We start from the raw sequence: 133,922 nt of genomic DNA on the forward strand, positions 1-133,922 counted from the left end.
GCTGATTCCTTGATCAAATCTTACTATTGCTAGTAGAACGTACAATAAAACAGAACCAAATAAAGTTGCAGGATGTATCATCCAAGATTATGGCCAGCATACTAAAAAGCAGAGACATCACCTAGCCAACAAAAGTGTGCATAGTCAATGCTATGGTTTTTACAATTACAATGTATGACTGTGAAAGACCATAAGAAAGGCTGAGCGCCAAAGAATTGAGGCCTTTGAATTATGCTGGAGAAGACTCCTGCGAGTCCCTTGGACTGCAAGATGATCAAACTGACTGATCAACCCTGACTGATCTTTAGAAGGCCAAATCCTGAAGATGAAACTCAAATACTTTGGCCATCAGATGAGAAGAAAGGACTCACTGGAGAAGAGCCTAATGCTGGGAAAGATTGAGGGCAAAAGAAGAAGGGCATGACAGAGAATTGGGTGGTTTAAATGGACTCCAGAGGATGGTAGAGGACAAGAAGGCCTGGAGGAACATTGTCCATGGGTTGCAATGGGTTGGACGCGACTTTGCAACTAACAACAACAACAAATGGTTGGACTATACTTAAGGTACTTTGTCTCCTGTCAGAATATTAGCACCTCAGAATATATTAGATTATGCAAGCATTGAAACTGATTTTAAAAAAAATATTTTAGACTTTGCCCAAGTGTGGACATTGCACCTTTCCTACTACAGTAGCCTGTCATTTTCAGGCTTTTGTGTAAAGCAGAAAAAAATGTTTGCTTTAATGAAACAAATAATTAAAACAGTGCTTCTTCAATGCAACCCTTACAGGGGTAGAAGAGGCTCTCTAGGACACGCCTATGCGACCAAACACCCTCCTGGATGATCGCACAGCCGCCTTCTACCGATTCGCCCGTCAACTGCTTTGGCATCCCTGATTGGATCCAGGGAGTTCTAAATCAACACGTTGGACAGCTCCCTCCACGGTCGAACGCCCTTATGGAATCCAGGCGCGATCCTCTCGTAATCTCCTCCGGATCTTAGCGGCGTTTCCCATCCCCGTCCCTTGGCCAGCCTTAGCGAGACGATCGCGACCCTCTCCCTCCCAGCCTCTACCCCCTCCCCCGCCAGACCCAACCTGCCCACAGTGAAGATGGCGGAGGGCTTTGCTTCACCGTCTACGCTATACGGGTGGGCGCTACCACGGCAGGGCGACATTAGGGGGGGTAGCAGGGAGGGCGGAACGGACCATCGGGGCAGCCGGGAGCCATGTTGAGGCTGCGGGAGGAGGCGATGCCGTTGCCTCCACCGTCGCCACGGAGCGGTGAGAGCCACGGGAAAAGCAGCGCCGCCGCTTCCAGATAGATGGTGGCGGCGGCGGCCGAAGCTGGCAAGGCGGCAGAGCCCGAGGCGAGGCGGGGCCGGGGGAGCAGCGCCAGGCCAGGGCAGCCGGGCAGGGGGGCGGGGAAAGGGCCGAGGGACCATGGCTGAACCGCCGCCTCCACCTACGGGACCAAACCAGCGCCGTCCTCGCCAGGATCGCCGCCTGGAGCTGCTGCTGCTGCTGCTGCTCCTCCCTTTGTTTCGCTTCAGCTTGGGGAAGCCAGCGGGCAGAGGGGGCTTGGGCTGCATCCACCGGGCGAAGCCGGAGAAGCCGAGCGGTGGTTGGCCGGGCTGCGCTCTCTTCGGGGAACTAAAGGAAACCTCGCCGTCCTCCAGGCTCCGGGAAGACGGTCGGCGCTGCGCGGGCTCCCTCTCGCAACCCCTGGCGGGGCAAGGGAAGGAGAACAGCAGCTTTTCTCGTGGAGGATCCCTGACCCCATCTTGGGAAAAGAGGACCATCCGCTGCCCGGTGGGCGCCCTGGGAGAGCCGGGCAGCGCTCCCTCTTGCTTGTGGATTATAAATGCTTCCGCGCTTCTTCCGGATCCCCCGAGTCCGGCGAAGGTCGGAGAAAGCCGTGCGCGGACTACCTGGGGATGCCTCGCGAGGCTCGCCGTGCTTGGGGTGGATTCCGCGCAGATGGGCGTCTACTCCAGCCCTTCCAATCAACGCCCTAGGAGGGACTCGAGCCAGCCGGACAATGGCGCGTCCAATGGGATGAAGGCTCCCTCCCAAAATCGCCGGGATCCGACCCGCTTCAACAGGACTCCTCCAGTCTGCATCCGGCGGGTCCACCTGTGTACAAAGCCATCTCGCCGCCTTCAGAACTGCACCGACCGCTCCTCACTGAGGCGCTCCGAGCGCTCGGCCGCCCGAGCTAGGCGCAACGGCGGCCGTCCCCCCATGCCTTCGCGGTTCCCGATTATGCGACTGGCTTCCTTTTCCCGCCCGGGAGCCCGTTCGCCTTTCTGCAGGTGGTTCACCCTGTTGACCTGCCTTCAGCTCTGCCTGGGGCAACCGGTGCCGCGTGGAATCTCCCGCAGCTGCTGCGCCGGCGAGTGTTGTGGGAGCAGCCCGGAGCGATGCTGCCTTTGTACCTGGACCAGAAAAGGCTGGCCGAGAGCCCTTTCGGCGGTTTCAGCAGCTCGGACAGCTCCCTGGGCTTTTCCGGGAGCCAATCCGAGCGTCAGCTGGAGAAGGCGCGATCTCCTCTTTTCTTTCCGTCCCTTGGACTCGACCAAAGGCTGTTTACAAACTCTTTGTTTTGAGGTGAATTTTAGAAGTCCATCCATCCCAGGATTCTTTCCCTCCCTGCCGTTAAAAGCCCCTCATCCAGCTCTGCAGAGTGAAATAAACTATTCCACGTGGGGCAAGAAAAGGAGGGGAAGAGAAGGGGCGCCTCTGCCCTTGCTGAGGGTCCGGAGGGCAGCGAATCGTCACCCCCTCTTCCCTCAGTATAATTACCAAGTCCAGGTGGCTGAAAACCAGCCGTCAGGCACCCCAGTGATAACAGTGGCAGCCCAAGACTCTGATTCCGGGGATGCTGGGCGGCTAGTCTATTCCATGGATGCTCTGATGAACAGCAGATCTCTGGAACTGTTCAGCATTGATTCCCAAAATGGCCTCATCAGTACCACTGAAGTTTTGGATAGGGAAAACATGGACCTGCATTACTTCCGAGTGACTGCTATAGATCATGGGGTTCCCCGTCTCTCTGCCACCACCATGGTTGCTGTTACAGTTGCAGATAGAAATGACCACAATCCAGTATTTGAGCAGAGTGAGTACAGAGAGACCATCCGGGAAAACGTAGAAGAAGGCTATCCCATTTTGCAGCTGAGGGCCACCGATGTGGACTCTCCACCCAATGCCCATATCCGATATCGATTTGTCAACGAACAAGCCGCTCATTCGGTCTTTGAGATAGATTCACGGTCAGGGCTGATCACTACAAGTGGGCAAGTAGATAGGGAGAAAATGGAAAAGTATTCTTTGGTGGTGGAATCAAACGATCAAGGTAAGGAGCCTGGCCCTCTATCCTCCACAGTTAGAGTGTACATAACAGTTCTTGATGAAAATGACAATGTCCCACAATTTAGTGAAAAGCGGTATATAGTCCAGGTAAGAGAAGATATAAGGCCCCATTCAGAAATTTTAAGAGTCACAGCCACTGATTTAGACAAAGACAACAATGCTTTAGTCCATTATAACATCATCAGTGGTAATAGCAGGGGGCAGTTTTCAATTGACAGTGTGACTGGGGAAATGCAGGTGGTAGCTCCTTTGGATTTTGAAGTTGAGCGAGAATACGCCTTGAGGATCCGTGCCCAGGATGCAGGGCGTCCTCCTTTGTCCAATAACACCGGTATGGTTAGCATCCAAGTAGTGGACATTAATGATCATGCTCCTATCTTTGTCAGCACCCCTTTTCAAATATCTGTCTTGGAAAATGCCCCTTTGGGCCATTCAGTAATCCACATCCAGGCCGTGGATGCAGATTATGGAGAGAACTCACGCATTGAGTACAAGCTCACTGGCATTGCTTCTGATACCCCCTTTGTCGTGAACAGTGCCACCGGCTGGATTTCTGTGAGTGGCCCTTTGGATCGAGAGACTGTTCAGCACTACTTTTTTGGGGTAGAAGCCCGGGACCACGGCTCTCCCTCTTTATCTGCTTCTGCTAGTGTCACCATTACTGTCATGGATGTAAATGATAACCGGCCCGAATTTACCCAGAAAGAATATCTCATTCGCCTCAATGAAGATGCTACGGTGGGGACTAGTGTTCTTAGCGTAACAGCAATTGACCGGGATGTGAATAGTGTCATCAGCTATCAGATAACAGGTGGGAACACACGGAACCGTTTTGCTATCAGTACTCAAGGGGGAGTGGGATTAATCACTCTCTCTTTGCCCCTGGATTACAAACAAGAGAGGCGGTTTGTGCTAACAGTGACAGCCTCTGACCGGACCTTGCACGACAACTGCCACGTTCACATCAACATTACGGACGCCAACACTCACAGGCCGGTGTTCCAGAGTGCCCATTATTCGGTAAATGTTAATGAGGACCGTCCAATTGGTAGCACGGTGGTAGTGATCAGTGCCACGGATGATGATGTTGGAGAAAACGCCAGGATTACCTACTACTTGGAAGACAATATCCCCCAGTTTCGGATTGATGCAAACACGGGGGCCATCACCCTGCAGGCAGAGCTGGATTATGAGGACCAAGTGACCTACACCCTGGCCATTACAGCAAAAGACAATGGGATCCCCCAGAAAGCAGACACCACCTACGTGGAAATCATGGTGAACGATGTCAATGATAATGCCCCTCAGTTTGTGAGTGCTCACTACCAAGGTGTCATCTCCGAGGACAGCCCTCCCTTCACAAGTGTGCTCCAGATCTCTGCCACTGACAGGGATGCCCACGCCAATGGACGGGTACAGTACACCTTCCAGAATGGAGAAGACGGGGATGGGGATTTCATTATCGAGCCCACCTCTGGGATTATTCGGACCATCCGCAGGCTGGACCGAGAAAGCATTCCTGTTTACGAACTTACTGCCTATGCCGTGGACAGGGGAATGCCTCCCCAAAGAACCCCTGTCCATATTCAAGTGTCGGTGCAAGACATTAATGACAATGCTCCAGTCTTCCCAGCTGAGGAGTTTGAAATCTTTGTAAAGGAAAATAGCATTGTGGGTTCTGTCGTGGCCCAGATCACAGCCCTGGATCCAGACGAAGGACCCAATGCCCAGATTATGTACCAGATTGTGGAAGGCAATATCCCTGAAATCTTCCAGATGGACATATTTTCGGGTGAGCTCACTGCCCTCATTGATTTGGATTATGAGACCAAGCCTGAGTATGTCATTGTGGTTCAGGCTACCTCTGCTCCCCTTGTCAGCAGAGCGACAGTCCACATCAAACTCATTGACCAGAATGACAACAGTCCCGTTCTGAAAAATTTCCAGATCCTCTTTAATAACTACATCTCCAACAAATCCAACACTTTTCCTTCCGGTGTGATAGGGAAGATCCCTGCCTATGACCCAGATGTGTCTGATAGACTGTTTTACACCTTTGAACGTGGGAATGAACTGCACTTGTTAATTGTCAACCAGACTAGCGGGGAATTTAGGCTCAGCCGTAAACTGGACAACAATCGTCCCTTAATGGCCTCCATGTTGGTGACTGTCACAGGTAAAGATGATTTTCATTTTTTCAATATATTACATCAAAGTTGGATTTACTTGAATTCTAAAAAAAAATTAAACAGCTTGTTTGCTTTTGCTAAATCTATGGAAGCCAGAGACAGGAGAAAGCAATCGAGTAGAGAGACTTCGGTAGTTAATTATATTAGCAGATCTTTTATTTATTTTTCCTAGTTTCCTTTAGGGTGTAATAGCTCAGTGGACACCAAAAAAGAGGGGGAGATTTGATTACTTCCTGTTATCTCATGGCAGTCTCATTTCATAATATATTAGACGGAGCCAAGTTCCTGCCCTGAAGAGTTTACAGTCTAAATTAGATTAAAGTGCACACAAAGGAAGGGAGAAAGAATGTAAATTGATAAGTTAAACCTGCCTGCTGCACAGAGAATGGAGATGCTGCCTGCTTTGTTTCTCTGTTTCTTTTCATGCTATAGCAGGGATAGTCTAGCCAAATATGGACCCTTGGAAAGTTATAATGATCCTCTGTGGCGTTTGAGTTAGAGGAAGCATAAGTTAGCAACAAGTGATAGAACTGGGAGTTTTGGGACTGCCACTTTCTCTGCCTACCAGATAATTGGAACTCGGGAAAAGGCAAAAATTATTATTCTGAAGGGGGGGGGGAGTATTAACATACAGTGTTCTTGAGCTAAAATTGCCATTTTGGATTATGTTTCCCTGTTTTGCCACGGGACTAGCCAATAACATGAGGATGATCAGAGTTTTCACATGGATAGCAGGCAGATTGATGTAATTTGCCTGGTACTTAAATATTCTTTGTCTGGATGGGAAGAAGCCTTGATAGATTTGAAAACTTGTTCTTAGATGTTATATTCTCCCTCCCTCCCTCCCTCCCTCCCTCCCTCTCTCTCTCTCTCTCTCACACACACACATATGCACAAACAGAGGCTTGAAGTATGTGGGCAGAATGAAAAGATGTATCAATTTAAAACCATTTACAACTTGCTTTTTCTCTTCAAGGAAATTGATGCAATGTATTCCCAAATTCATATTCTGCACATTTATTGCCACTTATTCAATGTGTTTGGGGGGTTTGCCTGAACAGTTCTGAGGTTCTTAGGTTCAGGTGAACCCCTAAACACATTGCTTAAGTGACAATAAACATGCAGGATATGATTTGGAGAATGCATTGCATTGAATTCAGGGTTTCAAAATTTTTAGAGCCTCTTCTATAGGTGTGGCCTGCTTTGTGGGAGTGGCTTGCTGGCCATGTGACCGGGTGGGAGTAGCTTGCCGGCCATGTGACTGGGTGGGAGTGGCTTTCCAGCCATGTGACTGAGTGGGAGTGGCTTGGCAGTCATGTGACTGGGTGGGCATGGCCAACTTGTAAAATGTGGTGAAACTCACTTAACAACGCTCTTGCTTAGCAACTAAAATGTTGGCTCAGAAACTCTGGCATTTGAAGCACGCAAGTCTTAAAGCTGTCAAGTTGCAAGACCCTTGCACCCCTAACCCTTTAAAAAAAAGACCCCCAGGGGTGTTCAAACTTGACAGCTTTAAGACTTGTGGACTTCAACTCCCAGAATTCCTCCTCTCGCTCTTCATCTTGATGATGTGCAGATGGGCGGGGGAAGGGAGCTGGAACCGGTTCTAAACGGCACTGTAGATTTGTGGAACCTCTTCTATAGAAGAGGTTAGAACTGGCAGGAACCCACCCCTGATTGAATTCCTTAAAGAGAAAGGCTCAGTCCCAAAACATAAATTAATAATGGAGATAATGTCTCAGCTTGGACAGTTTCTTTCTCCTAATAAACAGTAGGAGTCACAGATCTGACTTAAGGAGCAAAGATTCTTGGGGTATACAACATAACTTCCAGGCACATTTATAGCTCCAGTGCATTTCCTTTTAAGAATGAAATGCTGGATATATCTGCTAAATGCATCTAAAGCTTCTGTATCGGATGCATTTTTCAAAAGCCATTGCCTTTCATTTTATTTATCTTATCTTCCAAAAAAGCAAGATAATATGAGCCGCCCCCTCCCCCAATGACTGATTGGATATTGCTTTGGCTATCTCGTGGATTCAGCCAGTGAGCCAAATGCTTGAATTATCACTCTTCTATACTGCAAGAAGAAAACAGTTTCCACCATTAGGTTTCTCAGCAGATTTAGCCTAGGCCTCAACTATCCCATAAGCAAGGTTTGGCTTCTTGCTTAGATTTAATTAAAGTAGCCCTTGTTCATTAAATAATGTGATGGATCTGATTACCATGTCATGTCAATATTTATGTCTTGGCCATAATCATTTCTTTGTTCTCTCTGCCAGGTTGCGGCCGGTTTTACTACTAGTTCGCAACCCGTGCGCATCAGGCGCGCATGTGCACTGTTCAATGCAAATTGTTCTGCGTGCATGCGCAGAACAATTTACAGTGAACAGCGCAAGCGCAGTCACTGAAATCCAAAATGGCAGCAGCCCAGGGGCAGCGAGGGAACCAGTTTGGGGGCGTGGCAGGCCTGGGTTGCTGCTGGTTCTGCGACCCAGGCCTGAGTTCCACTACTGGTTCAGCCAAACCGGTCCAAACCGGACGCAACCCACCTCTGCTCTCTGCTCAGTCTCACTATTCATCTGTTTCTATTTCACATTACATGCAAAATAATCATTTGTTGGTTGCTCATTTGCCTTGTCCGCTTTTTTCTAAAATCTATTTAGAAAATAGCTTTACATGCCACTTCTTCTAAATATCAACAAATTATCGGGGTTTGGTTGGGGGAGGGAATGCTGATAGAAACTCATATTATCTTTACAATATAGGAACTCTGCATTTATGCAAATACATATATCTCTATAACATTCCCCTATATTGGCTATTACAATCATTTCTTACATTAAGTCAGAAAGGTTTACACCAGTAGCCAAATACAGTCAAGCAAAATGTATAAAAGGCCAAGAATGGGAATCTAAATTGCCTGAAGTCTTCCAGTTCTAAGCTCTTCCTATAAGGCCATATCTCCATTAATGTCACAAGATGTAGAGAACTCCTGTCCTCCTTCTTCTGGAAGGCTATAAGACCCAGCCTTTTCTTTAAGCATTGGGCTAGGATGGAGGATGAGTCCAGCATTTGCGTCCTTCGGGTAGAGTTGTGGGTACCTCGTGGTGTGTAAACATTTAAGTGTTGTTGCATTTTAAATTTGCACGGTTGGTTGTTAGCCACGTTGAGATGTTTTATAGAATGCGGGAGGAAATGTCACTTTAACAATAACTAAGTGGCATGTTTTACAACTGATCCCTAATGATGTAAAAAAAAAGATCCTTGGGTAGAAAGCATGCACAGGAAGGTCCTCTAGAAGGAGAAAGAGGAGAGAAGGTTGCATCTGTATCTCACAGCCTTCGTTACTCAGCTGTGTCTAGGGAGACTTGCATTATTCATGGCCGGCTCCGCATCCTAGTTAACTGCCTCCTTTTTCTGCCTGCCATGAGATTAATAGAGGGAGATGGTTGGGGAAAGGCAACCCCTGTTTCCTTCCGAAGATAGGGAGAGGCCAGGCAGACATGTTCAGGGCAGTCAACTCAGGCTCAACGCTCGATTAGGGTTCCTCAGGGGTTAATTGTAACTTCAGGGTAGTGCAATATTATATTCATGCCCCCAGAGGGAGGAGGGAGGAGGGAGGAGGGAGAGGCATGCAGGTCGGTGATTGGAGAGCCACGTTGACCTTTCCAGGAGCCTGCCAGGGTGCATTCAAGTAAACTCAACCTCCGAATGCACTTAAGCCTTGCACAAAGGCGGGAAGAAATCACATTTTCAGGCTTTTTTTCATTAAATTCACTCAGAACAACACAGCTCTTGGAATGAGGATGTCATCATTTTTCCCAGTGTGAAAATGAGGAAAGAAAAGGTTACGCTCAGGACAGCAAAAAGCATGGAAAGAGAATTAGGCAAAGAAACCACCCCTCCGGCTATGAATAGGGGAGGGGCAGGGAAGGGAGAGGCAGCCCTGTGCCTCTGGTTGGATTTGGTAGTTATTCGGCCCTTCCGTTGGAGAACAACTGATCGCTTGCAGTTTTTATATCTTATTATTGCTATGTTTTCCATCCAGTTGTCTACGGAACAGTTTCTGTTCCAATTTGGTACAGTGGAACCAAGGATCAACGTGATGGTTGAAATCAATGAACAATTAGTCAGGTCTTAGAAAGAGAGGAAAGGGATAGTTTGTGAAATGGATCTTAATGGATAAAAATCCTAGCTTTGCTGTATTACTCCATTCTGCATGATAGCCTTAGACTGTAACAGAAATACATTCCTTTGCTTGCAAAACAGGATACAGTCAAATTTTTGTTTTAAAAGGCAATATTGATATTAGAATGTAGGTTGGTTTAATTCCAGTGAAGGGATATTTTTTTAATCCCTTCATTAGTTCTAGCCTCCGGACATGCTTTGGACATGTGGCATCAATTTCACTCTGGTGCCAGATAGAATTACCGTGGTTAGCAGCTAATATGGATATTGATCTATTTCACAAGAGTGGTATCAATTAAGCTCCATTCTGCTTCTGATGGAATCTATCTAGCTGGATCAAGTAAGGCTGGAAGGCTGGTTCCGATTCTTGGGCCAAATCCAGTTCCTGTTTAACTAATACAGCTACTATGTAAGATGTGAAGAAATTCTGTTTCTTTTGCATTGGCTTTGCAATGGCTTTGGCAGATATCTCTAGTGATTAAGAAAATTGCTTGAGGAGCCTATGGCCTAAGGCTCAAACTTGTAGTCTTGAATCTTTCCAGTAGAGATTTTTGGTGTCTTAAAAACTATTGAATATTCTGCAATGCAAAATGTATACTTGCATATACATACAAACAAACTTCTATGTAAAGGGAAGATTCGTGTAAGTGTTAAAAGTGAGGAGAAATAACTATAATGGAGAAAACAGAAACAGGAACAATTAAAATAAAAGTAAACATATGTTTTAAATTAAAGCGATCGTTCAACATTAATAAATTTCTAAGCACTGATAGTTAATGTATGTGATGGAATTAAAAATAATTTTTATTCCATTCAAATGATGGAATGGAACATTTTAATAAGTATAAATTTGGCAGGTTTTTGCTAGATTCACCTTCAAAATTCCTTTGAAAGGGGTAGCCACTTTAAGTTCATTGATCGAATGCCCTGAATGTTGCCATTTTTGTTGTCATACCTATGTACAATTATTGTTTTACATTTAGAATGCTGTTCTTCCTATGTAGAATGATGAAGGGCACAAATAGCAATTCTGTAGTATAGTAGTTGAACTGGTACTACAGAGAGCCAGGTTCAAATTTACTCTCAGCCAAGGAAACCCATCAGGTGACTTTGGGGCAATTTCTCAGCCCAACCTACTCCCAGGGGAGAAAATGAAAGAGGCAATAGCAATAGCACTTAGACTTATATAACCACTTCACAATGCTTTGCAGCCTTCTGTAAGCAGTTTACAAGTCAGCATATTGCCCCCGACAATCTGGGTCCTCATTTCACCCACCACGGAAGGATGGAAGGCTGAGTCAACTTTGAGCCTGGTGAGATTCGATCTGCCAAACTGCTGGCAGCCGGTGATCAGCAGAAGTACCCTGAAATACTGCACTCTAACCACTGCACCACCGCGGCTGTTGTGTGTACTACCTTGAGCTCCTGAGTGAAAGGCAGGATGTATGTTTAAGAAATAAATAAATTGATGATATATAACATTGAAAGATGAATGCTTGATACTGTAGCTGACTTTATTCAATCCTTTAATGGTTTAGGGTGAGTAGATGTTGGGATAGAGTTGATTTCTAGTTCTGTTACAAAGCCCATGTCCTCTGTTGATACTTCAGTGCCATCCCTTGTCAATTCTGAGCAGCATCTTCAGATTGGGGAGCTGCCTGAAAAATAGAGCAGGCAGCCCAATCGAGGCTTGTGACAGGAAAGCAAATCTTACTAAGATCATGGATGACATGCAGGGATGTATTATTTCTCCTGGGGATTTTAGATGACAAGAAGTGATGCTTTGTCCCTTTATCCCCTAACCGTTCTATAAAAGATTACCCATAGGTACATGATATATCTTGTTGATTCATCCCTGGACATTGTAGGCCTTGGATGTGAAATCCTTCATTTTTAGGTCTCTGATGAGTCAGAAGAGATGCAATTGTATCACATGCTCTGACTAAGCAGATGGTGATATATTATGGTATATATTCTGAATAGAAACCAGAAGCAAATAGTTGTAGGCTCCTGGTTACAAGTGGTACTTATACTGGTTCCTCATTGCACAAGTTACAATACATACCAGTGAGATAATTGGTCTAAAGTTGATAGAAATATGTATGCCTCAACAATACCTATATTCTTTTTTGGGGGGAAGTTAATATATGTTAATGTGAATAAATATTTTCCTTGTTCAGATGTTGCATCCAGCTGGCAGATCGTTCATAGAGTCCTTTCTGCAAAGGCTAGAAACTTGATGATCAACTCTAAGTGGTTGTGAGCACTGAACAAATCTGGTGGATCCCTTGAATTATTGCCAGCAATTCCAGCATGCCATCAACATTCCTTTGCAGCTAGAATTCTCCATTACAGTAGGAAAATATCTCAGAGAGGGGCAATAATTTGCCATTTGAATTTCCATTTATTACAAAACAGCTGACATTCTCTAAACATCATTAGGTATTTAGATGCACCAGCGTGTGTTTGCTGTCATGCCATCAAAAAAGCCATATGCATTATTCCACTGAAATCAATCAAAATATTTTAAGCCTGAATTCACCTTCTGCCTGGTATTTTTATAAAGAGGTCCCATCTTTCAGATTTGCTCCTTGTAGGATGATCATAGCTCCAGGATGGTTATTTTTAGGGACAGCTAAAATTTACATTTATTTAGGCTGTTTATTTTTCTTTATTTATTTGTCTCCCACCTTCAATATTTTTACAAATAAGATAGTAAACACATCCACATACCTTCCTCCGCCTATGTTCCCCACAACAACAACTCCTGTGAGTCAAGTTGGTGTTTGGTAGTGTTTCCAGATTGAATGTTTTGATCTCTGCATTTAAGGCAGGGGTGTCCAAACTTGGGAACTTTAAGACTTGTGGACTTCAACTCCCAGAATTCCCCAGTCAGCATGGCTGGCCCCAGTCAGCATGGCTGGCTGGGGAATTCTGGGAGTTGAAGTCCACAAGTCTTAAAGTTCCCAAGTTTGGACACCCCTGATTTAAGGTTTCAAGGGAGGAAGCACTTCAATTAATTAAATTAATATAACACATTGTGAACTTATCTATCCTCTAGAGTGCTTCCCTTCTAGAAGGTCCATATTAGGAGTCAATTAGGTGTTTATACTTGCTAAAAAATTCATGGTAATAGCACTCCTTTATCAAGAATCAAATCTTCTTTGGGGTGAATGAAGTCCAGTGGTCCTGGGTGAACTATAATTTACCAGATTCAATATATGGAAATTTTGGTGGCCCAAAACCAGAATCTCCCCAAATGATTTTTGCAAGAGCCATTGGTGGCGCAGTCGTTAATGCAGCATTGCCAGCAGTTCCAGTCTCACCGGCTCAAGGTTGACTCAGCCTTCCATCCTTCCCAAGCGGGTAAAATGAGCACCCAGATTGTTGGGGCCAATATGTGTGGACTCTGTAAACCTGTTAGAGAGTGCTGTAAAGCACCATGAAGCGGTATATAAGTCTAAGCGCTATTGCTATTGCATGTGAACTGCAGAGACAAGAATGCTTTAGTACAAATATTTGTACAGGATTAAACTCAGTCAACTTTTCTCTGCGATTATTTCTGAATCGGCTAGGAAGGTTTGGCCCGTGACTGAACTTGTGCTTCATACCTACAATGCAGATATAAATGTAACCAGGGCTCATCAGTAGTTGAGGACATATTAGTGGAGAGAGAAATGAAGGGAAAACATCAGCCTCCTTCTACGTAAGCCAGGTGCCAGTTGACTCAGGTCTGGCTAAGCTTAAAGGCCAATTTACCTAAAAGGCAGGTGCGGGGATTGGAAAAGAAGGTGGGAAAAGATGGCAGATACCAGAGCACAATGACAAAGACAAATCTGCAGAGGAAACATTGGAAATTCCCTTATCAGGCCCTGTATAAACATATTCCCCACTTGTCAGACCCAGCTCATTTGTCATGCACTAACTACTGTACAATATTGTAAAATAGAGCTGGTTCCTGTACTGGGATTCATTATGTGAAGAAAGGCATGGGCTAGAATAGGGGTGTCAAACTTGCATCATCACCACGTCATCACGTGACATATCAGGATTTCCCCCCTCCCTTCACTAAAATGGGCAGGGGCGGGGCTAGCACATGACACATCTGGCTTTTGGGCCGCAAATTCACCTTGGCTAGAGTTTCAACAAGAAGGCATGCACTGTTTTGCTGAGGCTGGGGTGACTATTCAACCTAGAATTATAGGGCTGGAAGAAACCTCAGAGGTCTTCTAGTACAGCCCTGTGCTCAAGACAGGAGACCTTACCATCCTGATCAAATCCCAGTCTATTTTTGAAAACCTCCAGTGATGGAGGACTCATAATTCCAGGAGGCAAGCTATTCCATTGATAAATTGTTCTGCCATAATTGAATTGAGTCTACTGGTATGAAGTAGGACATGAAGCCTCAAATAATGCTGCCTGTTCTATTTTAGATTTTAAACTTTTTTTTTCTTATGTATGCATGGCTTCGATTACTGGCACTCCTAAGTGACTGTTTTGTTTTTAACCCCTGACTCTGAATCTTAAGGCTATGGGGAGAATACATTTCAGCTGGTTTTGTACATCTTTAGTGTCAGATGTGTTACTCATGAGTTAGGCCATCCCCTCTCTGACTACAAGGGATTGTGCCACAGAGGGGCAAGAAAATCACTGTACAATACTAACATTACCCAAAGCCCATTATATGAGGCCTTGCTCCCGTCCTGATAGGAAACTACCTTTCTTACTTTTTAATGTGCATATATTTTGAGACATTTGATGAGCCTGGATGTGCCTTCCAGGCCAATCAATAGATATGCATATCCCAAGTGCCTCTTCCCAAACACTGTTGGTCAGGATGCTGAACAGCAATCTATTTCCAACTTGAGTATCATTCTTTGCTAAAGCAAAATGAAAAAATAATGCACCCAAACAACCTCTATGCTATTCCCTGGATTTGCATTAAAGAAGTATGGGCCAGGTGGGCCCACTCTAATCAGGGACCAGAGGTTCATCTTGATGATTGGATTTTAGTAAAATGTTTTTTAAAATTTTCAAGGGGTTCCAGGGAGGGGGGGAGGGTTACTCAACCTGGGGGTATGGATATAGCCAGGTCAACAGGTGGGATCAGGATGGAGGGGAGCGGAGTGGGGGAGGTGAAAGGTTACAGCATTCCTATGGGGGGAATCCGATAACGACGGTCGTAAGGAGGGGCGGGCGCGAGGACACCAGAAGAACACATAGTCGGTTGGGAGACCGGGGCTGTTGGACACGCCCGGTCGCCTGTACCAACCCCCGCAGTCTAGGTGGACAGGATCGGCAGAGCCTGGGCCTTAGGCTGATGTTATGTAATGCGAGGTCCATGGTTAATAAGGCCCCCCTCATCAGGGACTTGATCTCAGAGGGGGAGCCGGACCTCGCAGGAATAACGGAAACCTGGTTGGGCCCGGAGGGGGGGTTGCCCCTCGGTGAAATGTGCCCTCCAGGTTACCGGGTGTTCCATCAGCCACGGGCCCAGGGTAGGGGCGGTGGGGTAGCGATAATCATCCGGGAAGATTTGACTCCGAGAGAATTCACTGTGTCGCAGACATCCGGTTGTGAGTCTCTGGGCGTGAAATGGGGCCCAGGGAGACAGTTGGGTCTGTTGATAGTATACCTGGCTCCCCGCCATACATCAACGGCCCTGCCCGGACTCCTCGAGCTGATCGCGGAGATGGCGGTTGAGACCCCCAAGCTACTAGTGATGGGGGACTTCAACCTGCCGTCGACGGGAGAGGCATCCGAGGTAGCCCGGGAATTCATGGCTTCCATGACAGCCATGGATCTGACTCAAGTAGTTCGGGACCCCACACACGAAAGAGGCCACATACTGGATCTTGTGTTTGTCTCCGACCAGTGGACGAGTGATCTGGGTATAGGGAATTTAGTCATCACGCCCCTGTCATGGTCAGATCACTCACTTCTCCAACTGGACTTCCCTGGCGCTACTCCCCACCGCGGGGAGGCGGAACCAGATTGTCCCAGATGGTTCCGCCCCAGGCGTCTGATGGAACCAGATAGGTTCCAGGCGGAGCTTGGGCCACCTCCTGCAGACCTGTCCCGCTCCCGGGCAGAGGACCTGGTGGCCGCGTGGAATAGTGCGGCCGCCGGAGCCTTGGACCGGGTTGCGCCTTTGCGGCCTCTCCGATGGCAACGATCGACCCGGGCCCCCTGGTTTAATGGGGAGCTAAGGGCGATGATACCCAGCTGTACATTTCCACCCCAAACCACCCCAACGAGGCCGTCGAAGGGATGTCCCGTTGTCTGGAAGCCGTGCGGGTCTGGATGGGTGACAACAGGCTCAGGCTCAACCCCTCCAAGACAGAGTGGCTGTGGCTCCCGGCTCCCCGATACAACCAGCACATTCCATCGCTGGCCATCGGGGATGAACAATTAGCCCCGGTGGAACGGGCACGCAATTTGGGTGTCCTCCTTGATGCCCGGCTGACTATAGAAGATCATGTGGCAGCCGTGGCGAGGGGGACGTTCCACCAGGTTCGCCTGGTGCGCCAATTGCATCCCCTTTTGGACCGGGGGGCCCTGCGCACAGTCACTCACGCGCTGGTGACGTCTCGTCTGGACTACTGTAATGCTGTCTACATGGGGCTCCCCTTGAGATGCACCCGGAGACTGCAGTTGGTCCAGAATGCAGCCGCGCGGGTAATCATGGGGAGATCGAGGTTCTCCCATATAACACCTCTCCTGTGCGAGCTGCACTGGCTTCCTGTGGCCTACCGGGTGCGCTTCAAGGTGTTAGTCACCACCTTTAAAGCGCTCCATGGCATAGGGCCTAGTTATCTGCGGGATCGTGTCCTGCCCCATACATCCCTGCGGCCCATTCGCTCACACAGAGAGGGCCTTCTCCGGGTGCCGTCCTCTAGAGACTGTCAGAGGGCGGTGCCCAGGAGTAGGTCCTTCTCTGTGGCGGGTCCCACCCTTTGGAACGACCTCCCCCCAGACATCAGGACAACAACCGATCTCCGCTCCTTCCGCAGTAAACTGAAGACCCACCTGTTTCGGCTAGCCGGCCTGGCATAATCTCGACAACTGTTCCACCCCTTGGTTAATTTTAATTGTCAATGTTAGCTTTTAAACTTTTATTCTTATTGGGGTTTTAACTTCTCTGATTATTGTATTTATTTATTTTTACCTCCTCCTTTGTAGTCCGTAGACCGTTGCTTGTGTACGTCGCCCCGAGTCCCTGTGGGGAGAGGGGGCGACTAATAAGTCTGATAAAATAAATAAATAAATAAATTTGTTTTTTTAAAAAAAACAGCTGCTGCAGAGACATTATGAAAATAACTAAAACGTTAGTTGGTTAGTTAGTTAGATATCAGTGGAGAATAAGCTGGTTATGTGCGCCAAATGGAACTATGTGATAAAATATTAGTTCTCCAAGAAGAGATTCCTTCCTGGGAGAAACACCATCAAAGAGCCACAAAATAGACTTCCCCCCAGCTCTCTTAACCAGATAGCCCACAAGCTTCAGAATATTTGTCTCTCTAATACTCACAGTGGAAGAGGGATAAGCTAGTTGCAAACTGACTATTGTGTGCCAAACCAACTGCTGCTATCACCTGAAAGCTACACATGAGCAAATCTCCAGGCTACCAGAAAGTGTAAATATTCACCAGCTCGACCTCTTCATCAATTGCCGGGCACCATACTTATTCACAGTAGCTGATTAAAATTACTCCTGGGGAGCGGGGACATGTTTGATGCTTCCAGACAAGGTTGGGCCTTTTGTATATAGGTTGAAAAGTGGGGAGGGAGGAAGGGTCATTCTCTTAACCATCTGCTGCCCTTTAACAGAACAGATTGAGCATTACTTGAAAGGCTTGAGATATTGCTAGGATTGCATTGCAAGTATTTAGAAGATATCATAGAAATTAAAAAACATCATCAAGGAAAGGGTCTTTCCCCCTCTCTCCCTTCCTCCCCCATCTCTTATAGGTCTGTTATACAAACCAATTATCCAGATAGGGAAGTGTAGTTCTCATGTCACATTCGTTTTCAGACTTAAGGAGGATGTTCCAGTCCCCAAATTCCAAAGAAATGTGTTCTGGTATAAAAACTAGGACAAATTTATCCCCATTTTGTAAGAGTATTTTACAGCCAAGGTGAAACAGGTTATTTCATATTAGCCCTTTTTTCCTTATTGAATGTCATTTGTTCACTTCATGAATTTATTGTCTGATTAGGGAAGTAACGGTAAGGAAATAAGGGATGGGGGAAGCAGTACTCTAGGTGGAGAAAAGGTAACTCTGAATATAATGGCCAATACTAAATGAAAGAGAGATTTTGTTGACAAAACACTTCTAGGTAAAGATTAGCTTTTTTTTGTTATGATATCTTCTTTTAAGGATATAATTTCTTAAAATAAAAATATATTAAGGATGTCATTGTCAAAGTCCGACTGATGAACCCAACCAAACTAAGTGTGGCCGAGGTGATCCAATCTCTTAATGCAAAACTTTATTGAATATATCATTTTGGCTCTGATGAGAGCAAAGCCAGATCTGACCATTTCCCGCGCAAACCCACATAGTCAAAGTTCAGATTCTCTCTCCTTCCAATTTCGTCACATGGTCCAATTAAGCCTCCTGATATTGTTGTGAGAGAGTCTTTTGGCTCTGATAACCACCTGCCAAAATGTCCTTGGCTCTCTTACCTGGCATCTTGATGTCTAGGACCTAAGTTCTACCTTCCCCTTCACTCCCCTATAGATTGTTGGCAAGCTGAGAAGTGATAATAGTGCAACAGCAAAAAGCGGCTTTTGAAGCTTGACAGTCATGCTAATTCAACATAAAAATGTGACTTCACTAGGCTTCTTTCAACAATGAATGCCAGTTTTCCCTGTTGATGGGCACTTATCACAGGAAGGAATAATCCATTGGTGGGGCAGTCTGAGGCTTCACTTGCTCTAACTTATCCTTCCCTTTACCATTTTAATTCTTCATTCAGTTGATGCAGAAGAATGATATCTCAGACATTTTAACAGGCTCTAATATAGAAAGAACTATAGCCTTGCAAGTCTACTACATAATGACTCTTGAACACAACTAATGTATTTCAGTGGGAGATCTTTCTGGTGGATTGTGTCCCATGAACCAAATCTTTTTCTCATTTTAGTAACCCTAGTTGCAGCCAAATGTCACTGTTAGTCATTTGATATTTTTAATAGGATAGTTTATGTGGCATGATTGTTATTACAAATCTCTAAGGAGAAAATGCATTTTGAATTGCAATCAGCTTAAGAAATCATAGCTGTGGCAGCATTCTTTCCAGTGTTCTTCAGTCAACAATAACTTCAAGGTCCATAAACCTGTTGCTTTAAAAAAATACTATATGTAGGTCTCAGCAAGGTCTTTTATGCCAATTAGGAGACTTCTTGGAACCCCAAAAATATTCAGAACTGCACACCGCATTGTAATATTACCTCCAAATATCTCATCTGGTTTAGATTAAGTTCTTCTATCTGAACTGTCAATTCATTAATACAAGAAAGAAGAATAGTGATTACAATGCCTTGGATGGCTTTGAGTGCGCAATTAGCCCTAAACAGGACTAGAAATGTATGGGATCTTTTTAACCTCCACCTTCAGTCAATCTGTCCTATGTTCCACCAACTTAAAGGCCAACTTTCAGAGGCAAGAACAGCATTTCTCCTTAAGACTGTGATCTCCCATTTGATATGCTCCCTTGAACCTGTACAATATTGTGGGTTCCTTCAACCCCATGGAAGGTGATCACGAGAGTTTCAGCTTTGGTTTAGGATTCATGTTTCTAAGCATTCCAGGAAAGGAAGCCAATTAAATAGCTCCTTGATCTTCAGGCGCTAAATAAAAAAAGAGTGATTATGATGCTTCTGGGTACAACAATTTCAAATGAACTCAATGCCTAATTTTTCATAGGCATATTTATACCAGCTTCTTGATAACAATACTAAAGAGGTTTGCAGTTGCTGTCTCTTATGGTGCTTGTTTTTTTAATTGACCTACAGCTCTGGTATTTCCTGTTTGGAACTCCAACTAAGACCAGACTCTGCCTAGATTCACAGTCTGTGGCCAGTCAGATGCTACCATTAGCTGAAAATGGTTAATGACTATTTTGCAGTGCTTCGTATAGGTTACTTTAAGCAAAGAGTTCCCAAGTGTGCTATTTCATCTCCTCTGTTTAAGCTTAACAACAGCTTATGTCTGTCAACCTGCTACCCAGTTAAGAATTTTGTTTAATAGCCACACTCTGGTGACATGGCAGAGAAAATGGCAAATGGTTTATTGTGCATTTACACAGTTCACTTAATGAAGGACTGGACAATCGGTATCTTTGATAACTGTGTTCTTAACCATTTCTTTGAGTAAAGTTATAAAACGACAAAGCCAGGTTTAGAATTCAGACTGTCCAAATAATCATATAGCACAAAAAAGGAGGATTGACAGGAAACTAAACCAAACTCTAAGCACATTTTATTTTCCTATCCAAAGAAAAAAAGTAATAATGCAGGAATAAATAATCTAGCTAGCATAAGCAATGAAAATAGATGAAACAACCAGAAATCAGTGTGAGAAGAGCTAGGACTGTAACAGTAAAAGCTATAGACTGCCTCCTTAGAGGGAAGAGAGCTAATGATCACATCAGCTTTTAATTCTCTCCTTGTTGCCACCATATCCATCCATCTCTCTCTCTCTCTCTCTCTCTCTCTCTCTCACACACACACACACACTCACACACACACACACACACACGCACACACTTGCCCCAGTCTCTTCAACACATAAATGCTGCTAGAATACCATGACTTTCAGCAATCTCTGCACTGAATATGAAATACAACATTTAGGACTTATTGTTTCTTCTCTACCTTTTCTGTTTCATACAACATTCAGGCTGGCCTATACAATAATAAAAATGCAAATCACAATGTAATGTAATGCAGATTAAATGTAATGCGGATTAAAATAATCAAAGTCCATTGTTAAAATAATAAAAATAAATTTTAAAATTGGATGAAAGATATGTATTTTTACCATATTGGGAGAGGAGTCAACGTATTTCTTAGGGAGTGCATTTTAAAGCCTGGGAGCTACACAAGAGAAAAACCATGTTTTGTATAAAAAAGATCTTAGCTTCTGGCAATAGAAGATTTGCTTCCACTGACAGGTAGGTAACTAACAAGTTTATAGCAAGAAACATGATCCTAGAGATAATCAAGACAAAGATCAACAATACCTTAAACTGAGGCCAGAAGGCAACGGGTAAGTCAATATTCACCATCTGTGATACCATAATTTCCACAGTCAGCATATATTTGGCCACCATATTTAGCGACTGCTACTATTTCCAGACATATTTCAAACCCCATATAATGCATGTTATGGTAATCTGGATGTGTTGTAACCAGCACATGGATAACCATTGCTAAGTCTAACAGGAAAGCTCACAGTTCTTACAATAGCTATAAATAAAATGCTTGCCATATCAGCCGCATGCCGTGTGGCTAGCTCAGGACCAAGAAACACTCCGTTCTGTCTGAGGAAGCTCAGCCGACACTGTAAGCTTTAACCACACTTCCAAAATCCAGCTTTTCCTTTACCTCCATCATGCCTGAATTAAATTTCATCTTGCTCTTTCTCACCTCGCACATTATTAAGTGAGGCAATTTTCCAGAGTACTGATTGCTTCCTTGGAGTTAGAAGGTAGGGAGTAATAGAAACAACTGTCATCAGCATACTGATAGCGCACCATTCAGAAACTCCAAGTAACTAAACCCAGCAGTTTCATTTAGATGTGAAGCAGCAAAGAGGATGACAAGACAGAGCCCTGAGAGATACCATAGGTAGGTCAACAACCTAAATATAAAACAATAGATGCAGGAGTGGGTTGCTGCTGGCATTACTGCCAGTTTGGCGCGCAAACTTTTTTTTGCTCCACGCCCGTGCACATTTGCACCTAAAAAGGTCTGTGCATGCGCACAATGTTAGAAAAGGGGGAAAAATTACATTTTTGCAATGAAAATTGTTCTGTGCACGTGCAGAACCAAAAATCACTAATAGAACCGGTTTGGGGGCGTGTCAGGCCAAGTTACTACCTACTTGGCTGAACTGTGCCGAACCGGTAGGAACCCACCTCTGAGTAGATGCCTTGCACACCTTTTGAGCATGCCCCAACATGAAGTAGCAAATGTATTTATTAATTTACTTACATGGCCACCCATCTCAATTTATTTTGGTTCAGGAGAAGGCTCTTTCAGTAGATATCTTTTAAGCTGCTAACTTTAGGTATGCAGGGACACATCCTGCATTGAAGAAGGTATCAATCACCTTCCTGAATGTAGCAGAAATTAGCTTGGGTGGGTAAAGCCTGAGCAAGCGAGTGATGGCCCCTCATTCTCTCCCTGTACCCCGTCTCCATCTGTAAGATCTACAAGCTGAAAAGAATTAAGATGAACCTGACAAGCAGCTGCCAAGGTTATTTTCCTGTGACCTGACCCAACGCTGGAGTCTAGATTAAACTGAATCTGATTGATTGATATAAATTGTTCGCAGTGAGCTTCCAACTGTTCTGGTTCCCTCCTTCAGCATCTTGATGGAAGAGATACTGCACACTATAGAAAAGTATTAGCAGCCTATTCTGTGCTGACACAGTGAAGGCAGAGAAGTATCCCTTTTCTCTACACCCACCATGGCAGTGTAGGACGCCAAGAGGGCCCCATTCCACACTCAACCTATTGGAAGAAATGTCCATCTGGGTTCAGTTCCAAGTGGGGAAAAAGACACTGGATTCATGGAAGTTGCTTGGAAAGAAGGTTTATTGATGAACAGGATCACATGCCTTGAAGATCTTGGGCGAAGAAAAAAGGGAAGAGATGCCGAGAGTGCCTGGGTTTTATGTCCTCTCTGGGCTTTTGAATTTGAGCTCGTATTCTGATTGGTTGTCAGACACCCATGGGGCCATACAGGGGTAACTTTGGTTGAGGCTTGCTGGGTGATGTAATCTTCCCAGGTGCCATGTGGTTAGGGGTCCGGATTCTTTTACTGCCAGTTTGCTCAGGGACGCACTTCGGGCGTGCACGCATGTACAGTAGTGAAAAAATTGCTTTTGCACATACGTAGAAGCAAAAACCAAGATGGCGCTGCTGTAGGTGCCGCCGCTAGTACCGGTTTGGGTGTGTGGGCATCCGAGTTACTACCTACTCGGCTGAACCGGTTGGAACCAGTAGGAACCCCCCCCCCCTTGCATGTGGTGAGTTCTGTTGCTAGGTGGGTAGAGGGCTAATCCTACCTTTGTTGGATATTGGCTGAGGGCATTTGCCTATGAAAAGACCTAGCTATCTCTTAAGTGATCTGCTGGGGGCTATTAAGAGTGAGTCTGCTTCCTGCCTAAAAAAACATGTTTCTCCATTTCTCATCTAGGGAAATATAATATTCTGCCTTTTTAATATTTCCTAGAATATTTCATTCTTCTAGGAGAGGGGTGAGTGTTAGCTTCCTACAAACCCATCACAAGAGCCTCCTCCCTTTCTATGCTTGCGCTTTGCTTCATTTCTCTTGTAGCTCCTTGATAAACTAATGTGCAATTGAGCTCTTTAATAGAGGAAAGGAGGCACTGAGGACCAATAATGTCAACTGCCCAGGCCTTCTCCACAGATCAGCCAAAGCTTTAACAATATTGTTAGATGATAAGATAGAAGATTCCCCAAGTGCATATAGGAAACTGGATTCATTAGACATCATTGGATCATTGGGACGGATCATTTTAACTATTCCTTTACCCCTACAGGGGTTTATAGCATCTGTCAGTCTACAACAGACTAGGAATAACAGAGTTACAGAATTCCTCCATTTTCAGCTCACGGCTAGCAGGTGAACAGGAAATTGTAATTCTATACTGCTAACAATGATCTACCAGATTTTTAAATATAATAGATCTAATATCAATTGAAACAACTCTCACCTTTTCAGTTCATTTTCTCATAGTGGGTTATTTCTGTATCAGTTCCCAAGGTTCCTAGGGACATAGTGGCTCAGTGGCTAAGACACTGAGCTTGTTGGTCAGAAAGGTCGACAGTTTGGTGGTTCAAATCCCTAGCACCGCATAATGGAGTGAGCTCCTGTTACTTGTCCCAGCTTCTGCCAACCTAGCAGTTCAAAACCAGGTAAAAATGCAAATAGAAAAATAAGAACCATCTTTGGTGGGAAGATAACAGCGTTCTGTGTGCCTTTAGCATTTAGTCATGCCGGCCACATGATTATGGAGACGTCTTCAGACAGCACTGGCTCTTCAGCTTTGAAATGAAGATGAGCACTATTCTTTCTTCCTTTCCCTAAAGGGAAAATATATAGAATATTAACTGAATTAGAAGAATTTGGGAATCAGATTTGGGAGAAATAAGTGATAATTATTGGAAAAATATTTGGAATAGAAGAGTATACAAGAATATATCAGTTAGAGTTAGGGAAAATGGATATAAATTGATATGGAGGTGGTACCTAACACCACATGAATTAAATCAAATAGATGGTAAATATACGAGTACTTTTTGGAGGTGAAAAAAAGAGGTTGGAACATATAAACATGTGGTGGGATTGTGATAATGCACAAAAAATATGAGACATGTTTAGAGAAATTAGAGCACTGTTGAATGTAAAACTAGAGATGTCACAGAGGATTGCATTATTGTTGCTGGTGGAAAAATGGGGTATAAATGAAACAAAAAAGGAATTGATTGTAAATTTGATAATGGCAGCTAGATTAGTGGTGGCTAAATATTGGGGATAAAATTGGGATATTCAAAGAAATGAGTAGTATAATGAAATTTGGAGTCTGACAACAAATGATAACAACAAAAATTAAACTTAAAAAGGGATGATTAAAGTAAATAATTATAATGAAATATGGGGAGATTTTATAAAAATCAGTATTGGTGGAAGGCAAAGGGAATAAACCTATTCAAGAATATATGTTGTTTCAGGGGGTATAAGGGCATAATTGGAACATACGTTATATCTAAGAAATATAAGGGGGGAGTCTCCAGGGGATGGGGGTGCACTGTAATATGTGTTTTTTTCTTTTTCTTTTTTCTTTCTTTTTTTTTGTATTATTTGTGTTTAAAAAAAATTTTTTTTTTTAAAGAAACAGAGATGAGCACTGCCCCGTAGAGTCAGGAATGACTAGCACATATGTGCAAGGGGAATCTTTACCTTTACCCAAGATTCAAATTTGGATGGATCAAATTTTCTTCTGAATCTTGAGCTGCTCTTTTTCTTAATTTTCTTAAATATTTCCACTTATTCACAGCATGTCTACCAAATTGTCCTATCTTTTAGCCAATTATATGTATAAAATTTAAGTTACATTTTAATACCTTAAATGCCAGGATCTCATAGCTTCTTTTCTCTAAAATTTTAGAAACCCTGGTTTGATTTTTTGGGAGCCTCCTCTTTTGAACAGACTCGAAAACCAAACAAGCAAATCATTTACAGGATGTACACCAGTGGTGGGTTCCTGCTGGATCGCACCGGATCGCGCGCGCTCCCTTTCAGCGCTCCACCTGGCTCTCGCGCTCCCTTCCGGTGCTGAAACCGGAAGTACAGTCTTGCCCCGCCCCTGGTGAAGCAACGACGCCTGCCTGCGCTCCACCAGCTCGGCTGGGAACGGAGATGTTTCCTCAGCGGAGCGGAGCACCTGAAAAGACTTTTCAGGCGCTCCGCTCCGCTGAGGAAACATCTCCGTTCCCAGCCGAGCTGGTGGAGCGCAGGCAGGCGTCGTTGCTTCGCCAGGGCCGGGCAAAACTGTACTTCCGGTTTCAGCGCCGGAAGGGAGCGCGAGAGCCAGGTGGAGCGCTGAAAGGGAGCGCGCAAGCCAGGTGGAGCGCTGAAAGGGAGCATGCAAGCCAGGTGGAGCGCTGAAAGGGAGCGCGCAAGCCAGGTGGAGCGCTGAAAGGGAGCGCGCGCGATCCGGTGCGATCTGGGAGGAACCCACCACTGATGTACACTTAACAATATTTCTGGGAAATTGTTTTTATCAACAAACAGCAATTAAAGAGGCTAACAATAAAAAGACAGATGAAATAAGACAGTGAAATGTTGTTGAAGTGTCATGACAGTGAAAATGTGTTTCCAACAGCTCTTGCTATTAACTTGCTCTGAGTGCTTGGACTTTGCACTTTTAAAGGATAGGAACTAGGCATGGATGGTTCAGAAAGAATCAGCAAGCAAGAGACATTGGCTGTGAATTCCCCTACCATATCAGGTGTTCTTTTCTAAAAGGCTTTGATCTCCACAGATGGAGGGCAGCACTTGTAACACTGTCCCTATGCTTGTGGTGAGCCAAGTCAAGTCATCTGGATGCGTAAGAACAACAAGGCAATGCCCTTCCCTTTTGTAATTGGCGCCTGGTGCGCCAATTGCGACCCCTTTTGGACCGGGAGGCCCTGCACACAGTCACTCACGCGCTGGTGACGTCTCGCCTGGACTACTGTAATGCTCTCTACATGGGGCTCCCCTTGAGGTGCACCCGGAGACTGCACTTGGTCCAGAATGCAGCCGCGCGGGTAATTATGGGGAGATCGAGGTTCTCCCATATAACACCGCTCCTGCGCGAGCTGCACTGGCTTCCTGTGGCCTACCGGGTGCGCTTCAAGGTGTTAGTTACCATCTTCAAAGCGCTCCATGGCATAGGGCCTAGTTACCTGCGGGATCGTGTCCTGCCCCATACATCCCTGCGACCCATTCGCTCACACAGAGAGGGTCTCCTCCGGGTGCCGTCCTCTAGAGATTGTCAGAGGGCGGTGCCCAGGAGTAGGTCCTTCTCTGTGGTGGGCCCTACCCTTTGGAACGACCTCCCCCCAGACATTAGAACAACAACTGATCTCCGCTCCTTCCGCAGTAAACTGAAGACCCACCTGTTTCGGCTAGCCGGCCTGGCATAATTTGACAACTTTTCCACCCCTAGGTCATTTTTAATTGTCAATTTTAGTTTTTAAACTTTTAATGTTATTGGGGTTTTAACCTTTTTGAGTATTGTAATTTGTTTATTTATTTTTTACCTCCTCTGTATGACACTGTGCTGACTGTTGCTTGTGTACGTCGCCCCGAGTCCCTGTGAGGAGAGGGGGCGACTAATAAGTTTAAATAAATAAATAAATAAATAAATAATAAACAAACAAACAAACAAACAAACAAACAAATAATAAATAAATAAATAAATAAATAAATAAATAAATAAATAAATAAATAAATAAATTGTAGACACAGAAACCAAGCATTCTGGCAATTGAATCACTTCAATTCTGGTAAAGCCTAAAGATATTGTATTGAATTCATAGTTTGAAAATTTGAATTTAGCCTGAAATCTGACAGGATTCTAGGAAACTCTCCATAAGAGTCATCCTAATGATAGCGTCATGTTTTGAATCATTCTGAATGTTTTAGCAATAGCAATAGAACTTAGAGTCTATGGAGATTCTCAGTCACCCAGGTCATGGTTGTCCCAAAGGGGCTTTTTCTGAGTTGAAGAAGCTTCTTGGATGAGAAGCAAAACGTCTTCAAAGAAAACCCAGAAAGTCCAGTTTCTGCACTTTTGGGATAATAGTACTTAGACTTATATACTGCTTCAAAATGCACCAATTTTTAAATAGAAAACCCTTCTCCCTTTGTGCATTAAAAAAGGAAAATGCCCTCTGTGTATGCTCAAAAATTCTTCAATCTGTTTTTCAAATACTCTGCCGTAGGGCCTTTGGTTGAACATTGGTTGTTTTGGAATCGAATTCCGGCAAATCCTGGCACAGGTCAGGGAAGAATAATGGCTGACTCCATTTGTCTGCTCAAACTTATGCGTACCCCAGCTTTGTCCCCTGAGTCAGAAAGGCCAGCCAATCCTTTGCAGGAAACCAAAAGAGGAAGATGAAAAAGAGCAAAGCACATCAGCCTATAGAAGAAAATATCTGTAGCTCAGGGTTGAAATGTGGAGTCCTTGATGCTCTCTGAGTTTCCGCCCATCAGCCCAGCCTGCTACTGAAGAGATTAGCTCTTGTTTCGTTGCACGGATGCTTCTGCTTTCTCTCTGATTCTCCTCCCTCCCCAGCCTTATCTCCTGAGTTCCAGGGTCCCCTGGTGTCAGCACCGGGAGGATCCTTTTGGATATTTGCAGGGTTGAAACATCACTCTTTAAAGGACAAACAAAAATCAAACAGAAACAACAGTAGCAAGAGCAGGGGGCAAAAAACCAGCAGCCATCATTAAATCTGTGTGTTCTGTAAACTATAAACGCACTAGAGAAATTCAAAGAGCTGATGTCTGGCCCAGCAGTTGCAAAGAGAAAAGGAGGCAATCAGATGTAAGTCAGTCAGAGAAGGATGTTCTTTGGCAAGACTCGGTTGCTATGGGGTCAGTGTTTTTTTTCTCTTTCCTCTCTCCCTTTCCCTTTTTTGTTTCCAGTCAGAGCTTTTTGTTTCCAGTCAAGGCTTCCCCTCCCAAAGTAATCATTATACCCTGTTTCTGTCTGCACTAGATCCTTAAATACAGTAGAAGGTGGTTTACATCATATCTTGAGCCTAATTTGTTACAGCAGTTCTCACAACTTCCACTGATTAGAAGGCCACATCTGACTAACAGTAGAATCACAGAATCTTAATCCATCTTCTCTCATGGGACATTCTTTGAAGAGTCCTTATGGTCACCCTCCATCTTCAGGCGGTATAGCTTTCGTGTTGACTGAGGGATTGTGAGAACTAATGTGACCCATCTCCTGTTCGAAGAAAGTGCTTTAAAAAGATTGTTTTGAAACCGGGAGGACGGTGTGTGTGAGTTCTTTCACAAACGTTGCGGTGTGGAAAATTATTTTGAATTTGTCCAGAGGAACCTCTCTTGCAACTCTAGTCGGGTCTGAAGGGAGCTGTCCAAGATGACAAGCAAAGCATTAATCCCTTTGTGCATTTCCCCAATGGACACAATTGCGTGTTCTGACTCAAAGGTTAGTTTCTGTCAGCACATCAAGAGAAACTCTTTATCATTCCTTGCCATTCTGCAGCTCCCATATTTGAGGTAAAGACTCCTCCACATTTGGTCTTTTTCTTCTGGAGATTTTATGAATATGTCTGTGCAGTTTTCTTAGAACCAGCACAGAAGTATTTGCTTTAGTTTCTCCCTACCTGTAGTGTTTCCTGGAGGTCGTTTATCCAAGTACTAACTAGGCTTAACCATGATTACCGTCTGAGCTTAGACAAGGTCAGCCTGGAAAATTAAAGGGATTGATCTGCTGTGCTGTCCTGAATATATTCCTCCTTCTACTCTCCTAACCCTGGAGTTTTTCCAAGCACAAATCTATTGAGAAAACAAAGATAGGTGGCAGAACCCAGGACTTCATCTTAAGCCGTATTTCATTGCTAAGTTTCATCTCTAAAACACAAGGAGAACATAGGTAAGACACATGCACTGTTATGATTTCCCCGGCCCTAGACTAACATCTAAAAACTAGACTATACTGGCTCTGGTCAATATTCTACACATTGAGCATGTTGATGTTGCATGTTGAAACACGGACATTAACATAGACACTTCATTCGTGGTTGCTCATTTCGCCCGTCATGTATAACATAGAATAAGATTGTAAATTCTTGCCTAAGCTCTTATAAAAATTCAGGATAGGGAAGGTGATAGAAGAGAGGAGGCCAATAGAGGCAAAAGTAGGAGGTCCCTAACCCCTGCGTTGCAGCCCATTACACAGCCTGGTCAAAACCGGCCCATGGGAGAGATGGTCAAGCACACACGCATGAAACTCTACTCATTTGAGCAGACAGCGCTTGCGGTTGTGCACAAAGTTCCATTCACACAAATGGAGTTTTGTGTGCGAGCGACCTGCTGCTCCGTGCGTGGAGCTTCATGTGTGAACACAAGCACCCTCTACTCATACACAAACCTCCATTCATGCGAATGGAGGACGCCCATGCATGCCAGTTGCATAAAGGGAGCTGTGCACATGCATGTGTATGCCACTCACACACACACGCCCCGGGCCCAGCCAGGCCACCAAGTTGGAAGGGTTGTGGGCAGCTGCTTTAGAAGGATTTCGATGTGAAAAACCCCTGCATTTTGATGACTCATTCCTAGATACACTAATTTCAGCATAAATGTTTATTAAACTTACAAATTTTCTTTGGGTCTTTTCCAGCTGTGTAGTGCAGAGAATGTTCTTGATATTCAGAGACTACTAAAATCAAGGGGAGAGTGCCAGATGCAAAACTCTTAGATTCTGTTGTTTCTATCCATTCATTCGCTCAAATGACTTTCTCAGATGGCCCTATATTCATCAGCAAAATGGAGGAAATGAATGAAACTAACAATGAAACTAATGTCCATGTGTATGTGGATGCAAAGCAGGAAATAATTACTGTACTACATTTTATGTAATTATATGTGTAATTATATGACAAATTAAAATACAGCAAATCTTATCATAGGAAAGGTAGCTACCTAAATATCCACTGATGATAAACCACTTTGTTGCCTATTTATTTATTTAAGTGTGTCCACTCTGCCCCAGACCTACAAAACCCGTGCCTGCAAAGGAAGGATTGTTAGTTATGCCTTGCTCAGAGTAAGAACCAGGCTAGTTAATATAAGGTTGACTTGAGACATTTTTTAGGAATTAGAGAAATGTTTTAAAATGCCACAGTGCTTCTTTTTTTTTTTTTTTTGCAGTTTATCAATCACAGTTTAAGGAGATGCGAGTTTGTTTGTTTGTTTTTCTGAATCTTCATTTGTTACAATTATTTAGAACCTCATTTGCTTCAGAATGTGTGCATAAAAAAAATAACACTTGTCTTGTGGGTCATTTTTTCCAGTTGCCTGCCTTGAGTTTATTTTCATTGTTGCCTTAATTCCTTACTTTTATGAAATTCTAATGATGTGCTTTATTTTCAGTCCACCCCTTACTGCAAGAGATTAGGATTCACAATTTGGACAGACTCTATACAATACTTGGCTTTATATCTTTCTTGAAATATATCACAATATGTTGAATGAAATGGGTTAAGTGTGTAGATGCAATTTCAGTAGAAATAACACGATGATTGAAATTTCTATTAAGTCTCTGGGGTAAGATTAATGTTATTAAAATGAATATTACAGGAAGATTAATGTATATTTAAAGAGGGATTCCACTGTTAATCCCCATTAGATATTTTACACAGATAGATAAGTTAATGAGAATTTTTTTTATGGCAGACTAACACCCCTTAAATATCATTATCCAGACTGAGATTACCTTATACTGAAGGTGGTTTAAGCTTACCCAGTTTACAACTATAGGTAATCCTTGACCTAGGATCAGTCACTTAGCGAACATTCAAAGTTACAACGAATAAAAAAAAAAGAATTTATGATTTGAGATACCCCCCCTCCCATGGTCACATGATCCTGATTTGGGCGCTTCACAGTCAGATTGCATTTATGGCTGTTTGCAACAACCTGTGGTCATGTGACATCAATTTACAACAATATTTTTTTTGTCAGAAACCAGCAATTACTTCCAATTTCTGGCAAAAATTACCCATTGTCAAAAATGGATTTGCTTAATGACTGATGTTTATCTGACAACCACCATGTTTGCTTAGCAACTGTTGCCAAAAAAGGTCATAAAATCAGGCACATTCATGTAATGACCCACTTAATGACCAGCATGACCATAATTCCAGGCCCAATTATAATCATTAATCGGACTTAGGACGGCAATTGAGCCCAACGTTTATGTGGCTAAGCAAGGCAGTCGCTATGCTTGTCCCATTTTATGACCTTTCTTGCCACAGTTGTTAAGTGAATCGTGGCAGTTGTTATTAACATGGATATTAAGTGAATCTGGCTCCCTCGTTGAATTTGTTTGTCAGAAGGTCGCAAAAGGGGATCAATCACCTGACCCTGTAACCATCATAAATATGAGCCAGATGCCAAACATCTAGATTTTGATCATGTGAATGTTTGGGTAATGCTGCAGCAGTCATAAGTGTGAAAAACGATCATAAGTCACTTTTGTCAGTGCCATTGTAACTTTGAATTGTCACTAAATGAACCTTTGTAAGTTGGGGGCTATCTATATATGTTGGCATTTAACATCTACATTCTTTTGAAGCAAGGCTTTCTAATGAATATCTCTTATAATAGAGAGCAGATTCTGGCCTCTCCCTTAATTCTAGGTATGTCTAGCTTAAGAGAAAGAAGAACTAGGTATGTCTAGCTTAAGAGAACTAGGCATGTCTAGCTTAAGAGAAAGAAGGACGAGGGGAGACATGATAGCAGTGTTCCAATATCTCAGGGGTTGCCACAAAGAAGAGGGAGTCAAACTATTCTCCAAGGCACCTGAGGGCAGAACAAGAAGCAATGGGTGGAAACTAATCAAGGAGAGAAGCAACTTAGAACTGAGGAGAAACTTCCTGACAGTTAGAACAATTAATCAGTGGAACAGCTTGCCTCCAGAAGTTGTGAATGCCCTAACACTGGAAGTCTTTAAGAAGATGTTGGATAGCCATTTGTCTGGAACGGTATAGGGTTTCCTGCCTAGGCAGGGGGTTGGACTAGAAGACCTCCAAGGTCCCTTCCAACTCTACTATTGTATTATTGTATTGTATTGTATTGTATTGTATTGTATTGTATTAATTCACCTCCCTTTCCTCCCCTTTCAACTTTAATCAAGATCTGATAGATCAGGTCAATGAATTTCTCTCTTTGCTTTTAAGCTTCCTTCCTGCCTCCTTCCATCCCTCCCTTCTTTCTTCCCTTCTTCCTCCCTCCTCCCTCCCTTTCTTCTACATTCTCTTAACCCTGGACATGTCTCCCTCTTGTGAATGTACGCCATCATTTTAGCTACATTAAGACCACATCTCAAGAAATGCAAATTTGCTGTTAGTATATAGCCGTGATGGCGAACTTATGGCATGTGTGCCACAGGTGGCATGCAGAGCCCTCTCTGCGGGCACGCAAGTTGTCACCCCAGCTCAGCTCCACCGTGCATGCGCCTCCTGCCGGCCAGGTGATTTTCAGGTCTCTGCTGATGCGCGGAGTGCAGGGCGCAGGCGGGAGATGCACGTGCATGCGTTGAGGGGTGGGGGAGTAACACGCACATTCATGGGGGTGGAGAGGAGACCCTGTGGCCTGTTTTTGCTCCCAGGAGGCTGCAGGAAGGCCTACTAGGCCCAAAATGGGTTGTGAAGGGTTGTGTGTGCATGCGGGGGGGTCTCACATGCACATGTGCAGAGGGCGGGGCATGCAGAGGGAGTTACACGCACATTGCATTATGGGTGCGGGCACGTGGGTGTGCACTGTCTCTATCTCTCTCTTGCGCTCATACTTTCGGCACACGATGACAGAAAGGTTAGCCATCACTGGTATATAGGATTGCGGAGCCCTGATGATGCAGTGGTTGTGCCAGTTGAGTATTCCAAACTGTTGAAAGGAACCCACATTTTGATTATCAACAGCTACAAGTCCATCCTTCCATTTCTCAGCTGGAGGGAGAAAAAATAAAGAATTATGTCTAAGTAACAGTATAATATAAATATATATGGCCTGGAGCCCTGGACATCTTCTCTTGCGGGACCTCTTTTTTAGAGAGGGACTGTTGTATCACAAGCATGTCATCCTGGGCCTGGATTCCTTCCCCCCATCCTATTCTCCCTCTTCCCCCCCCCCCCTGCAATGACTGATGTCAGGTATTGTTATGGGCATAAAGAAAACATTATGAGAGAGGAACCCAGCAAAGAAAGGGTCACGTGCTCTCAAAGCGACAGGATGCATCTGTGCACATAAGGAAGAGCATCAGAAGTCATTTCAAACAAAGTAAAAGCAATGTTCTAGTTAATATACTACCAGCCTTCTGTCCGGTCTAAGGCTGCTCCAGGAAATACCCTTACCTTTTCCTCAGGTGCATTTTTTCAAGAGGCAACTGGACTTTCTGTTTTTTCTTTGAAGTCGTTCCACTTCTCATCCAAGAAGCTTCTTCAGCTCTGAAGAATTAGGTAGGTCTGAGCTGAAGATGCTTCTTGGATGAGAAACAAAACATTTTCAAAGTAAAACCAGGGAGTCCAGTTGCCTCTTGAAAAAGCACCTTTGGGAAAACCATGACCTGAATGACTGAGAATCTCCATAGACATGGCTTCTCTTTATATTTGCCCTACTTCAGCAGCAGATGCAGGTAGAGAGAAGCAAGGTATGGGTGAAGACAAGTGACAGTTCCATCTGACATGATTTGCACTGCCTAGATATCATTTTTCAGAGAAATGAAAGCTGTGCTCCCATCATTAGCCTTGAAAAAAAAATGACTCCATTGTCAAAAGTTAAGGGAGGGGTCCAGCTTGTTTCTTCATCTCAAGCAATGACATCTTTGGGGCCAGCACTAAGCTCTGCAGAAGTTTTAGGAAGGGAGTTTTTTTCCAGCTCTACCAATGGCACCCCAGAGATGGGCCAGGGCTCACACCTTAGGAGAGCTCCTAAATGCTCATCTTGATGGCCCTGCTGTATATACTGATGCACAGTCTAGTTGGAGAGCCTGCTTGGTCCATGGTCTTTCTTGCAGAAGGTAGCCCTGGAGATGCAGAGCTAGCAAAGGCCCCAAAGTGGCCAAGAAGCAATCTCCAATGCACGCATTCACTGTGCATCCACAGCTTGCTATTCCTACTCCTGCTCATTTGTTTACTTGTTGAGCAAACAAAATATCACTATATGGAGCCTTATGTGCAACAACATATTATTTCAAAATAGATATCAATATGGATATGTGTGTGTGTGTGTACCTGCACACACATATGCCTACATATTCAAACAGGTGGACTTGTAGGAAAACCTGTAAATGTTTTGAACATCTCTAATAAATATTTCTACCCAAAGTTAGTCTGGCAGAAAACATATTGAAATAAAACAATCGTTAATTAAATGTTTAAGCTCTTGCTGTTTTGTTTATTTTTTGGCCCAAGCAATTTTCCACATCTTTAAGTACTTTTGATCCAAAGAAAATTATACTTTAGTTTTTCCATTTTTTATTTTGACAACAAATCTAGTGGTTAACACAGGGAATCAATTTACATCAATGTACATTCAGAAAAATAATAAAACTAAAGATGGATTGTCAAAAATGGTTGGGTGAGGTTCATGAATTTTTCAAAACATACATCTCAAAGGAATGACTAATTGGGCATGGGTAATTACCTACCATGACTAATTACCAGAGATAATGTTATCTACCAGTTATTGAAAATGCATTCCTTTGATCCCAATTTAATACATTAGCTATCTTTACTACTATATCACATAGGCTCTTAATTTGGAGAGTGCTGAACTAAACCATCTGGCTGATTATTTGCATTTTATATTAGTCTGAAATGTAATCCATTTAAATTAATGTATCCAAAGTTCACATTAATTTATAAATCTAGAAATGCCTTTGCTGAAGTAAATAGTGTGACTTTCTATGCTTCTCCTCTCCTGGCATATTCTATAGTCCCCTCCCTAAATATAATTTCCAACCAGCAATCCTTAGGCAAGAAAATGTGATTAGGAGAAGAAGCATTCTCTATACAAGTGACAAACTGCCTACAAGTTACTATGTCTGAAGATGGAGCACCCCGTTCAGCAGTGAATGGCAAATTCCTGTAGGGTTGCTGTAAAACATTTTTGTAGTGCTGCAAATTTCCCTAGCCCTTTGCTGAGAATCAATAAAATATACCCCTGTCATGAAAAAGGTACAGATGAAAAATGTCTTATGATTTAAATTACTTGAAGGATCACAAACTTTTGTAACTGAATTTTTTGTAGAATTTGCCCTTAGTCACTGACCAGCAAGCCACGGTCAGTTTATTTTGAGTTGACAGTTTCGTAACTGTAAAATGAATTACTAATAATTTATACTCTTTTCTCTCTTTGCCCATCCTCCATTCCCATGCTCTTTACTTCTAAAGGTGAGAACAACCTTCAGTCTATGTCTGGGAATTCACTATTTCTGTTCTGTTCTCTTATATGCTAGACCAGCGATGGCGAACCTTTTTTGGCTCGCGTGCCACAAGTGGGGGGAGCGCAGGGGGGTCGTGTGCGGCCGTGCCGCACCCATAATGCAACGTGTGACCCTCCAGTGCGCGTGCGTGCACAACGCGCGACCACCCCCCATTTTTACATGCTTTTTTTGCCCTCCCCAGGCTCCAGAGGCTTTATAGGTCACTTCCGGTTTGCTCGGAGGGTCGTTTTAAGCACTCCGAAGGCTTCAGGGACGCCTCCGGACGGTCCTTGAAGCCTCCGGGGGCGGCGGGTGACGCTCTTTTCGCCCTCCCCAAGCTCCTATAAAGCCTCTGGACCCTGGGGAAGGCGAAAAATAGCTTTTAAAGAGGTGAAGTCAGCTGGCCAGCACACGCATGCGCGCTGGCCAGCTGACAGGGCAGCGCCTCGCGTGCCCTGACAAATGGCTCTGCGTGCCACTTGTGGCACATGTGCCATAGGTTCACCATCACTGTGCTAGACTGTCATTGAGTTGTATTTGGGAAGAAAAGTAGACCCTTGAAACCAATGTTCCTGTCCATAGGTGGGCAGGAAAAAAAAATCAATGAAAATAGTGTATCTTGCATAAAATGAACAATTCATTGGTCTGGTAATTGTAGATTTTGACGTGGGGGGTACGTCCTAAGAAACAGCTCCTCATTTAATGATAGGGTTGCAATGTCAGCACCATAAAAGAGTTTTAACAGCAACAATTTATAGTGGACATAATACTGGACTCTGAAAGTTAGAAGAGCCAATCCACACAAAATGCTATCTAGAAAAATGCATTTTGTTTCATGATATTGTCCTTTGAGAGGATGAAGCATTTTCTTTGATATATTTCCTCTCTGCGATCCTTCTAATCAGAGAACTTAAGATATGGTTGTATTTTACATATACCAGAATGCAGTGACGTGCGGTGAGGTTTATGGCTGGTGAGGCTGGTGACGTCATCAGGAAGGCAGGGAATGGGACAAGTGATCCCATTCCCCACCTTCCTGAGCGCGCTCCGCCGGCTCGCGCTCCGTGATCCCCAACAGCAGCTGCTTTTCAGTGCTTTTCTGTGCGTCTGGCGTTTAGGACATCCGGCTATTACCTAAACGCCAGACGCACAGAAAAGCACTGAAAAGCACTTCGCCTCCAAGCCGTCTTGATGATGTCGGCGACGTCGCTGCTGGGCGCGGCTGGCTGGAGGTAACCAGAGTGGCGCCGAGAGGTCCGGGCAGACGAAAGAGCGAGCGAGTGAGCGATGGAGGATCAGGCAGCCTGATCCTTGGTCGCTCGTCCGCCAGACTGCCTCGGCACCACTCTGGCTACCTCCGTCTGTCTGCGCATGGCAGCTGCGGCGATGTCATCAAGCCCCTGCCACTTCTGGACGTCTACTGCAGTCACGAGGAGCGCGCAAAGTACAGCGGAGGCAGGAAGGTTATTGGCACTTCCGAGAACCCTCCTGCCCAGCTGGCACCGCCCCGCACGCGCTCCTCCTCCTCCCTCCTCTTCCTCTTATATATATGAAACTCCCTCGTGGATATTATTATTATATATTATTATTTCATGATGAGAGGTGATGCTCTGCCTCCCCTGCCTCCCCTGACGGTACGTCCCTGCCAGAATGTGTGTGTGCGTGTGTGTGTGTGTTTCGTAGATTTTCACAGGTGTAGGTATGCTAGTTTTGTTGTATTTGGGTCTTTTCCCGTGTAAAATTGAGATTGTCTTGGCAACGTTTCAGCGAGGTTTCCCTCGCCATCTTATATATATAAGTTATCATATGGCTGCAACTTTACAACACTATAAAGCCTGACTATTTTATCCATAAAGTCCATATCATCTAATGCATTGTCACGACTTGTCAGGATAAGCTTATGCCAGCCTTCTCCAGCCTGGTAGCTGCCCTGATGCGTCATCTACAGTTCCAATAATCACCAATCAGAAAGCTACCAAAAATTGAAATGGTTGAGTTTGAACAATGCTCCATACTCTGGAAGATGCTAGCTTGGGGTTAGCATAATATTTTTTCCCATCATATGATTGGTTTCACATAAGAATGCTAACACAAAAGTTTCAGTGGGTTGAATGACAAATGACAAGGTTCATGTTCCTGTATATTAAATTGTACTGCAGATAGTCTTCAACGTACAACCACAATTGAGCCCCAAATTTGTTGCTAAGTGAGAAATCTCTTAAATGAGTTTTACCTCATTTTACGACTGATCTTGCCACCTTTGTTAAGTGAATCACTGCAGTTGTTAAATTAGTAACGTAGTTATTAAGTGAATCTGGTTTCCTCATTGACTTTGCTTGCCAAGAAGGTTGCAAAAGTTCATCACATGACCTCAGGACACCGCAACCAACAATGAATGTAAGCCAATGGTCAAACATTCGAATCACATGGCCATGGGGATGCTATGACAGTCATAATTTTGAAAAATGATCATTTCAATGCCATTGTAACTTTGAATGGTTACTAAGCGAACTATTGTAAGTTGAGGACTATCTGTATAGGAACATTTTTGAGAACACCATTTTTAATCCCCTCTCCTCTCCATTTTGCAGATGGGATCCACAGCGTGACAGCCCAGTGTGTCCTGCGGGTCATTGTCATCACCGAAGACATGTTGGCAAACAGCATCACAGTGCGCCTCGAGAACATGTGGGAGGAGCGTTTCTTGTCCCCTCTTCTCGCCAACTTTCTAGAGGGTGTGGCTACTGTGCTGGCCACACCCAAGGAGGATGTCTTCATCTTCAACATCCAGAATGACACAGACGTCGGAGGACAAGTGCTGAATGTCAGTTTCTCGGCAATGTCACCCCGGAGTGGCCACTTTTTTAGTTCAGAAGAGCTTCAGGAACAGCTGTACATGAAACGCATGACCCTCACCTCAGTCTCCATGCTGGAAGTATTGCCCTTCGATGACAACGTTTGCCTTCGCGAGCCCTGCCAAAACTATATGAAGTGCATCTCGGTGCTCCGGTTCGACAGCTCGTCTCCTTTCATCGCCTCCCTCTCCACCCTCTTCCGACCCATCCACCCTATCACAGGCTTGCGCTGCCGCTGCCCTCAAGGCTTCACAGGCGACTACTGTGAAATGGAGATTAACCTCTGCTATTCCAACCCCTGCCTCAATGGCGGAATCTGCACCCGCAAGGAAGGAGGTTACACCTGCATCTGCCGCCAGCACTTCACAGGTCAGGCCTTCTTTCTTCTGGGATTGGCGGTGGGGCTATTGGCTACAAGTTTTCAGACATTTCTTCCCTATTTAATGGCTCTATTTGGATGCGAGAGACTTCACACCCACTGTTAAGGAGAGGCTCTGCTCGCTTTGGGTAGTTCTACAGCAACTAATTTGGAAATAAGCTAGTTCTACCCCTCTTTCAGTGGCTCAGTGGCTAAGACGCTGAGGTTGTCGATCAGAAAGGTCGGCAGTTTGGCGGTTTGAATCCCTAGTGCCACGTAACAGGGTGAGCTCCCATTACTTGTCCCAACTTCTGCCAACCTAGCAGTTCGAAAGCATGTAAAAAATGCAAGTAGAAAAATAGGAACCACCTTTGGTGGGAAGGTAACAGTGTTTCGTGAGCCTTTGGCATTTAGTCATGCCAGCCACATGACCAGGGAGACGTCTTTGGATAGCGCTGGCTCTTCAGCTTTGAAACGGAGATGAGCACCGCCCCCTAGAGTCGGGAATGATTAGCACATATGTGCAAGGGGAACCTTTACCTTTACCCCTCTTTGGTGGAAAGAGGGGATCAGAAATCAATTAGCAAGTGAAGGTTTTTGCTGTCTATCAAGTATCTATAAGCAGAAGCTAATTAAGCTATGTATTGATGAAGAGGAAAATGAAGTCATGGTAAGAAGCATAGTTGTCCATCACTTTCTTCATGTCAAGAAATTTTTCAACACTCATGATTTGTAAATGAATTATTTGTTACATGATTTTTCAGATACTGGTTGTTGTAGTGAGGCTTTTGTTTTTCCATGATGGTTTGTTTCTGTGTATAGAAAGTCTTATTGGGTATTTCTGCAATTGCCCATAGCAGTTTTACTCAGAAAAGCATCACATTCACTAAATACTTATTTTGAACTAGGACAAACTTTCTGGATTGCTTTCTAGGCTAGTTTTCTCCCATAGTTCAATAGTCCAACATCCCCTCCGGAAATTTCAATGATATCACTGCAGCCATATCAGAAACAGTTAGATGGTTAGCTTCCTTAAATATAAAATTGTAACAACTATCCCATTGCAATTGTACGGCTCCATATTATGGTATTTTTGTTATGATTTTATTTTATTTTAATATATTATCTCCTATACATTATCTCCTTATATTATCTCTATGTCTCTGTATCACTATATAGCTATATCTCTCTTTCTCTCTATGTCTGTCTGTCTGTCTATCTAGCTAGCTAGCTATCATCTATCTATCTATCTATCTATCTATCTATCTATCTATCTATCTATCTATCATCTATCATCTATCTATCTATCTATCTATCTATCTATCTAATCTATCTGTAAAATGTAAAAAAAGATCTGGAGACTCTAGAAAGAGTGCAAAGAAGAGCAACAAAGATGATTAGGGGACGAGGCTAAAACATATGAAGAATGGTTGCAGGAACGGGGTATGTCTAGTTTAATGAAAAGAAGGACTAGGGGTGACATGATAGCATTGTTCCAATATCTCAGAGGTTGCCACAAAGAAGAGAGAGTCAAACTATTCTCCAAGGCACCTGAGGGTAGAACAAGAAGCAATGGGTGGAAACTAACCAAGGAGAGAAGCAACTTAGAACTGAGGAGAAATTTCCTGACAGTTAGAACAATTAATCAGTGGAACAGCTTGCCTCCAGAAGTTGTGAATGCTCCAACACTGGAAATTTTTAAGATGTCTGAAATGGTATAGGGTTTCCTGCCTGGGCAGGGGGTTGGACTAGAAGACCTCCAAGGTCCCTTCCAACTCTGTTATTCTATTCTATTCTATTCATCCATCCATCTATCAACAGAATATTTAAACTTAATTTGTATATCAGTGATTTCATGATCTCTGCAGATGCCACAAGTTAAATAAAATAAAAATTCCTGTCCAAGATAGCATGGCAATGAGAAATTGGGCTAAAGGATCAAATCAATGCCTAGCTGAGTGAAATCTGCATCTTTTTCATGTGGCTTCCTACACAGTCTGGCTACAGGGGAACACAGTTATACCAAATCTTGTCAGATAACATTGCTCTCGTTTTAAAATCAGCAGATATGGTGACCATTGGAGATTTTTTTTATTAAATTTGACTGAAGGGGCTGCTATAATTGGTTCAGGCAATTTGATGTTTTTGTACATCACATTGGTAAACTTTACAGGAAGCAAAGGGATTGATGTACTGGGATGGGCTGGCTTCTGCTGGGTATTTTGAGGTGAAGAAGGGACTGATGGAGGTGTCTTTAAGGACACTTCTTAAGCCATCAAGTTAAAGAACCATAATATACTGCCATGATGGCAAAACTATGGCACGCACGCCGTTGCCAGCTGGCCTTGCCAGAGTGCCAGAAAACGACCCATAAAATGACCAAAAACCAGGCCATTTTGGGGGGCTGTTTTCCAGGCCATTTTGGAGCCATTTCCAGGCCAAAAACAGCCCAGAAAGTGGCCTGAAAACTGCCAAAAAACTGGCAAAAAACAGGCTTGCGTGTGCCAGCAGCTGGTCTTCACGTTTCCAGTGCCCGGGCACATTCTCATGCGTTCTGGTTTGGGCACTCGTTGCCGAAAATGTTTGCCATCACTGATATACTATATTGTTTTGTGGGTGAAGTTATCGCAAGCCATCCCAACCAATCCTTGCTGTCCCTTGGAGTCTCTTATAGAACCAATTGTTGCTCAAATCATGGTTCCAACACAGTCGTTTAAATATACTGCAGTCATTTTGCAAAACAAACGTTGCACCCTGATAAAAGTGATCCCACAAAAGCCAAGGATTGTAATATGACTTTCTGCGAATTTAAAAATCAGAACAGAAAGATATAAATATTTCTTTTTGTTAATTTTTGTTTCGGTTCGAATTGTGCTCCTTACCCAGCCAGCAATAAAGAAGCAATAATGTCTGCCTTCATAAGTTAATTTCATCTCGGATCATTATAGTGGGCAGAACAGGGTTGGCTGGTACTTAAATTACACAAGGAGTGGAAAAGTAACTAGCTTTACTCTTAGGGGGGGAAAGACGAAGTTGTCTTTATTCAAAATCTGAGCAACTTTATTTTATCTGAATAATTCATGATTATAAGGGTGAAAATAAAGTACCAGAGGAATAGAAATACTCATGCTATCGTTAGCAGGGTAAGATTCATACTTCTAAATCTCCTTTGAAAGCATCTTCAGCAGTTTGCAACCTGTCTCATGTTTCACAGCAAAAGTACCTGCCAGTTGCCAATATAAATTCCAACTGCTACCCATAATTAGTTTCTGTTTGCTGAGTTAATCCTTTACATGGTATTGCCTGGGGGTGGGTGGGGGGAAATCCTCGCTTGAGTGATATTTTTTTCAGGAATACAACTAGAAATAAGGAATGAAAAGAATGAGAAGTTGCACTGTCAGCAAAGCTCAAGCAAGGCAGTACTATCAATAGACAGTTGATATAAGATCTTCCAACAGACCTTAAATGCCAGCTGCTGGGGAGGAAGATAGCCACCTTCCTCTCTATGCCTTAGACTTCCCAGATGTACCCCAGATGAATGGTTGCAAGAGGAAGGACTAACTTGGCCACTATTTGGTCAACAAATATTGAATTAAAGGTAGTCCTTGATTTACAACCATTCATTTAATAAATATTCCAATTTATGAGAGTGCTTTTAAAAAGTGACTTACGGCCAATTCTAATACTCATGATCAGTCGTGGGTTGCAGGCAGTACGCCCCGGTACGGGTGTACTGGAGCCAGCCCGGAGCACCGGATACCATTCCAGTATGATGCTCCGGAGGGCCCGCCCGCCCAAGCTCCTTACCGGTGTTTAAAGGCTTCTGCGCTTCTACGCAGGTGCATGGCGTGTACAGCGCCTGTGCGACACGCTGCGGAGCAGCTGGAGCATCGTGGAGCATCATGGAGGTGCTAAAACGCATGCGTGTGCTGCGCGTATCCATGAGGATGCTGCCAACCCCGTTCCAACCGTACCGGTTGGAACGGGATTTGAAACCCACCACTGCTTATGACCAATCATATCACTGCAGCATTTCTGCTGTGCAACATAGCAATTCATTTTGTGGTATATGACTACGACAAAAAAAAAAAAGCTGTCAAATTGGGGTGCAATTTACTTAATGACTGCATTGCTTAGCATTGCTTAGTGGTGGTCATACATTGAGGACTGATCTTTAGTTGAATCTTTGGACCAAAACAGCCTAGCTCTTACTGTAGTCTTTAGTTATATTGTTTTTTTTTTAATTTTGGCATAAACTTGTTTATTTTTTACCTCCTTGTTCACTGTATACTGATTTCTTATGAAAGAGGGAAAATGCCATTATCAGCATTCATAACCAATTTATGAGGCTTTATAGGAGCACGGGGAGGGCGAAAACAGCCCCCCTGCCCCCCCAGAGGCCCTCCGGAGGCTTCAGAGATTTTCAGGAGGCTTCCCTGAAGCCTCCAGAGCAGTCAAAATGACCCTCCGAGCAACTTCCGGTTTGCTCGGAGGGTCGTTTTAAGCGCTCCGGAGGCTTAAGGGACCTTCAGGAGGCTTCCCTGAAGCCTTCGGAGCTGGTTTGCTCGGTGGGTCATTTTAAGCTCTCCGAAGGCTTCAGGGACCTTCATGCGGCTTCCCTGAAGCCTTCGGAGCGCTCAAAACGACCCTCAGAGCAAACTGGAAGTCTGTTCCCGAACTTCCTGTTTGCCCATAGGGCCATTTTTTTGCACTCTGAGGCTTCAGGGAAGCTCATGAAGCCTCCGGAGTGCCCCTGGGGAGGCGGGGGAGGCTCTTTTCGCCCTCCCCAGGCTCCTATAAAGCCTCTGGAGCCTGGGGAGGGCGAAAAAATGGCTTTTAAAAAGGGTGAACTCAGCTGGCCAGCACACACATGCACGCTGCGTGCCCTGACAAATGGCTCCACGTGCCACCTGTGGCACACGTGCCATAGGTTCGCCATCCCGAGTTTAGGAGATCAGTCTCCAAGGGCCATTTTCTCTCCCCCAATTGTTGTCTACTTTAATTAGTAAACACTTTACATATGAGTGAGCTCCCATTGCTTGTCCCAGCTTCTGCCAACCTAGTAGTTCGAAAGCATGTAAAAATGCAAGTAGAAAAAATAGGGACCACCTTTGGTGGGAAGCAGAGGTGGGTTGCTGCCGGTTGGGTCTGGATCGGGCAAACCGGTAGTAGGGGCAGCGAGAGGCTCTTCCCACCCACTTGGATGCTTCTGTGCATGCACAAAAGCATCGCACAATGTGCAGGAGCATGCGCAGGAGCGCGCCCAAATCGGTAGTACACAAATTAGCAACCCACCTCTGGTGGGAAGGTAACAGCATACTGTGTGCCTTCAGCATTTAGTTATGCCGGCCACATGACCATAGAGACGTCTTCAGACAGCGCTGGCTCTTCGGCTTTGAAACTGAGATGAGCACCACCCCCTAGAGTCGTGAACAACTAGCACATATGTGCGAGAGGAATCTTTACCTTTACCTTACATATAGCAATTTTTATCTCTCATCCTGTGTGGTTGTTTTTCTGGGGGTGGGTGGGTGAGGAAATTTACTATGTGTGGCATTTGCACAGAAACTGGGTAGCGTCTGACCTGTGTATTTTCCTATGGCAATATACTCTGCAATTCAAAGAGGGCCCAAGCAGAACTGGGCAACCTGCTTCGTTTGCAGAATATGATACAGCTGTTCTGGGTTCAGTAAACTGGCTCCCATAACCATCTGCAAACTAACTTCTTTGCCGTTGATTTAAAACAAATCTAATTTCCAGATGGAGGGAGAGGCTCTAGAGGGCAATTTTTCCTCTCTCAACCTTTGCAAACCTAATAAGAAAAATAAAAAAAAACCAAGCCTCTAATTAGGAACTTCGTTGTTTGCATTTATTTATTTAAAACATTTGTATAGCTGCCCGTTGTAAACCAAGGAGAAAACAAACAATACACAGGTATATAATAGGTTGTATAGCCAAGGCAGGCAACGAACTAAACAGCATTAAGCTATTGACCTATTGAATTCATTGAGAGTCTCAGTTACTAAACTGAGAAAATAGCAGCATTTTCCCTCCCCCACACGTGGTCCCACCCACCCCCTTAACAGACTGAGCAGTCTCTTTAAAGCAACGATCATCTGGCTTCTACATCTGTCATTCCATTGATTGACAGGCTTGATTCAACTGAGCAGGCTGGCTAGGCCAGTGTCCCCTTCCCCCCCCCCCCACTGCTCCATAAACTGTGCACTTAATGGAAGAGGATGGACCATCCTAGACAGGAGAAGAGTCATATTAGTCCATGGTGGCAAAAAAAAAAAAAAAAAAACAAGAGAGAGTTTGGTAATACCTTGTCCAACTAACAAATTTTATGAGGAGGCATCAGCTGCCATGAGCTGCATTTCATGTTAGCCACTGCATGGAGTGGCTGCACTGAGAAGATATGGGAAAGGTGGAGGCAACTAGGAATGGTGCTTTTAAAAGTCCCGTGTTTCCAAAACAGCTACTTTGAGGTCTGTCACGGAGGGTCCTGGGAGGGGATTGAAATGCTCTTCAGTCAAAAGTAGACAATAGCTGTGCTCCCTTGTCAGAATCTTCAAGATGTGAAAGGCTCAATAGAAGATGTAAACAAATTAATTCTCCTGCCCAGCCCATCAGTAGTGTAAACGTATCTTGTAGCGTTGTCTTAAGGGATCTTGGCTTCTGTATTCAGACTCCTTTATTCTGATCCATCTCATCCAGTCAAGCTTCAGCCTTCCCCCAATCAATTTACTGGGCAATTTCCTTACAGTTGAAAACCTGCTAGCCTCTGTTTCTCACTCCATTGGCCAAGTGATGGAGCATCATGATACAAGCCCCACCCTTGGGAGACTTACAACACGCTGTTCGTCAAGTGGTTAATTCTGACAATCCCGCACCCTGCAGACATAGCTGCAGGGGGTGGGCTGGCTTCTGTTCCATTCTGCCCCTTCCCCTCACCAAGGCATGTATTTCAGACATTCAACTCTACAGCTCCTTATTTTTATCTCTTTATTAAGTCCTGGAATTTTTGTTTCTGTCTCCCTGCTCCTTAGGAGAAACATCATTTGAGCAGAAGTTCATAATTTAAATTTCCCTACTTGCTCTAAACTGCCCAACAGCTATCACCAACTCTTAATTTATTTGCAGATTCTTTCCTTATTGGAACTGCATCTATGTGGAGGGAAGTAAGCGGTGGAATACCCCAAGACTCTGTCATAGGCCCAGTATTCTTCAATATCTCCATCAATGATTTAGATGGGGGGATAGATCATCAAATTTGTCAAATGTGCAGACACCAAGCTGACAAGACTAGCCAATATTCCATTAGATAGGCTCACCATACAGAAGGAACTTGACAGAACTTGAACTGGGCCCTATCTAACAAAATGAAACTCTATGGTTAGGAAAGTAAAGTTCTACATTTAGGCAAGAAAAACCAAATGCATAGTATAGAATAGGTGGTGTCTGGCTCAATAATAGGACTATGAGAGGGATCTTGGAATCCTGGTGGACAGTCACTTAAATATGAGCCAACAGTGTGCTGTAGTTGCCAAAAAAGCCAACTCAGTCCTAGGCTGAATGAACAGAGGTATAGAGTCAAGATTACGTGAAGTGTTAATACCACTTTATAAAGCCTTGGTAAGACCGCACTTGAATATTGCATCCAGTTTTGGTTGCCAGGATATAAAAAAGATGTTGAGACTCTAGAAAGAGTGCAGAAAAGAGCAACAAAGATTAGAGGCCAGGAAGCTAAACCATATGAAGAATGGTTGCAGGAATTGGTTATGTCTAGTTTAATGAAAAGAAGGACTAGGGGTGATATGTTGCAATATCTAAGGGGCTGCCACAAAGAAGAGGGGGTCAACCTATTTTCAAAGCACCTGAAGACATGACAGGACCAATAGATGGAGACTAGTCAAGGAGAGAAGCAACTGAGAACTAAGGAGATATTTCCTGATAGAACAATTAATCAGTGGAATGACTTGCTTCCAGAAGGCATGTGCTCCAACACTGGAAGTTTTTAAGAAGAAATTGGGCAACCATTTGTCTGAAATGTTATGGGGTCTCCTCCTTAAGATGGGGGTTGGATTAGAAGACCTCCAAGGTCCTTTCCAATTCTGTTGTTCTTATCCCTTGAGGTCCTCTAGGAACAGACCTTTGCAAGCTGAAGTTTCTCTATCATACATCTTTCCTACCAAATTTCTACCAACTAGCACCAAACTTCTAATTCCATTTATTATTCCTTAACTCTAAGGCAATCTACAGAATTGCAGTGTTTAATTACCAAAGGAAACTGCCATTTCTTCATCTTATTATTAGTACTTTTTTTCTAATTTTTTGTTGCAATCATTCCTCTAAATTTTGACAAGATCCAGAATTTCAATTCAACAATGAAAATGGAACATATCATTGTTGGGGAGTGCTGTAAGGTTTCAGCTGAATTTCAGCTGCTAACCTTTCTCAAAGTCTTGCTCTTGTTGTCTTCCCATAAGAATAAGCATAATGAGAGGGTATAGGCAACTATACATTTCCTGAAATTTATCTATGTATAGAATTAACTATATAAATGACATTTTATGTTATAATTTGTATCAAGGCAAAATATATCTTTCTTTCTTTGAGACATATATACTGCTGATGTGGCTATTTGCTTTTTCAGCAAGAAAGGAAAATCGATTTGGCTTGCCTGTTAAAACACACTCATACAATTTTTACTTTTTGAACTAGCATATATATTGCTTTTGAACTTTTGAACCAATACATATATTGTACCATACAGTACAATTCATTTTCACCTTTCTGCAAATTGTATTTTATAATGTAGTTCCCCATCAAAACAAAAGTGCAAAAATATATACACAAGAGAAAATTGCATAGTAAAAGACATACATTAGGGAAAATTGTTTGCAAAGAGGCATATATCAGGGGAAATGCCTGCAACACTAAAAATTTTCAATTGTATAATATGAAAATACATACAGGTTTTGATGGAGGCATTCTTTAAAAAAGGAAAAAGGCAAACCCAAAAAAAACACATATTCTGATAAAAAAACTAAAATCAAATACTATAGTATATGTAAATGTATTTTTTAAAAGACAATCCAGTTTCCATATTTTTCACATGAATGTGGAAGACTGTGCATTAAATGTAAATGTAAAGTTAAACAACTAAAATAAAGACAAAAGTGAATTTTATATATAATATAAACCTAATAGAAAAAGAACTACATAGAAAAGCGAAAAATCCTGTACTAATTTATCCATGGAAATAAAATGTTTTTGAAAAGAAACATGGAACTTGTTTTCAAAAAACATTTTAAAACCAAAGTAGATTAAATTAAAAGTGCAAAAAAGAAAACCCCACTCATATTCTAAATTACAGTACGTTGTATTTAATTCTAAATATATATTTTAATAATGTTCAGGGAAGACAAAAATAACACAAAAGGGTATTAAAAAGATACTGTAGAATTTCTTCCATTTTAGCATTTTGAAAGAAAGTAGACATATTGACTATTCGAGAAAGGGAAGGAAGCATATTTCAATGATGATTGCTGCAGACAGCTACTGAGATATCATTGACCAGACTTAGCATCATTTGGGATTTTATTTCCTACATTTACTGTGCAGACAAGGGAAAAGTATACACTTTGTGGAGAGAAACAGCAAACGAGGGACCAGTTTCCTCAAATTGTACACCACCACCCCGATGTCAAATGAAGTATGAGATTGCCACTGACAGGAGCAAAAAGCTTGCCCCTGTACTGGTTTTATGAAGAGATAACCAAATCAGCACTAATGAACCCTTAAGAGGTTTTCAGGTCATACATTTAGAGAAGGGGTCAAGGGGTTCATATGTTTCCTTCCCTGTCACTTCCTGACATCCCCCTGTGGACCTAACTTGAGACATCAAGAACATGGAGAAAGCTGAATTCCTGGCTATGGATTCAGACTGAAAGGAATCTGCTTTTTCCATCATCAGCAGCATCTCTTCACTTATTTCCTTTGCTGGAACTCTTTGATCAACCCTGGTTGCCACTCAGGATCAGTCATCCAAGAGAGAAACAATGACATCCAGTGCCCTGGTTAACTTCTTGTTCCAGATCCAGAGTGGAACTGTTTACCAGGCTGCTGCGAAAATCTCCAAGCACTTTCAAAAAGCCATCTGGATCTATCAAGCAGCTGGGGCTGACTGTTCAAATAGGGCCAAATCATCCTGGCAGAGGTCAGAATTTTCAGTAATGTGCATCGTAATTAGAAAATGATCTGAGCACAGTTAGGAATTAGTGACAATGCCTCCCATATCTAGATCATGTGCCATCTGCTCTAAAGTAAACATTAGATCTAACAAGTGGCCATCTATAAGAGGTGGCGCAATGGTTAGAGTGTACTACTGCAGAAGTACTACTTCTGCTGCCTGCCAGCTGCCTGCAATTTAGCAGTTCAAATCTCACCAGGCTCAAGGTTGACTCAACCTTCCATCCTTCCGGGGTGGGTAAAATGAGGACCCAGATTGTTGGGGGCAATAGACCGACTCTGTAAACTGCTTAGAGAGGGCTCTAAAGCACTGTGAAGTGGTAGATAAGTCTGTGATTGCCATTATTGCTATCTCTAGCAGACATAGCTGAGATAACTTGGGACAAATTCAGGATTGTCGCAGCCATGAAATCCTGAGTTCCTTTGAACATCATCCCAAGATCCTACTAGCTTTAAATCCTGCAACATTGTAAACCTGGGAGAGGCCATCGGTAACCCAGATCTAGCTGCACTTCAGGAAAGATGGCTATTGTAGGCAGCAGGGAAACTCTTACAATTGCCAGGATGTACCTCCCAGGATGCAAACTTGGAAATCTTACTACATCTTTAATGCACTGAGCTGTAGGAGACAATGCAATCATGGCATATAAATTCCTGTTCCTTTCGGGATCATATCACTTGCTCTTTTCTATTATCCTCAGTGGGATCATGCTGAGTAAGGCAAGCTACTGTAAGTGAGAAAAGTACAAAACAGGGATGAAAGCTATTACACCCAACGTTTCACCTTTCTTAAAGTTACTAGAAAGAGCTGTGTTTTATGATCCAACTGTCCCAGGAGCCTGTGTATTTGGGTTGCTTTATATGGTGTGACTGTTGGGCAGGTTGCTTAGAAATGATCTAATATAAGAACATGAGAAGAGTAGTCTACATGATTTGATTAAAGGCCCATCTAGTCCATCACTGTTTCTCAGCTAAGTGCTTCTGAAAAGCTAATCAGCAGGACATTAACTGGTCCCATTACCCTTTCTGCTTTTCTTTGGAAATTGATATCAACCGAATTACTCCTAAGCAACGCCTTGCCAAAGTTGATTCTGCCTGTCCTGTCTGAACATCTGAAGGAGAATTTTCGCAGAATATTCTCTCAATAGGAAATACATGGGCCTTTTTTATAGCAGCCTCTAAGCTCTGGAAGACTCTTTAAAACAACATAAAATCTCATGTCATCTTGACTAGTCCCTTCCACATTCTAATACTCCCTTAAGAGTTTGGTGGCACAGTGGTTAGAATGCAGTACTGCAGGCTATGTCCGCTGATTATCGGTTGCCTGCAATTTGACAGTTCAAATCTCACCAGGCTCAAGGTTGACTCAGCCTTCCATTCTTCCAAGGTGGGTAAAATGAGGACCCAGATTGTTGGGGGCAATAGGCTGACTCTGTAAACCACTTAGAGTGGGCTGTAAAGCTCTGTGAAGCGGTATATAAGTCTAAGTGTTATTGCTATTAAGTCAAGCTTAATTTCACTACTCAGGACTTGTCCATGTGGTTTTCTTCTCAAGAATATGAAAGTGACCTGTGATGCCTTCTTATAGTTCCTGTCTCTGCCATCCAAGTATTAGCCAGGACTGATTTGCTTAGAGTATTTTTTTTAAGGTTTAGTAAACACATTAATCAACCAAGAGATTGTGGTAGACTTTCCATGATTACAATAGCACTTAGTAATAGTACTTAGATTTATATACTGCTTCACAGAGCTTTACAGTCCCTCTCTAAGCAGTTTACAGAGTCAGCATATTGCCCCCAACAAACAGGGTCCTCATTTTACCCACCTCGGAAGGATGGAAGACCGAGTCAACCTTGATAGCCTTTGACTTACAACAGTTACAACAGTTTATTTAGTGACTGTTCGAAGTTACTGTGGCACTGAAAAAATGACTTTTGACTGTTTTTCACACTTACAACCGTTGCAGCATCCCTGTTGTCATGCAATCAAAATTCAGCTGCTTGACAATTGACTTATATTTATGATGGTTGCTATGTCCCCGTGTTATGTGATCACTTTTGGCCACCTTCTGACATTCACTGTCAGTGAGGGAGAGAGATTCACTTAGCAATCATGTTACTAACTTAACAACTGCAGTGACTCACATAACAACTGTGGCAAAAGAAGTTTTAAAATGGGGCAAAATTCCTTCAGGGAAGGTAAAGAGGAACAGTTTTTGCATTTACTATCTGATTATCTTTTTAGGATAAAGTCTGGCAGGCAGGCTTTCTTCCCTCTCCCTGTTGGATTTAGATCTGTGTTGAATTTCCATGCGGGTTCTGAGGTTTCTGCTATCTTGTGTAGATTATTTGTAATCATGAGTATGATTCAGTTAAACATAAGGTTAATTAAAGAAGACTAAACTCTCAGTTTTAGCATTTGAAACACTTGTTTGACCTCACCTGTACTATGCTGAATGAAGCTTTCCAGCACATGGTCTGAAAGAATGAAATCTCAGATGTGTAAAAGAGCCTTATTCCCTTGTGCTCCTCCTTCTCCTCTTTTTTCCTCTTCTCTTTCTCCTCCTTCTCTTTCTCTCCAGATCAAACTTTAGACTGCCAAAATGAATCTACCTTCTTGATTTTGTCCATTGACCAAAAATAAGTCATTGTCGGTACACTGTAATTTATCACTTACAAAGGGAAAACTGCTTTATATCATTCTTTATTCCTATTGAAAGGAAATATGGCAAGGTTACCTGACATACTTTATACTGGTGAAGATTGTTTAACTTGTCAGAAGAAAGATGCACGTTGAATGCTAATAGTTTGGTTGCAAAATCCACATATGCTGAATGGTAAATAGTGCCATCACATGGCTGTTCAGGCAAATGACAATAAAGGCAGGGCTAAATGATCCTAGAACAATCTTCCCCAATTTGACACCCTCCAGATATAGGATAGGATAGGATAGGATAGGATAGGATAGCAGAGTTGGAAGGGACCTTGGATGTCTTCTAGTCCAACCCCCTGCCTAGGCAGGAAACCCTACATCACTTCAGACAAATGGTTAACCAACCATTTGGAGTTGCCTATATATGTTGGAGTTGCCTCCATATATTGGAGTTGCCTTTAGCCAGCATGACTAGGAATTCTGGGAGTTTTAGCTCCACCACATACAGTCTCACCTCATATGGTACAGTTGCCCAGAAACTATATATTTACTGTAGACTGCAGTTACAGTTTGACTGTATCACTGTTAATGGCCAATGCCAGAAACAAATCATGCTATTTATACAGTCACAAGCAGGACTGTCCTATTGCATATTGCCTTTGAAAAGGGTACCTTTTAGGGCTACCCAACAATCTCATCGTTCTCTCCATCCCTTTTCACAATTGCATTTATACAGGATGGCAGTGATGATGGCAAAATCATCATAGGTAGAATTTAGTATCTGCATGCTACATCTTTCAATTTAGTATCATCAGCATGCTATACCTTGATGTCATGGTATCAAAAACCACTAATTCAAGAAAGACTGAAAAAGAAACAGTTTTTCCATTAGTATAAGCCTGAAACTGGTGAAATAAGAATCATTGATTCTCCAACCAGAAAAGATTTTTTGTAAACAAGGGACTGATGACCCAAATATGTTAGAATAGTCACAAGTAGGCATATAGTTTTTGAGTTAAAATAGCAGAAGGAAGAGGCCCAGGATTTAAAACTCAATATTAACTTATACAAAAATCATGATTCCATTTTCCAGTGCTGTTAACTGGAGAATTTCTTTATATATATGAGTACCTAATTTTCTACACTATATATATTACTACTGTATATATTAATTTATTTTTTTTACAGTACATCTACTTTAAAATTCAGAGCAGGGAGAAATTTTTGACTGCCATATCTGGTGTCAAGCTCTGGTACCCAATCCTCAAACAAAAATATCCACGACATCCATTATGAGAGCAGCCAGCTCTGAAACTTGGCTGTTCAATCAGGAGAAATCCCACTTAGATTGCAACATTTCCTCCATGATTACTATCACTTTTTCAATCATTTTACCCAATTGTGGATGTTTGAACATCGATCTCTAATTACTACAGGCTTTTTCAAAGTATACATCCCTTGAGTCAAGCATCCTTGCTGGTAATTCCATGTGTACTTGCATGTAACATCCATGTAGCCACATGGACAATAATATGGACATGATTTTCCATTGACTTTTTCTATATATTTTTCTGTATATATATTTTTGAATGTATACAGAATATTGTTTTTTCTATATTCTAAACTGCCATTCTGGAACGTCCCAGTGGTTCCCTATCCAATCCTAACTATGCCTGACCTTAATAAGCATTCATCACAAGCCAAAGTCACTTTGGTGCTGCAAGGTGTTGTGGCACAGGCTTTTTTGGAAATCTAATCTGATTTTTTTTCTTTAGATAAAGAGACATCTTGCTTTTGCTCAGGGTGGTCTTTGATGTTCATAAAGGGATTTTCCAACAATTTCTGTCTATAAGTTACAGGCTGCATTGTGCAATGATATTAGAACATGCCCTCCAAACAACTGGGCCACGTACTTGGGTGTCAAAAACTCACATTGATCCACTGTAACTAGTGTATTTTTCGGAGTATAAGACACACCTTTTTGTCAAAGAAGAGGCTGAAAATTTGGGTGCATCTTATACACTGAATACAGCATTTTTTGCCTCCTGAAACCCCGCCTCCTTCACCAAAATTGTCATGCGTAGCTTTTAGGAGGCTTTCAGAGTGCTCTTGGGAGCTGGGGAGTGCAGAAATGAACAAAAAATGGGCCATTTTTTTGCTCACTTTTGCCTCCACCCAGCCCCCAGGAGCACTTTATAAGCCTCCTAAATGCTGTCCATGCCCTTTTTTTGACAAAAAAATGGGCCAATTTTTGCAAAAAAACCAAGCCATTTTTTGCTCATTTTTACCCTCTCCCACCCCAGGAGCACGCTACAAGCCTCCTAAAAGCTATTCATGCCCTTTTTTTGAAAAAAAAATGGGCCTGTTTTTGGGAGGTTTGCAGAGTGCAAAAATTGCTTTTTTTTTTTTTAATTTGCCTCTTCAAAAGCTTGGTGTGTCTTATAGTCCGAAAAATACAGTAAGTAAAAAAAAGTTACCAGGCAGTCCCATTATTAACTTTTCTTCACTAGCAGCAACCAGGATGGTCTGAACGGAACCGATTTCATGTCAACAAACACACTTACCCAAAAATAAATCACAACTAACTTATTAGACTTTGGGGATCAAATTCTGGAAAGAAGTGGTTAGTAGTGTGAATCAGCTCTCTCCCAACTTGAAATGATTCAACAGGCTGCAAACAGGGGCAATAAGTACAGAGAAATAGTGGGTGGTTGTTGTTTTTTTGCAGAAGATCTCATCAAAGTTTATTATTTCAAATTGGCTTCATGTTGCCTTATCAAATGTGAACCACATTATCGTCCACTTACACTCTTGTCTTATCACTTCAATTTCCTCAAGTCCTCTAAAGCAGACTGGAGAGGAGCCTGGGAGTGATAGTGTCAATTACTTCAGCAAATAACCTACTCCACGTAACAACTAGGGCAGGGGTGTCCAAACTTGAGAACTTTAAGACTTGTGGACTTCAATTCCCAGCATGGCTGGCTGGGGGATTCTAGGAGTTAAAGTCCACAAGTCTTAAAGTTCTCAAGTTTGGACACCCCTGAACTAGGGTATTGATAGAAACTTTGGTAGGATTAATTACAAACCTTAATTACAAACCTTCCTAGGCCATTGGGAATCCTTGTAGATCTAACAGCCTTTTCAGACAACCATCTTAATAGATCCATTAGTTTTACAGAGATGAGATGTAGCCATTTAACCAAATGATGACCCATTTATGGCAGTGGAGAGAGCATTGAGAGTCCAACAGAAATACAAATATGGCACAGTGTGGATTTAACGTAACGTAATGCAACACAGCACAAATATAATGTAATATCTTCTTATATGCAGTGGTGTATTAACCATTAACCAGACTAAGGATATGCTTAAGGCACCAGGTCCAAGGGGGGCACGACAAAGTTGAGGGGGAAAGAAACCAATGAAGATTTGTACACTATGTACAAAGGAGGGGCAGCGATATTTTTCAGTGCTTAGGGCATCTCTGAGCCTTAATCCACCACTGCTTACGTATATGACAGGAATCCCAGTTCTTTCTTTCTTTTACTGTGGCTTTTGCCTTCTTCCGTCTCAGAGGCCCTCTAATCATTTCTTCTCCTCTTCTCTCCCAATAGGTGATCATTGTGAAGTGGATAGCCGGGCAGGACGTTGTGTTCCTGGCGTGTGTAGGAATGGAGGCACTTGTACCAACTCTGCAGATGGAGGCTTCCAATGTCAATGTCCACCCGGGGGCTTTGAAAAACCATTCTGTGAAGTATCTGTACGCTCTTTTCCTCCCAAATCTTTTGTCATGTTTCGAGGTTTGCGCCAGAGGTTCCACCTGAGCCTTTCTCTTTCGTAAGTTCTCCTAAGAAGCAGCTTTGCAAGAACTGCCTTTTTCTGCAATTGATGGTGTTGAATTTTAGCTTGCTGAACTCCATTGTAAACTTGTCCTAGCTTTCAAGTTAGATGTCTCTCTCATATTGGGGAGGGGAACATTCCCAAGATATTAGTTCTATCGGAGTATCTCCAATGTGTGAGATTTTTTTTAAAAAAATTACTAGGAGAATGATTATAATTGTTGGCAACTTTCACTTTCCTTGAACAAATGCTCAAATATAAACCGAGCAGAAATTCAAAATGTGGTACAATGATTAGTTGGCTTCTATCTTGTCAGTGGGCATGTGGTGTCTCAGTGGCTAAGATGCTGAATGTCGATCAGAAAGGTAAGCAGTTCAGCGGTTTGAAACCCTAGTACCATGTAATGGAGTGAGCTCCCATTACTTGTCCCAGCTTCTGCCAACCTAGCAGTTCAAAAGCATGTAAAAAATGCAAGTAGAAAAATAGGGACCACCTTTGGTGGGAAGGTAACAGCATTCCATGCACCTTTGGTGTTTAGTCATGCCAGCCACATGACCACGGAGACGTCTTCAGACAGCACTGGCTCTTTGGCTTTGAAACGGAGATGAGCACTGCCCCCTAGAGTTGGGAATGACTAGCACATATGTGCAAGGGGAACCTTTACCTATCTTGTCAGTTTGGTGGGGGAGGGGAGATGACAGATCTACTCATTATTGATGATTTGATAGTTTTATATTTTTTTTCTGCAGTCATAATACCGATTGGCAATTACACCAGCTGACTTGAGTATGGTACCAGGAAAAATTGTACAAAAAAATCACCTTTATTTCATTTTTATTTTATCATTCACCTATAGTCCTAACTGTCAGGGGAAAAAAAACACCCTGTTGAAGATCGATGGACCGTGGCTGATTCCCTTCCGCATATCTTTTGAGATATTTAGAAAAATAAGTCTTTAAAAGTATTCTAATTAATAAACAAACTTTAATAATAAAATAATAAAAGTAAATGAAAACAGAAAATAACTAATTGGTTACATTTTGATAATGAAAGCTACGTTAGCCAAAGTTGGCTGCCGAACAAAGAAGAGAGGAATTTGGAATGTGTAACGCGTGCGCAATAAATCACTTTCAGATAAGAACCTTTTTTTGTTTTATGACCTGCGCAATAAAGCTTTCTTAGTTTAACTCTTGAGTGTCAATTCAGGCAGTTCAGGCCTAGCAAACTTTTTAACATCGTGACACCCCTTCTTTTGCTAGTCTGGGCTGACGTCATCAAATCATCAATTAAGGCACATCTTCTTTCGCAGATACTCGTGTTGATTTGCGGCAAGTGGTTTGTTAAGCATGTCTGCGATCTGATCATGTGTAGAAACATATTGCAATTTAACAAAACCTTGCTTAACTAATTGCTTTGTGTTTTGATAACGAATGTCAATGTGTCTGGACCTAGAACCTGTGAAATGTGACTCAGAAATATAAACAACAGATACATTATCTTCCATCACGGTGATTGGTCGAATCGGACGTGTCCAGATATCTGTGATCAAAGCATCAAACCACGTTAGAGAATTACAAGCATCTGAAACACAAGCATATTCAGCTTCAGTAGATGAACATGAAACAAAACTCTGTTTTCTCACTTGCCAGTAAACAGGACAACCATTTAGGAACATCATGTAACCAGAAGTGCTTTTGCGTGACTTCTTGTCGCTCGCCCAGTCGGCGTCGGCAAAACAAATCAGCTTTGGTTGATCAGTGTGTGTTGGTTCTAGCAATAACTTCATGTGCTTAGTGTGTTTTAGGTATTTCAACAACTTCTTAATGCATGACCAATGAAATTGTGTTGCCTTACCTACGTGTCGTGATAAAAGATTAACACTAAGTGCGATGTCAGGTCTGGTCCAACTACTAATGTATAATAGTGAACCAATGACTGAACGATAAAGTGTTTGATCCTCGAACTCAGGACTTGTTTCATGTGTTAAGTTGTGAAAATCTGTTTGCATGGGTGTCTTTGTTGTGCTAGCATCTTTCATGTTGCAATGATGTAGAATGTGGTCAATTTTCTCCTCTTGTGAAAGACTAAACCCCTTCTGTGTCTTTTCAATTTGAACACCTAAATAAGTGCTAATGTGTCCTAAAGATTTTAGTGTGAAGTATCTCTGCAAACTTTTAGCAAAAATCTCACTCATTTTCTTATTTGGACCAATATAAACAATATCATCAACATAAACAAGAATTATCTCATATGCATTGTTAGATCTTTTTGTGAACACGCATTCATCAGTTTCGGACTTAATAAAGCCCATTGAATTTAGTTTGTCAGTAAGACATAAATACCACATTAAACCTGACTGTTTCAGACCATAAAGACTTTTGTTCAGGAACCAGGTATCCCCTTCTTGCTTTCGGAATCCTGGAGGGCTTCTCACGTAGATCTCTTCATCTAGGTCTGCATGTAGATAAGCTGTGTCCACATCAAATTGAAAAACTTCTAAACCAAGAATAGTTGCAGTGGTTAAAGCAATTTTTACACTTTCAGTTCTGACTGTTGGTGAGTAAGTGTTTGTGTAGTCCTCAGGATAACGTTGAGCGAAACCCTGAGCTACCAGTCTGGCTTTGTATAAAGACTCACCATTTGGTTTCTTCTTGATTCTGTAGACCCATCGGGTGCCAATGACTTTCTTGTTTACTGGAGGTTTTGCAGGTGTGAATACATTAAGTTTCTTTAAACTGTCCATTTCATCCTGCATTGCATCATACCACTTGTCTTGTTCTGAATCAGGAAGCTGTTTGATTTGTGTGAATGTCTCTGGAGGAAGAGTAACGTTGCAAATCAAAGGTACTGGTGATTTTGTCAGTTGCCATGAATAACGTTGTGGAGGGATTCCTTTTGTGGCCCTCTTGGAGCGTCTAGGAACAACAGACCAGTCTTCTTCTTCTTCTTCATCATCATCCTCGTCCTCACGTTCGTCGCTAGCATCAGCATCCGCGGCTTGAGAAGACGGAACATCAGGTTGTGAAGAACTGGTAGAAGGAATATCTGCCTGCGAATTGTCATCAGGCTGCGTGGCATCTGGAACACCATCTCTAGGAAAATAAACTTCAGGATCATTGGAATGAATCCTGGACCAGTCAATATCTTCCTCAAAATTAGCAGATTGTGAAATGACAATCACATGTTTAGTATCAATGAATTTGTACCATTTTGAATTATCATCAATACCCATAAATCTCAGTCTCTTTGCTACTGTACCTCCCTTTCTTCTTTGACTTAAGGGAGTGTTCACCATAGCATATGAACCAAAAATGTGGAGGTTCTTGAGATCAGGCTTGTAGCCATACAGCATGTAGAAAGGAGTTTGATTGATTACACTGCTCCAAGTACGGTTGACAATGTAATTTGCATATTTGATTGCTTCACCCCAGTATGCGTTACTGAGATTGGCATCTTCTAGAAGACAACGCATCATGGTTTGTAGAACCCCTTGTCTTCTTTCTACGACTCCGTTATGAGCCGGTGTATATGGAGCAGATGTCTGATGAAGAATTCCATTCTTACGCATCCAGTCCTGGAAACGCTGAGACATGAATTCTGCACCACGGTCACTCTGGATTCTGGCGATGCGAACTTGGTATTGTGTAGAAACAAACGCTGCAAAGTCTTTAAAGATCTGAAAGGTCTCAGATTTCTCTCTCATAGGATATACAAATCCATATCTAGAATGATTATCTACAATTGTTAAAAAATACTTTCTGCCACCAAGTGTTGGTGGGAAAGGACCCACTATGTCAGTGTGTACCAAATCAAAAATGCGTGTTGACCGGCGTGTAGCGTGTTTGGGAATTGCAGCCGCCTTGGATTTAGCCTTTTTGCAAACCGCACAATCCAAAAACACCTTACACCCCTTTAGATCCAAACCTTTTGCGAACTCCGGCATCTTTCTAAGAACACGGAAACTGGCATGCCCCAATCTTCTGTGCCACTTGTGAATACACCTGGAATGCAAAGGTTTACCAGTTAGTGAATTCTCAACATTAACAGTTTCATGAGGACCCTCAGGCTTGCTTTGAGCAATCTGTTTCTGTTTTCTTTGTTTGTTGGCTTTAGGAGCCTTTGGCACAGTAACACTTTCTCTCTCTGGGACAACTCTCTCTGGGTCTGCGTTGTGCCTTTTTGGAGTTTGCATACTTGCCTGTGCTTGCCCTTTAGGCTTTGGCTTTAAGTAATAAACACCACCAATCAGCATGGTTTCAGCAACAATATCACCATCTTTAACTAAGTAACTTGCTTTTTCGAGGTGGTGAACCTGGAACTTTAACTCTCTAGACAAGTGACTTTGACTAAGCAAATTACTGGTTGCTGAAGGTATGTAATAAACATCAGGGATGTGTGTATCGAGCTCTTCAATGTAAACAGTTCCTTTTCCCATAACCTTGCAAGTGTGGTTGGTGAAGGAATACAGTTCTCGATACTCGGGCTCTGGTTCGCCCATCTCTGTGAAAAGTTCCCTTCTGTGGGTAACGTGCACAGCTGCTCCACTGTCTAAAGTCCACAAAAGACGTCTGTCGAACTTTGGATCAGGTTGTGGAACGTTGGTTATGGCCAGCGTTGCAAGTGGAGCTTGTGAATCACGCCTTGGACCACGACGACCTTGTCTTCCGCCTCTACCTCTGCCTCTGGAATCTGTTCCTCTGGGCTGGTACGTGGCGGGAGCTGGAACTCGTTGGGGACAATCCCGGGTGTCATGTCCCACACGGTTGCAGGTGTAGCATTTTGGCATCCTTGGAGCGTAGCCTCTTCCTCGGAAGGGACGTCTGGCTGGAGCCTTTGGTGCTGGAGGCCGTTGCAGATGTGGGGTAGCTAACCTGATAGCTTCGTCTTCCACTAAAAGTCTGCAAACGTGGTTAACTGTGCGTTGAGCAATAGGCACGTAGTTAATCTTTGCAACAGCATCTTTCCATTCATAATTCAATGAGTTAATGATGATGCTAATCATTTGGATATCATCGATTACATGGCCATTTTGTCTCAATTCACTTCTCATTCTTTTCAGTTTGGTCAAATGTCCACCAATTCGTTCACCAGGTTTCAACTTCGAACCATGGAACTCAGACATGAGCAAACATGAGGATTCAATTGAAACGGGCCTGTAGCAATCTTCCAAAATAGCCCATATTTCTTGGGCAGTTGCATCAGGTGGAAAGATACCTTGGATCTCAATTTCCATTGACATGAGTAAAGTCGTGATAGCTCTGTTTTCGAGATCTCTTATCGCAGGTGTCCAGGGCTGACGGGGAGGATTAAAAACCATGGAATATGTGCCTTCTCTTCGAAGCAAGAGCGCAATTTCACTGACCCAGGCTTTATAATTCTCTCCTGACTCCTTTAATTTGGACTCACCAGTCAAGGGGGTGACTGTGAATACCTGCTGAGGAATGATTTGTTGCTCTGGTTGCAAAGCTGGTTGTTGAACCAGGGGATGCTGGGGTTGCATCATTGGCCTTTGCGTGGCAACATCAAATTGGCTTCCTCGAATTCGCCTTTGGCTTTGCCTTTTTCCATCTAGGGAGAATTCCACACCGCCAGGGGGTGTTGAAGACTTAACCTCTGGAGACAAAGTTTTGGCTTCTAAAGGACTCATAGACAGATCTCTGAAAATCTGGTCCAATTGCTTAATCTTTTGCTGTAATAATTTTTCTCCGCCAGCAGATGGCAGTGCAGCTTCACTTTTTGGCTGCCTCTCCTTTCTATACGTATGCGGAAGTTCAGTCGACTCAAAGGGACCACGTGACCTCGGTGACGTGTACATGTCTCTTTGTTCTAATTGACCAATGAACTCTGTGGGGTGTGTCTTAGGCTGTTGTTTTGAAGAAGACAAGATGGCGTCCTCAGACTTTTTGGGAGTGGGGGAGCTTCTTCTACTTCGCCTTATCTCTTCAAAACACACTCTCGCCTCCCTAGCATATTTTTCAAACAGTTCTATTTGATCTAGATAGCTTTGCATTTCTTGCTCACCATCTGGGGAGATGTTATAAAATCTGCTTTCTGCGTGGGAGGATATTTTCTGTGCCGGCAGTTGCCATTCATCAATCGTTTGATAATCTGCGAGGGTCTGGGAATGGAGTGGCTCTGGCAGAGTGGGAAGTTTTGGCTTGGCCCCCAAAAATTCATAATCTCCTGGAGATATTTTAGAAGGAGGAACCACTGACCTCGTTTCGTGGATGTCGTGTCCTGTAGCTCCTTCTCCCATATTTGGCTCGGCACCTGAAGGAATTTGTTGTTCCTGAAGCACGTTTTGATCTTGCTTCTCTGTGTCCGAGGGAGCCTCCTTGTCAGAGGAAGCTGATCCATCTGTGCTTGCCCCATCTTTCTTTTTCTTTTTTTTTCTTTTTCTCCGACATTGCTAATTAGGCTTAGTCGGTTATCTTTAGATAGCATGAAGGGAAAATACAGCCATAAATTGTAACCATCTCAGCTGGTATCATCAAAAGCCAAACTCTGCATACCAAGTTGTCAGGGGAAAAAAAACACCCTGTTGAAGATCGATGGACCGTGGCTGATTCCCTTCCGCATATCTTTTGAGATATTTAGAAAAATAAGTCTTTAAAAGTATTCTAATTAATAAACAAACTTTAATAATAAAATAATAAAAGTAAATGAAAACAGAAAATAACTAATTGGTTACATTTTGATAATGAAAGCTACGTTAGCCAAAGTTGGCTGCCGAACAAAGAAGAGAGGAATTTGGAATGTGTAACGCGTGCGCAATAAATCACTTTCAGATAAGAACCTTTTTTTGTTTTATGACCTGCGCAATAAAGCTTTCTTAGTTTAACTCTTGAGTGTCAATTCAGGCAGTTCAGGCCTAGCAAACTTTTTAACATCGTGACACTAACTTTGTGAAAAAGATTATCTAGTTTGCTTAATTATGTGTGAAAATGCTAACTCTTTATGTTTCATCACTAGATTTGCCACTGTAGAGCGTGGCGGTCTCTTAATTTACAATGGACGTCTGAACGAGAAGCATGACTTTCTGGCTGTAGAGATTGTTGATGGGCAGGTCCAGCTGAAGTACTCTACAGGTGAGTGTGGCAGATGGGTCCATGCTTTCCTCACTGATGTCCTCAAGAAGCTGCCATTGTAATAATGAAAGAATGGTACTTACTATTAAACAGACTTTTTAATGTTGAGAATCTTATAGAAGCTGCCAAAATTAGTAGCTACTGATGAATTATCTGAAAAATCTTCTAATGCAGCAAACGAAGACACTTGGGACCCTTGAAAGTCCCTTGCCAAATAGAATAGCCAAGTGATGGCAAACCTTTTTGTTGTTGGGTACCACAAATGTGCAATAGCGCGCACGCGTTTGCCGGAACCCATGATGCAAAGTGTGCCCCCACATGCGCAAGTGTGTACAACCCTCCAAGCTCCCCCCCATGCGCGCTGAACTGCTTGCCTCCAAGCTGAGCTTGGTATTTCCTCCCAGGGGCCGGGAGAGGCTGTTTTCGCCCTCCCCAGGCTCCAGGATCCCCCCCCAAGCCCAAAAATCAGCTGGCCATTGTGCGCGTGTGCCCTGGAGCTGATGGCTTGCGTGCCGACAGATATAGCTCCGCGTGCCACCTATGGCATGCGTGCCATAGGTTCGCCATCACAGGACTAGCCCTTTATTACAAAGTGGTAGTCACATTTCCAACCGCAGGAAAATTTAAATACCAGTAGCCAGGCAAACACAAACACCCCCCTCCCTAAATACTGAATTTTGCACTAGACACTCTTTCAACATTCCTGGTTGTTTTTTTTTTCTCTTTTGAAATAGTCATTTGCTGTAGACAGTGAGCTTCGGTGGTTGATGGAACCTTCAGGTGTTTCATTTCAAAAAAAGCACTTCAGCCTGCAACTTCTAATGTCATCCATAATTCAACTTGCAGAAAACTTCTCTATTGACATTTGCAATTGGCATGTCTTGCTCATCTTTGTATGAATGGTTGCTTTCATCAATTGCAAGAGTTGCAGAGAATTACCGTAGTCTGTAGGCTAATATACCAGATTCTGGGTGTTCGCACCCATTAAATTTGCGTTGGATGATCTGTACAAAAAATGCCAGTTTGTACTTTAGTTGGGTCATCTCACTGATTCTGGGATGATAACCCAGAAAAAATTATAATGATATGTATATCAACGTAAGGATACATGCCTGAATGACATGATATGGGGGGGGAGACATAGAAGGTGGCAAGATAGTATATCTATACATGCAGCTCTGAATTCACTTGCTTATATGTCCACATATCATATAAGTCTACAGGTTACAAAGATTCAAGTGCTATCAGAACAAATGCTAATGCTGGAAGCCATGTTCTGTTTTAAGCTGCGGTTTAAAACCTTTAATGTCATGCGACATAGTAATACTCCAAACCACATCCTTTATTCACAAGATTCTGTCTGGTTATGCAGAAAAGATGAGGTCCAAAATGGAAACCACCTGAATATAGTTACTGTATTGCAGGAAATGGCTTTCATTTTCAGGGAGTTAAAAATGTCAGTAAGGCAGACTGGAATTGCCGGTTCGCCTTTCCAGTCTTATTACTGCAGGCTTCTTCCTTGCTTAGCTGCAGAAAATAAAAATCAGATTTGTTGTGTTTTCACCTTTTCAAATAAGAAAAAGAATCGGTTAAGAAGTGGAGAGCTACAGTTGTTCTTATGAAAGTTCAGCTAGTGAAAAAATATACCTTGGTTTTTATTTACCAGACATCAAAAATAGTTAACTGCCAAAGAGAGGGGGCAGGAAGGAACAGCAGGCAAGAATTTACATTACCTCTATATCTCTAAAATCTCATTCAAAGGGTGAAGAGGCTTTGGAAACAGTGCTGTAACTAGCACAAACAATCTGAAATACATACATAACCCATTTATGTATACAAAAGTAGTTGAACAGAGCTAAAAAGTGGGACACCAGGTGCTTTTCCTCTGTTTTGCACTATACAGGGGACAATTTGGTGGACAGGGATAATGTTGCCAATACCGATAAGGAAGGCATTTTTGTTACTTTCCTTAATGAATCCAGATGGAGTAATGCTCATAAATATTGATACCAAGTGTAAAATCAGTATGCTTTCTTTCACAGCATTCTAGGTTTCTTAATGCAGAAAAAATTAAAGGAGTATTGTCTATCCAAGCAACCTCTTTTTTTTCCTTGTGTATTTGTGTGTGTATGTACAGAGAATCGCTATAAGGTTGGCTTACGCTAGTATTGGTAGTATTGTCATTACGCTTGCATTGGTGATGACATATGAACATTTATACAATCCAATTTTGACAGATGATGTTCCTGCCAAACATTAATGTATATGTAACATTTAAGAGCTGAGGTGGCACAGTGGTTAGAGTGCAGTACTGCAGGCTACTTCAACTGCCTGCCTGCTGCCTGCAATTTGGTAGTTCAAATCTCACCGGGTCAAGGTTGACTCAGCCTTCCATCCTTTTGAGGTGGGTAAAATGAGGACCCAGATTGTTGGGGGTAATATGCTGACTCTGTAAACCGCTTAGAGAGGGCTGTAAAAGCACTATGAATCGGTGTATAAGTCTAAGTACTATTGCTATGTAGCACCCTTGGATTAATCAAAAAGCCAAATGAATTGAATTTATACAAGAACTTGTGGGTTTAGGGAATTCTTTTTTTAAAAAAAATCCCTCTTTAAAATTTCCTTGGGATCATCTTCAGGATCAAGATTGCCCTACATAGGAAAGACTTTTTTAACAGCTTATTGGCTACAATTCTGAACTTGGCTGTTCCCCCATGAGTGGAGAATGAAGAACACACATGTCCCAAAGCATTTTTTTTTCCTAGAGGCAATTGGTCTTTCTGTTTTTTCTGAACAAGCTTCTTGGATCAGAAGTGAAATGAAACAAAACCAGAAAGTCCAGTTGCTTCTTGGGAAAAGCACTTTTGGGACAACCATGAACTGGATGACTGAGAATCTCCATAGACACAAATGTCATCCCAATCTACTTGCTATGGGTCTAATATCCCTCTGCCTTGCAGGGGAATCAAGCACTGTTGTTTCTCCATCTGTACCAGGAGGGGTTAGTGACGGTCAATGGCATACGATGCAACTTCATTATTACAACAAGGTAGGCACAAATATTTTTATGTTGTGGTGGTTTTCTTCTTCACCCTGGTTGCATTTGGAGCACAAATTGTCTTCCATGTGCTCAGTCTTCTTCTTTTTTTTCCCAGGACACCTCCCAAATTCTTTCGTCACATAGAAAGTGACTAGCCTTCAACATTACACTAAACTAAGTTTTGCCAGACAAACCATTGACACATAATGAGAAGACCTCATTTGAGGCCGGGTCTACAAAACACACAAAAAGCAAAATGATGTAAACCTGGTTATGACTTAGCAGATGGGTGAACCTAAGCCAGGTCAATAAGGGCTGCTTTCTCAAGCATAATCTGAGGTATATTCGGTGTAAAAACACTGATAAAAATAAGTCAGATTGGTTTGGGCCAATGCCAGCATGGGAAAAATGCTTGTATGCCCTTTTGGCACTATGATTTCCACAGGAGGCAGTGAGATGTAAACGAGATAAGTAAATGGAGTAAATAGTTGGTAAACTTACAAATTACAAATGGCACAATGCTGTGAAGAAAACAGTAGCACTCCATCAAATTCTTCCCCACTGGCACTTTTTGCATTTCTTCCAGATCAATGATGGTGAACCTTTTGTGCTCGGTATTTCCAAAAATCAGAAAATACCCAACTTGACTCTGCTAGCTTGTCTATCTCAGACACATACATCCCCAAACAGAATTGTCTTTGTTTCCTGTGGGCTATCCCAAACAGTGGAACAACTCCAAGGTAGGGCACGAAGTAGAGGCCCAGCAGCCCCCAGCCCCTCAACTTCAACCCTAGTCCCACTGCTGACACCCCAAAAGTCTGCCTTGCATCGTTCCCCAAGGCACGTGAATCTTGGGGAATGGCACAATTCCCCTTGCAGCCCAGCATTCCTCGGGATCTGTCATATGCCGCTTACTTTCAGGCAATGTTCTCTTTCGGCCTAAGGCAGAAAGATCATACAAGGCCTTCCTTCTTGAAGCAGCTTTGGAGAATGCTCCTTTTTGGCCTCTGCAGCTTCTGAAAACTGTATGAAAGTACACCTTGATCTTGTGTGATTTTTGGAGGGTCTGGAAGCCTGTGAGAGCCCAGTCTCTCACATAGCTTCCACTGGGTTCAGAAGCCAACTAAGAGTATACCCCATTCTTGGATGGCTTCTGTAGCCCGTGAAAACCATGTGAGAATGGGACATGCTTTCAATAACAGTTGGGTGTTGGTGAATACTGATGTGTCCTCCAAAACCTTGCGGTGTGTCACCTTTGACATGTGAGTCATAGGCTCACCTTCGGTGCTCCATGTTCTGCTGTCACTAGGCAATTGGACCCCAAGGCCGGGAGTGGGAGAAAGTGCATTGTAGTGATCTCACACTATTAAATGATCTCACCTTGGGCTTCTCCTCCTCCTTTAGGTGAGATTTAGGTGCAATATTTTAAAGTCTGTTAGTATGGCATTCCAAAGACCAACAGTTTAAACGTGTAAATGCATTTTTTAATTATATACTCACATTTATATAACTATCTGGAAAAAAATTTATAGATTTTCAAGCAGGGGCTGGGGAACAACAAAGAAGGTACATCCAACGTTAGAAAAATAGTAGAATCCAAATTCACAGATAGATGAGGTTTTTTTTAAAAAAAAATAAGTGGATTCTTTACCAATGAAATGGAATTGCTAATTAATAATTTTTAATGTGATCAAGATTGAATGATACCTTTTATTTATGATTTATTTTAAAATAAGCTGAACAAGTTCCTGAATGTTTTTATTGTTTCTGTTTTCTTTTTGTGTGTTTTTTTTCTTTTTTGTGTATTAAAGCAAGAAAGGGAGAATATGGTTTTGTTGTATTCGGGTCTTTTCCCGTGTAAAGTTGAGATTGTCTTTGCAACGTTTCGGCAGGATCGCACCTGCCATCTTCAAGCGTGGGCTCAAAATGTGGGCTTAAAATGGGAACGGAGAGCTCCGTTCCCATTTTAAGCCCACATTTTGAGCCCACGCTTGAAGATGGCAGGTGCGATCCTGCCGAAACGTTGCAAAGACAATCTCAACTTTACACGGGAAAAGACCCGAATACAACAAAACCAGCATACCTACACCCGTGAAAATCTACGAAAACAAATATATATGTATATATATATATGTATATATATATGTATGTATATATGTATGCATATATATATATATATATATATATATATATATATATATATATATATATATATATATATATATATGTATGTATGTATGTATGTATATGTATGTATATGTATGTGTGTGTGTGTGTGTGTGTATGTATGTATGTATGTATGTATGTATATATATATATATATATATATATATATATATATATATATATATATATATATATATATATATATATATATATATAATGTTGTATTTGTGCTGATAAATAAATAAAGGGAGACTAGTATAGCTCTATTTCAAGCTATTTAGCTCTCATCATATATTAGCAAGGTATAATCTATCTGAATTCTGAATTAGAATAGTGCTAGTGGAACGTACCTTAATCCAGATGAAATGTACCATTGGTATTAAGGCAATGCCTATTCAGCCTTGCTTTATCATTTCAGCCCAAAATAAACTCCCTGGGTTCAGTGCAAGGGCCTTCCACAGACAAAGTGGCCATTCTAACAGTGGACAAATGTGATACATCTCTGGCACTGCAGTTTGGCAACGAGATTGGGAACTATTCCTGTGCAGCAGAGGGAATACAGTCCAGTTCCAAAAAGTGAGTCTTCTGTATTTTCAGCTAAAGTAAAAAAAAAAAGTGCTGAGTCCATTTCCCTGTTCTGTGCTGTCCTTTTTTCCTTTACGTCTTTTTTTCACAGCTTCACTCTAGTTCAGGCTCAAGTGAGCCCTGGAAAAGGGAAAAAGGAAGCTCCGTAATAGGTAACCTCTACAGGGTGAGCCATGTTTTCGCCTTTAGTCATATGATACCTGCTCTCTGCAAGCAGTTATTCAGCACTGGCCTAACTAAGGAAGCTTGCAAAGCAACTGCAGTTGAGTTTTGGTGACCTTTTCTTGAATTGCTTTTGCATACCTGTCAAGAGGGAAAAATATGCAATTCTGTCAAGCACATAATCTTGAAATGTCCTGCTTGGTGGGGCAATGGAGTTGATTGTGCTTGAACACTTCAGCTGCTTGAGAAAAAGTTATTTTACAACAAAATGCTCTAATACTTTCACCCAACATTACCAATTTGCCATTGATTAGTGGGTCTTCCTCTCTCAAAAAGCCAAGGCTAGGGGATAGCCAGAAAACCCCAGTTCTTCACACACTGCTTAATTAACTTGTGGAATTTGTTGTCAGAAGACATAGCAACTCATGTGGATGATTTGACAAGGGGAATCAGATAAAAGAAGAGGTATGTCAAGGGTTCTCTATCCTGTGGATTTCAGCATTATCACCATTTCAGAATTAGCACGCCCCAAATGGAAGTTGGAATGTATTTATCAAATTATTATGCCACCCAATTGCTGACAATTGTTAGTGGCATGAGAGGAATACATCTCCATCTCTGGCCTATGAGCACTTCAGAAGCATCTGGCTGGTTGTGTATGCTCAATAAAAATAGACAGTAGCCTCTTCATGTACCTCAGCTTTTGTGGATTCTGTCTTTCAATAAGCATTAACAACAAAACAAAAACTGCTGATTGACCACATTTTTCCATTTTGGACTTAAATGCAACATTGCAAAAACAAGATGTATGATGTTTTTGTAGCATTGGTGTGTGTGTGTGTGTGTGTGTGTGTGTATACAGCAACTGCTATAAATTCTACTCTGGGGTCTTTTTTTTCCTCCAGATCTCTGGACCTTACAGGGCCTTTGCTGCTTGGAGGGGTCCCCAATCTGCCTGAAAATTTTCCAGTGGAGCACAGAGAGTTTGTGGGCTGTATGAGAGACTTGTACATTGACAGTAAACACATTGACCTGGCTTCCTATATCGCAAACAACGGGACTTCCATAGGTAAGGTCAACTGTTTAATCATCCTTAATACATGACCTTTCCACTTCTACATCTTCTCTTTTTTCCATTCCAGTATCACTAATACCTGGATTAAAAATTCTTGGAATAAAGAAACAACAACTGTGATTTCCCAAGCCATCATCTTAGACCAAAGCCGTGTTAGCTGTCTTCTTTCACTAAGAATTCTGGCACAAGAAAAGTTGACCAAATGGCAAAAGACACTGTATCTTATCCAGACATCTAGTGTGAATTGTACCTTCTCCATCTCCATTATGAATGTCTTGGGAGTCACATACTTCATATGCCAAGACAGGAGTGTTTGACCAGCTCAATCCTTAGGTTTCTGCCTTAGAGGTCTCTGCTGCTTGTTTGCAGTTTATCTACACTAAGTAAAACTAAGTATAGATTCTTCCAATTGGAAAGAAAGGTAATATTTCACACCAGGGATTTCTGATAACAGGAGTTATTTCTACCTATCACCAAGCTGAAGATTCCACACATATTTTCCTAGTCTAGAAAAGTCAGGAATGAAGGCTAAAAGAGACATTGTTTCATGTTAACTGTTTGGTCCTTTGTATCCACTTGGGCTGTTCCTCTGTCATGTCTGCAGGTTGTCATGCCAAGCACTCCTTCTGTGATTCAAATCCTTGCAAGAACAGTGGCACCTGTATTGTGGGTTGGTCTTCCTTTATATGTGAGTGCCCCATAGGCTTTGGAGGCAAGGACTGCAGACATGGTGAGTATAATACAGAGCATGCTGAATGGATAATTGAGCATAGGAGAAGATGGTTTGACATTGTAATGGGAATATAAACTAAAAAAAAACAGGCCCCTAAGAAAGGAAGGAAATGGCCAGTTGACCAACAGCTTAGTTTTCAGAGAAAGATAGCTAATAGTGTTCTTGGAATTGGCCAAAAAGAAATTGCTTTGTTGAATATTTTCTGAAGTTCCAAGGGATATTTCATGATCACAATTAGTCTTCTATAAATTGTTACATCTGTGATCGCAAACCTATGGCACCTGTGGCACGTGGAGCCATTTGTTAGGGCATGTGAGGCGTTGCCTTGACAGTTCCAGGGCACATGCGCTTGCTTGCCAGCCAACTTCGGCCTTCATTTTTGGCTGTTTTTTGCCCTCCAGAGGCTTCAGGAAAACCTCCGGAAGCCTCCGGAGGGCCTCCAGGCGGGGTGGGGGAGGCCATTTTTGCCCTCCCCAGGCTGCTAGAAAGACTCTGGAGCCTGGGGAGGGTGAAAAATGGGTCCATCATGCCCCAAAAGTAGGGAGAGGGTGGTGGTCATGCATGCATGCGCGCGGGGCCTCATGCATGGAATTATGGGTGTGGGCATGCCCGTGCTTGACCCCCCCCTGCGCTCCCCCAGCTTTTGGCATGTGATGGGAAAAAGGTTAGCCATCACTGTGCTAGATGTTTCATCAATAGAGTCTATCTACATACAAAACCTTATCTACTAAACCCTTGTGAAAGATGAAATTCCTACTCTATCTGGACTCATTCTTTGAACAACTAATGCAAACCTCGGATAGAAAAGAGTTCTAGCTTTCCATCACCTCAGTCCATCAATGAAGGCTTACAATTGGTTGCTTGATATAACATTAGAGACTCATAAAGGATTTCATTTTGAAGCAGGAAGAAAGCACAATTCAACCTATTTATGTGCCCGTTCCTGTAGACCAAATAGGCACATGGTAGTTTACTTAGGTATTGATAAGCATGTACAAAATATAGAACAAAAAAAAATCTCAGTCATTTGAAACCGTATGGTCTGAAGTTCTAAAAGCCTTTTTGTAGGTTTTCAAATGCATTCCCTATGACTCTGCCTCTCTACAAGGAGTGGACAGATCAGTTTATTTCTTACCTGTTTCATACACCTATTTTTTATTTATTTATTCATATCTTGCCTCATATCTATAATTCTAAACAATTATATAATTCCATCATTTTTACAGTAATTTGCCATTTGAAGAAATAGTACTTGAACACACATTTTTTTTAAAAAAAGTATTTTCTCCCAAAACACATAGTCTGAATGTATTTTCTCTCAAGCTTTCTGAACATATTTCATCCTAAAATATGCATTTTTGTATGCAATTTGGTATATATTTTCAGCTAAGAACTACATCGCAAAATGCAAAGGTGTGAAATCTGAGGGGTTAACAGTGCTCCAATCTGTTTGCATGTTAATTGGAAATGTGCCAATCTGCTGGTTGTTTTAAAATGCAAATTGAACAAAACCTTGCGCATCTGTATTTCATGCTCCTCAGTTCCTGCTGCAGGAGCCTGGGCATTTTAAGTGAGATTATGTTTCCGACCCCATGCAGATTATTATGATATAAATGTTTCTGAAGTGAAGGTAAAAAGATTCTAGCAGTAAAAGTAAGGACTTCCAAGCTTCCCCCAGCTTGAGCTTCTTTCTGCTTCACTGAATTCCAGCATCTTCTATCGTCTTTTTCTCTAGCTATGCATCATCCCCACCATTTCCATGGCAACAGCATTCTTTTCTGGGACTTCAGGAATGAAGTTAAGATTTCCACACCTTGGTATATGGGCCTAGCATTCCGGACACGCCAGGCAAATGGAGTGTTACTTCAGGCAAATGCTGGCCAGTACACCACCATACTCTGTCAGGTACCTACAATGTAGCTGCTCTGGATCTGTGCTGCTATGAAACCTTGCATCAGATGTTCCTTGCGAGGCAATCCTATCTTGTTGTTTTTAAACGGAGCTCTTTTGATGAATCAGATTTGGAACAAGTATAGCAGCAATAGTTCTCTTTTGAAATAGAATACTGGGACTCAGATGTGTAATATCCAATTTAATGACACTGCTCTATTTAGTGTTAGAGTAGAAAGGCTTATTCTTAACTAGAAGAACTCACCATATGTATGTAGAGCATTTGTGAAGAATTATGTAAAGTGCCCTAATTGTCATAGCCAGTGACGTGCAGTGAGGTTTATGGCTGGTGGGGCACTGACCCAGTGGTGGGTTTCAAATTGTTTTTAGACTTGTGGACTTCAACTTCCAGAATTCCACAGCCAGGCATGCTCAGTTCCGATTTAAAGCGACAGCATTTTTCTCCTTTGCGAAAGAAGTTTCCTTCTTTCTTTTTCTTTTTCTTCTCCCTTCCTCTCCTTCCTCTCTCTCTCCCTCCCTCCCCCTCTCTCAAACACACACAGACACACAGACACACACACACACAAAGAGAAGTTGGATTGGACTACACACACTTTCCTCCAGCCCCGGAAGGATCCAGCCAGCTTCACTGATTACAGGTTTGAAAAGGCAACGTGGCTCTGCCTGCAATCAAACTACACTTGGGGAGGGAGAGCACAAGTTTGAATTCCTCCCCCTCCCTCCGACCCACACATACCTTTTCCATCTGTTTCAGAGAGGATTTCAACTCTGCTCTTGCCTCAGGTCCTCTGAAGAAGCCCCGCCCAAACGAGCGCCCTCTACTATGAGGCAGGAGAACTGCGTGCCTCACTTACGTCAGGAATTTTTAGGTTTTTAACCCTTGCTTAACTCTGCTCGAGTGATCATAAAACGCCTAAAGTCAGACTAGATGAGGTGTGCAGTTCTCCTGCCTCATAGTAGAGGGCGCTTTTTTAGAGGCTTTTTTAAACAGTTAAGCAGAATCATCCATGGTGGGGCAGCAACTAGCTCATCCTGACCTCAGCTCTCGCCTTTTTCGTTTTACATTTTGTTTTCTTTTCATGATGACAGTGGTGAGACTGTGCCTCCCCTGTCTCCTCTGACTGCACGTCACTGGTCATAGCCAGGGGTGGACTGTTGGGGATTCGCAGGGGTTTGGGAGAACCTCTAGCTAAGATTCTGTGCAGTTTGGAAAACCCCCAAATGCCACTCCTGGCTGGCCCTGACCACCTCACCCTGCCCCTCCCAGGAGTCCCCACATGGCCCATTTTAAATGCAGGTAAGTGCAGGGCGTGCACGGAGGCTCGGTGAAAAACGGGCCTACCGGAAGTTCAGAAACTTCCGTTTCTGACCTCCAGAGGGCCTCCAGAGCCCAGGGAGGGCAAAATGCCCCCTCCCCGTGGTGCAGCAGGCCAACATGGCCACGCCCACCCAGCAACCAGGCAGAGAACCCCTGCTAAAATTTGTGAAGTCCACTCCTGGTCATAGCCTTACTCGTAAAACAAAATTTGCTCCGTGCTGACTATACCATATCTTTAGCTGGATTCCGGCCTGCTCTCCTTCATGGTGAATAGGGGACCTGGACGCACTGCCAAGATTCTTCTGGATCAAATGCAGTTGAATGATGGAGTATGGCATGACCTCCAATTTCATCTGCAAGACGCTCGAAGTGGCCATGAGCCACGTTACATTATCACCCTCAGTCTGGATTTTGGATTCTACCAGGTAAGCTTTGAGGCTGAAGGGGAAATTATCCACCCTGGGAGAAAAACTATCTAGATTAGAGCTTGCATTCTTCCCTGTAGTTCTACATTCTCCCTCCTCCAACAGTGTTTTTGATAGATTCAGGCCCCTCAGTTTGACAATTAACTCTCTTCCTACCTATCTATTTGGCAGCAAAGCTGACGTCCCCTGTTTTAGCCCTGTTTTAGGTGACATTTGAGGAAGTTTTGCTACCATAGTTTCACAGCCTATGGATGATAGGGAATTAAAAGGTTAACTCATAGATCCAGGTAAACAGTGGTGAGCACGTAACCTGCCCATTCCTTGTATTTCTTTTCTAAAGGATACTGTGGTCATCGGCAAGGAACTTCAAGGCCTGAAGGTGAAACATCTCCATGTTGGGGGAATTCTAGAATCTGGTAAAGTGCATCATGGTTTCAAAGGCTGCATCCAGGTGAGTTCCAACAAACTTCCAAATGTCAAGGTTTCCCCCCTTTTTTTCCTTCTTTTTGTTCAGAGATGAGCAATATCCACTTGTATATAGAATCACAGAGTTGGAAGGGACCTTGGAGGTCTTCTAGGCCAACCCCCTGCTTAGGCAGGAAACCCTACACCACTTCAGACCAATGGTTATCCAACATCTTCTCAAAAACTTCCAGTGTTGCAGCATTCACAACTTCTGGAGGGCAAGTTGTTCCACTGATTAATTTGTTCACTTAAGGAAATTAAACCCCCTTCCGAAGCCAAAGGCAACAATTGCCATAGATTCATTCTTCTTTTCTTCTTTTCTTTTTTTCTTTTTCTTTCCTTCCTTCCTTCCTTCCTATCTTTTAAAATAGCGACGAGTCTCAGTAGACTTTTCTGCTTCACAATCATTAAGATCTTTGAATAATCAGAAAACCATGAGAACATTTTGCGAAAGTTGCACAGTAGTTTCTCCACCCTGTTGCCCCCACTGGGAGATGTTGACTAAATCATCCATTGCAATGGAGAGCTAAAAAGTCAGTAGAAAATGTTCTTGGTAGGCTATGCTAGTCTAAACAATCCAATAATTTCTGAAATTATTTCCATTGGAATCCAAACCTTTTTGGGCAAACCTGAGCTTTATTTTCCTTTTTTCATTTGGGTTTCAGGGAATTCACCTGGGTGACACGGCCACAGGAAATGCACTGCCCAAGCCCGGCAGCACCGTGAACGTAGAGGCAGGATGTACTGTGCCCAACCCTTGTGCATCCAATCCTTGTCCTGCCAACAGTATATGTCAGGATCAGTGGCAGAGCTTCTCCTGTGTATGCAAGCCAGGTAGGAGATGGATAAACAGCCCAGACTACAAATCTTGTTTTGGTCTTTATTTCCCCCCCCCCCTTTTTTTTTTTTTCCTGTTCCATTTTGTTCCATGTTGTGGTCCTTTTCGGTATATTTTGTATCATGTATTTTTTTTACCCTCCACATTGTCTTTCCTTTTATTGCTGTTCCCTAAGATTTTCCCTGCGCCCCCAACGAAAGCCACCCATCTCTACCCAAAAGAGTAGACATAAAGAGCTTGGGGTTTGCTTCTAAATGTGAACATACCGTAGTTTCAGAAACTTGGCTTTTGACAAAAATCTACCAGGAATTACAGAGAATCAAGGATGAGGAGTCGGGTAGGCAGCACGAGGGAAATATCTGCTTGGTTTTGAATGTGTAATCATGCCCCTCCTTTTGGTCATCTCCCAATAATTTCATTTCCCCAAGATTTTTACATGACACCTAGGCATTCTGAAACTAGAATGAATACCCAATTCAGTGATCAAATAAGCCAAAATATGCAAATTAAACAGGTTTGGATAACATACCTATTGTGCCTTTGGCTTTCTTTTTTATAAGTGTAATTTGAGGCTGGGAGTTCGATCCTAGGTAGAGACAGATATTTCTCTCTCTGGGCATAATGCAGTGGTGAAATTCAATTTTTTTTACTACCGGTTCTGTGGGCGTGGGTTGGTAGGTGTTGTAGGAGAAGGATACTGCAAAATCTCCATTCCCTCCCCACTCCTGGGGCCATCCAGAGGTGGTATTTGCCGTTCTCTGAACTACTCAAAATTTCCACTACCGGTTCTCCAGAACCTGTCAGAACCTGCTGAATTTCACCCCTGGCACAATGTGAATGTTAGATTGGGTAATGGATAGGCACACACAAGCTTAACGGTAACAACAGCTCTTTATTAAGTACAACAAGTGAGAACAATCCAGTGAAGGTTGAGTCTGACAGCAGCCCTTTTATAGGGAGCTGTAGAGCCTTCGACCAATAGGATTAAACCTCTATTCCCGCCAGAACAGAGGACCTTGGTGGAAACCACAGAAGTTAGAGCAAGTATCTAACAGTGAATATACTATATCTGCAGAACAAAACTCCTCATTGGTGACAGGAAGGGCATCTGGCCATTAAACACTCTGCTAGCTCCATTCAGTTGCCAAAACTCCACCCCGCAAGTGATTATGGGGTACTTAAAAGATGATGATGAATTTGAGAAAAGGGAAAGAGAATGGATATAGGCTTCACAATGCCCTGTTATGCGCTGTTAATTTAAAAAAAAAAAACAGGCTTTGTTCATGGTGCCTCTCTTTCATTTTATGATGGAGATGTGAGGCATTAATGTTATGATGTGACTCTCTGTATTTTATTCTAGGATATTACGGTGGGAGTTGTCTGGATGCCTGTCAGCTGAACCCCTGCAAGAACAAAGCAATGTGTAAGCGAAAGCTGGGTACTCCCCATGGCTATATCTGTGAGTGTGGAGAAAATCACTTTGGACAGTACTGTGAGCACAGGTGAGATCAAGGACAGTTGGTGGATTTTAGCCCCTTGTGGATCTAAGAAATGCGATTCTCATGTTGAGAATGAATTTTTTACCCTGGGGACTCTGTGTCACTAGCAGTTAGGGGCAGAATGATAGGGAAATTAGCCTCTGATCATAAAACTTTCTCTCTGGGTATCTTTTTGCTTCTCATCTAACACCTGACTTAGATAACATTTGACATGATAAATTTGCACGTTGAAAGCTTCGTTGTAGCTGCGTCCCAAAAATTGCAAAAACAGAAGAGTCTCAAGCTATTGATAGTCAGGGGTATGTGTTCAGCTTAATAAAGATTGGATATTATGACATGATGTAGTAGTTGCATAAAAGTGAGATGGGCAGCTATATAAATCAAGCAAATAAATAACTAAATAAATAAAGGAAGATAAAAGTTGTTGTCATGTAAAAAAGAAGACCTTAAACATCTATAAACCTTTGGTTAAAAAAATATTTCCTGCGTTTGATAGTATACCCCCCTAGCCAGTATTTTCAATATGCATAATTGGTAATAAAGGACATGATGACAGGCTTATAAGGAAGGCGACAGGCAAACCGGTCTCTGCATTTTATCATCCTTCATTGCCTTCTTGCCCAGTTGTCACAAGCAAAATTAAAGGGTTGTTTTGAGAATACTTGTCTTTCTTGGGTGATTGTTTCGTCTAATGGAAGGATGGGGAGAAAGTTGGGAATACTAATGAAAAATAATGAAAGCCAATGACATGTGTCTTTATTCATGCTGAATATACTCAGTTATCTGAAAAAGAAATTTTGTGTTCAGGGAGCCATCCCCTTGGAGTTGCCCTCCATGCCATTTCCCGTCACCGAATAGACCATATCGCCAATTTCTGTTGACCCAGAGACAGAGCAAGGAGTACATGGTTGCTGTTATTTGCTGCTTTGTCAAATGTCTGCATTTTGTGTTGGGAACCAAAACAATGCTTTGAGCAAGACTGAAGCATTTTCCCTAAAAATGCTTGCTTAGTGCTATTATTTGTCCAGTGTTCTGTTGCTTCTGCACCATTCAAAAACAAAGTCAAGAGATTAAAGAAAAATCAAGAATAGTTACATCCGTTGATTGTGGGTTCCACAGTGATGCTATCAGTCCTGAGAAACATGCAACAAATGGGAATTAATTTCATTACGACATCACAAAGATAGAGATGAAACCAATTAATTCTGGATTGGGCAGATATTTTTGTTCTGTTAACGTAAACCAGGGGTGTCCAAACTTGGGAACTTTAAGACTTGTGGACTTCAACTCCCAGAATTCCCCACCCAGACACCCCTGACGTAAACTCTTAAAAATGCCTAAGGCAGGAGTTCTCAAACTGTAGTTTGCAACCCATAGAGGTCATGATCAAATGTGAGTAGAAGTTGCAGATATTTTTGTGCTTGCCCATGCAGTGCTGCATCCTTTTCAGAAGTCGCTCCCAATTTTCCTGTAAAATCATGATTTTTTTAAAATAGTTGCTTCGATAAAAAGCAAATATCAGCCCCAAATAAATATGGAATGGGCATAGGAGCATCTCCAAAATCCACGTTGTAGGAATTATGGAAAACTAAGCAAGGTCCCTCTTCAAATATGGTTTGAATTTTAATGGCTTTTGTTAGTTTTTAATGAACAAATATTTCATAAAACTGTTAAGCTCCATCCTTGGTTTATCTGATATATCAGTTTCGGTTATGAGAAAAGTATACAGGTAATCCTTGTTTAGCTGGGATTTGTTTAGCGACCTTTCACAGTTTTACAACGGTTATGAAAAATTAAACCATGCGACCGGTCCTCACATTTTTAACCTTCACAGGTCTCTAAAAAGCAAACAAAAGCTGAAGTGAGACCATAAACACAGTTGCAGTTTCACTTGGCAGTTTAACAACCAAGTTGCCGGAGCCAACTATAGTTGCTAAATGAGGACTAAATGAGGATTGCTTTCTCGTCCAATCCTAGCCCCTTCCCATCACTACTTTTTTTTTCATGTGGTCGGGGGTGTCACACAAATGTTACATGATCAGAGAACCAACATTGTTTGAGAACTCCTGGCCTCAACAGAGCATTTTTTTTGTGATGGCTTCCCTCCCTTCAGACAAATACAGAGAGGGATAATTTTTTTTCCATACACCCTTGCATTCTAGAAGCTTGCTGAAGTATAATGCCCATAATAATTAAAACTTTGAAATTTATCAAACATCCCATCGCAAGCATATCATAGTATGGTATATTTCCACGCTGCAAGACCAACAATGAACTAGTGGCCTGGATGCGAACATCCATCCACCTGACTTTTTTCCCTGCAGGATGGATCAACAGTGCCCCAAGGGCTGGTGGGGGAATCCAACATGTGGGCCCTGCAACTGCGATGCGGCCAAGGGATTTGACCCGGACTGTAATAAAACCAACGGGCAATGTCATTGTAAGGTGAGGGGAGAGATATGCCTGTTCTGGAACTCTCTGCTATCGATAGATTCTGATGCAACATTCTGCCCATCACCTGCAGTATTGCCTTTCACCTCCATTCTTGGCTCTTCATCCACCTTCCATTCATACCTGGCTTTGGGGTCTACATCTTGATGTCTACTTTCTGTCTCTTCTCGGCTCACCTTCCAGAACCCATATGGGCTCTGCTCACTGGGTTCTCGTCCATCTTCCTTTCTTCCTTCTTCTCCCAGCCTGTCTTTCTGCCATGTCAGCACACTACTCCTTGTCCTCAGTCCAATGTCGCAGGATTCAGAAACAGAGGTCTAAAGCGGTTGAGTGTCCTGTGGGAATGAATCCTTAGGGAAATGGTTTTCATTCTGATGCCTCAAAATAGTGATGGACGGGGAAGAGCCATAGCAGAAGATGTTTGAAAGGAGCTGTAGGAGCTCCAAGGGACTGACTTTTTTTTTGGGTAATACAAGAACAATCTGTCTGTGCTGCTTTTTATATCTTCCTAATCTTACTGGTTGGATTGGCTATCATTACTTTCCTAATAATGGCCCTCTTTTTATCCCACCAGGCCTCCCCATTTCTCCTGCTGTTTCACTAGGCTCCTTGTTTTGGCCCTTTCCCCCTGCCTGCAGTCTTGTCAATCCTTCTCCCCTACTGCTCCTCCTCCTATGACCCAGCTCTCTAACCACCTTCCCCGCCCCTCTCCCTTCTTCCAATAGGAATTCCATTACCACCCTAAAGGGAGCGACACCTGCCTGCCTTGTGACTGCTATCCTGTTGGCTCTTCCTCACGGTCCTGTGATCAGGAAATGGGCCAGTGTCACTGTCGGCCAGGTGTGATCGGACGACAATGCAACAGCTGTGATAATCCTTTTGCAGAAGTGACTCCCAATGGCTGCCGGGGTGAGTGTGCACTGAAGATGGATGGATGGATGGATGGATGGATGGATGGATGGATGGATGGACGGACAGACGGACAGACCAGACTGCCTGCCTGCCTGCCTGACTATTGCAGTAGGGTAGTGGGTCTTTCTTCCTATCAAACAAAACAGGAGAGTTTATCAGATCAGCAGCTCTGCCTTCTGCATTGCTATTCTTTTACTGGAACAAGAAATTGAACATCTAACATTATGACCTAAAGGACAGAAATCCATATCAGTGGACAAAAGGACTGGGACCTAACAGTTGGTAGAGGTCTCTAGAAGGAACAGTGCGTGATTCCTTTCCTCTCATGAGCCAATGTCTCTGGCACATATAAATAGTAGAGCCACTCAAGCTATCTTAGAATGGTTCTTCATAAGACAGCTTTAGTCATTTGGCTTACAATTAAAACATAGAATGAAAGGGTTGGAAGCAATCTTAGAGAACAACTATTCCCCTTTAAGTTTAAAATATCTGATGTACTGTCTTTAGTATTTCATTTTTCTGGAAACCAGGCCTAATAATTAATATAGGTGAAGACTATTTACACATTGTCAGTAAAAAAAAGAAATAATATACCCAAAAGAAGCACTGTAAGATGTCCAGAATTGCTGTGTGACCTCAAATTGGAAAAACCAAACTTAAAAAAATACATTGATGGACATACATATGACATAACTGCTATAACTGACATTAGAATACAATGTATGAATGGAATAAGATGCCTGCTCAGATGTGCGAGTAGTGTGTGTGTGTGTGTGTGTGTGTTGATGAAGGGCTTTGAAATTCCTCCTATTCTCCATTCTTTGGGAATCTTTAAAATACAGAATAACAGAACTGAAAGGGACCTTGGAGGTCTTCTAGTCCAACCCCCTGCTCAAGCAGGAAACTCCATACCATTTCAGACAAATCACAATCCAGTCTCTTAAAAAATTCCAGTGATGAAGCACCCACAACTTCTGGAGGCAAACCATTCCACTAATTTTGTTCTCACTCCAAGGAAATTTCTCCTTAATTCTAGGTTGACTCTCTCTTTGCTAAGCTTACATACATTGCTTCTTGTCTTGCCCTCAAGAGCTTTGCAGAATAGGTTGACTCCTCCTCTCTAAGGACAGCTCCTCAAATATGGGAAGATTGCTAACATGTCATACCCTAGCCCCCTGGGGGCAAACCTATGGCACGCGTGCCAGAAATGGCACTCAGAGCCATCCCACACTGTCAGAGCCAACCTGGAAGAGCAGCATTCCGTTGTGCATCAACATACCAGCATCCAAACTTCTGGGTTTCTGTTGTGTGAATGTGGTGATGGCCAGCTGTTTGTTGGGTGCACGCCTGTGCCAGAAACCAGAAGTTTGGATGCCAATGCTCTTCTGGTTTTCGGGCTCCCACACGCGCAAAGGCCAGCAAGGCCACGTATTCCTCGCAGGATGATTTTGCATGCCATTTCCGGCAGGCAGGTCGGCATATGGTGATGGACAAGGTTAGCCATCACTGGCCTAGTCCTTCTCTTCGTTAGACTAGTAAATTGACTAATAATGTGCACTGACCAGCTGGGGCAAAGGTTAGAAACTGATAACTCTCTACAGGTAGCTCAATTATAACTCTAGATAATCTCAGCCAACATAGTCAAGAAAAGGTGTGCTGGAGATGGAGTTCAGCAACATTTAGAGGCTGCAAGTTCCACACGTCTAAAATGGGAATGATTTCAAATAGAACGCTGCTTTCCAAAAACAGAGACAGCATGTATGTATTTTCAATAAAGCTAACACAGAACACTGTACTGAATCAGTATATTCATTGCCTGAGACCAAATTACAGAAAATTCAGCGTTTTTGTAATATATGCCTCTCTTTTAAAATAATTGTTTTTAACCATTTCCCCAACAGTCTTATTTTTGAAAAACTCATTTGTATTAAAGATTTTTTCTCATCCTTCAGTTCACTTACTATACATGTTCTAGCTGCAAGAAAGATACACTTACAAAAATTATGTTTTTATACATTGTTCCAAAGTAGAACACATCACCTTTTTTTGCATCCTAATCAGAGGTGGGTTGCCAATTTTTTTTTTATTACCAGTTCGGGCGCCCTCGCTTCTGCATGCGCAGAAGCGTCCAGGTGGGTGGGCGGAGCCTCCAACTGCCGCTACTACCGGTTCGCCCCATCTGGGCCGAACCCGCAACAATCCACCTCTGATCCTAATCATTACTCAATGTATTCTAAAACTTTCCCAAATAAATTTTGGATTTAATCGTAAGGTCTCCATACTTTTTTTCAGTATAACAGAAATTGGTTTTGAAGAGGTTTCTCCGTGTCCCTGCCTTGTGGGAGACCTTTCATGGAATGCTATTCTATGGATCCCAACTTATTTGCTTTCTCTGTTTCATTCCACAGTACTCTATGATGCTTGTCCTAAGTCTCTGAAAGCTGGAGTATGGTGGCCTCAAACCAAGTTTGGCTTGCCAGCTATACTGCCTTGCCCAAAAGGTTCACTAGGTAAGTGCTTTCCTGTTGTAACAAAGTTTATGGACAGAAGACCTGAATCCCATTGGATTTCAGCTTTGTCAAGGAACTACAGTACACCTTCCTTTTTCACTAAGGCACTCCATGTCTTTCTTCTCTCCACACAGCTTCTTCTTTCAGCACTGGCCCGATTGTCAGCAATTAATACTATTAATATAGGTTTGAAAGCCTTGGAGTTTGTGAAGTAAAACCCAAGGTGTTTTCCTGGCAATGAACAGCAGGAAACCAAGAACTGTGTTAGTGAGGCAGAAATAGCTTAGAGTTAGTCCATCTAGAATGCTGACTTCTCCTTTATTTATTTGATTGATTGCTGTAGTCAATGGTACCATATTGTTGATTATGAACTCATCCTAAAACCTCACAGGGATTAAATTGAACTAATAGCTTAATAGGCTCTCAGTAGCAGAGGTAATTCTACCATAACTACCTTCTTCTCTAACCTTACTGCTCTGAGAAGCGGGAAGTAAGATGGCAATGAGCCATTCAAGCCCCTATGAAAGCCACTGCACCAGTCATGGTTGCCATTCGCAAGGAAGATTGGTGGTAAAAGGATTTATTAGTGGGAGGCCCCTAAGCTTTTTTATATTCATGCTGTTATTATTGGCAACATGATGTCATCTTGACCTCTACATTTTCACATTTTTTCCACTTCCTGAGCCACTTCCTTTTTGTTCTTAGCCGTGATGTGGGGAAATAGCAATAGCACTTAGACTTATATACTGCTTCATAGTGCTTTATAGTACTCTCTAACAGGTTTAGAGTCCACACATATTGCCCCAAACAATCTGGGTCCTCATTTTACTGAACTCGGAAGGATGGAAGGCTAAGTCAACCTTAAGCCAGTCAGGATCGAACTCCTGGCAGTGAACTGACTTAGCCTGCAATGCTGCATTCTAGCCACCACACCATCACGGCTCCTGGGCTGCACTTAATCGGACAATTGGACAATACATTATATGTATTTCCAAATCTGGATGTGTTGATACTTCCTTAGGATAGCTTGATCTGTTGGGCCCAAGGACATGATATTTTACTCCCCGCTTCCAAAACACACATTGTTCAGAATGTTTATCAACAGAATAGATAGAATAATCATCTCATTTGACCCACTGCTTGCTTAAGTCAAGAAATATTTGGGAGCCGGAATCCCATGTTGGTTCACATCATTAAAAGTTACACAGAAGTCGGAATTTCCTACAGTACAGAAACCCATTCCAGGGAAGGTCACTCTCCATCAAATATATTGCTTAAAAGCCTTTAATGTTGTCCCTTTTCTCCACATTTTTCTTTTGTGCAGGTTTGCGAGGTTCAGGTAAGGCCTTTTCCCCTCCTGCTTTGTCAGCACTGCTCTGTGTGGCTTTTCCATTCCCTGCTCCTGCCTAAGGCACCATCCGATCCACATTTCCCTCAGATGCTCCACGGGCTGCTGGCTCTGCTTTGATTACCTTGCCTGGCTCTGGTTTCTTTGTAATCCTGCCTGACCTTCAGCTTCTTTACCTTGTCACATAACACTAATCTGCAGAAAATCCCTTGTAGTCATCTGCAACCTGCTCACGCTTATTTGTAGTGCCTTGATGCTTTTTATGGATTTAGAGAAATGATAATTGGGTGGGGAAGTCTGGCGTTCTAACCGATGGATGTCATATTTTGGTGGCGGATGATATTTGGCTCTCTTGCTTGCTTATGGGCTCTGGTTAAGAGAAGAGTGACATTTGGTGCTCAAATGTTATTGAAAACTTGATGAAGAAACTAAGTAAGGCTTTCATGAAGAAGTGAACAGCTTCCTATAGTATTGGTTGTCTTGAGTTCAACTGATTAGGAAAAGTATAGAAATTGCTGTTTCACTTCATCAAAGGAGTTACGTATATCAAAATATTATACCTGCTGCCAATCCCTGCTGTAGGGTTTACCTTTGAAAACCACAAATGAAACTGCCATAGGTGCCACTTTTTAGTGAAGAAGAAAGAAAGAAAAGGTGGAATAAGCCTGCACACTGACATTTTTTCCCTGCAAGAACAAATATAATTTTGTCTGATAGCAATAGCTCTTAGCTTCACAGTGCTTTTACAGCCTTCTCTAAGAGGTTTACAGAGTCAGCCTATTGCCCCCAACAATCTGGGTCTTCATTTTACCCACCTCGGAAGCATGGAAGGCTGAGTCAACCTTGAGCCTGGTGAGATTTGAACTGCTGACCTGTTGGCAGCCGTCAGTCAGCAGAAGTGCTGCATTCTAACCACTCTGCTGTCTTGTAAATTCAGTTTTGAACACCATTACCTCCTTCATATTTTTAACCACAGGGATATTTTCTTCAGATAGTCAGGCTGGCTTATTGATGGATGATGCCTTTCTGCTGAAAACCTTTTTCTTCTGGACCCTTTCAGGTTTCTTAAAAAATTGCTGGGAATTGTTTTGTGACCAAATTGTGCAGTGCAAGTTTTTGACTCTGTAAAATCCCAGAATAAGTCTTATCAGTTCTATGAAGATGGTTTTGCATCTCATTAAAATGTGGCAAATATCTTTCTGCAGCGGTCTGCTGCTGAAAATAATTGCATCCTAGGCACAATTAAATGAAGTATAATGAGTTTCTGTATTCTGATATTATGTAAACATAATATCCCATGGTCTCGTCAAGTAGGTGGAATCCAGTACTTTCTTCCAATAGCATGGTAGCTGAGGATGATCAGCATTTTAGATTTCCACATCAATTTAGAAATCTGGTTCTTATAGTATTGGCTTATTTCATTCACTTCTGTATGTTTAAAAAAATGTAACTCATAGAGGGAAAACATATTTCCAATTCAGGGGTGTCAAACTCAAGGCCTGTGGGCTGAATCCAGCCCATGATGTGGTCGGATGCAGCCCATGGGGCTAGCCTGGAAAATGTAAGGGGCTGGCCCATGTTGCTTCGGCCCTGTCTACCTGTGTCACTTCAGCCCGGTCTACCCATGTCACTTTGGACTGGCCTACCCAATGCAAAGAGGAAACATCAGGCCAGCGTGGTTTTGGCCTGGTCTACCCAATGCAAAGAGGAAACATACCAGCAGTTCGGGGAGTGGCGTCAAGCTGTCTACACCCACCCAGTTGGCCATGCTCAGTGAGTGGTGTCAAGCTGGCCCTGCCCACCCAGACCCCTGAGGCCAATCACAGCCCTGATATGGCCCTCAACAAAACACCCCTGTCCTATTTCTTCGAAAAGAGAGCTTTCTGAGTTTATCTATAGAAATAGAATAACAGAGTTGGAAGGGACCTTGGAGGTCTTCTAGTCCAACCCCCTGCATAGGCAGGAAACCCTACATCATCTGCCTGAGATCCTTTAACAAGATGTAACCTAAGATCCTGACCATGCAAAATTAGCTTGCTACCACATGGAAATTTTGAGGACCCCTGAATAGTAGCAATAAATCAATGTCCCTGGTTTGTGATTAGTCTGCTGAATAGTTTATTGAACAGAGTTTAAATATGAGAGCAGAAATTCATCATGTTAAGTATATGTTTGGATCCATCGTGCTTGACCTTAGCAGAACATACACATTTCAACTTGTAAAGCAGCAAAGTGACCTGCCGTGTTTGGAATTAACAAGAATTCAACTGTCCTTGTATAAAGATCTTTCCCATCCAGATCATTGCCAAACACTCTTCTAGCACCCCTGATGGGATAGCAGATGGTGCAGCTCATGCACAAAATGTTGCTGTTTCTGATACTGATTTTAGCGTTAAGAATGCCACAGTGCTCCCATTAGGCATCTGTGCCACTTTTATAGATAGATATAGAAGGGGTGCATCTTCTATTTTTGTGATCCCAGTGGTGTTTAAATATTCTAGAAAGCTGTATGGCCTATGTCACAGATATGGACACTTGCACCCTTGCGTCCTATGTCTTAATATTTGGGACTGTCACTTTTCTTTGTTTTAGACTCATAAATACTGAATCTGTAGAATGGTCAAGCCCTTTCGAAAAAGGAAAAGAAGAATGCAGGCACTGGTTTGGCTAAATCCTTCATAAATACCAATCATTGTTGTAATGTTGTTGTGGGGTAAAAAGCAACTTCCAGGGATCATGATTTGGCAAGAGTGACTGGGAAAAACAAGTCATGCTAAACCTTTCTGTGCTTAACATCTTATGCTTCAAATTGTCCAGTTCTATTGCATCATTTATACTTATGGATGGAAATGTGAGGCTGCACTCACAGTATGGATGCTAACATGTCATGTGCACCTGTCTTATCTGTGCAATCATTGGACTTGCTACATTAGGTGGCAAAGTCTAGAATCTGGAGTCATTTTCTCAGGAACTCTAATGATGTTGGTACTTCGGGCAGGCACTCTATCCATGTTAAAGTGAATTTAACCCTCTTCAGATCTTGCCACCTGATGCAACATGCTATGACGGCAATAGTAAGGTAGGGGGATACAGGCACTCATAGGAAGAGATGTTGTGAGTTTGTCTAGAATGCATGAAAACACTTCCCTCTTTTTAAAAAAATCCCTTAGCTATGCACATCTAGAGACAGATTTCTAGCACTCTCTTCAGTGGTGGGTTACAACCGGTATGCCCCGGTACGGGTGTACCAGTGCCTGCCTGGAGCACTGGGTACCGTTCTGTCTCATTGCTCTGGAGGGCCCACCTGCCCGCCCACGCTCCTTACTGGTATTTGAGCTGTTCTGGGCTTCCGCTCATGGAGTGTACGGCGCCTGCTTGATGCTCCGCCAAGCAGCTGGAGCGTCACAGAGGCGTCACGGAGCATTTCAGGCGGTAAGTATGCATGCATGCACGCGTGTGCGTGCATGTGGTGGACGTCTGGCCCTGTTGCACCGTACCCCCGTTGCACCGTACGGGATCTGGAACCCACCGCTGACTCTCTTGCACAGTTCCTTTTGAATATACTACATAATTTCTCCTCTGATTTACTCATTCTTAGACAAAGATTAAGTTTCAATCAAGAGAGTGTTCACCATATTTACAACGAGCTACATCAGCAATGAAATATTGCTAACGCTATTTAAACAAAACATTCCGGTCAAAGATTTTTGCTATGGAATATGTGTTTTTAAATTCCAGTTAACACTTGACCTTGATCTAAATGTAGGGAAGGCAGGTTTTCTTTTGGCAATTCCAATTTCAGAAAGATACAGTTCATTCTCAAGCGTACACAAATTGGAAAAAGAAAGGTAGCATTTAGAGACTGGTTTTAAAAATAGCAAGTAAAGATACGGGTATTCAGTAAAGCTTCCAGCAGTTTTGAAAGAAATTATTGGAAATAGCAGGTTCACATATCATATGATATTTGTTCTTAATTTTTTTTTTTTTGACAACAAATACTTAGAAGGTATTGTGCCATATCATATCTTAGATACAGTATTGGTAAGATAATGAATAAGTTCATTTCTCAGTAATTCTCCCAGGCATGGTAATAATTAAACCCAGCGTTTGGGAGAGTCTCATAAAACCTAAATTAGTAGAAATGAAATCAAAGCTGCCATCGTAGTAAGCAACCCACAGCTGCTGCTGAAGTGTGTGATCCTCCTCTGGAGCTGTTCCCTTCATCGGTTGGTCTTTAGGATTAGTGAAATTGCCAAAATGCCATTGTAAAACCACCCTGTTGGTCTAGTGCTGTTGTCTGAGCCCTGACTATCTTTTCCTGGGCAATAACCACAGGAAAAGAGCCTTTCCAATTAGCCCTTGTACGTTTCCACTTTTAAGTTGGCATTTTGTCTTGACTCAGGTGCAGCGGCTCGATATTGCGACCAGGAGAGAGGCTGGCTGGAACCGGATCTGTTCAATTGCACTTCACCGGCTTTCAAGGAGCTCTCAACATTGGTACATTTCTCTCTTTCTCCCTCCCTCCCTCCCTCTCGTCTCCTCTCTCCTTCCTTCTCTCCATTCACCGTTTTCCTTCATACCATGCTTTTCCAGAATTGTGCTATTTATCTGAGATGGTCTACTGAAAATTCAATACAAAAACACCCTAATTTAGGTAGGAAATGTGAAAATTCTTTCCGTAAAACCAAGGTTAGGGAAACTGGGCAAATCGGTTCTATTAGCAGTCCATGTGGTGGTTGTTAGTATAAAGAGAGCATTCAAAGTACAAAGCTTGTCTTTGAGATTAAAATGAATGAGGCTGTAAACTGTGTCTTCTTGGGAAAACAAATTCACCACTCAATTGAGTCCCAAAAGGCAGTTAATCTGAAATTAGGAAAGCGGAAAACTGTCTCCTTGCAGAGAGCCTCTTCTATTTCTTTTGTATAATTAGCCAGATATTTATGTTGGATGAGAGTGTTTGAGTAATAAGGGGGAATTTAGCTCCCACAATGAAATGATTATCTGTGGATCCCCTTTGAAAGTCTAATATTTATATTAACTACATACGTATTTATTTGTTAGCTTATTAATGCTTACTGTATTAGTAAGAGGAAGGGCCAGAGTAACAATAATAAATGTATTTAATAGCAATGAAGGTAGTTCTCAACTTACGATCACAATTGAACCCCAAATTTCTGTTGCTATGTGAAACATTTGCTAAGTGAGTTTTGCCCCACTTTATGACCTTTCTTGCCACGGTTGTTAAGTGAATCCCTGCAGTTGCTAAGTTAGTAACCCAGTTGTTAAGTGAACCTGGCTTCCCCTTTGGCTTTGCTTTTCAGAAGGTCACAAAAGGTGATCACATCACTCCGGGATACTCCAACCATCATAAAGATGAGTCTGTTGCCAAGTATCTGAATTTTGATCATATAACCATGGGGATGCTGGAACTCCTCCTAAATTCCATTCTGAAGAATTTTTTTTAATGGTTTTCCAAAAAGGTAGCAGGAAGGCATGGCCCATCTATCTAAAGTTAGATGGTTCCAACAGAGATGGCTATTACCAAGAAGGTTCAACCACAGAGTCCTTGTTGGTTGTATTCCTTGACAGTGGGACCATGATCAAACTATCTGTCCCATAACTTACTGGTCAAGGAAGTTCAGCTCAGATAATGAGGTCTCAAAGATATTCAGGCCCTGAATGATAGAAGGCTTGAAAAGTGATGACCAGCATCTCAGAAACCAACTGATAATAAGTGCAGTTCCCATGGTACTTTTTGCCTATGATGTATATCGGAGGCCAGAATCCAGATTTCAGATTTCCATCAGTAACTTGAGAAGTTTCCTTTATCTCTGTATAATGTACCCATGTTTAACAGAAGAGATGGAGACAAAAATTCACTTTGGAGAGGCAAAGAGATAATACCCTCTTCTTATTTTCTGATAGCTGGAAAGCTTGGAGAAGAATGAAACGGAACTGAACACCATAGAAGCAAAAAAGCTGGCCCATCAACTACGGGCAGTGACAGAACAGATGGAGTCCTACTTTGGCAATGATATTCATATCACCTACCGCCTGCTTTCCCACTTGATGGCCTTTGAGAGCAGACAACATGGTTTTGGGCTGACTGCTACCCAGGATGCTCACTTCAATGAGGTAAGGACCCATTTTCAGTTGTGATATTGTAAAAAGTGGCACAGAATCCAATTAAGTAGGCTTTTCCCTTGAAGTTCACATGGTGCCATAGGACTGGGTGTTCGTTAGCAGGAATCACTGGGCTGGGAATTTTTTGTCTTTCACTGTGAGTTATAGTGTGTTGGGGGAGGTGCACAAAGGGAGTCTCAGCCAATCTCATTGTATACATGTTGTATTCTGACAACAAAGATTTGAATTGAATTTGAATTTGTGAATATTTATGTAGAATTTTAGTAAAGTGAGCCCGGGCTATACTACTGAAGATCTCTAGGAATTCAGAATAATGTGTCCTATCAGCTGTGCTGATAGGGTTAGGGTTAGGGTTAAGGCTGTTATTGTGTGCTGTTATTTCTAATGCCTTAAGAATCCTTGAGAAAAAAAAAACCATTTTTTGATTTGCATTGAAATGTTTATGATAACATTTATTTATATACGTATAAATCCACAGATGAATTCTGTATGACAGGGGTGTCAAACTCATGGCCCGTGGACTAGATGCATTAAGCACTAGCACGCCCACCCCTGTTTTAGCAAAGGAGGGGGAAGTCACGATACATCACGTAATGGCAATGTGATGACACAAGTTTGACACCCCTGCTGTGTGATATTAAATTAGTGGTCGTTAGCTACAGCAATTACTGCCCTACGATTCCCCAACATCCAGCTTTTTCTCCTGCAAACAATATTTCTGTGCTGCTGAATATAGTTTTTATAGTTTTGGAGTAGTTTACAATATAGTACAAGTCGTCATATAAAAATATAAAATGCAATTAAAATCCAAATAGTGTAAAACCAAGGAAAAACCCAAATAGCAAAATCTATATAGGAGATCTAAAAAGAACATAATTTTTTTTAAGATAGGAATGCCTGTTGCCCCATCCCAAGCACATTGTAGGTACCACAAATTAACTTGGAAAAGGCATTTCACACACTTTATTTTGTAGCTTCATTCTATGCCTCACTTGGAATGAAACCCAAGAAAATATTGCTCAGACTAGGCACCCTGATCCCAAGTTTAAATCCTTTTAAGAATAGTTTGTTTTTTTCATTATTCATTTGCTTTCATCTATGTAGCAGTGGCTAGCTTGCTTTTTACAAATCAGCCCTGGTAGCTTTAGATTTCCATACTTTTCAAAGCCTCAGGATAAATATCTATAGGTGTGGAGAAAGATGGCTAGGCAATTAGAAATAATTATTTAAAAACACTATGCCCTGATAGCTTGGGTTGTTGGTCTGCTTATCTGTGAGATCTTTTTTTAAGCAATTAGCCTCTTCTTTCTAGTTTAAGATTATATCAACTTCTTGGGCACCCTCATAAAAGAAAGATGTTATAATTTATTTATTTTTTAAGACGATCTGCCTATGTCAGTGTTTAAGATGTGTGGGCTTCTTTAGGGTGGTTGGGGGATTCTGGGAATTGAAGTTCACGCATCTTAACGTTGCCAAGGTTGAAAAACTCTGTATTGTCTCTGTGTTTTTATATGTGATTAAAGGTGATGGAGAGGGTGGTTATTGTTGTGGCCCACCAGCGGCCAGTGGAGCTGGTGGCAGACTCAGACTGTGAGGAGGTTGGGAAAAAACATGGGCCAGTCCTGGAATCTGGGAAAGGCTCTGAGGAGTGCTCTGCGTCAGAGGCAGAGATGGATCCAGGGCAATCTGACAATTATCAGCTGCCTTTGGAGTGGGAGATCAGTGGGGCAGAAGAACACCTGAAGCCTTTTCCCAACGTTGCGCATGTGCAGAGCTGCCAGGAGAAGGGAACAGTTAAGGAACAAGGGCCGGCTCGGGAGTGAAGGCACAGGGGGACGATGAATGGCCCTTCCCATAGGGAATAAAGAGGAGCAAAAGAGGATCTCTGGAGGGCAAAGGATGGGGGTTGTTCCTCCATCCTTGTCCTATTAGACCTCTCGGCGGCTTTCGATACCATCGACCATGGTATCCTATTGCGCCGTCTGGAGGGGTTGGGGATCGGGGGCACCGTATTGCGGTGGTTCCGCTCCTACCTCTCTGGCCGGACGCAATGTGTGTTGACAGGGGAGCAGAGGTCGACCCCGAGGCCCCTTACTTGTGGGGTCCCACAGGGGTCTATCCTCTCGCCTCTCCTGTTCAACACATATATGAAACCGCTGGGCGAGATCATCCGTGGTTTTGGGGTGAGATATCATCTGTACGCTGATGACACTCAGCTGTATATTTCCACCCCAAACCACCCCAACGAGGCTGTTGAAGTGATGTCCCGTTGTCTGGAAGCCGTGCGGGTCTGGATGGGTGACAACAGGCTCAGGCTCAACCCCTCCAAGACAGAGTGGCTGTGGCTTCCGGCACCCCGGTACAACCAGCACATTCCATCGCTGGCCATCGGGGATGAACAATTAGCCCCGGTGGAACGGGCAGCAATTTGGGCGTCCTCCTTGATGCCCAGCTGGCTATGGAAGATCATGTGGCAGCCGTGGCGAGGGGGACGTTCCACCACGTTCGCCTGGTGCGCCAATTGCGACCCCTTTTGGACCGGGAGGCCTTGCACACAGTCACTCACGTGCTGGTGACATCTCGCCTGGACTACTGTAATGCTCTCTACATGGGGCTCCCCTTGAGGTGCACCCGGAGGCTGCAGTTGGTCCAGAATGCAGCCGCGCGGGTAATTATGGGGAGATCGAGGTTCTCCCATATAACACCGCTCCTGCGCGAGCTGCACTGGCTTCCTGTGGCCTACCGGGTGCGCTTCAAGGTGTTAGTTACCATCTTCAAAGCGCTCCATGGCATAGGGCCTAGTTACCTGCGGGATCGTGTCCTGCCCCATACATCCCTGCGGCCCATTCGCTCACACAGAGAGGGTCTCCTCTGGGTGCCGTCCTCTAGAGATTGTCAGAGGGCGGTGCCCAGGAGTAGGTCCTTCTCTGTGGCGGGCCCTACCCTTTGGAACGACCTCCCCCCAGACATTAGAACAACAACCGATCTCCGCTCCTTTCGCAGTAAACTGAAGACCCACCTGTTTCGGCTAGCCGGCCTGGCATAACTCGACAACTTATCCACCCCTAGGTCATTTTTAATTGTTAATTTTAGTTTTTAAACTATTAATGTTATTGAGGTTTTAACCTTTTTCAGCATTGTAATTATTTATTTATTTTTTACCTCCTCTGTATGACACTGTGTTGACTGTTGCTTGTGTACGTTGCCCCGAGTCCCTGTGGGGAGAGGGGGCGACTAATAAGTTTAAATAAATAAATAAATAAATAATAAAAGGGGAGTGGAGTTTGCAGCAGACAATGTGTTTGTTTAATTAGTGTGAAGATTTGTTCAGGATCCTCAGAGAATCCTTGCCAAGTATTTGCTTGTACAGGGTTGCGTTTGGAAGATATTGGCCTGACAGCTCTCCAAGCCTGAGAAGTTCTGTGGTTGTAAATTCCCCCTTTGAAAGTCTGTTTGCCGGGACTTGCTGGATGTGAATGAAAGGAATTCACATTAGCTTTATAAAAAGGGATTTTGTCGGGACAAGGAATCTGCTTGGTGATTTTGTGAAGCCTAGGTCAGAACAGTCATATTGAATGAAATCCACCTAAATGTTGATCTTCTCTTTAGAACCTCCTCAAAGCCGGCAGCTCAGTGCTTGCGTTGGAAAACCAGGAGCACTGGGACACGTTGTTGCAAAATGATCAGGGAACTGCAGCTCTGATGGAACAACTGAAGGACTACTCAGGCACTTTGGCCAGCAACATGAAGCTCACCTACCTCAATCCTGTTGGTGTGGTGACCCCCAATATTGGTAAGTAGAAGCCAGGAGGAAATCTTCATCTCATAACTTTGAATGAATGCCTCATGGATCCCTCTTGAGATCAGTATGAACTGATCGTTCTTCTCTAGAGATCTTCTCTAGAGACTGTCAAACTCTTGGCTGCCAGGCAGCTATGGAACTGTTTGCTGAACTGTTCAATGGTAGGATACAAAAGGACTTTTAAAAGTATTATTAAGGGTTCTCTGCTGTCGTGCATTTTTATCAAAAGCGAGCAGTCAGGATTATTATTTGAATGGAACTGGAAAGAAGAAGCATCTCAGCCTGTTTCTAGCACATGGGATGAAGAGGCCGTTAAACGTTCAGGAGGAAGGAGGGCTTGAAAAAGACATTCAGGAGGAGAAGCAGGAAAGGAAAAGTGACCCTTTCTATACAATAACCAGCAAAATGGTGGTGGTTCCTGTCAGCTGGCACAGATCAGAGATACTAATTTACAATTTGCAGCTATGCTGGTCCACATAAGGCTGCGAGCCTGATTCTTTGCAAAGTGATGTTGTATAAATAGATTCCACGGGGCATTGCTTGCCCTTTGCTTTAGGGAATTGCTCCCCAGACTTGTACAAGAATGCTTGATTTAAGAAGCTGAAAGGCAGATGCATCCCTCATTTAGAAGGGATGGATGATACATTCCTGAATTCATGGCAGGATCCTGAGGAATCTATCATATAGGAGCGAAGGAAGCCAAATGACAAATGCAGCACTGTACCAGAGGTGGGTTGCAAATCCCAGCGCTACTAGTTCGCTCATGCATACCCAGAAGCGTCCGGGTGGGTGGGTGGAGCCTTCTGATGCTGCCACTACCTGTTCACCTGATCCGGGCTGAACTGGGAGCAACCCACTTCTGCACTGTACCACTGTAATGCAAATGCCAATCCTTTTGTGTTGGCATTGAGGTACTGCACACATGCATGAAAGCGGCAGAGATTGTATTAGAGTGATGCAAGGTTTTGATGAGTGCTTCTAATCCTATAGACCAGTGATGGTGAACGTTTTTTGGCTCCCATGCCAAAAGCGGGGGGAGCGCAGGAGAACACCCCCTCCTGTGTGCGCATTCGCGCAGGACCAGCACTCTCCCACTCCCACTTTTGGCATGGTTTTTTGCCCTCCTCAGGCTCCAGAGGCTTTCTAGGAGTCTGGGGAGGGTGAAAACAGCCTCCCCGTCCCCCTGGACGCCCTCCAGAGGCCTCAGGAGCTTCCCTGAAGCTTCCGGAGGGCGAAAAACAGACCTACAGACAAACCAGAAGTTTGGGAATTGTGACTTCTGGTTTGTCCGTAGGGCCATTTTTCGCCCTCCGGAGCCTTCAGGGAAGCCTCCTGAAGGCCCCTGAAGGCTCTGAAGGACGAAAAATAGCCTCAAAAGAAGGGTGAAGTCAGCTGGCCAGTGCACGCAAGTGAACTGACCAGCTGACAGTGCAACGCCTCATGGGCCCTGACAAATGGCTCCGTGTGCCTCCTGTGGCACATGTGCCATAAGTTCACTATCACAGCTATAGATGCTTCTGTCATTGCATATAAAGCTCAATCAGTTGAGATCAGAGATGGGCATATCTTTTAAACTGCACAATAACATATTTCTTCTTAATGTTGCGGTTCAAACTTCTGCAAAGTAAGAGCCACTTCCAGAGTTATTTTTAAATATAGACATGTACATATTCATAACTTACATGGGTAACTTCATACTCATATGTAAAGTGGTCCTAAGCAAACTACAGTCTCACACGAGAATCTTATGCAAAAATGTTATCCCTGTCCCTGATTCTCCCCGGCCTTGTGCAAATGTGCAGTTTGTGTGAACCTGAATACCGCCACTGTACTCTGCGATCTGAGCAGAAAGCTATCCTCAGGATCAAGCAGTACAAATACCGTTATACATTGGACTTCTCATTGAACATATGGAGATCGAGATTATTAGAGTACACAGGCTTGCTGCGTGGCCCTGCTCTCTCCCCACACGCTTGGACAAATGCCTAAAGAGGATTAAACAGACTGGAAATTCTTTCATTTCTATTTTTATCGAAATACAAATTTGACTTCTTTTTGGCCCATTTAAAAAATCAATACAAATATCCATACATATGCTATGTAAATTTCTGAAATATAAATATTTTTGTGCAATTTTTCACACTTCTTGAAAGTTCTTTTTCTAGTCACCTTTTTTTTTAAATGACATTTTTCTCCTAATTTTTGGAGCTGTGAACTGAATAGCTAAGCTTTGAAATGAACATCTTCATCTTCAATTTGGCGTTCAGTTCAGTGTTCCCATCTACATTTTAGGTATGTTATTTTGTATAATAATCCTGATGCGGTGAATTTTCTCTTTGTATGGCTCTCTACGATTAAAAAAGCACTTTGAAAAGTAGCCTGAGAACATAAAATATGTAAGTAATCCTCACTTAGTGCCCAGTACTTTGTTGATAAGTGCTGCATTGGTTAAACAAAGCATCACATCAGAGGTGGGTTTCTGATGGTTTGCCCTGGATCGGGCGAACCAGTCATGGTGGCGGCAGGAGGTTCTGCCCACCTGCCCGGATGCTTCTGTCACGTGAGCGAACCGGTAGTAAAATAAATTGGAACCCGCCACTGCATCACATGGCTGTGAGGGACTTATGATCTCACTTCCCCTTTGGTTGCTAAGTGGGCCCAAAGCTTTAAATTTTACTTCCGCCTTCTCTGTTAACTCTGATGGCGGCAAGCCAATGGCAAGCCACCACACAAATGGTGATCAAATGACTTTGGGATGCTGCAATGGTTGTAAATGCATACCAGTTGCAAATGGAGATCACGTGACTGCATGTGAGAATTAGTTGCAAAGCTATTCTTTTACACCGTCATAACTTTGAACATTAAACAAAGCAGTCCGTAAGCAGGGACTACCTGTTCTTCATAAAGGAAAGAAGCCAGCCATTTCTACTCCCAGCTTTAGGTGCAATTAAGCTCTGCTTAAATCAAAAGATGGCTCTGTCTGTCAGACCTAATGCCTGAGGCCTTTTTTTTCCGTTCCCCCTCACAGTGCTCAGCATTGATCGCATGGAGAATCACACCCATCTCAGAAGACGCTATCCACGTTATCACAGTACCCTCTTCCGTGGCCAGGCCATGTGGGATCCCCACACGCATATAGTCCTCCCTCACTCCATCCTTACCCCTCACAAAATAGAAGGTAAGTGACATTTTTTTCTGAACTCCCCCAGGCCTGGTTCAAAAAAATAGCATCCTTTTTCCCCATCCTTCCCAAAATGTGCTTTAACAGCTCTCTTTTCCTTTTTGTTTTCTTTCTTTTTTCTTTTCTTTTTCTTTCTTTCTTTCTTTCTTTCTTTTTTGCTGTTCTTTGAATGATGCCACAGAGCAAAGAAAATGCAAAGTTGAGGGTTTTGTGTCTCTTTTGGACACCAAGAATGAGCTGGGACTTAACTTCTTGCATCGGTGATTAATAGCTCATGAGCCAGAAGCTTTGTCTGCCATTAGAGAAGGGCCTAATTGAACTTCTGGTCCCTGATTGGGAAGTCCCACCTACTCAGCCTTATAGCATTTATTTGGCAAGATGGCTTTCCAGAGTTTTTTAGGGCGGAATCATTTTACTTCAGAATGACTAAATGTGGCCTATTATGCTCCCAGGGATGCAGTGGCTCAGGGGCTAAGAAGCTGAGCTTGTCGATCAGAAAGGTCGGCAGTTCGGTGGTTCTAATCCCTAGCGCTGCGTAATGGAGTGAGCTCCCATTACTTGTCCCAGCTTCTGCCAACCTAGCAGTTCAAAAGCACATAAAAATACAAGTAGAAAAGTAGGAGCCACCTTTGGTGGGAAGGTAACAGCGTTCCATGTGCCTTTGGCATTTAGTCATGCCGGCCAGAGATGGTATTCAGCAGGTTCTGACCAGTTCTGGAGAACTGCTAGTAGAAATTTTGAGTAGTTCCAGTAAATACCACCTCTGACTGGCCCCACCCCCATTTATTCTCTGCCTCCTGAATCCAGCTGAGTCCCAGCTGATTGGGAGGAAATGGGGATTTTGCAGTAACCTTCCCCTGGAGTGGGGGTGGGAATGGAGATGTGAATAAACAATCAACTTATTCCATCTGGAACTACCTTTCAGATATGTTAGACTAGACCTTCCATCATCCCCAGTCCAACACATCAGGACCAGGCGGATTGGGGAGGTTGATTTAAGATTCTTGGGAAATAACACACTGACAGTCTCGGGTCTTTCCTTCCTTAGCCTTTGTCTTTCTTCAAAAGCAACTGTGCTATTGATTTCTTCTTGTTTTGCTGTCTTGATTCCAGCTCCCACCATGACAATAGCTGCATTAATTAATACTGAGCCCAATGTCACAATGGAAAGTCCTCCCCCAAAGCATTCTCTGCAAGAACCTGAGCCTGCTGTGACCATCCTCATTCTCATCATTTATCGCACCCTTGGTGGACTTTTGCCTGCCCGCTACCAGATGGATCGGCGCAACCTTAGGTATTAGTCTTCCTTCTCTACTGAGTTCTTTGCAGCCTGGCATGTTCCTACCATCTTTAAATGTCTGTGAATTGTTTTACGGATAAAGGCAATTTGTTTGTGATCAACAAGATGACAATTGGATTGTTGTGACACTGGGTATCATTATCGCTGACTGAAACAATCCAGCCTTGATGGTGTTCGCAAGTAACAATGCTTCTTGGTTCCATACAGGTTGCCCAAAAACCCTGTGATGAACTCCCCCATTGTGACTGTATCTCTGTTCAGCAACCACACTTTTCTGCAGAACAGTTTGGAGGAGCCACTCATGCTAGAATTCCGCCTGCTGGAGACAGCCAACCGCAGCAAGCCCCTCTGTGTTCAGTGGAATCACTCTAGCCAGTAAGTTGACTGTGGGTCAAGTCCCTCTTCAATGGAGCCATGTATCCATGTATTTTCAGGCTTCTGGAAAGACTTATGGAAGCCATGGTCCAGATTGTTGTCCTTCAAGATAGAAAACATAGGTTCTACTCTGTTGTTCCCCCTGCTGGTCTTTCCCAGATAACTTGGACTGCAAATCCCATTGCTCACAGCTAATTCACTGATCGCTATATTGAATGGTTTTGCTATATTGAATGGGTATGATATAGCAAGTCTATAGAAAATGCTTTCACTGAATTCTCCTCTATGCAGTGACCTCAGGTAATTCATAACTTCCAAGTTAACAAAACATTAAATTTGAATAATCTCCAAAGAATGAGAACCATTACGTATTGGGACTCACAGTACAAACAGTATCATTTCTGATTTCCAGAGTCTAAACATTTTACTGATAAGGAGTTGGAAATCCCAACAGGGAGAAACAATTTGGCCATATAGATATCACAGAAACTTGATGGGAATTATGATACTACTTGGAATTGTAACTAACAGAGAATATTATCTGTCAAAAATATAGGCCCAAGATATAAGGAGGTGGGATGGTATGGTAGCTGAAGGTACTATGTATCTGTGAAAAAATACACATAATAGAATATTGGAATCCTGTTCAAAACACATGGATATGAACAAAAGGAGTTAAAGTAAAATATCAGTGAGGTCAGTTACTACACATGTTTACTACAAACAGAAGATGAGGCAATTCCATGATGAACAATTGAAATATTTTCCAAAAGTACTTTACAGAAATAGTGGGAATCTGGCAAGAAAACTGTTATCAGTTGAAGAAACGAAAACAATGGAAAATATTTCTGGAATTCAAGCTAATGAGATGTACTGATTCAGAATTTATTAATCACCAGCTTTTGTATTTTTATGCTTAACAACTAGGTTAATGACTTAACAACTGCAATGAATCACTTAACAAATGTTGCAAGAAAAATCATAAAATGGGGCAAAACTCACGTAGAATTCTCACTTAGCAATATAAATCTTGGGCTCAATTATAGTGGTACCTGTATATACCTGTATATAATATAGGAACAGACACTAATAATTAGGGATTACAAATTGTCCAGCGAAGTAAGCATGTAGGGACAAAATTAAGGAGTCTGAATCTCAAAATGAAAAATTATAGTAACTTGATGTATTTTATCTATTTCCAGACTGATATAGATCTTTGATCTGTTTAGAGTTTTTAAAACGATTTGGACTGCACTGAACGTGGAAACAATTTTGGAAAAAGGGAGAGAATTCTAACAAGTTATTGGCTTCTAGATTTAAACCAGAGAAGTAATGCAACATTATATGACTCATTTGGAATGCAGATGGAAATGTCTGTACAGATTTCAAACTCATTAATTAATATAATGAATTAAATTGAAAATTGAGTTTTATTTCAGTCTGCTTAATAACAATTACTTATCAACAGAAAAGGAGGTAGATTTGTTTTCTTTTATCTTTTTAAAGGCATGTTTTGGAATTTTGTCTCCTATAGACTATAGATGTGGAGTGAGTTAAGATAGCATAATGGCAATTGGTTTTCTTTCGTCTCGCCTGTAGAATCCACTCTGTTGAGAATAAAATTAATCACATTCAGGCATCTGCTGCTAGAGGCCTCAACTCAACTCCCAGCATTCCCCAGCCAATTGAGGTCTACCCAGTTGCTATGGTTCAGAAACACTGACTTAACCTATGATATAGGAAGCCACATCTGGCATAAATACGGTCATCGTCTTACATTCATCACAGTATCTGTATTGTGATATATGCTTGTCTCTAAATAAAAAACCCAAACATTAACAATCTTTCCTTTGAACCGTATCTTTTTATGGATCTCTTTGTAACTGCAGGATTGAGCCCACTGGACAGCATGGGATTGGCTTCTGGACAGCGCGGGATTGTGAACTTGTGCACCGAAACACCACTCATGTCCGCTGCCATTGCTCCCAATTCGGTACTTTTGGGGTGCTGATGGACAGCTCCCACCGAGAGGTAACTGGGTTTCTTCAAACAGCAGCACCTGCTCTTTAGCAGCACGTGAAAAAGTACTTTATAGGGGTGAAGACATCAGGAAATAAAACACCCCAGTAGAAATTGAGGCATGTGTGTGTGTGTGTTTGTGTGTGTGTGTGTTTTCATCTGTCTTAAATATATACGTTGTTTGTCATCCTTGAATAGGACATATACCTGAGTAGACAATGCATACTCTGTCATGTCTAGTTCTTAGAAAGAGACAACTGACAGTTTTGTTCTACTCGCTGCATCCATCTCTATTTATCATTCTATGCGATGCATATGTATTTTTTATTTTCAGAGTTGTTATCAGGCAGAAATTAGAGATAGAAATATTTTAAACAAAATATATATGGATTTATGCCTCAGCAGGTGGCAGCACCTGCCTGGCCTTTCCTAAGTCCTTTCCCTGAACTGGTTCAAGCCTAGTTAGTTCTTGGGTGGGAAGCTACCAGGAAACATCAAGATTAAGAGCTAGGCTGATAAAAAAGACACCCCTGTGAGAAGCCAGTGACAAACCACTGCTACACAATTGCCAAGAAAACAACATGGAGGTGTCCACAAGCTTACCAGTAGTCAAACTTGACTTGAAAGAAGCATTACCTTTTAATACAAAGGTTTATTTTTAATGGGTTTGTTGCATTGTTTTCTTCATTGTGATGGGATAATGATTTTAAGATGTTGGTGTAATAGACATCTATGATGCCAACAAGCTATCTGACTTATCCTCTTGTGTTTGGTTTTTCCTTACAGCAACTGGAAGGTGACTTGGAGACGCTGGCCATTGTGACTTATTCCTTGACATCTCTTTCTCTTCTATGTCTGCTGCTGACCTTCTTCTTTCTGATATGCCTGAAAGGTCTCAAGTCCAATACTCGGGGAATCCATTGCAATATTTCTGTCACTCTCTTCTTCTCTGAATTGCTGTTCCTCCTGGGTATCAATCGTACTGAAAATCAGGTGAGATGGAACAAAGGAGAGAAGTAAGAGCCCTGGTGGGTAATATATTAGGAATCAAGTGGGAGCTTCATTGGATGGAAAATAGTCAGCCTAAGAAGACCTCATCTCCCAGAACTTGAAAAGTAGGAAATTGGGGTTATGAAATTAGTGAGTCTGGAACTGGACAAATTGTTCATATATTCAAATGTCTATATAAATCTGTCCCAGATTGTGGATATAAACTTATTAGACATTCATTTTATCGGATATTTTGAAATCCTCATTCAATATCCAGCAGTCTCTGCAGCTAGCTGTGGTGATGTCCCAAAGACGATATTCATGGTGATATCATGCATAAATGTTGCAATTATGTACTTGCAGTTTGATGTTTGACATACAAGGATGTAAGTCACGATACATGTCTGATCATTTTATTTACTTGTTTATTATTTTAGCAAATTTATACTCCCCAGAAATGACTCTAGCTCCTGATTCTCCTCTGTAGATGTCAGTGCCAAACACTACACTCTGTGCACCAGTGGTAATCATGTCAATGAAGCAATTTAAATCAGAGGGAATGTGGCACTGCAATATGACAGACACACCCCTCCCCCCGAACTCAAAGAATTTAAGAAAAGTGTTATGCAATATTGATGTCAGCGTTCCAAGTATCATGCAGAATTAAATCAGAGTCCAAGGCAAACCTTTCCTTAAAGTTCCAATTTAATAAGTCAGACATGTTGGTACATCTGTGGAATCCCAATTCTGGAAGTTACCTAGGATTCCCACCCAGTTGAAAGTTCATGATTTTGTCCCGATGCCCACTAATCCATGACATGGTCCAATCTTCTTCTTCTTCTACGCTGTCATCTCCACCTCGCTGATTCCGGTCAGTTGCCAAGGTGCAAAGACAAAGAATAACCTTGAGCTTCTAGAAAGGATTTTTTTATTTTGAAAACAGCACATTCTACACCTTGCTATCCCCCCCCCCCCTTAATGAATATGCATACTAAAGATGAAGCTAGAAGAGAGAGTGTGGCAGGCCAAAGATTCTTAAAGGAACCATTGCAGGCCTGACAATTAATTCCAGAACAAATTAGTCATCTAGAAGCATAATGTTTAGAGGACGTTATTTGGATGATGTTGATTTTACTTTTTCAGTTCCTCTGCACTGTAATCGCTATCCTGCTGCACTACTTCTTTCTCTCTACTTTCGCTTGGCTCTTTGTGCAAGGCCTTCATATTTACCGCATGCAGACTGAAGCTCGCAACATTAACTATGGAGCTATGAGGTTCTATTATGCCATTGGCTGGGGGGTCCCTGCTATAATTACTGGTAAGTACAGATGTGCTTAAAACAAAACTTTTCTCCAGCACACTCTACAGATCTCTAAGCTACTAAAGTTCTTGTGTCGGTAACCTTTAACATGGTGAAAAGGTGCATTGCAGGAAGAGAGGGAGAGAGGGGGGGAGAGAGGGAGTGTGTTTGTGTGTGTGTTGTTGCAGTGCGTGAGCTGCACTGGCTACCTGTGGCTTTTCGGGTGTGTTTCAAGGTGTTGATTCTCACCTTTAAAGCGCTCCATGGCTCAGCACCTAGTTATTTGCGGGATCGCATCCTACCCCATACATCCCTGCGACCAATTCGCTCTCACAGAGAGGGACTCCTCCGGGTGCCGTCCGCCAAACAATGCCGGCGGGCGACGCCCAGGAGTAGGGCCTTCTCTGTGATGGGCCCGACCCTCTGGAACGACCTCCCCCCTGACATTAGAATCATTACTGATCTCCGCTCCTTCCGTAAGAAACTCAAGACCCACCTGTTCCAATTAGCTGGCCTGGCCCAATCACAATCATGATCTAATCCCTTGACTCTCCTGGCCGGTTATTTTAAATTTTGGGGTATTTTAATTTGGTTTTAATCACTAATTAATTTTTCCACAATTGTACAGTCTTGTGTTTAATTTGTTTTTATGAGGTTTTGTAATTGTTGTATATAATGTTTTTTATTCTGTCTGTACACCGCCCCGAGTCCCCTTGGGGAGAGGGAGTGGTTGACAAATCCAATAAATGAAAAATGAAATGAATGAAAGCTGTCCAAATTTAAGGGAAACTGTATATAATCCTTAATTCCCAAATTACATTGTATTGATTGCCAGTCCTTAAAATATGCCAAAACTTGTTATCGTATAAGTATTCTCAACTTTCACAGTTCAAGATCCAGTTTACTTTTATGAGGTGATTAGGAAGAATGTCAGGGATAAGGATTCTCAGTAACTATGCAGATAAATCAAATCTTAAGTAAGCCTTGTGGATAGTTTTGCTTGCAACATTCCAGCTTTTTCTTCATCAGAACCAAGAAAATCCAAAGAGGGGAGGAGCATTTCCAGAGGCAATTTACCTTGATCAAGGGCATGGAAATTATAGTATAGAATTTATCTTTTCTTTTTTTTTAATCAGGATTATCAGTTGGTTTGGATCCCGAAGGCTACGGGAACCCAGATTTCTGCTGGATTTCCATCCATGACAAACTGATTTGGAGTTTTGCAGGGCCCATAGCTCTTGTTGTTCTGGTAAGCACTTCTCATGATTGATTATATTAATCTGTTCTGCAAAACTCCTGAATAATTGGAGCCATGCAAGTGTCCAGTTGCTTAGCCAAGATGCTAGGCTGAAGCCCTTCCTTTTCCATTTTCAGCATATCTGCTCTCTGATTTGCCATCCCCGTGCTTCCTTTTTTTGCCATGACTATGTGGGCTTTTACCCCATGCTCTTTTTTCTACTTTCTACTATTTTGTCTTTATTTTCCTTTTAGCATCTCTCTCATGCTACTCTTGGAGACTAGCATTAATGAATCTTTTGGAAGGGCTGGGGGAGTCCTCTTTTGTGCTTTCTGCACTATTTGGGGTCTATCACAAAGGAATTAGTGCACAGAAGGCTTGTATTCAGAATCTGATTGTGTTAGCTATACCAGATAGTTATCCTTCCAAGGAAGGTATGTCTGGAGGGGAAGGGCATAGGGAGGATAAAGTTGGTGAGCAATCTGTTTTGCTTAGTGCCAGAGCTACTGTTACTAACCACTGAGTTTGTTTCCAGATGAATGGGGTTATGTTTCTTCTGGTGGCCAAGATACTGTGCTCACCAGGACAAAAGGAAGCAAAGAAGAAAGCTGTGCTGTAAGTATTAACAACAGTCATTACAATGAAGTGCTAAGGCAAAAAAAAAACCTTGCTCTGCAGCTTAACCTTTGTTGCAAACATTAGTTCATCAATGTTCACCTTCTCCTTAAGTGTTTGTCCTCTTCTAATTAAAAATAAAAACCCTTTGCCTACTGTCAGTCTTGAAAAATCCTGCTTTCCAGTCTTCCAGATGTCCTCTGCCTCTTCAAAAATGATGTTGCTGGAGGCAGGAACTGTGAATCTTAACACTGCTCACTTATTGCTTGAGCCATGTATGTTGGGGCCCTTTTCTGGCATGTTTTATGGGTCCATGTCTGTACTATGATGGCTAGCGCTACTGATCTTTCTGCAGCAGTATCTCAACCTGTAGTTTAACCATATATTCTAACTTCCATGTCTGCCTCTCTGGGGGGTTCTTTCTCTCTGTCTGTCTCCAGCATGACGATGCGAAGCTCCTTCGTTCTGCTTCTAGTTATTAGCACTGCTTGGCTCTTTGGTCTCTTGGCTATCAACAACAGTGTCCTGGCTTTCCACTACCTCTACACTATCCTCTGCAGTCTTCAGGTAACTCTCTGGACTAGGTTGATGGTTGGGTGAAAACTATGGAGCCGTCAGAGAGGAAGGTGTCTCTGCTCTGCTGGCAACTATCCTGCAGAGTTCGCTAACCCTCAGCAGTTCTCCAGACAAACCTTGAAGCTGCTGTCTGAGAAACATTTCTCTTTCACTTATGCTAAGTGAAATATTCCTTGATCCAAGGCACTGTGTCTACAAATCCCCCTGCATGTTTTCATGGGTAGTCTTCTGTGCTGAGCTAGGCTGACTGCTCCATTTTTCTGTGCTAATGGTGTACAGTATAACCCGTTTGCAAACTGAGCTGGATATTTGCAGAAGACAGCAAGAAGTACAATATTATTATTATTATTAATTTCATAAGAATCATTAGACAACAAGCGCCAATCACAGAGCAAATGGGGTGACGAAGGATGATAGTCTATCAATTGGGAACAAAAATGCTGGACAGACAGTATTTAATTATCATTAGAAAGAGCAATTAAGGATTAAGTGAAGAGGAAGGTAAGAATCAAATCTATGTATGGTTTTTAAAAGCTAACAACCATAATGGAGAATTTCTAAGAGATGAAATAGCAGAAGCCAGAAGGGGGGAAATGAAGAGCGAATTTGACTGAATGTGGGTATGAATTCATGCTTGAACTTGCACCCTGACAATAGGAAAGGTAAAATGCAGATGTTTCTCCATTTCTATTGCATCTGTGGATTGCACCCAGTGGCTTTGTTTAGGGTTGCCCGTTCCCTATTAGGAAAGGATGGCTGGAAAGATCTGCAGCCAGGTCACCATGATTATATTGTGGTGATAAAATTGCTCACAATCATTTAATATCGACTCTTATCGACAGAATCTGGTGTCGCAATGTTGCCTGAAATTCCTTTCAGCCCATGGAGTATAATGAATGAATGAATATTTATTTCTTAGCCGCACCCTCTCCCGAAGGACTCGGGGCGGCGTACAATAAAACATATAAAATACATATCTGGACAAGACATACATATAACAAAGACGTGTACTAAGACGTGTACAAGGAGGAGGTGGGCTGATGGATAAAAACAATTAAAATCCCAATATTTAAAAACCCCTAAATAAATAAATACAATTAAATTACACAAATAAAAAACCCGTCAGGAGCGATATAGTCAGATTATGGTTGAGCCAGGCCAGCTACTTGGAATAGGTGGGTCTTGAGCTTTACACGGAAGGAGCGGAGGTCAGAGGTAGTCCTAATATCCGGAGGGAGGTCATTCCACAGGGCTGGGCCCGCCACAGAGAAGGCTCTACTCCTAGGCGCCGCCCCTCGGCACTGTCTGGTGGACGGCACCTGGAGGAGTCCCTCTCTGTGCGAGCGAATTGGTCACAGGGATGTATGGGGCAGGATACGATCCCGCCCCGCATGAAGTGAAGAGAGTGCTTTCTAGTGTTATGTCTGCTGCAACTTAAAAACTTGACTCATGTTCTTGTAGCTCCTTGAAGGTACCATGGAGGAATGTAATGAGTGGGGGCCACAAAGGGGCCAACACTCTTTGAGGGATGATGATTTGCCACCTTCCTTGAATGTGTAGGATCACTCCAAGGAGCCACCAATTTTGGACAATCCTGGTCTGGTCTCCAACTTGTAATCTTAGTGGGAAGCCAGATATGGAACACTCTTGAAGAAGCAGGTCATTTGGACTGGATCCGTCCAAATTCAGACTCAAGCCAGGGTAGATATGACATTGGTCAGTATAGTTGATTATATTTGTTGGGTTCTGGTTTGAGGGAGGGCATCCTTTTCAATCTTTTTAGATTGCTCAGCAATATTTGAGACAGTCAACCATAATATCCTGTGAAACCTTGGAGCTGGGGGCACTGTACTTCAATAGGTTCACATCGTCCTGAGAGGACAGAATTCCAGCTGGTAGCAAAGAAAGATAGCCTAATGTTCACATGTGGGCTCTTTCTTCTCCTGTTTATATGAGATTGCTGGAAGGGATCATCTATTAATTTAGTGCAAGACATAATCAGCACACTGACTATACACAGCGTTACATCTTCATCCAATAAAATGCTGAAAATGCTCTGGAAATCTTGACTTTATATCTGAGTGCTGATGGGGATGAAGCAAGGCAGAGTTATTGTTCATGCAGAAGGATTCTCTGTCAGTTCCAGTTATAAATTCCAGTTATGAAACAGGAGATCCATAACTCGGGATTCATCCTGCATTCACAGCTATTGCTAAATAGGCAGGTGGAAGCTGTGGTCAAGAGGGCTTTTTCCAACTTCAGCTGGTGCACCAGGGGAAGCCCTGGCAACAGTGACTTATGCACTTAATGCCACTAGCTGGATTACTGCACTACACTCTATTGTATATATGAGGGCTACCTCTGAAGTTCACTCCAAACTCCAATTGGCCCAAAGTGCAGTGGCTTGTATTGGTGGGTTCCAAAAATTTTCGCTACTGGTTCGGTGGGCATGGCTAGGTGGGGGGCATGTGACTGAGTGGGTGTGCCCAAATTGACATCACTCACGCCCATTCAGTCACATGCCCCCACCTAGCCATGCCCACAGGAAAAGGTAGGAAACTTTTTAGGATTTTTCCCTATCTACCCCCCGCCCTCCCTTCACTAGTTGCCCCCATTTCCCCACTTCCTCTCCCACCACTGCCTCTTTGGTTACTTACCTTCCATGGCAGCTGGTCCAGAGTCCGGAAGGAAAGTTAACCGGAATTTTCAGTAGCCCCCAGCCAGCTGCCGCTACTGGGAAGCGGCTGGCTGGCAAAGAAGTCTTCAACCGTCACCTCTTTGAGAGCCGCTTTGCAAAGTGTCGGGGCGAGCAAGTGGTGACTGGGAGGGCGGAGTGAGCAACCAGCAACAGGGGCACCAGTTTGGGGGCATGGCCAGCCAGCCATTGCTACCTATTTGCTGAACCGGTGTGAACCAGCTGAATACCACCTCTGGCTTGTATGTTGCTAGACCAGAGTCATCATAATAATATAACACCTATATTGTACTGTAGAGTCACTGCATTGGTTGCCAGTATATTTCTGGTATGGCTCAAAGTGCTGAGTTTAATCTATAAGACCCTATGTGGTTTGGCACCTGGTTAATTGCAGGACCTCTTTCTCTCCATAGAGATGACTTATACAGCCCACCTCTTACATGTACCCCAGAAAAGTCCTCAAGTTTCCTGAAATAAATGAGACAATGTTTTGCAGATGCAGTCCCCATATTCTGAATCCCTTCCCTCTTGAAACCAGATTTAGCACCCTCTCTGTCGGCATTCCCAAAATCATTCAAAACCAAAGTATTTCAGAGGACATTTAGGGATTGAGGCATGCCATTATTTACACTCATCTGCATTTTTATTGCACTTTTATTTGTTGTGTTGCCTTTTGTATTTACTTTGTTGTTTTAGCATGCATTTTATGCTTTTATTAGTGTAAACATTGAAGTTTACAGTAAGTTACTTGATACTACCGGTTGCCTATTTGTTTCAGGACTGTTCATTTGCTAATTTACTAAGACTTTCTTTGGCTCTACTGAGTCCTAAGGGCATACAGTAGATTAAGATGCTTCTGCTCTGAATTTTTTTCTGGTGTATTGTTCATAAATAAGCCAATTTCTCCCTCTAGTGGAAAATAAATCATTACATTTCCTTTGGCTACAGGACTTAAGAATAACACAGCTTAAACTCATGGGGATGGGAAGTTGCCCTCTGGAAACAGCCTAATTACCAATTTCAGCATGTCTCACCATTGTATATGCTCACCTTTGGCTGTTGAGCATTGAGTTCAACAACCCTTGGAGGGTGACAGTTTTCTTATTCCTATATGTGGATTATGTAATAGGGAAGAAGGATTTTGATTATCACATTCATACAATGGGATGCTAGGGGATCAGTGTTTGTCAATCCACCTCTGTATCTCATGAATGGTATTAGCTGGAAGGCTGAACTAAGCTTAAATCCTGGCTTTAGACTCTGGAGAATGACTGCCATGAGTATACATGGCCCTGTGCTTGGTGATACAGGTAATCTGACCTGGATACTTTATGTTAGTGGTTTAGGGTGTCCACTATTTTATTTTCAAACAAAATCATGTCTTCTCCTCCCATGTATTTCCTGATTTTTTTCCTATCTAAAGAAATCTATCTGGAGGTGGGGAGAAGCATACTTGTCCCAAAGGTGGTTTTTCAAGAGGCAACGAGACTTTCTGATTTTTCCTTGAAGACCTTTCACTTCTCATCCAAGAAGACTCTTGAAAAAGCACCTTTGGGACAACCATGACCTGGATGACTGAGAATCTCCATAGACGAGAAGCATACTTGCTTACTAATCCAGTGGAGGCCACTTCCTGGAAGTATCTCCCATGATCTAGAGTGGTTCTCTCTCTTTTTCTCACCAGGGTTTGGCAACACTGATTCTATTCTGTGCGTTGAACAAGGAGTTCCTGGAAGCCTGGAAAGGGGCCTGCCTGGCCAAGAAAGGCGAAGAAGCCCCCAGAAGTGGCCAGGTATGGACTGGGTGGAGATAAAAAGAGGTTCATTTGTTCTAAGTCTCCCCATTCAATACAATAGCAGAGTTGGAAGGGACCTTGGAGGTCTTCTAGTCCAACCCCCTGCCTAGGCAGGAAACCCTATACCGTTTCAGACAGATGGCTATCCAACTTCTTCTTAAAGGTCTATTCAAATAGACCTTTCCCCTAATGAGTCCTTAAGCCAGGGGTGTCCAAACTTGGGAACTTTAAGACTTGTGGACTTCAACTCCCAGAATTCCCCAGCCAGCATGGGGAATTCTGGGAGTTGAAGTCCACAAGTCTTAAAGTTCCCAAGTTTGGACACCACTGCCTTAAGCAATGCCTTATGTATTCACTTGATTACTATGTATTCTTTACACTTTATTCTATTTATTCACTTCACTACTATAGGCCAGTGCTTTGATATACTTGAGTGACTGAGGCCTTCTTCCTAGTACTGAAGCCGGTCCTCATGACAGGTTGTCATCTTAATATTACAGACAGTCAAATAGATCCATCTTGTTGCTTTCCTATGTTCTTCTTCCATGTCAGGGCCACAATGCCTACAACAACACAGCACTGTTTGAGGAGAGCGGGCTCATTCGTATCACCCTGGGAGCCTCCACAATCTCGTCTGTTAGCAGTGTGCGCTCAGGCCGTACTCATTCTAGTCAGCGGGGCTACCTCAGGTAGGAAGCTTATCCACCGCACGTCTGAATGCATGCTTTGGCCTGGTTTGGTTTTATCATATGAAGAGATGGGATAAGTTTTAATAAGGAAATAAATAAATTTATCTAAGGAGAATTGTCTGTGGCAAGGGTACCATTTCTTCAGGGGTCCATTGCAGTCTCCTGGGCCTTAAATAATGCATTGTGTCCTGCATGTGAGCAGAGGAATGAAAGCAGTGGTGAAAATTCAGGGTTTTTTTTACTACTGGTTCTGTGGGTGTGGCTTGGTGGCATGGTGGCATGGTGGCATGGTGGCATGGTTTGGTGGGTGTGGCAGGGGAAGGATACTCCAAAATCTCCATTCCCACCCCATTCCAGGGGAAGGATACTGCAAAATCTCCATTCCCATCCCACCTCTGGGGCCAGTCAGAGGTGGCATTTGCCAGTTCTCTGGACTACTCAAAATTTCCGCTACCGGTTCTCCAGAACCTGTCAGAACCTGCTGGATTTCACCCCTGAATGAAAGCTGGTAGTAATGCACCAGTCTCATAATTATAAGTCCCATTGATTGTTCTTCCCTCCATTTCCCAATATGTTCAGCTAGAGTTTCATTGAGGCCATTGTTGACAGGGGGAGATGAATTGTACAAAGAAGTAAACCTTATGATTCTGACCCAATGGCTTTTAAAAAGTTCTCCACCACTCCATTCACATACATTTTCATGCTTTAAAAGATAATAAAGATGAGCTTATCTGAATCATCTCATTTCCCCGCACTAACCAGCCGGATGGCTTTGGAAACTAATAAGCAGAGGGGCAGCCTTTTCCTGCTGTCGTTTCTCATCAATTTATACAAAATGTCAGGTAGCCCCTGAAGGTAGCAAGTCAATTTACTCTTCTGTAATCATCGGTAGCTTTATGACCATAATTATGTCAAATCTCCTTTTAAATCAATCACCATATCCATAATCCCTTTTTACAAATATGTCACATTTATGTATTTGACATTTACTTATGAATCCCTAAACAATTTAGGACTGGAATTCAGAAGAATGTCTTACCATCCCCTATATAGATCTTTGTAATCTCTAATTTGGAGAATTTGGCTCTCCAAACTATGTCACGTACTCTACATCCTTTGACTCTGACTTGGTTTCAATCAAGAAAAGAGCCCTTTCTTTGGAATGTCCTCTTTCCAAGCCAGGGATGAAATCCAGCAGGTTCTGATAGGTTCTGAAGAACCGGTAGCGGAAAGTTTGAGTAGTTTGGAGAACTGGCAAATATCACCTCTGGCTGGCCCCAGAGTGGGGTGGGAATGGGGATTTTGCAGTATCCTTCCCCTGGAGTGGGATGGGAATGAAGATTTTGCAGTATCCTTCCCCTGCCACGCCCACTAAGCGACGTCCACAGAACCAGTAGTAAAAAAATGTGAATTTCATCACTGCTCCAAGCACCATTGGGATAACCATAACCTGGATGACTGGCAATCTCCAGAGGCATCTCTCTCCAGAAAGAAAACACATGAATATTCATTAAAATTGAACCAGGTACTGAAAATCTTTTTACTCCTGGTCATTTGAAAACTGACACAGATACGATTTTTCTACTAATGGGATTTGTGTGTGTGGTATTATGATATGCCCTGTGTTTTCATCATGTAAACTAAAAGATGATACATATGTACCTAAAATATGGCCCAAATGTCTGCCTACCTCCACCCTCCCCAAGAGGGGAAGGATGAGCGTTCAGATGGAGGAAGGGAGCAGGTCATGCATTGCAGTGCCTATTCATGAAGAACATCAGAGTCATTGGTGCTACATTTCAGCTTCCTTTGCTTTTTATGCAGCAGAGGTAAGATTGCTTCCTCACACCAGGCTTCCCTGTTCTGATGTATTGGTAGAGGCTGGCTTTGAACAGTATTTATCTAAGGCACAACTGTTTTTCAGGGCTTAGAATAGATTCTGGCTCTGAAACTGTTCAGAAGTGCCTGGGACTTTGGCTTTTGCCTGCTCTCAGTGGATCTAGGTATGTTCTGTGTTTTGAGTTTCAGAGAGAACATGATAGCACATCAAGGCTCGGCTCTGGATCACAATTTGCTCAACCATGCTGGCCCCACTGACCTTGACGTAGCCATGTTCCATCGCGATGCAGGTCCAGGTAAGGGTAGCTTCTAATGCAGTGGTTCTCAACCTTCCCAAATGCCGCGACCCTTTAATACAGTTCCTCGTGTTGTGGTGATCACCAACCATAAAATTGGTGTCTCGGTTCCTAAGACCATCAAAAATATGTGTTTTCCGATAGTCTTAGGCGACCCCTGTGAATAGGTCGTTCGACGCCCAAAGGGGTCCCAGCCCACAGGTTGAGAACCACTGTTCTAATGGATATAAAAGAGAAGTTTCTCGCTCCTGGATCTAAAGCAGAGATCCCAACTTGACAAAAAAATATCACTGATGCTGCCTATCAAATATTTCTGATGCCAAAGATTGTGAGTATCCACAGCTTTTCCTAAGGAAGGGCAGGTTTATGCCTAACCAGGTCTTCCTTATTGAAACATCTTGTTGGCACACTGACTTGACGTGGCATCATTGTGACCGATGACATGCTTTGTGATTTTGAATGTTGATTATAATGGAGATTGTAAGGTCAACCCACCCTTTCCATTTTGCAAGCTATTTAACTTCTGGGTGATTCATATCCCGGGAAGCTGTTCCTCCTTACTCTTCTTCCTCCTCTTCAAATATCCCCTATCTTACCCAGATCAAGACTCGGATTCCGACAGTGACCTCTCGCTAGATGAAGAACGCAGCCTCTCAATTCCCTCTTCAGAGAGTGAGGAGAATGTGCATCTCCGGGGCAGATTCCAGCGGCCGTTCAAAAGGGCAGCCCACAGTGAGAGGCTTCTCACCAACCCTAGCGACACTGCACCCAAAGGCAAGTCCCAGGACTCTGAGAACATGCTGAGTCATGGGAGGTTGGGGGGTGGGAGGGAGGGAGGGAGGGAGGGAGCAGGGCTCAGGATGGCCAGAGGCTGAGGTTGGCACAACATAGCTAACATCAGAGTAGGAAGGTCAAGGTTCACTTGATTGTGGGAATTCACCTCTTGCCTTAGCTTCTTGTCGCAATTGACCTGTTCAGACATAGCATGGTGTATCAACTCAGGAGCTGCGTTTTGTTCATCTGGATTTCACTTCATTGTGTTGCATGAGGCTTTTACATTTTGATCTCTATATTTTACAATAACAACAATACACACAAACAAACATTTTTAGGTATAATTATATGTCTATATGTTTTTCATCTATTAAGAAAAGGAAAGCAGTAACACAGTACATTTATGATAAATCAGAAAACAAAAATGCAGAGCAAAAAGCAGAGGAAGAAACATAAAAAAGAAAATTAAAAGATAACACGTGTTAGAACCATTGAGTAAATAGTACAATAGCATCAAGTCTTAAACCGTCTCAGCCAAACAGAATCCTATTAATCGTATTTCCCAGAGCATTGATAGGAAGCAAACTTATATAAGGTAGAAGATGTGAATAGGTATTCCACTGGAGCAAACATCTGTCTTAGCTGCTACTGCCCAAGTCCAATAAATGCAAAGATCTTCATACTTTGATAGGTTCCAAAATTTTGGAATTCATAATTCAAGATCACATTTGCTTCTTTGTCTTTTTTAAAAATCACTCTGTTTACAGTTCTGTGAATATTAAACCAATACTATGTCAGCCTAGAGCAGGGGTATCAAACTCAAGGCCCCAGGACTGGATCTGGTCCACAGGGTGCTTAGATCTGGCCTGGGGGGGCCTCCCTGGAAACAGCGAAGGACTGGCCCATGGTGCTGGGAGAGCGCTCAGGCCACCACAGGTGCCTCCAACATGAAGGATGTTGAAGTGGCCCTGCCCCCTTCCCTGCCCTGCACTGAAGTGAAACACACCCTGATGCAGCCTTCTATGAAATTGAGTTTGACACCCCTGGTCTAGAACAACACTAGAATGTATCAGAGACACTCCTGACATTTATGATGAAGCAAAGCCCTCTGTTTGGTGCTCCTTTTAGCATTATGAGGCCATTTTGCAAAACATCACATGAGAATCAGAAAGAATGATGACTTTCTCAACTGATTGGCTAAGAGTATATGCATTAAAATATTATATATATATATATATATATATATATATGTATGTATGTATGTATGTATGTATGTATGTATGTATGTATGTATATATATATATATATATATATATATATATATATATATATATATATATATATATAATATCTATCTATCTATCTATCTGTGTGTGTGTGTGTGTGTGTGTGTGTGTGTTGTATTTGTACTGATAAATAAATAAAGGGAGACTAGTATAGGTCTATTTCGAGCTAATTGGCTCTCATCAGCTAGCCATACCCTTACTGGGATTCGAACCTGGGCTGTATATATCTTAGGCAGGAGTCTTAGCCACTAAGCCACGGGCATACCAGGGGTTGTAACACAAATATATACATACATACATACATACATACATACATACATACATACATACATGAATGAAATGTGTTAAAAATATAAACAAGTTATATTTTTCACAAGCAGATCTTTTTGAACTCCGTTTTATTGTAAAATAAAATATAAGTATGTATTCAAGTAACCTTGATTAATGTATGGCTCCTCTGCATATAGAATTCATAAAAACTACTTTATAGAAATTTAGCCCCACCACCAAAAAAAGGAGATGTCCAATATATTATTTGTAGTATAAGTGTGAAATATACAGTTGGGCAATTAGTAATTCTGAAGCATAAGATGCCAGTGTGCTACGGTCCTAGTAATTTCACTCCACTCATTGAAAACAACTTGATCAACTCAAGAAATGAGAATATAATGCGGCAAAGTGTTATGTTAATTTATGAGATGTCCTGTGCTCTCCCTCTGTACATCTGCAATGTTCTTCCCTAGATGTTGATGGTAATGATCTGATGTCCTATTGGCCAGCCCTGGGAGAATGTGAGGTACACCCCTGTTCTCTCCAGAAATGGGGCTCAGAGAGGAAGCTTGGATTTGATGTTAATAAGGATACGGCCAACAATAACCAGCCAGACTTGGCTTTAACCAGTGGGGATGAGAACTCTCTCACTCAGACCCAACGGCAGAGAAAAGGTGAGATGATTTAAAGCACAATCAGCCTACAATTAATTTGGGGTTACTCTCTCTTAGACTAACCTATTTTACACGGCTGTTTGCAGGATAATTTTGAGGTTGGCAATACTTTCAGGTAAAAAGGAGGGGCCACTCAGTCACCTGATCATGCCTATCATTTTGAAGCAGTGACCATTACTGCAGGTGTGCTGGATGTGAATGTGTGGGCAAGGAACCTGTCTACACAATTCAGCTCAATAACAACTATCAGTCATTCATCAATAGAGTAACAAGTTACTATGCTTGGAATGGAGAACCCCCATCAATTTCTCCAGACAATGCATGATTTCCCATGAGCCGTTGGACCAGGTAAACGCTAACAAGGTTTCGTGACATCAGCAGCCCTTCCCCATTCGTGGAGCAGACAGTAATGAGGGTATAGAGAGGAAAGGGAGGAAATGATAAATGGTCAGGAATCCAAGTCATGATTTGCATCAAAATTTACAAGCTTCTCTCTTGAGGTGCTTGTCCCTGAAGTTTCCCTCCCTTCTGACAATCTTCCATGTTCCCCAAGTTGTATACTCATCAGCTTCATTGATGTCCACCCTAACCCCACTATGTGTCTCTGCATGGCTATAAAGCCATTCCCTTCAGGCTAATAGCCTCTTACCCCAATCTCCCTGCCAAGAAGGTCTGTTAGAAGAAAGTATCTTTCAGAACCAAACAAAGGAAGAAAAGCAACAACATAGGAGACAAATGCCCCTCTCACAGCAAATACCATAGGTGGCATAAGACAACTCGGGTGGAACGTGAAAGGAACATTACTTCTGGTTCTTCCCTGACATCCAGGAAACACAGCCAGGCCTAGGAAAACAAGGCAGCAGACACAGGATCTCTCTCCCCACCCCAGCATGGAAGTGGTGCTTCCATAACAATTCTTTGGAACACCATTGTTTATTTACATTTGGTAGCATATAACAATGTGCAAGTGAATATGTTCAGAACTCTGGCACCAGAGATTCCACAGAGTGTTGTTTTGTTTCTCCCCATTTGGAGCCATTGCTTCAAGTGTGTATGTATGCAGAAGGAGTGGCTGAAAACAGCATTCGTATAACGAATAGATTTTCATGCTATAGGAAGGTAGTCCTCATTTAGTGATCGCAGCCAGGATCGGCAATTCAGTCATTAACCAACATTGTTGCTAAGTAAAACTATGACTGTATTTATAATCTTATTTCAGCTTTTCTTCAAAGAAGTGTGAAGAAATAGGACGATTGGTTGAAAAGTTACTTTTTCATCACTGTCAATAAACAAAGCAGTCACTAAATAAGGACTATCTGTAGTCACTTGGGGTCTTGCAGAACATGCTCAGATATCCCCCTTCTCAGAGACCCATAGGTGCAGAACACCAGTCCTTCATGTCCACTGGCACATCAGTTTACTTATATGGAAGGGAAAGTGCATTCTAGGACCTCCCCAGAAATGGATAAAGTTACCAGTTGCTATATGAGCTTTACTTCTGAACTGCATCATCGTGAAAAGCACTCTTCCTTATAGCTTGAAGCTCCCGAACATTTCCTCAGATATGGAAATAGGCACCAAGACTTTTTTCCCTTTGTCTTGCTTCCTTAAATTTCTTATGTCAAGTTGCTAGAATCTAGAATCTGAATCATCATGCTACTGCTCCTTCCTTCCTTCCTTAGTAAATGCTTGTTCTGATTTTTTTTAAAAATCATGTTTTTGCATATAAAATGGCTGAATGAATAGTTTTATGTTTATTGAAATATTAAAGCAAGACAGAAATAGTCATTCGTTGATCAAGTAGCAGGAAGAAATCAGGGTGGGTTTATTGTTTTTTCCCTTTTCACCTTCAGTGGGAGATGAGTGCCACCCCCTATAGTCAGCAACGACTAGCCAAGTAAAATCCGCAAGGAATCTTTTCCTTTCCCTTCCTCACTCCTCACCTTTGTTGTTGTTTTTTAAGGAAGAGAAGCAAAGGAATAGATATTGGTTTGAATCATCTTTAAGAAATGCTGTTAAAGCAGGAGGTCTTAAAGAAGGGTTTGAATAGATGAGAGAAACAGACTGTTTGGGAAAAGGCAACTATGAGCCACAGTGGCACAGTGGTTAGAGTGTAGTATTTCTGATCACCAGGCTCAAGGTTGACTCAGCCTTCCAACCTTCCCGGGAGGGTAAAATGAGGACCCAGATTGCTGGGGAAAATATGCTGACTCTGTAAACTGCTTAGAGCAGGCTGTAAAGCACTGTGAAATGGTATATATAAGTCTAAGTGCTATTGTCATTCCAAACAAGGTAGAACCTGATAACAAGAGCCAGAAAAAGTGATTGGGACTGACTGATATCAAGGATTGGGAAAAGCAGAAAGAGATAGAGAGAAGAGAGGAGGAGGAGGAGGAGGAGGAGGAGGAGGAGGAGGAGGAGGAGGAGGAGGAGGAGGAGGAGGAGGAGGAGGAGGAGGAGGAGGAGGAGGAATAAATCAGTGAAAAACATGTATGCATTTCAGACTAAAGTTGATCCAGAATAAGGAGGAAAAGAGTGCTGTTATAGAGATGGCAGAAAAAGAATTGTTGCAGGGATGTGTATCACATCAATGAAAAAAACCTGGAAATAATTCCAACAGGAGAGGGACTTAGACTTCTCACTTGCTTCTACTCTGCTTTTCAGGCATCCTGAAGAATCGCCTCCAGTACCCTCCAGCTTTGCAAGGCCTATCATCTGTAGGCAGAATGACCAATGATCTTTCCTGGTACAAAACCTCCACCTTGGGTCACAGGGCGGTCCCGGCTGCTTCTTATGGCAGAATCTATTCAGGAACAGGCAGCCTCTCACAACCTGCAAGTCGTTACTCATCCCGGGAGCAGCTTGATCTGCTGATGAGAAGGCAGATGTCCAGAGATCAGCTGAGCCGAAACACCTCTGGAGAATGCCTAGAAAATATGGCAAGCAGACACAGGTCCCGGGAGCAATTGGATGCCCTTATGAGCAGGCCTGGGTCAAGGGAACACCTAGATACAATCCTCGATCAACATGGATCTAGAGAACACCTTGCAAGCATACCCAGCAGGCATGGGTCTAGAGAGAAAATAGGTGAAATAGCTACTGAGCGTGATCCAAGAGATCACAGGAACACTCTACCCAGAAGGCAGACATCTAGAGACCATCTGGATTCTTTACCCTGTAGATTTGGGTCACGAGAACAGCTAGACTGCGGTGGGGCAGTAAGAGAAATCTCTAGAGAATGGCTTAATACAATGCCTCTTAGGCAGGCCTCTAGAGATCGAATGGACACCTTGCCAGCCCGAGATACTTCTCGAGAACAGTTGGATCTGCTTTTTAGAGGGCAACCTTCAAGGGACCAACTAACATCAGCTAGGCATACTTCAAGAGAGCATCTGGACCTAGTGCCTGGCAGGCAGGCTCCTTGGGAAAACATTGAGCCTCTTTCTAGGCAGCAACCATCTAGAGAAAATCTTGAACTTCTCTGCAGAAGACCGACTTCTAGAGAAAATCTAGAAGCCATCCCTAGCCGTCACCCTTCCACAGAGCAATTAGACATCCTTTCTTCTATCCTAGCCTCTTTTAACTCTTCGGCTTTGTCCTCAGTGCAGTCATCCAGTACCCCCTCAGGCCCACAGACCACCCCCACCCCTTCTGTGGCACAGGCATCTTCTACACCTTCCATGCCATGCGCTTCACCACCTCGGTCTGCAACATCCCACAGTATTTCCGAGCTGTCACCAGATTCTGAGTAAGTGTTTCCCCTCTACTGACTACCCAAGTAAAATGAGTTATGTTTAGAAATTTAAACCTTCCTGTTGAAGGTCATACATGCTGAATTAGAAGAAGCTTCATTTCCTGGTTGAAGGACTTGCAAAGGTAATTGCATTTCAAGAGGTCTTTGGTTTTATCATAGGTCTCTCTCTGTGTGTGTCCTGTATTCAGTATGCCGATCATAGTTGAAGTTCACCATGATCTGAAGTTGTCTGACTTCAACTAGGATTGACTGAAAGTTCTTGCTGGGAAGCTTTCAGCACAAGACCTAATAAGTTTATTTATGTATTCATTAAATTTATATGCCGCCCATCTCTCTGATAAGGAAACTCTGGGCAGCTTATAGATCATGAAAAGATAAATAGAAAAGCAATTTAGAATTTTAAAACTATGCAAAAAATCAGAACCAAGAGACAGTAGAGGGGTGAGGTCTTCTTACTCCAAAAATCCCCTTCAGCAGGAAGCATTGACTTTGGCGCCCCAAGCCAACCACTCAAACCAAGTTTTTATACCCTTCCAGAAGGCCAAAAGTAGGGGGAGAAATTCTCACCTCCAGTAATACAGTGTTCCACAAAGTTGGGTCCACAGCGGGAAAGTCTCTTTTCCTTAACCATCTCCGATGGAATTCCTCAGTACAAGAGGTCCATAGCAGGCCTCTTTCACTGCTGCGAGTGAGGTAAACTAGTCCCATTGGGGTTAGATGGTTCCTCAGATGCTTGCTGCAAAATTATGTAAAGGAGCATATAGCAGCATTGCTTTTTTTCCCCTTTGCCGTCATTACTTCTGTGGTGTTCCACTTTATGGATGCAATCTAATTACTCCCTCCAGAACATACTAGACGAATGCTACTACATCATAATGTAATGTCATCATCCTGGGGAGAGATAAGAAGAGAATGGCATGGTACTGCCAAGTTTCCCTTTGGCAGTCCTTCAGAAAGTGATATAATTTGGCAGCCAATGTCTATAAAATACATAAATAGAATAAAAGCAAATTAAACAAAACATGGCTTATCTTAGTTGCTGGTGGGAATTTTCAATCTGCAGTCACCAGTACCAGTCAGCAAGTGTAAATGTCAACTGTTTATAATTCACTGTATCTGTCATAGCATCTTCCAAAGAATACTGCAAATTATAATTAGTGAAATGCTAAACTCCAGCACCACTAACTACAGCTCATAGAGACTACTTCAGGGGATTCATAGTTGGGACATTATTAGATGTTCCTTCCTCTCTATGTGGATCCCTAAATCCCTCTCTGTCTATCTTGTTGCTGAGCACTTTCTATCATGTCAGCTCCTGGTTCCTTCTTGCTTTGACTGCAAGGCTTTGTGACCTGACACAATGGAAGATGCTCAATAATGCTTCCGGCTGATCCATAAAACCTCAATTCACTTCCTTTGTAGATCTACAGCCACAATTTTAAATGCCCTCAAACTAATATAGCTATGCCAAAAGTAGTCCCAGAGATACTTTTTTCAAGAGGCAACTGGGCTTTCTGGGGTTTTTTTTTTATATTGTCCTGCTGTGAGTTGTCTTGTGGCTAGTTGGCCGGGTGCGTGTGTGCCCCACAATGAGTTGGCTGTGATGAGTTGGCCATGGCAAGTTGCCTGCAGTGAGTTGGCTCCCCCCATTTTTCAGAATGCAGGGTGGCAATGGTTGCTGGGACTGGGCAAGGCAGGACACAGGGCAGCCAAAAGGACACATTGGGGGAAGAGGTTGATGGGTGGGGGGAGTTAGAGGGAAGGCAATCCCTTACCTTACTGTGTCTTGGGGCTGGGAAGACCCAACCCTGAAATGGCTTGGATTTGGGAGAGACCTCAGCTAATGATCAATACAATTGGATTCTACTTGCTAAGTGATTGCTAAGTAATGTGGTCACATGATGTCTCACTTTATGTCCCATCATTTAGCAATCACAGTTCTGATCCCAATTATGGTTGTAATTCAATGACTACCTATAGCTGCCCATCTTCAATATGTGGTTCTGGGTGGCTCAGAAAGAATTACAAAACAAAACACCAAAATAATAAATAAAACACCAAAATAATGTAAAAATAATGTTTGAAGAACAATACAAACCATGCAGCAAAATTCATAACTGTGCTATTCTAACATCTATGAGTAACCAACAATACAACTAGATTTATCTCCCTAATTCCCAGATCCCCATGCCTGGTGGCAAAACCAATTTTCAGAGCTTATGGAAAGCAAACCAATTGGATTCCTAGGAGGATTTTCATGGGGGGATGCCATAACACAAAAGTCCCTCTTTCTTGACCCTGCTAGACAACGGTCCTGGCAGACTCAGAGCATGCCTCTCCTGCCTGATGGAAGGGTAGATGTGATTGGAGAGAGGCTGTCCTTCCATTGGACCATGAGATAAAGAAAATTCTCTGGCCATTCTTGGCTGTTGAGTTTATGTTCCCCACTGCTATTGTACATTTCAGCCCATCTGACTGTCATTCAAGCCACATTGACAATGCACAATGTAATTCTTTTGTCTTATTTTTACATGTGGTTTGGGGAAGAATTAGTGGCTCGGGTTATCTTCCCACAGCATGCTTAATTTAATTCTTCTTTAGTTCTGTCTATTATCTTCCCGCCATGTTTGTCACCACATTGGGTTTGTATGGGAGTGGAGGGGTGTTTCTGCATCCTCACTAATCACTGTAGCTGATTCTGAATGCAGTGTTGATTTATTTGTTTTTAACTTCCTCAAGAGAAGTAGCTGTCTCAGTTATGCCTTTTGTTTTTTTCCCCCCTGAGAAGATTAACAAGAAGTGAGGGCCATTCCTGAGGGGCCCAGCTGCTGTGAGAAGAACCAAGAGGCACTGCAGGACCAGGCACTTCCAGCAGAGGACCAGGATCCCTCAGAGGGCCTACAAGAAAGAAAGAAGGGAGGCTTTGTGGAAGCCAAGACCAACTATGCCTCTCCTTCAGCATTCGGTGGTGGAGAATTTGGTGGGATGAGAATCAGCACGACAGACTCACTGGACTGTGGAAGAAAGATGTCTGGGTGCTACAGGGCCCCTCTCCCCATTCAAAGGGACACCCCAATGGGAAGGAGGGGAGATGCCACACCATGGGCGAAACTCACCGTTAATAGCATCTCCAAACTGGATCAACTGAAATCTTCCTTTCCAAAACCATTGTTCTGTACTCTGTGCAAACTCGACAGGGTGGGATGGCTGCAAGACGTGGGTGTGGGAAGGGTTTTATACATTTTTGTATCTTTGTAATCAGAGAGAAGAGAAATTTCTATGGTTATTTTTACGGTTCTTCTGTTCCCATTGCTGTGATGCTGATCTTATTTTCTAGCTGTCCATGATGCATTTTGGATTGTGGCATGAGGCAATGTTATGCGGCCTTTGGCGGTAAGGCTCAAAGCAGAAAAATGGAGGGACCTTTTCTTGCAGACTTTTTTCAGGTTGTGTGTTAGGTTGGTCTTGTTGAATGTCTATATCTTATCTCCTCATGAGCCAGCAGTAAGTGGCAAGTATTGTGCTGGGACAAGGGTATTCTCACTACTAAATTAAGTCAGCGCATTTGTAATTGGGCTCTAAAATCTCATTTGCTTTGTCATATATCCCCAGTCTAACAAGTCTGGGACCCAAAACAGCTTTGTATACTTCCTAATGCTAGAACAATTACACATTTGGGGAACCTCATGTATTTATATATTCTAACAGAGTTGTATTGATACTCTTCTTGGAGTGTCCATTGTATTAGCAGGGTGGAATTTGGCATATTTCTGAACTTGGCCTTAGTTGACATTTGTTTTGGCCCTGGATGCTGTCTGTGAAACACACATGAAAGTAAGTTTTTTTAAAAAATAATTTCTTTATTTGGGTCTATTTCCCTTCTCCTCTCTAGCAAGCTTTTTACCCCCAAAACAAGTGTGTGTGTGTGTGTGTGTGTGTGTGTGTGTGTGTGTGTAGAACTCATCTTTGAAGCTATAGTCATTGAGTTTTTCCCCCCTTGCTGGTGCATTTTTGTAACCAGCAAAGAGCTGTAAGATTGGGATTTTTCCCTCAATGTATAAGCAAAATGGCCGCCAGTAAATACATGCCAGTTTGCTGCTTTGAATGGGGATCTCGCTGAAGGAATAGTCAAGGGGTCAACATTCCATACAGATATTCCTCAATTTATGATCCCAATTGGGATCAGAATTTCTGTTGCTAAGCAAAGCAGGTGTAAAATGAGTTTTGCCTGATTTTACGACCTTTTTCATCATAACTGTTAAGCAAATCACTGCAGTTACATGAATCATGAAGTTGTTAAGCGAATCAGGTCTCCCCCATTGGCTTTGCTTGTCAGAAGCTGACTGGGAGGGAAGCAAATGGCAATCACCTAACCCCGGGATGTTGCAACCGTCATAAATACATGCCAGTTGCCAAGTGCCTGAATTTTGATCATGTGACCATGGGGATGTTGTGTGAGGACTGGTTGTCAGTTTTTTCAGTGCCATTGTAACTTAGAACAGTCACTAAATTGATGGCTGTATGTTGAGGAGCTCCTGTACAAAGAACCTCAGTTCATCTGACTCTTCCAGGATACTTGCATGCCCTGTCTCACCAATGAAGAAAGAAGAAATTCCTATGGGTTTCCAAACCTCCCTTTTAAAGGAGTCCTTAAATAATGTCCCCCTTTTTTCCCCAAGGCCAAGATTCTTGACACATTGCAGTGGTGTATATTGTTGAAATAACCCCTGTCTGCTGAGATTCTTACTATTTAAATAGGGATCATTAGAACATTAACTTCAAAAAGATGCCTTGGGGGATAAACTTCTCTGTGCTTTTTCACAATTTATTTTTGTTGATTCTTTGGACTGAAAGAATTTCCTGTGTGAAACAAACTAAATATTTAAATCCTTATATCCATACCCTTTCCAGAAGGATAAATACATTCTGCTCTAAACCAAATGCATTTCCAGAGGCTTCAGGAAATTATATTTCTCTCAAGAACCTGTTTTGATTTGGCTTTAGAATTATTTGAAAAAGAAAAGCCAAGGAGGAGATAAGAATTGTAGCCAAAGTCAACTTTGATGGTTATCTCCTTGTATTACTGTAACAGAAGAAAATGTTGTTGCACAGTGCACTCCTAGCATATTACAGCTAAAATCAAAATGAAAGAGGTGCAAAAAAAGAGCAAGAAATTAAAACTGGTGTTCTGCATTTTATTTTTCACCACTGCTACTTTCAATGACCATGAATTTATTTCTTTTTCCTCAAGAGAGTACTACAGTTCTTAACCACCTCTGAATGGGCCAAGATAATGAAGTTTACTTATGTTGGGAGGGTGAATACATCCAAGTCACAAAGGTGAATACAGTAATGAAAGCTACTGTGCAGTATGAAAGAGCATACTTGTGTTGTGGAGAATGAAGGTGTTACACTATAGGCAATAAAAGCTTAATACTATGTACCCATTCAGATTACTCCTGAATTATTATCTTCTTCAGCTCTGACTCTTCTATTGGAGAGTTGCCAGAACCACAAATGCAGATTATCATAACATGCCACTGAGGTAAATTTATCACCTCTAATTAGTTCCTCTGGTTTCTATCATGGAGACATAATTTGACCAGAAAGTCAACAATACATTTGTTCTTTTCCATTACACAAATTATATAATATGGAATATGTGACCTTTCCTTGAGAAGAATTGTGGTTTGGTTCTGAAATCATTTCCCGTTTTCCTCTTTCACATCAGAGAGTAGATACCAATAATCATACAAAGAGGTTTTTTCATGGCTGTATATGAACTAACCAGTCATAAATGTTTAATTAAAAAAATTGGGGAGGGGAAGTTGAGGGTGGGAATGTGTTTATCAACCTTGGTGACTTTTCAGGAGTATTGACTTTGACTCCCAGAATTCTCCAGCCAGCATGCTGACTGGAGAATTCTGGGAATTATAGTCTTTACATCTTAAAGTTGCCGAGGTTGAGAACCACTGCCCTAAAGTATTTTATTTCCAAATACTTCACAAGAGTGTTTAGCTTTTCAATTTAGCCACCCGTGGAAGTCCAGCCTTGCATAGAAGCTGTACCAACATGTCTATCGGAATGGTTGCCTAGAATGCCAGCTCTGAGTGAACCCAACTGGCAATATAACTATAAATATAAATATAATGATTTGACTATAAGGTTCCTCAAGTTTCAGCCTTCCTTGGTTGTGTGCTCTTGTTCATTTGCAGCAGTAATGCTACTCCATTTACTGTTGCATTGTAATCATAGAATTCTGTAGCTTAATTGTTAAACAAAGTAGACTTAATGTTTATACTGGGGACTATAAATGTTTACACTTTGTGATTGTCAGAGGTGGATGACATGTATTCCTTCCACCACTTCTCACAGAATCCTTTCAATTGGTTTAATTGCCATGACCACAAAAAAAGGAGAAAAGGGGAAGATTTTAATTATTATCCAATGTATTCCATAGTCTGTAGTTTTGGGAGGGAAAGGACTTTATTTCAGTCTTCCATTCAATCGCTGAGTAAAGGTGGGTCACTGTAGCCTTTGAACAGAGTTGCTCCTTGCAGACTGGAGAAAAACAATCGTTATTCACCAAGCCCTTAAAAAGGTGGGTGTCTCATTTTTATAGCCATTGTATGTATTTCCTACATGGGAGAGGGTAGAAATCTGGGCCAAGCAATATGCTTCTTTTTTGTTAAACAGCACATGTGCTGAATGTAAAAGTCCTATTGTCTGTCCATCGAGCCTTGCTATAGCAGCATTCTTTTTTTTCAATCTATATATGCATATATAGTTAAACCAGAGGCCATATTTTTTATTTATTACACAGAGTTCAAGAAATATTGTCTACGATTCTTTACATTTACACTTTACATTTTCCATTCCTCCATGATTCAGTATATGTTTGATCTTAATTATTAAAGCTGTGAGCACTTGAGATTCAAAGGGTAAAAAGGGCATTTTGGAACCTTTTGTTGACAACTCCTTAAAACCAAGCACTCCGCTTCCTCAGATTGTGCTGCAATTATAAAGAAGAGATACATCAGTTGTCCCCAAAACCCTGGTCCCTGGACTGGGCAGCAGGCCATGGCATGCCAAAAACCAGGCCATGCAAACAAACAATTTACATCCAGAGATGTATTTTAGTATTTATGAATCCATTATGAAGAATATGGAGTACTCCTATTTGCTTGAAATATTGAATGAAAAGCTATGCACCAGGAATACTGTTAAGGCATTACACATCACAGATCCTCCATTGGTCAGAGGGGCTAGATGACCTCTAGGATCCCTCATATTTATTCAGAGGCAACCATGTTCATTCACTCCGTTTGTTCCAGTACAATTTTCACTTTAACAAGCACAATTAGAAATGCAACTTTAAATGTGAATAAAAGAATCTGATTGCTAATATTTTATAAACGTAATATTTGTTATGTGTATAAACTCTGTAACCCTTTTAAAAAGATAACTCAAATAATAACAGCTGTAAAACTGTGTTGGGGGAGGGGTGAATTCTTTAGGGTTCAATTACCAGCCTGGGTTTTTGCTTCCCTTTGATAGCAAAAAAAGGAAAAATATTTATTACAGGCCAGCAATCCACCCTCCATTACTCTGTAAATTATTCTAAACTATCTCTTCCTCATCTATTCTAATATGAATTTATTCCACATTGAACAGATTACAAGAACTTTTACTTATCTCTGTCCCATTTCCAACAAAAGCCAGCCAAATATCTCAAAGTGCTTACAGAAGCACGTCAAGAGGCCAAGCTTTTTTTTTAAACCTAAGAGAAGTATGTTAGATATTAACATATATCGGGATAAGTCTTCCCTCTGGTCCGCTCCTACAGCGGGAAACAGGTATCCCTCTGATTGGTCGAGGGGCGTGCCCAATCCCTATAAAAGGGGAACCCTCCGACTACCAAACAAGCTGGATCACTATTATTACTAATAAAGAGCTGTTAAGTCACTTCGTGTCCGCAGTCTGTCTCTCGTTGCCCAGATCTAACATTGGCGACGAAGGTGGGATTGAGAGACAGATAGGACGAAGAACGCTACCTCCAGAATCTCCGGATTTGATCCAGCCCAGGAATTCGGCAGCAATTCCGACAGCTATCTCAGATCACCGCAGCGCGGCAAATTCAAACAGAGAAGATGGCGATGCATGCTCCCCCCGCTCCTTTCGACCCAGCAAACGACGAATGGGAAGCCTTCATGATTCATTTCGAGTGTTTCCTCGAAGCGAACGAATACACGGGGATCACCGATGCAAGGAAGAAAAACATCTTCCTCGGCTACTGCGGAAAAGAAGTCTTCAATACGGCCAGAGACCTCACCGCGCCTACTCCAATACAAGCAGTATCGTGGACAACGTTGCAACAGACTCTGCAAACTCACTACGCGCCAAAACCTTCCCGCCATGTCTGCCGCAAAGAATTCAACATGAGGACTCAGAAGGCGGGAGAATCCATTAATCAATATGTTGCAGCCCTACGAAAAGCAGCAGCTCACTGCGAATACAGGGATCTGGAAGAACACATCTTAGAGCGGCTCATCTGTGGGATAAGAGACATTTCGTTGCAAAAGAAGCTGTTGGCAAACCCGAGTTTAACCCTACAGACAGCGTTAAACGAAGCAAGAGCGTCAGAATCAGCGGAGAAATCATCGGTGACCATACAACGAGGGGCCAGCGTAAACCAGCCAACACCGAGGCAAACCAGAGTTCACTACGAGGACACAAGCCCCGACTACGAGAATCCCGAGTTCGAGGACAGTCACCTAATGCAGAGCAGTCACGTGAGGCCTGGGGGGAGACCCGGATCCCGTTTGCCGCCCTGCGCAAGCTGCGGAGGGAATCACCCCAGGTCTACTTGCAGGTTCAGGAACGTTGTTTGTTCGCACTGCAACAAACTTGGGCACATCGCACGAGTGTGCCGGAGCGGAGTCCCTACCTCACGGCAGCCACCCATGTACCGCCAACAGAAGCCCAACCCAGGGGCTTGGCGAAATCAAAAAGGGCGCCCAGAGAGAAATCCACAAGTGTTTACCCAGAGAGAAAATTTCCAAAGAGCTGAACGAGCGTATTCCCAGAGAGATTACTCACAAGGAAGTGAGCGAGCGTATCCCCAGAGAGAATACACACAAAGAGCTGAAAGAGCGTTCTATCAAGACGCTCAATGAGAGTATTTTCAGGATGTTGACGATGAGATAGAGTTGACCCAGAGAGAGGAGTTGCGAACGTATCTCACCACAATACATCAGGTCCGCCCTAAGCGGCCAAAAAGGCTGAGAGTCACAGTCCTCTTGGAGGGCTCACCCTGCGAGCTAGAAGTTGACACAGGATCGACCCTGACGATCATTTCATGGGCATCCATGAAACAGGCTATTCCTAGCCTCAGAAAGAGCCAACTACACGCTCCAGACGTCCTTCTACGAGACTACCAGGGGAACCAAGTCCCCATCGTGGGCCAAGGCACATTCCACATCCGTTTCAAGGACATCGAAGCCCAGCTGCCCGTGACCATCGCCAGCGCGCCATTGCAGAACCTTCTGGGGCTTGATTGGTTTGAAGCCCTGGGGTTAGAAGTCACCGGGATCAACGCCGTAAGAAACAGCAGCGCTGAACAGATTTTTAAGGAATTCGAGGATGTGTTCAGCCCCGGTCTTGGTAAGTATGTGGGTAAACCAATATCATTCAATTTAGACCCTAAAGTGGCGCCAATCCGACTTAAACCGAGACGAGTGCCTTTTGCACTCCGCCCTAAAATAGACAAAGAGATAGATAAGTTAGTGGAGCAAGGAATCCTTGAGCCGGTAGATCACGCGCGCTGGGAAACGCCCATCGTGACCCCAGTCAAGCCAGACGGATCAGTCCGCATCTGCGCGGACTATAAGTGCACAATTAATGTCGCGCTACAACAGAGCGCATATCCTGTGCCAGTAGTACAGCACTTATTGCACTCGTTGGGGCCAGGAAAGGTATTCGCAAAGTTAGACATGGCACAAGCTTACCAGCAACTGCCAGTTGATAGCGCCACAGCGGAGGCCCAAACGATAGTGACGCATAGAGGAGCATTCAAATGCAACCGGCTACAATTCGGCGTTAGCATTGCCCCAGGATTGTTCCAGAGCGTCATGGAACGACTGTTGCAAGGGATACCAGGAGTCGTCCCCTATTTTGACGACATCTTGGTGTCAGCTGCAAACGAGGAGCAATTAAACAAAAGAGTCAGATCTGTTTTGGCCAGAATCAGAGAAAAGGGTCTCCGCCTTAAAAAAGAAAAATGCCAAATTAACGTGCCTAGCGTAGAATTCCTGGGTTATAGAATCGATGGTCAGGGAATACACCCCACTTCAAAGAAAATTAAGGCGATCCAGGACGCCCCCACACCACGAAATCAGACCGAGTTGCAGGCTTTCCTCGGATTACTTAACTTCTACAGCGTTTTCCTGAGACAGAAGGCGACCGTTGCTGAGCCACTACACCGTCTACTCCAGAGGAACGCACCATGGAAATGGGGACGATCCGAAGCTGCAGCTTTCGCCGGAGTAAAGCGTCTACTCACCACTGACTCATTGCTTGTTCAATACAGCCAGACCCTACCGCTGGTATTGACCTGCTACGCATCACCTTTCGGAGTTGGAGCAGTCCTCAGCCACAGGATGCCCGACGGAAAAGAAGCACCCATCGCGTTCTACTCCAGAACTCTTTCATCGGCCGAAAGAAATTACAGCCAAATGGACAGGGAAGCGCTGGCTGCCGTCGCGGGAGTAAAGCGTTTCCACGAATACCTCTACGGCCGCGATTTTGAACTGATCACAGATCATAAACCGCTGTTGGGACTGTTGGCGGGAAACCGCCCCACTCCGGTCTCCCTTTCTCCTCTCATGACCAGGTGGACTGTTTTCCTGGCTGCATATTCATACAAATTGATACATCGACCGGGCTCCACTCTTGGACACGCAGACGCACTCAGCCGTTGCCCATTACCTGACATTCTGCCAGACCCCACTCCAGAAGTACCGGTATTGCTCATTGACTGTTTGGATTCGGGACCGGTTTCTTCCTACGATGTTGCAAGGTTCTCCTCTAAAGACAGTTTAATAAAACAAGTTCAAACTTGGGTTTGGAGGGGGTGGCCAAAGGGAAATGTGGGCCCGGAATTCAAAATGTTTTGGTCGAAACGGGACGAGCTCTCAGTACTACAAGGATGTTTGTTGTGGGGGGATCGAGTTGTTATTCCGCATGCTTTACGTAAAAATGTATTAGATGCTTTACATATGGGTCATCCGGGGATTGTTAGAATGAAGGCGTTAGCAAGAAGTTACGTGTGGTGGCCAAACATGGACAAAGAAATAGAGGAGTGGGTGGCCACTTGTGACCCATGCCAGGAATCGAGACCAGCACCCCCGGAAGCGCCCGCCACAGAATGGGAGAAACCCAAAGCACCCTGGTCGCGAATACACATCGACTTCGCAGGGCCATTCCAAGGTCAGACTTTCCTTATAGTTGTGGATGCATACTCAAAGTGGCTAGATGTAGTCCTAATGACTTCAACCACGGCAGAGGCAGTCATAAAGGTTCTACGGCGACTCTTCGCCACCCATGGCCTGCCAGATCTCCTCGTATCCGATAACGGGCCCCAATTCACGGCCATGCACTTTGAAACATTTTTAGCAGGGTTGGGAATCCGGCATGCCCTCATCGCGCCATTCCACCCAGCATCAAACGGACAGGCGGAGAGAATGGTGCGATTCGCAAAAGAGGCCCTCGCCAGGATGGGTCCAGGTGATTGGCAAACACGCATTGACCATTACCTCCTCATTCAACACATTACCCCGAGCGCAACGACGGGTAGGAGCCCCGCTGAACTACTCATGGGCCGTCGCCTACGATCTCACCTAGACCGGCTCCATCCGAATTACTCTGCCACGGCTCCCCCAGACTCTACAAGTAAGGTCCGGTCTTTCAGAGTAGGGGATTCAGTATACGCTCACAACTACACGGGGGGAACATTATGGATGCCGGCAAAGGTCATAGGCATCACGGGCCCACGATCGTATTTGCTAGAGCTAGAAGATGGGCGGAATTGGAAAAGGCACATCGATCAACTGCGGGGTCGCCTAGCACACTCCAACCTGAGAAATGAAGACGAAAGTTTCCTGTCTACGGAAAGTCAGCCACAAGAAAACCCCAGCATAGGAAACAACGACGCCGGCGAGCCAAGCGTGGAACAAGACTACACACACGTAACAGAGAAACCCCCAGACAGCGCAGCCGAACAAACTCCTGAACGCCCGAGCAACGAAGGCACAAGACCTCCAGAACGGGAAATAGAAAAAGCACCCGATCCTGCAACTACTTCAAATCAACCCGCACCCAGTCCTGCAACCACTTCAAGCCAACCCGAACTACGACGTTCCTCCCGAGCAAGACAAACACCCACCTACCTAAAAGATTATGTTACCTACCGCAACGTCCCATCTAGGAGGGGAGGGGTGTTAGATATTAACATATATCGGGATAAGTCTTCCCTCTGGTCCGCTCCTACAGCGGGAAACAGGTATCCCTCTGATTGGTCGAGGGGCGTGCCCAATCCCTATAAAAGGGGAACCCTCCGACTACCAAACAAGCTGGATCACTATTATTACTAATAAAGAGCTGTTAAGTCACTTCGTGTCCGCAGTCTGTCTCTCGTTGCCCAGATCTAACAAAGTATTCAGGAGAAACCATCTAGATATCACAGGTAATAATCATCTAGATCATGGGTGTCAAACTCAAGGCCCAGGGGATGGATCCGGCCTACAGGGTAGTTACATCTGGCCTATGAGGCTACCCTGGAAACAGCAATGGACTGGCCCGCAGTGCCTCTGCCAGCGAAAACGGAGCTCGGTTGCAGGAGGCCGTCACAGCCAAAAATGGAGCTTGGGAGCCTGTTTTTGCTGGTAGAGCATTCAGGCCATCACAGGGGCCCCCAACAAGAATGATGCCCCTGGCCATGCCCCCTCCCCTCCCCACAAGGTCAAACATAACTCTGATGCAGCCCTCAATGAAATTGAGTTTGACATCCCTGATCTAGGTATTACAATCAAACTGAGCCTTTTCAATGTATTGCTAGCAATTTTGCTCAGAAGATCAATTCTTAAAAGTATTAAGTATATGGAAAACAACTGAGTAGCAAAACAGCGATCAAAGGAAATGCTGATATGTAGCAGCAACAGTTACAAAAGTAAATAATAGACAGTCAAAACTTTGACAGAGTTTGCAATTTACATTCATATAAATAATGGAACTAGAGGAGATGTCTGAAGGTGATGTATAGATATATGGATAAATGAGTATGACATAACAGTGAAGACTATTGAGAGGTTGAAAGAGTAAGGAAAGAGATAAGATTAAATGTTGAGTTTCACTCTGAGTTTGCAACATTCATTTTTATAGCTTAGTTGAGAGATGTTTCCATCTTGCTTAAGTGGCAGAGGCAGCCTTTAAACTACAAAATAAGCAGATAAAGAATAGCAATGGGAAGTCATTAGGCAATTCAGGATAACTGAATATAATAGTTTATATCTGCTCCATCTTTTATGTTGGAATGCTTCAATGCCCTAAAAAAAACCTGGGGTGGAATAGGAAAAAAGGAAATCATAAAACTATCCCGTTTTCCTTCTTCATCTGCTAAAAAGTCAAGGTGGGTAAATTTTATTGTGCTGCCTGCCTTTCCTCATGGATAGTTATACATGTAATTTAGCCTTCCACATATCAGTGTAGAGTCACTTTGGATAGCGAGATAGGTGGCATATAAATTTAATAAGTAACTCTTGCAGAGATAGTACTCCACTGTCATGACTAGCAAATGTATTGTATTGCCCTTACATGGGAATATTTGAGAATGCTGATTCTTAGCTGAAGTAAGGAACCCTCCCAGAAATATGCCAAAGACTGATCAAGACTGGATTGTCCCATAAATATTTGAAGCCAATCACTCTTCCTCAAGTATGGTTTGCCCCCTACTGCCACTATCTCTCCTTCTGCCTGTCTGTATCCTGATTAATGAGAACTGCTCTAAATCCCCCTCCTCTCA

At 42.9% G+C, this 133,922-nt stretch overlaps 1 protein-coding gene across 1 annotated transcript; it reads left to right on the forward strand.

The window, feature by feature from the left end:
• Positions 1-1,866: 1,866 nt before the first annotated feature.
• Positions 1,867-119,843, forward strand: CELSR3 (cadherin EGF LAG seven-pass G-type receptor 3; the record flags this gene model as incomplete). The annotated part of the gene is made up of 35 exons (XM_081938331.1): positions 1,867-5,550; positions 38,341-38,973; positions 55,483-55,705; positions 62,681-62,796; positions 65,757-65,845; positions 68,421-68,578; positions 69,655-69,818; positions 70,429-70,554; positions 72,293-72,462; positions 74,026-74,211; positions 74,552-74,662; positions 75,342-75,510; positions 76,875-77,016; positions 79,338-79,458; positions 80,190-80,373; positions 82,785-82,886; positions 84,211-84,225; positions 88,637-88,731; positions 90,160-90,369; positions 93,988-94,171; positions 97,209-97,358; positions 98,475-98,655; positions 98,869-99,036; positions 100,926-101,067; positions 101,842-102,048; positions 103,189-103,363; positions 104,482-104,594; positions 105,118-105,197; positions 105,638-105,764; positions 110,153-110,260; positions 110,816-110,952; positions 112,981-113,087; positions 113,688-113,861; positions 115,891-116,091; positions 118,756-119,843. Exons 1-35 carry the CDS (start codon positions 1,980-1,982, stop codon positions 119,841-119,843), a joined length of 9,927 nt encoding a protein of 3,308 aa, XP_081794457.1. The 5' UTR covers positions 1,867-1,979.
• Positions 119,844-133,922: the final 14,079 nt, after the last annotated feature.

Source organism: Natrix helvetica (assembly GCF_964273705.1).
Source record: "Natrix helvetica genome assembly, chromosome: 1".
NCBI lineage: Eukaryota > Metazoa > Chordata > Lepidosauria > Squamata > Natricidae > Natrix > Natrix helvetica.